Genomic DNA, 139782 nt, shown 5'->3' on the forward strand with positions numbered 1-139782 from the left:
GCTTCTGTTTGCTTTGGTTCAGGGAGGTTTTTCACCACTCTGAATGGACTTGTCATTCTTATTACATTGAAGTTCTTATACAAATATTTTCAAGATGTGAAAAGAGCTTTAGTTGAAAACATAAAAAAGGTGCGACCTCCTTTTATCGAGGGCTTCTGTGAAGTCATGCATTTCACTGGCGTTCTGGAGGCGATGTTCTTGGCGGGAAGGCAGCGATGCCTGGGAACGCTGAAGCCCTCAAGCAGAGCCAGACTGGGGCACATGACAGACTCACCAGTGAATTACACGTCTGGCCGTAAACAACGCCGATGCGTCCGTCCTCATATCTGGATCAGAGGGAAGCAGGTTTCACTGGTGGAGGAAACACACTTTTGCCTGGAGGTTATGTTTTATTACATGTGTCTCCTGCTATAAATCGCCGTCTTGGGAGTAAAACCCACGTCCTTGTGGTTGATGCCGGATAAAAGAAATGTGAGGGACAGAAAAAGGAAGCAAGTAAGATTTAGATGCTGCAGTTGTGGCGCAGATATCTTGTAAGAAGTGGAAGTGCGAGCCTCGTGCACAGGATTTACCGGCCTCCAACCCTTCAGTTGAAATACAACATGACTGCAGGAGCTTTTCGTGACCAGCGGTCACACGTTTGCCCACCGTGGAGGCGGAAACAGGCTCAGGCGTGTTCCCCTTTTCACATCCCAGCACAGAGGATTTTTGGGTTGCAGCCTTCTCATCAAGATAATGATGCCCCGCCCCCACGCCGCTCCGTTCTCAGATCCATCACAGTGAGGCAGAAAAGTCAAGTGGAGACCAGAGCGAAGTCATCTTCAACCTGGAAACTGTCGTTGATCACACCTGACAACAAAGAGAGTCAATGTCATTGTCCTGCCTGGCGACCTGCAGTCAACCGGCCAATCACAGAGCAGGAAACACCAACGCAGCCTTGTTGGCACGCAGCATTAAAACACTGCATAAATGATAGGAACTATAATCCACAACATAAAAATCATTGGGAGTTTGTGATCACATGACTCCCTGGAACTGGACAAGCCAGTCGTAACGAGGGAAGAGGAGCTCAGAATCAAGCAACGAAGGAAGGAATGGCAGATGATAAGATGACGGGAGAGAGGGATGGAGCTATAGAAGAGCAGTGATAGCAGGTGGAAGGATGAACAAAGAAAGGATGCAACGATAGAAAAGAAAGGAAAAATGCAATGAAACGCAGTAAACTATGGTGAAAAATCCAAAAATGAAAGCAGAAAAAGGAAGAAAAGGAGGGGGAACGGACACAAGAATATGAATATGGAGGAATAGAATAATAAAAAAAGAGGAGAATACAGAGAGGCATGAAGGAGAAACTGAACCAAGGTTATAAGAGCCTAAAGATCAAAGGAACGGTGATGAAAGAATGAAATGATAAGTCTGAAAGATGGAATGTTGAAAGACAGACAAATGGAAAACTAGAGAATGAGTGTATGTTAAAGAAGGATGATTGACAGGTGAAAATAATGAAATATGTAAGACAAAAATGACAATTGAAAAATGGCATGAACAGATAAATAGAAGGATAAAAGGACAAGGATGTAAAGAGAGTAGGACGGAATAAAAGATGGACAGATGAGAAGACAAGACTGAGCAACTGAAGGACAGAACGAGGTGGACTTGAGATGAAAGAATGAAAGGATACGAGGAGGACAACAGAATAAAAACGCCCTGAAGACAAAGAAGTCCTCAAAGAGTCAATGATGGAAGGACTGGAGGATGGAAAGACACCAGAACGATGGAAGTATCAGACTCATGAGAGGGTGAACAGCAGAAAGAGCAGATGAAAACACTCAAAGAAAAGTCAGGCGCCAGTGTTCACTGCTCTCTTTAGTAAACGCGGACGGGAGGCGGCTCCACTCGTGCACGGGGTTCACGCCATCGCGTCACCCAGTCGACAGCGGAGCTGCTCATCAGAGTGGAGTTGCTCTCCTCGCGGTGTCCTCCGGGGGGCGCCCTCGCCGCCGCAGGGAAAACAACGTCTCTTCTCCAGGACTGGTTTGTGTCCGTGGGGTGAGAGGTCGGTCCTGGTCCTGGTCCTGGTGGGTCGGACCTCGCACCAGCCCCTCAAATCCCAGAGATGAACCAAAGAGGCGCAGGCTGACACGTCCGAGTTCAACCACAGTTCACGGGGGTCGAGTTGCGGCCCTTACGAGCTCTCGGCTCTCACACAGATCAGAGAAGGTTGGCCATGGATTCTGGCTGGAAGGCCGCCACTCAGTCCGGTTACACCTCCGCTCATTTCAGCGAACACTCATCCCAAACGCTACGCACGAAGCGGAACGGATCACGTGACCAGGGCTTCAGGACCCGCTTCACTTGTTGACCACACAGTTTCAACAGATCCGGGTCTCAGGAAGGAATCTTCTTCAGTAGTGGACATGGATGTGACACACACCTCTCCTGAACCACGTGACAGACAGACAGACAGACAGAATGAGTCACATAAAAAAACACACACTTTCACTGAAACTCGCAGCTTGATTTGAACCCCCGCCTTCTTCCTCGTATAAGAGGAGTACATGAAAGCAGCATCCAAACCGACAAGGCAACTTTAACACTGGAAACCAAGCCAGCGATACAGAATCATAACATTCATATTTTCTTCATGCCGTTGCACACACAGCAAGCGAACAGTGGTGCCGCCCTCTAGTGGCGAAATGAGGCACTGACCCAAGATTGGCGCACTGGACAGAATTCAAGCATAAGAACAATGTCAAAACATTCACATGACCGAATGATTCGATCGCAATCAAAGGCAGTGAAATGAGGCACAGCTGAGGAGTACTGAGGTCTAGGTGTGAGACAGTCCAAGTCGACCGTCGAACTTGTCTTTGTCGATGCCCTTGTGTTCCGGGACGTGCCTGAAGGTGCAGCCCACGCGGGTGCAGCCCGTTGTCCTCCAGAAGAAGCACTCTCTCTTGTACCTGTCGGGGAGTTAAACCATCATCAAGACGCCCGTGGGAGCGCATCTGACCTCAGACACAACATCATGTATGACAAATATCATATGGTCACAACTTAAACACCGAAAAATCCCATTACTTATGCAGTCATTTGACCAGTGTCAGGAGAGTGTCCTCACCCAGGAGTGGAGGAGTTGAAGTCGGCGTTGATCCTGCTTCTTTTGTCGCAGTGCTGGACAGACAGAGGGGATCCTTCCAGAACAGTCCCCTGCAGGCAGCACAGCACATCCAGTCACGGAGTGAAGAAGACAACCTCAACAACAGCTCACTTCAGCGGCAGAGTGAGGGCCAGGGGCCGGACCTTCACCTGCATGTGTCCGGCCCTCAAGACGTCCCGGCAGAACTGGTGTCCTGACAGGCTCCACTTTTTCTCTCATTATTCTCCTCACCTTTTTTTAAAACTAATTTTTGGCTTATTAATCAAATATTGAAAAACACAAAAAAATGTACTACAAAATAAATCTAAAAAAATCTAAAAATCTAAAACAATTTACTAATTTGAAATAAATACGTATGAATACAAAATATATAAATGTAATTTATAATTATACACTGCTCAGCAGTGTTTGTCAAGAAGATTCGTTTCCCACATCTTGATTTATATTTGAGATTTAATAGCTGCCTGCTATTAAATCAGATGAAACAGTAAACAAACTAATTTTGGCCGTCTGTGCAACAGTAAAATCTTTTTATTTTCAGTTGATATCACTGAAGCAGGTATCTTTACAGCCTGTTTGCAGGCAAAACGGTCTGAATTTCTTCAATGAAACTGTACCTTAGCATGCAGATCAACAGTCACTGCTGTTTCAGGCTGTAGCCAACAGACACAAAGACGGAAGAAAATACATCTCAAATGAAACTTTTGTTCCTTTAACTTGATAAAACAAGGAAGAAAAGAGGAGAAATGTGAATAATGCCTGACATTATACGATTAAAATAGGTTATTTGATTCTATATTATTACTTTTATTATAAATGATGATCTGATGATAAATGGTCATAACACAGCCATGGAAAAAACCTGTGAATATAAGACGCGAGGGCAGCACTGATACAGGCACAGGCACACGTACATCAAGTTGCAGGGCATTGTCGCACTCCTCCTTCAGTTTGTACATGACAAAAGCAGAGTGACTGTCGAGCAGCATCTTGATGCTGTAGACCGAGCCCACCCTGAAAACCAGCAGAATCCACTTGTCAGTGCAGCTCGTGACTCTTGAGTCAAAGGCGAACAGGAGCAGCACACACCTGCTGAAGAGCTGGAAGAGCGTGGCATAAGTCACTGACGGAGCGATGGATGAAACAAAGACGGAGGGGAGGTCCCTGAGGGACAGGACAGGCTTCAGCAAACGTGACCAAAGAAAGACAGAAGATCGACAGAACTCACAGCTTCACCGTACTCTTGGGCCTGGGGGACACATTTTTCACTTGTTCTACTTTTGCCGGAGTTTCCTTCCGATCCTTTGGCTCATCAGGTTCTGGGAGCTGCCGAGGTTTGGGTCGATGTGGCTGATGGACGATCCAGTCGTCGTCTCCCTCCGCAGACTGGTCTGTGTCGAGGAAAAACAGCTGACGTTTTTAAGGAACCTATCCTGAAGTTGACTGGACCTTGAGCAAACCTTCTGGATGGCTGCTCTCAAACAGAGACTGGACAGCTTCCTCCAGCGTGGGCTGGGACCTCAAGGCCACGGCGCACTGCTCCGGAGTGAAGCCCATCTCCTGCATTAAGATCCAAAAGATCCAGCCTGAGTCGGTGTGAAAGTGCACTCATATTGATATTGATGATGATGATGATGATGATGATGAGTTTCCCACCATGAGATGAAGCGTCTGCGCTCGCTCCAGCTCTTTTCTGGCCTCTGCACTTGAACGGTCCAGATTTAAAACCTCCTGAAAGACCAGCGTAGCATCGTAGTATCTCTGTGAAGGGAAGATGTGAGTCACCCTCAATGAAATCGGCAGCTGGGCTTACGTTATGTTCCGCTGACTTCCTGTTTTACTTTGAAAATTTTGTTCCCGTGGCTTCACATGATGAACAATGTCCTCCTCTCTTCAGGAGCAACTTCCTGATTTTTCTCCTCCTTGTTTAGCGCTTTCATTGTACATCCAAAAAATGTTTTTTTCATCTTGACTCACGTTTGCTGGTTTGAGATTAAACTTTATATGTTTAAAGAAATGACTGAGAGAACAGATATATTGAGATTATTTCCACAGTGTAAAAAAAGTATCATTTTTAAAAAATCTCAAAGTCAAGGGACGTAAACTAAACATGTGTATTTTTAAATTAAAAATAATTAGTCTTTTAAGAAGAGAAAAAAAGACAGGATTAAAAAGACAATATTTCAACAAAAGCTCTGGACTGCAAATGCCAGTCAAACATCAGGACGCTGGGATGACCAGTGGACTGGCGACCAGACGTCATGTGACAGACAGAGAGAGGAAGCAAAAGCACCTTCAGTCCACAGAGAGCTTTCCCTTTCCGGAACAGGCCTTTGATCCACTTGGGCTCCATGGACAGAGCGACGTCGGCGTCAGCCAGCGCCGTCTCATAGCGCTGCAACCTCTCCAGGCAAAGAGAGCGATTTCCAAACAACCTGAAAACAAGTTGACCTTCAGACCAGGCCCTTCACCTTGCCGAACATTTGCCGTCTCCTCCTCACTTGAACTCCAGCGGGTTGAGTTTGATGGCGTCGGTGAAGCACTTGATCGCCATCTCGTACTGTCCAATGGCCGCCAGGTGGTTTCCAGAGGCTGGAGGAGAGTTAAGCTGTTACTCAGCTCACAGACGGCAAAGCAAAGAAGAGAAGAGAAGAGAAGAGAAGAGAAGATTCACCTGCCAGCTGCGTGCTTTGCTTCAAACATAGATCTGCAGGAGCAGTTTTCTGTGTGAGGACCAGGGGAAAAGTGTGTTATCAGGAGCTCAACAGCTCAAAGAGGCCCCACCCGAACACACATCACTCGTCAGCTCAGCGACGGTTCTGAACACGGTGACTTCTGACAGACTTTCTACTTCAAACGCCGCCGTCAACTGACTTTCAAGCCACACGCAGCATAGTGTCCCACCTCTGTCTCAAGCCTTTTCTCCACCTGGAGGAGATCCTGCTTCGCCGTAGCTTTGGTTGATTCACTTGACTTGGCTTCATCTTTGGTTCCTGCAGCCACGGAGGGCGGCGCCTCCGCATGCTGCAATTTTGCCTTTGATTTCTGCCAATCCGTCACACGAACATTATGGACGAGAAACACTGGCGTAATTGGGGAAAAGGACCAAAAAGAAAAGTCACCTCCTGTTGTTTGGCATTCGCCATCATAGAAGCTCCTTTGTTTTCTTTGCTCTCCTCGTCGTCCAAATGAGTCCGACTCAACGTGGATTCAGCAGAGGTGTCGGACCCAACAGAAGCGGTCTCGTCATCCGTTTTCTGCTTGTTCAGAGCCTCGTCTTCTTTAGGCTGTAAACAGCAAGAGTGGGAGGAATGGATGAGATTACACAGTGACAGGTCAGCAAGGAAGCAGGTAGATGTGGCCTCATGAAACAGTGCCCTGATTGTCAGAGCTCAGCAGGCTCAGTTTAAAAGTGACCTGAAGTTTCATTGAGCCGGTGGGTCAAATACAGAGATTTTACAGCAAAGAGTGCCACCTAGTGGCTCTGGAAATGACGGCGCAGTATCAAAAACCCATCACCGGGTGGCAACATCATTGCAAGGTCTTTAACACACAAAGCTAAAAATGACTTGTTCACCTGGAGTCTTGCTGAGGCATTGTCCTTCGCAGCATTTTCCTTCGCCAATCGTTTTTTCTCATTCTTCCGCTGTGAAAGCCACAGAAAACATAATATCAGTCCGCTCCTCATATTTAATCCACGCCGCTGAGCAACTCACCATTTTCTTATTCTTATTCCGAGCAGCTTTCTCCTTCTGGCGTTCTTCCTCTTCTATCAACTCTCGAGCATTTTTGGCAGCTTCCTGAGGTGAGAAATGAAGCAAAGCCTTGATATTATATTTGCTTCTGAATTCTTTGTGGCCACGACTGAGAAAAACAGGAGACCTCAGCCGTGGCTCTTCTTCGATACGGTGCCGCACAATGGTGCCAAAGCTGAGGGTAGTCATTTTGCAGCGTTCTCGGCAGGCCAGTCCTCCAATCTAAAAGACAGAAACACACACTCGTGTCTCGAGTCGCTTCCATCCACTTGTCACCTTCTTTTGTCCAAAATGTCCTCTATTAAAGGATAATCTTGTCAATATATTTCTTCAATATTCCAAGTGCCACAAGCTCAAACGGCACTGAACTTTCATTGGACACATCACAGACTTGTAAAAGAAACCATCGAACTTTCAAAATCTTAGTGAAAAACGTTGAAAATTAAAACGACTGGTGATGTGACGTTACAGAGCGTTCCATTCCATCCAACCATGAAAATTTCATTCAAATACAATGTGTAACTGTTCCGTTTACAAACAAACAAACAAACAAATAGAGCCACTCAGGAGATTGCTGAGGATAATGAAACAGCGAAGCGCAACAGTACTTCAGTTTCACAAATAACTAATATTTAGATTTTAAAAAGTCTCACCAAAGAAGCCGAGAGGATTTTGAGTGAAGTCTGAGAGACGCTCTTCCTGATACAGCTGATGGACATAGTCCTAGAGAGAAACACAAAAGCCCAAGCTCAACACAGTCCAGTCACATTAGCTGCCTGCACAGTGGAGTCAGAATGAGTCGTGTTTCACGTTATCATCATTGCTTATCAATCATTTGATTTCCTTTTTCAACAGTACAGACTAAGGTTCATTCTTGACACAGTTTAGCTTAAAACATTGTCAAGAATATTATATCCAAACAACACTTCACACCAAGTCAAACTCAATTTCATAAGCCTTTATTTTGAAATAGCACCAATCACGGTGAAGTTCTGCACTTCATATGTGCCATTTGTGGTGATTTGTACCTGGCAGCTCCATCTAGCACATTCTTTCTCGCCACCACATGATCTCAAATCAATGGCCTCCTCTCTTTCCGTCAGACTCCCTGCATCTGCACCTCTTCTTCCTGTCTCAATATACACTGGAATGAGGAGCTCAATCTCTTCCCATTCGAACAGCTTTTCTCCACTGATCTAGTCCAGACTATCAGTAGTGGCCTGTCACGTGTCTACCAGCGAGACCAGTGTGTGTGGTCAACTGGCTCTTTCTCGTATTACTACGGCAAAACATTCGGAAACAAACCAGCAAGAGCGTAACGTGTTTGGGCTGGTCACGACAGATGGTGTTTCCAGCACTCACCAGAAAGGACATCCCCGTGGAATGGAAATGATCTGGTGTCCCTTGGAAGGGAAAAAAGCAAGATTAGGAGTCCGACTTTTAAATGCAGAGCAGAAGAGCTCACCTTTGATCTGCTCTCTCTTTGGTGGCATTGTAACCCGACGAGACAGCGTTGCGTTGGTCTGGGCTAAATATGAGCTCGACCTGTCGCTGGTATCGCCTGTTTACACCAACGGCTTCCTGACTCCATGAAGGGCAGGGCTCAAATGTCGCTGACTAACCGAGAAAACACTTCTTCTGGACGATCTCTTCGTTATATATCGAGGTTGTTTCAGAGTAACAACACGAGTCCAACTCGTTCAAAACATGATCCAAAAGTAGCTGACATATCACTCTTCTTTGATGGAATGAAGAACGAGAACGGAGCGCATTACTGCCACCTGTCGTTGTGGAGTACTACTGGGATTGTTTTTTAAAATAATCTCCGTGTCATAATGAAAGCAGAGAGTCATCAATACCGACAACAGCGTGAAACACATGTATACATGTCAGTGAACTATTGCTTCTAAGGAGGTCATAAAAACACATCGGAAACTGACTGAGGCCACACACAACACCTAACGCTCTTCCATTGCGTCTAAAATACACCGCGGTGCCGCTGTTTTTTTGATGGCGCACGTCTACATCTACATGGAAATGAAGTGCTGACTGTATAAGCGGACATTACACAGTAGTTCCTGGAGACTATTTATCATCCCGGTCGACAGGTGGCGGTAAAGAGGACGACTCGGTTTTAAACCACTTCCTAGCAACCGTCCCTGGATACGCGCTGGCGGAAGCGCGCCGCTTAGTGCGGGAAGATAACAACAATATGGAGCGCGAAGAGGTAAAATCCACTCCCTCGTTTACCTGCAACATGCACACGAAAGCGATTTAGCACCAGCTATACACCACCGGCGTAATGTGTCTTTATTTGCAAACAAGTCAGATCTCAAACAGCAGAAGCGAGGGCTAACTGCTAAGCTAACTTTGTTTTGGTGTCAAGGGCTGTCAAAGAGCGGTGTTTTGCGTTATACGAGTTCAGTTTTGTACAGTTGTTATTTCATTTGAATTGAGACTGATGTCACTATTTATTGGCGTTTCATATCTACTACTATAGAATGTATAGTACAATGCATAACCTGTTGATTTAGGGAACAACTTATTAGCCGTGTAATGAACGGTGAAATCACAGTCACATTTTGTTGCTGCACGCTCGCTTCTTTATTCCTGTATATTTTATTGTATTTATTATATATTGTAATTGTTATGGAATAATCTACGTTCAGCCGCAGTTCTGTGTGTATGTAAATGTTGTTATGTTACTCTCGTCAGCCGCTCAAAAGGGGCCTGAAGGGATGTACTGTTCTCTAATGTGATCCACTGTTGCATATAAGTGCACATACTTCTCACACCTTAATATATTGGGATGTATAATCCACAGTCCGAGTCTACACTATCCTACATTGCTATCTGATAACAGAACGATTATTAACCGATTGCTGCCACAGTCATGTTGTGCGTCAGCACTGGATTGTTTCTAATAAAAGTACAAACTGCTGTCATTTACAAGGAAGTTCCCAGCAGGAAAAGTGACTGGAGTGGATGGAATGTGTTCATGTTTTTAACCCCAGGAGGACACTGCGGATGTGGCACTGCCCCAAAGGGAAAAGAGTGTGCACCAAGTAGAAGATCATTCTCTTGGAGCCATGGGTGCCTTGGATCTGGAGGCTTTGCAACTCCGTAAGAAACTTTCTTTTTTTTTAAATCCCACCAGACATTGAGGAAAGTAATTGAATGAAGTCCACTGTTTTTGTTTTTAGAGTTCCAGGACAGCAACCTCTCTCCGGCTCTCCCTCTCCTGCAGTTGCCCACAACAAAACACAACCTGACTGAATTTTCTTTATTTCATCACAGTGCTGTGGAATTTGCTGCTTTAAGGTAAGAAGAAAGTCATCTAAATGATCCGTGAATTCAATGAATGTTCCTCATGATATTGTTTTCTGCTTTTAGGCCGTACCCCGACACTTCTGTGGCATCAACACAGTCTGACCTCCCACCTCATGATCACACAACTCACAGTTCTGTGTCGTTGTCTCAGCATCCCTTGGCCCAGACTTCGGTCTTATCTGAAATATCCGAGAGCAGCTGCTCCCAGTTCAGTTTGCAGGATGACGGGGTAGATGAAACCCTCCACTCGAGCGGTACTAACAAGCTGATGGTGGCGCCCTCTGGTGGCAGGGAGTTGCAATCTCCTGACAGACCCAACCAATCTCCAACAGACGAGCCGTACTTTTTAAGCAAGCCTGTCGCTGCAGACCAACTTCTGGACCTTCTCCAGAAAGACGTTGTCGTGCCCAGCAGCAGCAGCAGTGCAGTCTCCTCTCAGAAGAGCTTGTCTGCTGCTTTTAGAGAAACGGATACCTTCAAGACTACTGTGGACCACAGCACGACAACCAGACAAGGTCCCTCAGGTGAAGCGTGCGCTTCTCAAGGTCAGGCTTCATTCCCTGAAGTCTGCAACGTTTCTATGGGTTCACGCAGCACTCAGCCTGACGACAGCACTGAAACACTGCACAGAGAGCTGATAGCGGAGACAACCAAACATAGTGGACCTGAGCTCCTCTCTCATCTACCACTGCAGAAATCTGGTGACAAGTTCACTCCCAAACCTGCTGCCACGTCGACGGGTCATCCCCGTGGCTTGCCCTGGACCGGCTCAGTTTTGACAGGGGCGCAGAGGTTTCAAAGAGCGCACGACCTCTGGTCTCCAGCCACCCAAACTGGGATCGACGGGTCCTATCTTGGCTTCCTTCCTCAGTCTCAGTCCACACCAGGGGTTTTTAAGCTGCCACTCAGAAGTGCCAAACCTACAGAAGGAAAACTGTCCGACATTGAGTCTCATCAAGAGGGCTCAGTGGAATCCAGCAGCAAGGTCACACCAACCGCTCAGCGGCATGAAGAGGAAGCGCCATCCACCAGAGTCCGATCCCTGCCATCTCTGGATTATAAACAGAAAGTTGACGCATGGAGGGAATATCACACTTCGGCCGAGCCGTCGCTGGTAGATAGCTTGGCTTTGAAAGGCGTCCTCGGGACATCCCCCAAAAGGAGATCCTATGATGCTGTATCTGCCTCTTTAGATGGCATTCTGAGTCAACAACAGCCTCCAGGGATGAGGGAGAGCTCCTCTGCAGGTCACTCTGGAGCTTCTTCTCCAAGAAGGATGGATGCTGCTGATGGCCTTGCAGTGAGGGACAGCACCATATCCTCAGCACAACCATCTGCATCTCCATGTGGACGGTCCCAGTCCCACTCTTCGCTCAACACCGTTGTTATGTCAACCCAGACGGAGCAGCAGCCAGAACTGGAAACCAGGGCGGCGGACGAGGCCCGTCAGCAGACGAGCGGCCCGGTGGAGCCGTCGCCCTCTTTTAACCTTGACCGCTTCAGCGACGTTTCTCTTGACAGGGATCTAATGCTGTCGCCTTCCCAAGACAGCTACATTCACGATGAAGTCAAGCTAGCGACTTCAGTCGGAGCCTCTTCTGTTGTCAGCCTTGAAGTTGATAATTACGCCCCCTACTGGACCTCCAAACCATCAACACCTGCACCGCACCCCAGAGCTCCGGAGCTCAACATTGAAGAACGAATTCCGGTAACTGATCATTATTACTTATAGTGTGTATGTCTATGTAGTTCTACCATAGTAATACCGAGGGATGAGCTTGTGACGCATCATGAAACAGTGCCCTCATTATCATGACCCATTAGATAACACACTCGGTTCTAAAATTGTTAGATTTGAACAACCGTTTCAATGAAACCTCACATCATTTGTAACCAAGAGCGCCACCTATTGAGCTCTGAAAATGAGGACACTGTTCCATGAAGCCTCAATCAGCCCATCACAAGCCTATTTGACTGAATTGTGTTTTGTTTACGCAGCTGTATCTTCACAACCTGGGTATTGACCAGTCGCCGTCAGCGATACTGACACCTTTTGCACCCCGTGGACCAATCAGAGAGCCTGAATTCTCTCCCACTGATCTCAGTACCATCAAAGGATCCATTGGAACCCCAACCAGGAGTGCTCAACCTTCAGAAGGTAAAGAAACTGGAAGAATGGCCTGAAGAAGACGCTCAGAAAGTCCTTTTGATTCCCTGTTTTTAGGTGACAGTCCGTTGAAGGGGGAGTACTCCAGGGCCAGTGTTGTGTCAGCGGACTCCAGCATCTCCGTACCCTTCAGTCTGGACAGCCTGGGTCCAGCTCTGTCTGCCCCGGAACAGCCCAGGGTTTCCTTGTCATCCAGCACAAGCAGAGCTAGCCGCAGACTTGCAGCCTACTTCCATGCAGAATTAGAGCCTCAGCTGTCCATAACTGAAAGCAGCCAGCGACTACCCAAGGACAGTGGTGAAGCCAGTGGCCAAAACAAGCTCGAACCTCCGTTTGCTCAGGACGCTGAAAGCATTAACGGAGATCTGAATGCTACTTTAGTGGGAAGCAGTGGCCTGCAGACGTTGGAGGGACCACTAGCTTCCAGTGTTCCCACTGAAGTCCCCATGCTCAAGATCAGTAAAGAACCTTTGGAATCCACTCGTCCTTCTTCTGCCCACACGTGGAGCAAGTCATCAGAAGTACGGCGGCAGAGCTCGATAGGTCAAGAAAGCCTAAGCTCCTCCATTCAGCGGGGTTATCCGTCCAACCCAGACACCTTTGTCTCTCCCCAGAGAGACACAGTTATCCAAGGTGAGGTGTCCTCTCTAAACATCTCCAAGGCAACCCGGCGGGCGGAGCCAGAGGGCTGCAGCGCCGCTCCCCTGGACGTGCCTCCACCTGTGGCACCATCGTCCCTGAGCGCCGCAAGCTCCACTTCAGAAGTGCTGTCACAGCAAGAGACAGAGGTGACTCAAGATCCACAGGAGGACGGCAGGTCCTCAGCCGTGCAGGTGGGGTCCGACCGCGTAGGCACCAGCGACGCAAGCAGCCAGAGCTCGCTGACGGTCAAAGTGGGGAAGCTGCTTCAGATGGAAACCCCATCCACGCTGACCACCAGCACCCCCAGCACCACCGACTTGGAGGACAGCAGGGTCAGAGGTCAGAGAACGACTTCTCCAACCTGAGTTATCACCAGGAGTGTTCACCAATCTGTCCCATTTCAGACTGGATCAAACTGAAGAAGTCCGGCCAGCTGTCAAAGCTGCCGGAGCTGGACCAGGAGGACCGCGAGCAGATCGAGGAGATCAAGAGAGAGCTGCTGCTGAAGAACCCTGGCATGGTTGGTGCTTCCCTTTTTCTAATGCTGAGCTCATTTGTTTACTTGTATTAGGATCAGGTCAGCATGGGTGAAGCAACTCCGCTTCACTATTGAAGCAGAACACAAGCCCTTTAGAGCAATGAACGTGGCACAACAAGACAACCTCACATTTGTTTCTGTCATTCCCACCTCTAGTCTGGACAGCACAGGTGTCCCCGCAGGTAACTGCTCAGCAGCATGTTGTGGCCATACCAAAAATTCATTTCTGCTCCTGCGTCAGTTTTGCAGTGCCGTGTCATGTTTGCGCTGCGTTTGCATTCACGGTCTTGTTCTGTCTTCAGAATGAGGCCAGCTCAGATTCCGAGAGCCGCTCGACATCCAGTGGAGGAGCCGTGACGGAAGACAGAGGCTCCACCTCTCGGCTTCTGAGTGCACATCAGCCAGCCTCCGTGCCGCGTCCAAATCTGGAGGCTCAGGTGCAGGAGATTGCTGCCAGAGAAGGAGTGGCTCTCCGCAGACGGAGAGCTGAGGCCCACACGTCCATCACGTCCCCGCCTTCATCACCAAGTCCTCCTCAGAGTTGCACTTCGGAGCCGCTTCTGCTGACTGAACTGAGGACTGCAGCCCTCGGCTCAACTGAGGTGGAGAAGAGCAGCGTGCGAGGGGCAGGACGGGGCTCTGTCAGAGGTCAACCCGCTGCTGCCTCTCACGGCTCTGAAGAGCAGCTGGACGCTTCTTTTGCGGCTGGCCACCAGCCTGAGGCGGAACAGACCCAAGCCGTGATCATCCCCTCCACTGTCCCTGCGGCTGCTCATCATGACTTCATCCCACTGAGGCCTGCTACATCTTCTGTCATCAGTCCAGACGAAGGTGTGGGTTTGTCCAGCCCACCCGAGTGGAACCAGGCCAGGCACCCCAGCAGATCAGCGACCGGTGTTCAGGTCAGGGCTGACCTCCTGCAGCAGGTTCCTCACACATCCTTGGAGACACCAGGTAGCATTCCTTCAAGTCTCGCCTCACGAAAACACAAAAACTTACTTGCTTTGGTCGCCCCTCACTCAACAGCGCCACCTGTCCTGCTGCCATATAAACCTCAGGGAAGTGAAGAGCTCTTTTTCATCCCACAAACGGAAGCTGACATCTCGTCCACGTCAATGGAGAGTTCGCACACAGGTGCGTGTTTGTTCAGAGCAGCTCACTCCGACTCCCCATGCAGTAAATAAGCTCCTCATCAAGGTCCCTTCATACGTCGCCACATGAGCTTTATTCTGTCCTAGTCTTTGCTGCTATTAAAACGATGACCCTCTCAGTGTTGCGTACGAGATTAGAGACATGTCTTCAGTCACAGTATTTCGCGCATCTCAGAGTAGGTGGAGCAACCCCTCATGATACTCACATCGTGTCTGTACTGGCGTTTTCTTATGATCAAACAAGCTGTGTTGTTTTGGAGTAGAAAATTGAATTGAATGAAGTGAGGCGGATCTCGGTTCCCATGAGTCTGTGCGGCTGGTTTTCTATTGTAACCCACACCAGGCCTCTCATGCATTATTCATGTTTGGGGGCCGTGTGGGACAAAGAAGAGCGGGGTCTAGTCGCTGCAGGAGAAATGCCAGACTCTTATTTCTGCTCTGTTCACCTGCTGCCATCTGTTCTGTGCCCCGCTCCAGGCTCCAACGATGCCGTCCCGCCCCACTTCAGCAGCGACGTGCTAGGACACCAGGACCCGGGTCTGGACAGAGGAGTGACCATCAGACACGCAGAGGGCATCTACAGCAAGAGGCAGGGCGCCGGGATGATGGCGGCGGCCGCACACGGAGGTGAGGCGCCGCTCTGAGCGGCAGTGGCTGGAAATGGGATTTAACAAGCTCACATTTGGCTTCGCCCCAGAAGCTTATTTTTGTTGTCATGTCTCTTCATTTTCAGGGAGAAGCTCACAAACCACAGCCTTTGCAGCACCTCAGTGGTCCACTGAAAGGTCACAGGTCAAGCTCCAAGAAGCCCCGAGGCCCACTAAGGACCAGGGAACTAGTCCGATCCAGTTCTTCCGCTCTGCGCCTGCGGGGACCAGACCAACTGTTGCAGTGAACCAGCACAGTCATCAGGAGCAGGGCGCTAGTTTGGACCAGCTGTGGTCCAGGTTCTGTGAGCAGTGGAGCGCCCAAGAGTCCCGTCCCATCAGGGACCGAGAGGCCTCGCTGCTGGACAGGATGGAGCGACTGTCCCGTCTGATCCAGGACAACAGGAGCTGGACGGGAGCGCGGCGTCAGCAGAGAGGAGCAGGGCGAGGGCTTCGCAGAGAGGCTCCAGAGGAGGACAGCCGCCTCTCCTCCAGCTTCTCGCAGGGTTCCTCCAACAGTCTCAGCATCTGTCCTGCTGACCGAGACGAGTCCAGCACGACAGTGTCCACCGTGGACACGGCACGTCTGCTCCGAGCCTTCGGGGCCCACAGAGTCCAGCAGATGAGGTCCAGCTCCAGTCTCAATAGGCTCTACACCAGCATCAGTAGGCAGCAGGGGGCGAGAGAGCGGGTGAGGGAACTTGGTAGCATAATGACTGGAACAGATGCTGCTGATGTTAGCTCACGGCTTTAGTGCTTCTCTCTCCAGGTTCTCGATTCATCCTCCAGCAGCAGCATCTTGGATTTGTCCCATCAGAGACCCCCTCGAACCCTCGCAGCTAAGAAGACCGTGAGGATGGTCAGCAGAGGAATCCAGGCAGGTGGGTGAGCAGAAGATCACCTCCTCAAACAATTGTTCTTCGGTCTGTTGTGAACACTCCCTGTTCTTCTCAGGCCACCTGGAGATCGTCAGCAACGCCACACGGCGTCACACACGGGATGTGGGAACCACGTTTCCGTCTCCCCCTGAAAACATAGCGCCCCCACAGGTGGACTCCTCGTTGTGTGCCGAGCCTGACAGACCAGAGCCCATGACGACCGGCATCCTGAAGAGAAGGAGCAGACCTTCTGGACCTCGAGGTGGAGCCGGGCTCAGACACAGATGGAGCTCTCGTACTGACCCTTGTGCTGTGCTTCTTCAGGAGTCACATGGTTCATCTCTGCCGGGGAGCTGAGGAGTGAAGAGCGGAAGGAGAACGAGTCGTCATGGAGACCCGGCCCCTCCTGGTTTGAGCCCGTCAGAGCCGGCAGCTCACGGAGGGAGCCACTCAGACAAGTGCAGCAGAACCTGGAGGCCGAACCCAACCGTCCACCTGGAACTACGACAGGATCTGAGCCAGTCTCTCTTCAGGTGGGTCCTAAGCCGAACTGGCAGTAACTTCTTCAGGCCTAATTGTGGCGTGTCACTCCCGCAGGAGTCTCTGCAGATGCGTCGCCCGGCGTTCATCGTCCAGTCCAGAGAGCGGATGGTGCGACTGGCGATGCAGGCGGAGGAGAGGAAGCTGTTTGACACCATGAGCCGAGAGAGAGACCTGCTGCTGCAACGGACTGGTGAGCGCAAAGGTCCGGAGAGGATTCCCAAACCAGCAGGTACGCAGACCTCTGCAGCAGTTTAAGGAGCTCAAACTGAACTGCTGCCTCTGCTCAGACGTCCCTGCGACCCGGCGGGCTGTTTCCAGGAAGGAGATGATCCAGAGGTCTAAACAGTAGGTCCTCTCATCTCTTTCAACTCTTCCAAAGAGGCTGAATCTAAACACGGTCCTGGCTTCCAGGATCTACGAGAGTCTTCCTGAGGTTCAGCGGAAGAAAGAAGAGGAGCGAAGAAGAGCGGCGTACAGATCGTATCGACTCAACGCCCAGATCTACAACAAGGTAAGTCATCAGAATCACCTGGTTCTCAGTTGAGGAAGGAAGTTCACTCGTCGCAGCTGCACTTCTCCTTCCTAATAAAGAGCGTTTTCCATCACTAACCTGCCCTGACGTGCGAGAGCTTTCTCTGGACTCATGCTGCCTGAGTCGCTGTTCAGTAAAACCAACGGCGTCCTGTCTTGCAGAGAATCACGAGTCGAGTCCTGGAAAGGAGAAGGTCAGCATGGAAGTGAGGATTTTAACGTCAAATAAAGCAGAATCATGTTCAACATTTTTGTTACTTTTCCAGTCATGGCAGTGGCTTTTTTAGATCCAAACCATGTTTGTTTCAATAAACAAACTTAGTGCGCAGTCTTGGTCGGTTTTTATTGATCCGCGCTCACTCACGGACGACACACACACGTTTATACTCTGCAGAGCCACTCGTCTGCTTCATACAAAACACAGCGACAGCAAAGCGGAGACAGATCAACACGGGAAGTCTAAACCAGGACGAACGGACGCAAGGCTTCAGCAGGTTTAAGGCTCAGTAGATCTTTAGTCTGATAAATAAATGTGCAAAATAAAGTCATAAAACAACTTGATCACGCATTTCCCTTAACTGCAACTGTTTCAGTCGCTGGGGCTGTGAGGAAACAAAGATAAATTATTGTGCAAAACTCACTTGAAATAACTTCATTAGTCAAGCATCGCAACACCTGATAATACTGTTTTATACTTCTGTTAACAATGTCCCTAAGGTCACAACAATTCACCAGAGATGTTTCGTCCAATGCACCTGTGCTGCAGTAACAATAGATTTAGCCGCATCATGTTGAGTTTATGAGCTCTAAATATCATGTAAGGAACCACATCACTGTCACACCATCAGCAAAGCAGCAGTCACGGCTAAGAAGACGGATGATGTCGTCATGGAAGGTTCGGCATCTGTCAAATTACGTTTCAGACTGGTGTGTATCCCAGCTATTTAGGATGGGAGGCAGGTCTCCAGGTCATCCAGGACACTCTCACCCACACACACACACACACAAGTTAGAGTCATCAGTGAACCGCAGCATTAATAACGGAAGGATTCAATAAAACAAGTTAGCGACGTGAGTCAGAATAAATAAAGCTCTTTGTCATGTGACGTTAAAAAGGTTCGTATTTGTGCGTCAGACTTCATGCAGGAGGGATTTGAGAACAATGTCGACCCAGTGTCAGTCCAAGTGCAGCTCTGCAGTCATGTGACCTGAGTCATGGCGGCAGGTGGCGCTGACGTCCTCTCAGCTCCTCAGCAAACTGTGGACCCGCTGCAGCTGATGCTGCGACAGGACCAGACGATGGACCTGCTCCTGACCCCGCGGACACGGTACCATCACGCGACCCACCAGGACTGTGTCGGCCTGCTTCTCCTCCGTCGCCTGGAGACCCAGAACACGATACAACATAAAAAACACTCTCCATCAAGGTGAAACCGGAAGAAACAGCGAGGGTGACTCACCTTAACAAAGGCGGTGGAAGGGAAGGTGGCGAAGTCCGACGTCACTCGAGCGCCAGGCTGCTGTTTGACCACATGCTCCGCCACCTCGCCCTGATCAAGACAGAAAGCAACATGAACGTGGTCCTCAGCTCCACTGCAGACGTCCTTCAGCGCACCTTCAGTCTGTCCAGCGTGTCTTGGAGTGACTGTATTCTGGCCGTCTGTTCCAGTAGCTGGGCACTAGGTGTCACTGCAACACAGAAACAATCCCCAAATCTGAACACTACACGCGATTACCGGCTCAGCGTGCGAACGTTTGCCCCTCTGATCGCTCCGTCCTGAGTCATGTGACCTGGTGAAATCGTTGTTCCAGTACCTGGAGATCTGCCGGTGATGTCGACCACTTTGACGTTGGCGCTCATCTGGAGCAGCGTCTCCAGCAGCTGGTCGGTCTTCCTGTAGAGGGCGCTGGACAGAACTTCCCTGTTCTCTCTGGAGGGCAGTTTGGTCACCTGGAGCGGTGGCAGCGACGCCAGCTGGGCGCGCATCTTCTCTGCCTGGACAGACGCGCGTTGTTTGTTGGACTAGCGCCCTCTGCTGGACCTTGAGAGCCTAACTTGTGCTCTGATATTTGATTTACTTTTTAAAAGCAGGATAATTAACTTCTGGAATGTTGTATTTTGGGAGTTGTATTGTTATTAACTATTAATAATAAATACAGAGATAAAATGCATGAGGGAATAACAGCAACGCAAAACTAAGATGTATCTTTGTTTGGTATTTCATTCACATTTAAGGTCGTGGTTTCAAAACACTGCGTCTGATTCGTACCTTCAGCCGGTTGTTTTCATTCTTCAGCTGCTTGATGCAGAGTCTCTGAGCTTCAATCTGTCGAGTCAGCAGAGGCGAGTCGATCACCTGCAGGCCGCAGTCTGCCGTCACACCCGACAGGAGGTTGACTACAGGCGAGCAAAGGAAAACTCACGTCAGCTGAGCAACGTTTTTGAACATCTCTATCACACAGCCCCAAAAAATACATAGAAAAGTAAGTCACAACACTTGATAAAAGTTCACAAATAATAACTCCAAAGGAGGTGTTCATGCTCCCATCAACGTCATGCATGACGAGCTGGTTGTTACCTTTCTGTTCATCTGCCGAGACCAGTGAAAGACAAAGATTACATGTATGAATCAACATTTATATTTATTAAATAAAAAGTAACCTCTGAAAATAAATCAATATTCCGACTACTTTGTCAATGTAAAATGATTTAAAAACATTATTTTATAATTACTGGTTACCTCTTTTTAGTTTAAAAAAAGACGAATAGTTTGTCCAGAAGCGACATTTTCAAACATATTATATCATATTCATATTATTATATTAAATAAACAAACATTGTTTTTCTTATTATTAAATGTACATCGATATATATATTAACATACATGGTTGAAAAGAGCAATAAAAACTGAATGCAAGAAATAAGAAATTGTTTCAAGTAAAATACAAGTTCTGTGGGGAAACTGGTCACTAGGAAGAATATATTTTTTAGATAAGATATTTGATTGGAACCAGGAAGAAAAGTCGTCTCACCTCCAGTCACTCCTGAGACCATGGAGGCGATTCCTGATTGGCCAGTTCTGAGCCCGTCTGCACCCATCTTTGACTGGCTGTTGATCCTCTGCTTTAGCTCCGCCTTCTCGGACTCCAGCTGGTCGATGTCCGCCTGCAGTGCGTCCATCGTCTCCTCGAACTCTCTGCGTGCAAACCAGACCAGTGAGGACGGGTCTCCGCGGCGTGGCCGGGTCATGTGGCGGTTCTGACTTCTCCTTCTTCTTCAGCAGCGCGGTGGTCTCGTCCAGCCGCGTCTGGATCTTCTCCACCCGCTCGTCTGCGTCTCTGGACGAGCTGTCCAGCTTCTTCTCCAGGAGACTGAGCCGGACGTTTGCTTCGCTCAGCTCTTCTCCCTGAAAACATTGGTGACTGTTAATCTGTTGCCAGGCCACGGCTGAAACAACTCCTCACCTTGATCTTCAGCGACTTCTTCAGCTCCTTGATGACTGTCTCGCGGTCCTCCAGCTTCATGCCCAAACCTTCGGCGTCAGTGATTTCGGCTCTCAGCGCCGCCGCCCGCAGGTCCACGGGAGGAAGGTTCTGAGAGTGGGGAGACCATGGAGATGTTCAGGAGTCACGCCTCTTTGACAACAACTCATCTCCTCCAGCCTCCACCGGTCACCTTGTTCTGAGGCTTCTCAGAGTCGTACTCTCCCTCCTGCATGGCAGTCGCCATCTTGTTCATGGTTGCTATGACGATGCTGCAGGACTGACGCAGGCACTCGTTGGGGTTCGTCCCCTGGGACCCATAAATCTGTACATGACAACACAACTCTGATGATAAACCATCTCTGTGATGTCATCATCGCAACACAGCACGGCATCGACAAATGGAAACCACATTTTGTCTTAACCTCCAGGGTGTTGCGTTCAGGTACCTGCTCTCCGGCCTTGAACGCCACGTCCTCCAGCTTGACAGCAGACAGTCCTTCCTGCTCCCCCAGAGGTGCCATCATCTGGGCCCCAGCGGCGGCCACCTCCTGCAGCACCGCCACCACCCAGGTCAGGTGCTTCCTGCAGTCCGACAGCGTGTCCGACACCTGCGCGATCACAGCAGCAAAGACGTGAAGCGACTGTCGACGGATCGAACACTTGTCAACAACAGATCACGCCACCTGCTGGCCGAAGGTGAGCGCCGCCGGGATGCCAGGCGCGTCGGTTCCGGGCATCCTGCGGCGGATCTTCTTACAGAACTGTCTGATGTCACTGCAGGAAGTCTCTAGGTCCTTCAGCAGCACCGCCAAGTCCGACTTCTCCTGACCCGCATGCAGGAACGCACGAAGACGCCCGACCTCCACCGCCATGCAGTCCAGAGCACTCTGAGTGAACTGAGCGGGAACACACATAGTTATCCTCAGTTCATTCAGTCGATCAATGCAGAATCGTTTCTGCTCTGTCGAACAATAAACTCTCTGAAGATGCAGCTGTTCTTCCTGAAATAATGAGCGAGTGGGATTTTGGCTTGGGGATTCGAATATTCATTTTTATCACCAGGACATGAAAATATTGAAGACATGAGATGTAATAAAATGAATCATATAAGTTTTGCACATACAATAATCTAGTCGCCAATTCCATCTGTTGATTTTATCATAAGCTATTAAAAACATTAATGAAATGATTATAAAGACATTACGTTTCATTTCAAAACAATTGATTTACATGATATACAATGGGGTGGGCAACTATATTTCCAATGGGGTCAATTGTAAACCTTGAATAAATAGAAAAAAAGTAATTTATTGTTATTTATTTCTTCAATAGCATAAAATCAATAGCATAAAAATAAAAGGAAGGAAATATTAAGGAAAAAAATGACAACAATTTACAGCATTGTTTCCTTGATACTGTTCAAACAAAGCTAAAATAAATCAACACTTTAAAGGGAAAAAAAACTATTAGAAAAACTTGATAAAATGACATAGCTTAACTGAATTAATATTCTCTTAAGAATACTGAGAATTCTCTGGAGAATGTACTGCACAATGGTGTTTTAAATCAAGGGTGAAAAGTGACGCACTGAGTAAGAATTAGAAGGTTTTGTAGCCAGCGTTCTTCACTGTGTGTGTAATTGCTGGTGAAAACAAGATCGGAATAATACTGAGCAAATGGACGTTAAGACGGACGGCAGACTTGAAACAACAAATGTTGACAGAAGATAGAAGATTACAGTAGCTGGTCCAGTACTCACCCTGATGTGGTCGGCCAGTTGCACGGTGGAGTCCTCACTCTGGTCTGCCAGGTGGATACTGTACAGGTGCTGCAAACACACACGATCATCGACCAATGACCTCAACACGTTAGTCACAGAAGCAGGATTTGTGTGTTCAATCCATTCAGATGCTTTTGATCAACATGTCACTGGTAGTACTGTGTCAGCAGTACCTGATAGTACTTGATGGCTTTCGTCAGAGGCTCAACGTTGACCGTTTCATCCAGCTGGTCTTTGTGCAGCAGGTCAATCAGGAAGTCCAAAGAACGTTCATGGACGCTCATCTCCGGGTAAAGAGCGCCAATCTTCTTGTAGACCTCCACGCTGCACTGGGCGAGGGCTCTGGCACAAACGAAAAACAGATACTGTCTTCATCTGCGGACATGAATCCACCTCAGTGGACTGGTTACAACCCAAGAAAGCATACTGCTCATATTTGTGCAGCGTGGCCTGCAGCAGACTGAGTGAATAGACCAGGCCGCCGGCGAAACTCAGCTGCTCCCCAACGCTTCCTCGCAGTCCAGTTCTCTGAACACAGTTCTCGTTTAGGTCGAACTTCTCTTGGGCCTGTTTGCTGATCAACTCCGCCTTCAAAAACAGTCAGAACATCCTGTGAGTTTCAGACACCAGTCAGACTAAATGCAAGACTGACGACATGCCTGACTATAGAATGTTATTTCGCTGGTGACGAGCCATCCACCTCACCTTGCACACCAGTCTGGGGATGAGCAGGAGCACCAGGATGCAGTCATGATCGCCACCGTGGCGAAGAAACGACTCCGGCATGAACGCGGTCAGAAGAGAAACATGTCTGTTGGCCTGAGCCACCTCCATCTTCCTCAGTTCCATCTCGATGGCCTGCACCAAACACACACACACTTGATAACTCCACTCATGGCAGTCCAACAAGACCAGCTGTGACAAAAACGTCCTGTCAAAAATTATACAAATAAATCAATCATGCGGACGTATAAGAGCAAGAAGCAGATGAAGATGAAGAAGCAGTGAGGGGTCGCTGACCTTTGCGTACGCCTTCGTCTCAGCAAACTTGATCTTAAAGTCGAACATCTCTGCGGGCGGCTGCTGCAGCTGCTCGGCGGAAGCTTCCTGCTGGCTTGTCAAGTCTCGGTTTACTTCCTGTTGTACCAGAAGAAAGTGATGAGAGACATTCTCCCAGCTTTGCGGGGACAGGTTGGGTCAGGACCTGCAGGTGAGCAGTGAGCTCTCGGTACTTCTGGATGGTCTGTTGATAATCAGCAACAGTCTCCTGAGCGGCTTCCACTCTCTTCTCTGCCTCTCGAACCCGGGAAGCACCGAGGTCCAGCATCTCTCTGAGCTCCAGCTCCGTCTCTCTGGCGTTCTCCTGCAGCTCGTCGTTCATCTCGTTGATCGCTTCCTGATGAAGATTCAACCATTGATGGAACAACATCATCAACAAGACTCTTTCATCAAACAAGCAGAAGCAAAAGAGAATCCAAATCCACAGAGTGGTTCTCTGTGCTCACCAGGTCAGAGACCGTCTCTCTCATCTCTCGAACTTTCTCCTCCAGGTCCAAGTTCCTCTCTGTGAGCGTCTCCACCATCTCCTCTGCACCCAACGCTGCATCCACCTGAATCATCATCAGCAGGAGGTATGAAACAGAAGAACATGAATTCTGAAGATCCCTGACGTCCACACCTGCTCTTTCAGCTCATCAATGGTCTTCTCTGACGCCGACATCTCTTCCTGCAGTTTCTCTTTTTGGCCCCTGAAGGCATCCAGCTCCATGTTCTTCTTCTCCATCTGCTTCTGCAGCTTCACATGTTCCTGCTTCTCTGAGGCCGATAGGTCCCGCATCCTGACACATTTAAAAAAAACGAATTAGAAGCGACCCATTCTTCTCTGTCTCCTGCCGACTGGGCTACTCACCTGACCAGAGCTTCTTTCAGCCTGCTGTTCTGCTCCTCCAGCTGTCTGACGTGATAGCTCGACGCAGCTCCGTCTGAACCTGAAAAATCACAAGACCTTTCAGCTTGTGATCACGTTTGGACCGATCAAACTCCTCACACCTTTCTCCTCTATCTCGTGTTTGAGGATCTCCAAGTCCATGGTCAGCTCTTCCACTCTCTCCTTCAGGGAGTCCACCTCCAGCTGCAGCGACTCCGCCCGCTCCTCTGCCATCTCCTTGTCCAGCGTCGCCATCTCGATGGCGTCAGCTGTGTCTGACATTTCCTCCATGTAGCGCTCCTTGGCCTCCTGCGCTTCCTTGGCCTCCTGCGCTCACAGATGAAGACTCTCTCAGATGCTGCTTGTTTGCTGATGTCAGCAAATACTACAGTCATTCATAGTGATTTGCAGCCCTCTCCTCCTTCCTTAAATCAGAGATATTACACGAGAAAATATGTTGTCTGACTCCTTTACCCGCTTGGCCTCCTTCAGCTGCTTCTGCAGCTCGGCCTGCTGCTCCTGCATCTTGCTCTTCCACTCCTGCAGCTGTTCCAGCTGGATCTTGTGCTTCTCCAGCTCCTTCAGCTTGGCTTTGTCTTCCGTTCTCTTCATCTTTAGGGTCTCCAGCTTCTCGTCCAGATCTTTCACCTGAGCCCGCAGAGCTTCCTCTTCCTGAGCAGCAGACAAATCAAAATCAAATCCACGGCAGAGAGACGCCACACAAACGGCAGCGCCGAGGTGTTAGACGAGCTCACACCTCTCATGCAAGTGCGTCACAGCGGACAAGAAACTCTACCGCACACGCCGTTATTGCTGCTAAAGCTGTCATGCGTGTGCTCTCACGCTTCCCTGAGTGATCAGGGACGATAACTCAAGACGAGCAGTCACACCTCTGGGTGTTAAAATGCTTCTCACATCAACACTTCAGCAACGTCACCTGCTCTTCCGTCGTGAGTTTGTCCTGAGAGGAGAGAGGATCCATCAGAGCTGGCAACACCACCGACAAAAATCAACAACATATGGTGACCAAATTGTCTGAGTGACCTTGTGATCTAGAACCGATCACCTCCTGTTTAACAGATTGCACATCACTCAGGGAATCCAAGCAGCTGGTGGGCAGTGGCCACTATTCATTTTCTGGTTGTGTACAGGCAGTGAATGGGTGAGAGAGAGAGAGCAGCAGGAAGGTGAGATGATTGTGTGTGTGTGTGGACTTGTATAGCTATATATATAAACTACTTGTGAGGACATTTTGCTTGTGGTTTGCTGGTCGCCACAAGTCCAAGCCAAGCCTCAGTTGGAGGATGCATGAATGCATGAAAACGTCAAAATAACTGGGTCATTAGAATTAGGCTTGAGTTTGGTTCAGAGTCTTGGTAAAGGTCAGCCATGTGGTTTGGATGGTCGGGTTTAGGGGAGATGCTGGGGAAAGGGTTATGTCAATGAGCCGTGCCCACAAAGACAGAAATACAAGCATGTGTGTGTACCTGGTTTAGTGCTACTTTTTTTCACCAACTCTTTCATTACATACTGAAATTGAACTGACAACTCCTAGTTGAATCACTTGCCACTTGAGCAAGAGGAATCCTGTGACATTCCCAAGCCAGAGTGGGTTTCTACTATATCTGTAAAAGGCATTTTGTGGAGGATCAGCAGCAGTCTTGGTTTAACATATCAAGGGTGGATGCTCCGCACTTCCTCTCCTGCCTCCTGGTTATACAGTCTATTTTTTTAGCGGCTGCCTCGTCGCTGTGTTCTCCCTCTGAGTGTGCTATTTGATAGGAACTGACAGCTCAGTTTGCTCAGAGAAAAAAACGCGGTTGATGCTAATGTGGCACATAGATGTTGGAACACCTGCGTCCTCAGAATTCAGCTCACATCTCATCTTTAATATCGACACACAATTGGGAAGTAATGACCAATACATGGCACTGACCTTGCTGGGAACTGGAACTGGAGGAGTTCCAGGGGAGTGGAGGGTGGGGATGACCGGAGCAGCAAGGGGGGTCTGGGCTGGCGTACTGGCTTCGCTGCTGCTCATCTCCCCTGCTGAGGCTGAGGCGGATCCAGACTGTGGACCCTTCCCGCTGGTGGGTCGACTTGCCTGCTGCAGCGGCACAAATGAAAGGGTACAACCACATGAGTGAGCACTCTGAAATAGCCACACGTCGACCTTCATTAACTTCAAACTTGAAGGTATGTTAATTTTCTTCTTGAATCTAAAGTACCATGACCATAAGTTGTATTAATGTGGAAGAACACTCACAGCGTGTGAAGAAGACAACTTTCAAATATTTGAAAAAAGACAAACATTGGAATTTTGCATTAATATATGATGAAAAACACAAAGAAACATGGAAGAGTGTGACGTAATTCATTCATTACTTTTGTTGTTAGATCTGTTATTTATGCAGGACATAAAAACGTGGAGCCCCAAACAGTTGGAAAGCATGGGCTCACCTTTGGCCTTCTGGCCGTGGTCTTAGAAGGAGAGGAGGAAGAGGAGAGGAGGAGGCAGGCGAGGTCAAGGGGCAGCAGTGGAGGAGGGCAAGAGGGTGGGCGAGGAAACAAACAGCCAGGGTTAGTAGTCAAGAAAATATCAGACGACAGGATCACACGAGGCAGATCACAAAAACATTTTGGTCACATGACCAGAAGCTCAGTAACAACTCGGAGACTGGTGCTGCCAATGAAACAAACCATTGTCTCGTAGTAAACAGGTTGATGGTTCAAACTCTCTTGGTTCAACATGATTCATCATTCAAAATCACAATATTTACACATAAATATAGGCGCAAACTGAGCGTCGCTGATATGTTGTCACTACTATAGTTCCACCTCTGCTTCACTGCAGGTAATAACAAAGCACAATAAAGTGACTACATTGGTACCGTTCACAGTAACTACTAACCCATATGTTCACGTCGCATCTTGGATCAGATATGTTATTACTGCATATTACTTTCGGGGTCTCCAGATTTATTTATAATTTCCTTCAAATATCTTCAAAAATATACAGGATTTTAAAGTGACCAAGTTGAGACCTGAGACACCCAAAATAACCACTTGAGACAAAAAATGATGTAAACTTCCTAACCTTCAAACGTCATCATTACCAGATGATCCAACACACATATGTGAGTACAACCAGTCTTAAACATCTTCAGTGGCTCCAGCTGATAATGATTGTGAGTACTGACCGGCATTTTTCAGAACAATCAGTTCCTGTTTAAACCTGTGCTGTAGACACAACCTCTGGCCCTCATAAGCCACCTGCTTTTCTGTTGACATTATCCTTTAGTGTTTGTTTACATCCTGTAACAAGGCTTCGTTTGCACTAATGAACTCACATGAGACACGCTGAAAACAAACCCACCGTGATTCATAAGAAAACTGAAAATGCACTGCATCTCATACCATTTCAGGCGAGACATTTCAAGGGAGCTCACGGCTCAAATTACAAATGGAAGACGCCTGAAGAGCAGAAGTCAGCTGTAATGTCCTTATCATGCCCTCCATGGGTTTAGAAATGAGGTTATACCATTCTTCAGCGCTGGATTAGTGACAAACACCGCTGAGACAGAGCCACAGTCATAATCCTAAAATGAGTCCATGATATTACGGGTTATGGAAGCTTCACTCTTCATAACAATAAATCGAAACAAGCCTTAAATCCACAGAATGAATCAGCTTTTACAGCCTTCTATTTGTCGAGGTCTTTATTGGATTAACCATTCAGCAGAAATTAGCACGAGCTAACAGCTGTACCAAATCAGACCTGACAGCCTGTTAAGCCGAAATATTTTTAAACTGCAGCCTGTTTCCTACATCTGCAGCTGAGTTGATCTTGGCACTCAGAATGTCATTAGTTGGACTCATAAAAACACCAGCGTGAAGCGTCTGTATAATCTCATCTGAGACTAGAGAACGACACAGATTAGCGACTACAAGGTGGTTTCAATTCAACTTCCTCATGAGACCGGGGAACACCCAACAGTTAAATGAGATGAAGTTCAGTACCTTCCGAGCAGTTGGGGTCTGTCTCATCATATTTGCAAGAGAAGAGGACAGACACACAGAGAACAGTCACCGACACAAGACAGAGTCACGCCGGTCACAGACAGACAACAAAAGCAGTCAGACAGGCAGGTCGGAGGCTGCAGTGGCGCAGATGGCTGCTGTGATTTATTCCCAGGCTGCGACTCGCTCCATGCTTTTCGTCCTTCCCTTGTAATCCACGGGTGCTTCCCCTCTCTGCCTCGTCCTTCTAAAATCCCGAGTTGTCTCGGAGACGCCTCAGCCTTCCTCCTCCTCCTCCTCCTTCTCACATCGCTGACTGTGATTTGCCAGCCCGGCCAGTGTCATGCTCCTGCATTACATCACTGGGCGACCACATCCCTCCTGACACAGACAGGGAGGGGAGGGCGGCGTTTGGTCAGTGAATCGGTAATCAGGGAGTGACAATGTGAGAGAGAGCTTTGGCAGGGAAAGGAGCTACGGAGAGAAATGCAAAACAGGGATGCAAACCTCAGCAGTCTCCTAGCAACAACCAGACGTCCCTCCCTCGGGCTCAGTCAATGAGTCGTTTAACAACAGACTGGGAAATAAAAACCTGTGGAATAACTAGGGAGCCATGACGGACCAAACCAGATGATTCAAAAACTTCATCCCAAGGAGAGTGACTCGCTAATGGTATAAGATCTTTCCCACTTTAAGCACATAAAGAGCCTTCTGAGTGTAGTTTCTGACTTGGCAGTCACTGATGCGTGTAACAGTCGGAAATATTCCCACCAAATTCTATTCAGAGAGTCGAGCAGCAGCTAATTCACTGGTGTGACACCTCGATCCAACGATCCAGCTGAGACACTTTGTCTGATGCAAACAGACTAATCTGCCACTCAGCAGGAGGACAAGCAGATGGAAGAGGATTCATCCACATTAGCTTGTAATTAGCCGCCAGCTCCAAATCAAAGATAGATCAAACGAGTTTGAACGCAGAGATGAGAGCGAGCGAGCGACTGCACTTGATAGCGAATTCAACCGCAACCAAAATCAAGAAGTTGTGTTTCATGACTCAGCTGGAAACGATACGGATCCATTACGCTGATGCTGTGGGGAATATGTTCTGCTGGAATATGGGCTGCCACGGAGGCTAAGTGCTGCTTTTAGTGAGGACATGTGATGGAGGGAGAACAAGGCAAGGCGGTGGTCAGGGATCAATCAGAAAACAAATGTGCAGATCCACAGGAAGAGTCAAAGTTCAGCTCAGTAGTGGCGGGTGCAGATTTTACGGCATATATTCTGAATATATAAAGAGGGTTGACTCTCAGAGGTTCTCATGAAAATGATACGCAGAAGATCTTGGTGGTGATTCAGACTTCTACGAGATCAACCCTCTAGCTTATTAAGAACACTTCTGGTTCAAACTAAGGGCCTTTAAACACAGAGGAGAAAAGATTTGGGCACTTATCGGGCCATGCACAGGAAAATGAATTCAAAATGATGAATCAGTTTTCTTTTAGTTTTCAGTTTTCTTGAAACCCCTCTTTGAAATATTTGTTAAAACCAAAGATTTCAGAGCAGACAGCGCCATCCGGTGGACACTGTTTCATGAAGCCTCAGCAGACCATCACTAACCTTGGGATAACAGTGTTTCTTAGAAACAGAAACACAGTGCAACAAGGAATGGAAAACGACAATCAAAAATTCGGTTTACTTTCACTGGTTGAGGAAATAGATGCATGTTTTTTCTCAGGAGTATGATTTGACATTTGGCCATATTAGCCCACATCTGATAAAGCTGCTGCTCCTACTTATAAATGTGAAAACATACGAGTCATTTTCCTTAAACATATATCCACATTTCCTTGCTTTCGATGGCTGCAAAATGTGGCATTTAAAAACCACTATCCTTGGGACTATCGCCACTTCAGATTTCAGCCTGCAGCATCCACAGACCTCGGCCGCCGCTAACAAAGCACTGATGACAATAAAGCATAGCAGAGCTGACAGGAAATCTATTCCCTGCAGCACAGAGCCAATCCGAGTGGTGGACTTCAGCTGGCTGGCTTTTGGACATTTTCTTCATCTGCATGACTCAGCACAGGCATCTAAGCCAAGCTTCGTGGCTATATATGAACCGTGAGACCGCTCTGCATTATTGTACTGCAAAGATGAATACAGATGTCTAGACATTGCCTTAAATATGAGTCAGACTGTCACTTATATGAAGTGTTTACCCTGTACCATCAGAATATGACCCCACAGGAACAAAACTGCAACAGTATGTTGTCAGCCCACTAAAACAGTGAAGTTGTCCAGGATAAAGTTACATTTTCCTTAACCATAAATCCTAACACAGTAAAAACAGGTGGGACTGAAACACAGACAGCCAAGGAGCAGATGTGTGGTGTCTCCAATCCAAAAGACCATCAGGGCCAGTGACAGATGACAATTCCCTTTTCTTCCCTGGACTAGAGAACTTGGTCCAGTCCAGTTCACCCAGTTACCAGGTCACAGCTTCTCCTTCCTGTCGGGTCATAACAAACCGGCAGACATCTAATTCTCAAATCTGATCTGTCAGCTTGATAAAATGGCTCCGCCCAAGAAAGCTGCGACATGCTTCACAATGCTGCGACACAGAGGCCACAAACCAAACACAGCGAGTGTGACACGAGGACACGACTAACAGAGCAGAGAGCGTAGTCATGTGGCGCTAAGTCAGCGTGGCATGAGTGTAACACAGATGTGGGTTGGTCTTTAACTGTAGAGGAGCAAAGCTGTGGGGACTCATGAGGGATGGAGCCTGGCGGCCATGCAGCAGCGAGGCCATTCAGAGCTGTGGTTACCGCGGTTACCACTTCTAGATAGAGTCAGCTCTGTACCGAGGTTAGGGAAACATGCAGCACCTTTTTGGGTTTCAGTCCTCGCTGCATTAAGGAGGAAATTAAGGAAGGAGGAAGGAATGTCAAAGGTCAGGTTGGTTGGGGAGAAGGGATGTGTAGTTTCTAAGCTCTGATGGTGGACAACACAGATATACAGATCATACACACCACTCTCGGATATTCCCTTAGAATAAAAAAAATCAAAACGAGATACAACCGTTTGTTATAAATTTTGCAAATGAGTGCGTTCATAATACTTTTATAACAAGACGCCAAACACTCAGACAAGCAAGCCTGAAAGTCTTCCAATATCAAACGCTATTGGAATTGAAAGGGTCAATGTCGCCCCCTGCTGGCGAGTATTAGGACTGTTTGTAGATTAATTTGGATAACGCTTGCATTACAAAAACAGCAAAATGAAGACAGCACTAGATTTGACAAGTGACCACTGAAGAATGTATTATGGCACAAGTCATTCTAAATGCCATGTATATAGTTATTTTTTTCCATTGTTTTTGAAAACCCAATAAAAACCCATTTTCTAGCAGACTATTTATTATTGATTTCAGTAAGACGCAAGACATTGTAAAGCAAACCAAGCTGACGTAGATGAGTTCACAATAAGGTGACTTTAAAAGTCTCTGAATTGAACTCACCAATTTTGAAGACTTGGACGTCTCAGTGATCTCTGGAAATACAAAAATAGAAAGGTCATATTTATGTAGTTGTTGCAAGACACTAGAACACTAAAAACAAGGTTGTCTAAATTGCTATTGGCACACTTAATTCAAACGTAAACAATACAATTTTAATGTGAAAATATTTTTTAAAAATACAATAATTACTGTTATAACTGACAATTGATATTATTTTATTTTTTTCATTATAAAGCACCACAGACAGACAGACACGAGTGTCTCTTTTTTTTCACCTCGTTTGGGAACCTTGTTAGCATTGGGCTCTGGAGTCTCTGGTGATGTTGTGTCAGCACCATCGTCCACCAACTGGATCTAAGACGAGAGAGGATTCTCAGTCAGAACATGTTCAGCAGAGTTGTCAGACATAAAAATATGCTTCATATTGAGCCTATTTATAGTCAGTCCAGGTTCAAAATAGCTCAGAAGCCACATCAGCTCAACACCACCAGCAACTAGCATCATCACAAATGCATTTAAACGCTTACAGAAAGAAGAACTGTGTAAATATATGACCCACACGCTGTCGGACAGGTCTGTGATCTGCCTTTGACCTGCAACACTCACAGATGTTTTTGTTTTCAAATAGCTTCTCTGGGCTTGAGGCCAGAATAAATCATATAAAAGATGGCGAAGGAGGAAAGAGAACAGAGCCAGGATGGCCTGAAGCCTCAAAAACAAAGAGAGCAGGGGGGAAAAACACGCCCACAAACAAAAACATTTGAAGTCATCAAAGATTCAAGTGTTACATCTTAACAATTCAAAAACGAACCACAGAGAGAATAGTGTTTAAAAAGCAGTGAACTCTACCGGAATAATACATATTAATAAATATAACAGGAAGACGCTTTGATGCCATTTGAGTCCCTGAGGAGAGAAAATCCTTTCAAGAGTGTCATTACCTGGGACTGTCTTACGAATATCCCATGATTCTCTTCGCAGTTGAAATAGCGTTTCCCCTGCACAGTGCCGTCATTCTTCCCTTTGGGCTCGTCTAGGATGACTCCTACCCACTTCCCAGAGGCGAAGGATGTGGTGCCGATGTAGGCCACCGTGCCGCACTGTCCTTTCCCGATCACCTCTACCAGGGAGCCGACTTTGACGGGTCGTCCACCGCCGTCTGAGCTCATCCTGCTGCTGCTGCTGCTGGTCTGCACACACAACCAAACAGTCAATCATTTGATTTTCAAAATACATTTAAAGATCTAAAAGTATATGAACATAAGAAGGGATAATAAAAAGCCAAATGAGGTTAAATTGTCAGAGTAATAGGGCTGTTTGCGGTGGCAAACATGACACAGGAGCTTCCAGAGGAAGTTCTAAAATAACTCCGTAAGATAAAAGGGCACAGCACAAGTCTGAAACAAACATACACTTCCTTGTGGGTCTGCAATTGTTCATAGATGACAAAGAGGCAACATTCAGCGGACAAGTCAGCCTGCAGACATGTTGACAGACTCCCACACCAAACAGCTTCAAAGGTACTGCAGTATTGTGTCATCAAACCAGCCAAGAAACTGTATTTACAACACCAAGTCCTGTAACTGATGGTGACTCAGCAAATATTAAACACCCGCCAGAGTACGACCTGAGCAGAAAAGGGAACCGGAGAAGTTCGGTTTGAAGGAGACGTTCGATCCGTGGAAATATCAATAGGTCGGAATGTGGGATACAAAGAAGCATTGTGTTTCTAAAACCTCCAAGTTGTAAGAAAAGCTCACTGGGAATTAGTAGTGTAAAAGATGGCTTAGCCTTTACATGAAGTCAGCTCCTACAGCGCCTCTACCATGACTAAATCATCATGCAGCATGAGGCAACATTGGAGGGGAATATGGAATTTAACGTCATTTTTTCCTGTTTTAAATAGATCACTGGAATGTGATGGGAAAATACATTTATTTTGTGAAACGTATATTGTTTGACTACGTTTCTACTTGCTTTACTCTCTTTGTAAACACTCGACCCACCTGTACTCCACATCAAAAATTCTGCAACGATCACCTTCCACTTTTTCATCTCACCTAGACTGCAGACAGCGCCACCAACAGAGTGCCAACAGAGGACGCTGCTTCATGAAGCTCCATCATCCCATCACTACGCAGTGTGATCCTTCACCCCAGAAAAGTCCTTCATCTCTCCGGTGAGAGTTGGAACTTATCGATCTTATAGATAAACTGCAAGCTTTGTCTTTCTGCTTAAATAAATGAAGATGTAAACGATTGACAGCAACACCACAACAGCAATAGATCACATTGACGGTTGAAAGACGGCAGAACTTGTCTGTGTCAGACCAGAGTAGGCGACACTCCTCTGTTAGCTGTGACCTCTCAGGATTTTAAAACGGTGCGTCACAAATCACAACAGTTAACATAAAATTACAGATGAGCATCTTACTGACACCAAAAAACATCTGCGCCTTCATCCAGTTTAAGGTCATAAAAGAATCTAGTGCTTTAATGGGCGCCTGGGTGCTGCTGTCAGCCATGTGGCAGCCACAGAATAGACTTAAGGAGGCCAGGCTGAATTATTTATTTAGTGTCATTCTACTCTCTCAACAAACACAACGATTATAAGCTCACGACCAGAGACTTCAAGCTCACAGTGAGCTGACCTTGCTCCAGCACATCAGAAACCTATTTTGTCTTAATTTGGTCCGTGAAAGCGGGTTGGATGGTGACCAAGGGCGATGTCATCCATCCAGGTGACAGGAAGCTGCATGAATCAGGATGGCAAACAGGAAGTCCCCGTGTGATCTATGCTCTACTCCAGAGAGGACAAACTTCCATCACCTGCCTGTCGTTCTGAGCCAGTCATGACAGAGTCAGAGCCACGACACGGCCACGGCGAGCATAGAGGGGCGCCTGAGCGTAACAAAGGGCTGCTGGGACACATAACTGGATTTCAAATATCTCATGCTTCAATTGAATCAAATTACAGTGGTGTGAAACTAATGGAGCCGGCGTGACGGAGGACAGAAGAGGTTTAACAATACCATCCGTCATTCACACTCACCCGGGTCGTCCGTCTGCTCTGTAGCATCCTGAGCTCCAACTGTTGTATCAGACAGAGATGAGGGGACCAGTGATGCTACACCACTCTTTACTGAGTCACACCATCCCTCTCCTGATCCTCACAGGTCGGTGTCCCTTCCCTGTTCGGCTGACTGCAGGGAGCCAAGCTCAGCCAGGAAGTTTCTAACCCGCTGACGAAGAAAACAGAGCAGCAAAGAAAGGAAACAGCAGGTTGGGCTGCTGAAGGCTTCAGCTGAGCCACAGCACTGCGCTAGAATCTGCATGGCTGTACAGAGGGGAGGAGGGAGACAGCCAGACAGAGGTCCTGGGTCCTAAAGCCTGCGGCTGCAGAGCATAATAACCTGCTTGGAACGCAAGCAACAACATCCATCACTGAATAAAGCGTTTAAAATGACTGACTAACACTGCTGCCCACAGATTTTAATGTATGTTAAGATGCAAAGTCTTGTGAATGGGTGCCATCACTTTCCACATCCCTACCAGCACCAACACGGTCCGTCTGAGTTGTTTTGTCTTTTAAGTAATGAGAATAAATCTGTCGGAGAACATGACTAACTCTTCAGCTGCGTTTAGTTTTACTAAGTTATTAGTTTGTATTACATTGTAATGCCTTTGAAAATGGTTAATGTTTTTAAAGAATGATGAGAAAGAACAGTTTCAGAGTTTGTGGCGTCGAAGGCACATTAAAAGTAGATTTTATAAGGAGCAAGATAAAAGTGAAAAACACCAAGTTATCAGTGTTATCAGGGGGCTGAACAACTTCAGAACTGTAATGTGTGTGCGAATCCGTTCCACTCGCTGTGACACTGTTTCACTGGAGCTAGAAACACAAAGGCAGCAGGTGATGAGAGGTGATGCAGCAGACTGATTTCATTGAAAGAGGATTAAGTCCTTTATCAGCCAGCTGCATGGCAGCAGCTTTTTCACCATCACCTCTTTCATCACATCTTTTTGCAACATTGGCAAATAGTACATGGCATAAGTGGTGCTGTAACATTGTGGTCGTATTTCTAAACCAGGAGTGAAGTGTTCAGGACAGACATTGAACAGCTGTAAATAAAGAGTGAGTATTGGAGAGAACCTCCTGATATGATACAGATACTTGGGTCTCGATACCATAATATATATCACAATTAACCAGTACTGTGTTATTCTACACAGCTAGGTTTTCTATTTACAATGCACTGAAAGCATCCAAACTTGCCGTGCAACTCACACTGGCATTGAGGACACGAGGGAAAGTGTTTTTGATTCCTCACAGTCTAAAAACAATATTGATATTAAACGTTGGTGTTGTATCTCAGTCAAATCAGTCGTTAACCGTTCATTTTTAACACTGAAGAAGCATCTTGCTGACCAGGAAAGATGCATTGACGGTTTGCATTTTGCCAGGAAAAGTAGAAAAAGCGAAGAAATGCTCAGAAATGTGATGAATTCTGAAAGTATTCTTGATTTAACCGAAATGTTTCAATTGTATTGAGTAAAAAGAGAAGCCAAAATTCCCTGAAGGTACATTTCTCTCACCTCTTTTTGAAGCCAGCTTTCTGAAACTTTACCTTGGAACTGGTTTGGATGAGAGATCCTAAAGACATCAAAGGCAATGATGATGTCAAAGACACGTATTAAACAGCAAAGACGTACACAAAGCAATAGTATTGAAGAAACACAAAGCTAGAACATGATTCCTGACTCATTCCTCATTCTACTGAAGCTCAATTGCACTGGACTGTGACCCACAGCTGTGAATTTCGCCTCCATAATAACAGTGTTGAAACCACTGAAAGACATGAAGGTTATCAGGAAGACATTCTGTGTATATTCTATTACAGTATGTATCGATTACGTTACGTTCTCGGCTCTAAAACAGTTTTGACACCTCAAGCATTTTTAAACCAAGAGCGCCACCTACTGAGTTCTGAAGATGAGTGCACGTGTTCACTTTTTTTATGACTCAGTTTTAGGAGATTTATTTACGCTCAGTAGGATGTTAATCTCAAGGGTAAGCTACAATTTACTGACTGACATTATTTATATTGAGAGGTCGTGACTATTCTAACGATGTATAAACAGATTGTGACTCGGTGGGACACACTCGGCTGGAGAAAACAACCTGACCCAAATCGGTTGTTGGCGGGTGACACGCCATGTCTGATGTTTCTCATTCACCCTCGGTAACATACAGCAGAAGAGAGACGGGTCACCCATTTATACAGACAACGTCCTCTCGAGAAGCGACTCGGCTCAAGGATGTCCATGTTGAAACTGCTCGTTCATCATCTTGACACGTTCGGATTGAAATTGAGTCACATTTAAAATGGACAAACAGCAGTAAACAGCCGTCAATTACGGTTAAAATCCTCCGGAAATAAGGGGAAAGGTCGTGTTTAATAAGCGCAGGGCGGTTCAATTAACCGAAACAATCGCATCGATGAAGTCGATCCTCGTTACCACTGAGATGGACAGTGTCCTCGCGCTTCCCCAAGAATACTCCTATGATACCACGGACGCCTGAGGTGGCCCATTGTGTTGAATTATTCCCTCGTTTTTGCTGACGGTTTCATCAAATAACTACGCTGAGAATCTTCATTCGCTTCGGTAGGAACCGAGCGGACACTCCCCTGACCAGCTGCTAGCAGCGTTAGCTCTTAGCACCGGGGCTCCGACATGCGATATAAACACAAATGCGTTACATAACAGTTATTAATGTTGACTGGAAAAATCACCCACCGCTGAGGTTCTGCGATTCTGACCTCGTATTCCTCAAAAATCCCAGCGACACACTTGTTTCACCCCGCGGGGCTACGAGTATCTGTGGAGCTCCAGCAGGGACATGTCCGTCCTCACATGTCCGTGGGTCCGACTGACTTGAGCGGACCGTGCGGTGGAATCATCCCGGGGAGAGAAATAATCCTTTAAAAATAAATGAATTAAAAAAATAATAAAATAAAGTGAATGATAATAATAGCTGCACATGAGTGCAATACAAAAAGTTATAGAAGAATAGTCTATGGTTCTGTGTTTTGATTCTACAGTAACAATAAGCACATTTGTCTATATGAATTTAGTACTACATGATGCAAATTTGTTCATATAAATACTGATATATCAGAGTGACAGAATTCATAATTAAAATGAAATTATAACTTCCCAAATTGTTTCCAAGACTGTTTTGGTCCATCCCAGTCCGCTTTGTCTACAGTCTATAACTCTTTGTTAACTAATGTACAGCAGTTAAAACTGTTATTTAATTTTGTTTTAATGCCCGATACAGAACACATGTTCTGGTTCATTGTTTTCCTTTTTTCTCCACATACATACTTATTCTTATTTATCAATTTAGACTCATATAGTCGGAGATGTACACATTTCCATTTGGTTGTTGTATTAAACTTTTTTCATTCAAAGGCTGTATTTAAACCACAAAAGAAAGAAAAAGAATTTAAAAAACATTTTAAAATCCACTGTAACCATCATAAAAAGACTAGAAGAAACAAGACAGAACAATACACTGAGATCACAACTGCAGAAGAGTCATAAATCAGGCAGTTTATTTTTGATCTCCTATGAAATAAACTGACTATATTTTCCAAAACTAAACGGGACATGTTCAAACTCTTGAACTCTTAAATTACCTCAGATTTCCTACATTCACTGTGTGCATGTGGGCATGTTTCACAGCCTTGTACTACAGCAGGATCACCAAGAAGTTTTGCATTACCCACATATGTGCAGGCTTCCTATCCATTTCACAAGACTAAAGCCTGGATTTTCAGGCTTTTAAACACCGGACCAAAGAAAATAGCAACGTGCAGCGCAGTTGTAAACCTCAAGAATGTCTGCAGTCACATACTCTGCGGACTAATCCGTCAGAATATTGCTGTCGCAGTTAATTCAACAATAATTTGGATGGTGAAACTTTTTCAATGCCTGATCTTCTCCTTGTCGCTGCCTAAAATATAAGCATCTTAGCTTCGTTTTAAATGCAGTTTATACTCTATCAGCGTAAAGTTTGTTATTTTGGCCAAAAACCCAGGAGCAACCGCCTCTTTGATCTTCTCAAAGCCATAATGCTCATAGAGCTTCTGTGCATTAGTTGCCACCATTGACGTGTGCAGATGGACGGCTGCATATCCTCTGTCCTGGGTGAACTCTGCTACTGTCCGGCAAAGAGCTTTGGCGATGCCCATCCCGCGATGACTTGGGTGCACAGACATGCGCTTCAGCTCTAGACATTCTGGCGTGTTCTCGCTCGGGACACACGCCACCGAACCCACCACCCGACCGTCGCTCTCAGCCACCCAGAAGCACGAGTCCTTCTGCGTCAGGTAAGACTCGGTGATGTCGCTGAGGTCGCTCCTCATGGCAGATTCAGTGGCACGGTTGATCACGTAGGTGAGGACTTGGCGAACGCTGGCCAGAAGGAGGGTCAGCGCCAGGATGGGCAGCAGAAAGGACTTGGAGCTGGTGAGGAGGGCGCAGAAGGTGCACATCAGCACCATCTGGGTCAGGGGTTGCTTCAGAATATGAGAGAAGGACGACGGCACCAGCTCGCCCATTCCCAGAGCAAAGATCTCCTTCACCGCCTCCGCATCACCGTCTTGGAACTTCCGGATCTCAAATGTAGCCATTTCTGTGGAAGGACAATGAGGAATTGGGGGTGAGGAGCTGATGTGTTCAATGAAACCAGGACAAAAAAGCGAATCTTTTCAGATGACAAAAGATGGTGAATATGAGAGAAGAGTTTTCTACTCCAACGAGACAAGTTAGGCTAATTAAGAGCCACAAAAACAGGTATTTCCTGCGGACCAACAGGAGAAAAACATTAATCTGATCACAAGGACTGTCGCAGGTCACATGATAATCCGCAGTAGTTCCATTTTCGAGAAACGGTATTGTACGATAAGAAGTTTGTATGTATCCGCGCCCAATATTTTAATACGGAAACACAGGCGAAATACAGGCGAAATGAATGAATTCGAAGTTGACGCGTTTGACTGCATGATGATGAGCTAACTGACCGTTAGCATCACAGCTTCAGCCAAACCATTGACGCGGGGAACCACGACTTTAGAGCTAATGTAAAAGCGTGAACGGAAGAGGTCGCGGGACAAAACTTACCGTCCGCACGGTCGGCTGATGTTAAGTTGTGTGGCGTTTATGAAGTCAGAATCGTTCCATGCCTTTCACAGGAAGCGTCGCGATGAGGCGTTCAAGGTACAATTGGAATTAGCAAACTCAGCGTTACAAAAGCGTCGCACTCAAAAATCAGAATTTTGATTTATCTTACAATAAAACAGTTAAGTATAACGAGTCTGTCTGTAATAAATCTGTTATCACCACGAATCGCATGAATGCGTTGTCACGCATTTTGTAATTACAGTTTGTCCGAAAGTCCTGAACGCAGCCTACCTACAGTGACAGTACAAATCACATTCATCACACAACTCAATTATTTCAACACCAAAAGCGACACAATAACAACAATTGGTGCCGCATCGTGTTACCCTGCACCCAGTCAATTAAACCTCATTAATTTTGCATTATTGGAGCATTTTAAAATGTGTCACAAAATCATTGTTTTAAGATGAAAAAAAAAAAAGAATTCTGTGAGGGTTTATATTGTTTATTAAAAATATACATGATTAGATTCAATTGAGGTATAAATAATTGTATCCCTGAGGATATGAGAACATGTTGCTTAAATCATTCACTGCAATAGCAATCATTTGAAATTGAATTAATGAAACAATCTTAATTTCTTATCGCTGCATGTTGCATCGCCACACTTTCGGGGAAAGACTAGACATATGAAGGGAAACGGTCATTGTACTCAGTGAGCAGGTTATGAACAAACTCCCATCAGTCACTGTTAATACTGAATTACCTGCGGACAATTGAGCAAAGTACGCATGAAAAAGATTTCTCTCCTGTCATCTGTGTTGTCTTTCTATGCAAGAATGGAGCAGAATAAATATGGATTACAGGTTTAAAAAAACTGTAACTGCAACCAAAGCTTTTTGTCTGTTTTACAAGAACATGTAAATGACAGTGCCAAAACAGACAAAGAGAAAAATAGGATGAATTGTTTGGCATCAGGAAATATACAGTGCAACAACAGTAGTCAGTTCATCACATTGGAATCCAAACTAAGGATGTATTTACAGCTTATTTGGGTGACAGCCTGTTAAGACGACAACTATTGTGGAATGTCAGTTCCCCTTCTAGACTTGCTCAGCTCAGCATCGATGCAACTGGAGCTTGTACTCGATCAGAGTGAAGTTCATGATCCTGGCAGCGAGTTCGGGGACACAGAACTCTCTGCACCGCTCATAGCCAGAATGCTCATACAGCTTCTGTGCATCGGTCTGGACCACAGACGTGTACAGGACCACAGCAGCATACCCCCTGTCCCGAGTGAACTCGGCCACTGTCCCACACATGGCCTTGGCAATCCCTCGTCCGCGGTGGCTGCGTCGTACAGACATGCGCTTCAGTTCCAAACACTCAGGCGCGTTCTCGCTCGGAAGACACGCCACGGTGCCGACCACACGACCCTCGCTCTCCGCCACCCAGAAGCACGAGTCCTTCTGCTGCAGGTAGACCTCCGTGATGTTGCTCAGGTCTTTGGCCAGGGAGGTTTCAATGTACCTGTGGAAGGAGTAGACGACAAACTGGCGACAGCCTGCCAGGACCAGGGTCAGCGCCAAGACTGGCAGCAGAAAGGACTTGGAGCTGGTGAGGAGGGCGCAGAAGGTGCACATCAGCACCATCTGGGTCAGCGGTTGCTTCAGCACGTGCATGAACGATGAGGGCACATGCTCGCTCATTCCCAGAGTGAAGATCTCCTTTACAGCTTCTGCATCCTCGTCCTGATACTTCCGGACTGTAAAGCCAGACATCTCTGTCCTAGAGACAGGAAGGACAACGCATGAGAGGGGAACTGCTGCAAACCACGGCATTAGCAGTGACCACCAGCAAACCTGTTGAACCTCACCATTAAAACTAACCGAATGGAATACAAAATAAAAACAAAAACCTTCTCACACACCTTTATTATTACCGAACTGATAGTTCACCTTGTCTGACCCCTGGACACGTGTTTTAATTGTTGATCTTTTTACGGGGGAACAGCGAACAAACTGACTCCCCCTATGTCAACGTTTAGTTCACAAAATAAACGGCTCGCAGACGGCGTCTGATACTACGAAGATACTTACAGGTTACACCTGCACGCTTCAGTTACTTGACTGTGAGTAGCCTTTAGCAACTGCTAGCATAGCTGCTACTTGACAAACACGCCACACATTACTTCCACAGTTCCTGGCGATGTAACGAAAAGAAAACCGACTCATCGCCAGACTGACCTGTGACCACAAACACGACCACAGTCCCGGGACACACCAGACTTCCAAGACGCTGTGATTTGGACGCGTTCAAGGTTCCCCGTAAAGTGGGTGAATTCAATAGCTCTGACGTCACTACCGAGTGGCTTTTTCTAAATAAAAATAAAAAACCAGGAAGCTTTTATGTCAAACAAAATGCTTTTAAACGTTGTAAAAATACGAACCCCATAAAAACATTTGACGTAGGTCGTCACTTGAGTAGAATGGAAATGTACGGATTGAACTACTTCCGGTTTCGCCTTCCTCTCGCCAATGGAAAACAGACGCCGAAGAATTTGAAAGTCGTAATATTTATTTAAAGTGGAAATATCATGTGATTTAAAGTCGTAGTATTATAAAATTCGTAATATTACCACTTAAATCTTGTATCGTTAATTCTTTTTAATTTCATTATATTATTATGATGGTTATTACTATTTTATTGCTATTTATGAGATGCCCTTATACGCCGTCGCACTATGTAGTATATGTATTTACTGTTATTTCGAGTGTTTGACCTGTGGACCAGGAGTGAACATGGGATTTTCAGTCTGGGGAGGATTTCTCAACTTAGTCCTAGTAGTGCTGAAATGCATAGTGGACCAAGTCCAGCAGTTTAAACTAACAAACCATTGGAGAATTGTCATTTGAAATCATGGATAAACAACAACAATTAACAATGTTAAACAAATCCCTGTATAAACACAATCATACAAGAGCAAAAAAGGCTTTTAATTTCAGTTGTGACATGTAATTTATTCCCCGCAGATTTGGATGGTTGAAATCACATTTGGAAGTTGTATCATATTTTGTACACAGATTTGTTGCTGTCGTCCATACAAACACTTGAAAATCAATGGTGTCTCTTTGGCATTTATTTCTTCAACCAAAGCAACTCATACTGACTCGCCATGAAGTGACTTGTGTCGAGCTTTTAATGTTTTTTTCTTTTTAACATCCTCATCTCTTCTGCTTATTTCTGGCTGGAGTCTTTGGTTGCTGGAGCCAATCCCAGCTGCTTGGGACTCTCTGAAGAGGTCAGCGGCCTGTCAGAACACCGTGACAAAACAGTTGCAAACACCTCAAACTCCAGAATAATATTGTATGGAGGGAATGGTGAAACAAATATCACGGATTCATATGGCACGACATCTTCCTTTACACAATGAAAAGGCAGCACATTTTTTATACCAAGAAATATATTTGTCAAGAAAGTCATTTCCTCATTTTCTTCTTTTGTTATTTGGAAACAAAAGAGCCAAAAGCTGAGCCTTCAGCTCCGCATGGCACCGGATGATTTTACATCACATTAGTAAAGTCCACAGTTTAATAATGACGTGAATGTCTTGCCAACAATTCAGCACCGGAAGCAGCAGCGACCGATGACTGGATTTTGGTGCGGGTTCTGTCTCTACTCGAGGCTGATCTGTTCTCCGTACAGCGTGATCATTAGAATGATGACGAATCCCGTCAGCATGCCGGCGTTCTGGATCAGGAAGAGGACGATTTTGCCAGACATCTTCTTTTCTCCTCTGGCTATGTTGTCCAGCTCTGGAAACTGAATCCATCAAGACAATATTAACAGATTTCTGTTTGGTGTCTTAGTTGAGCAGTGAACATGTGCGCTGGACCTCACCATGTCTGCGAGTGAGATGTAAAGGAACATCCCTCCAGCGATGCCGAAGATCGGGTTGGGAGCAAAGTTACTTCCGATCAGGATTCCAAAGACCAGGCCAATGTAGCAGGTGAACCCCGACAACAAGTTGAACATGACGACCTGCGGGATGCTGAGGCCCGAGTTCAACAGGATCATAAAATCCCCTGCAGAGAACAGAGGAAAGACAAATACAATTTCAAGTATAATAACAAATCGCAGGAGAGCATGTGTGGGAATGAGCTCACCTAGTTCATGAGGAAACTCCTCGCAAATAATAGCAGTGGAGGTGCTGAAGCCGGCCAAGACGGACACGGTGAAGGACGTTCCTATGGCCAGTCCGTCGATGAAGTTGTGCACGGCGTCACTGAGGGTTATCATCCAGGCCAGAGTCTTGATGGTGCTGAGGTCAGGCCCCTTGCAGCAGGAGAACCGTCCACCCTGACAAAGAGACCGTAAACAAATAAGGATTTTTGTTTCTTTTAAAGTGCAATTGCTGTTCTCATGTAGACTGGTGGCAGTTTCTGAAGGTCGACTGGAGGCAGTGTAACCTGAGGACAAATGTATTTATGATGTTCAGAAATCTTTATTAAATGTATTTATTTAAGAGAAAAAAAAACTGTTTAATTTGTTTCCATAAAAAATGATACACTGCCCACTGACTTTTAAAAAAAATGTCCGTAAATATCAAACGTAAAGCAGTCAGCGTTTAGCTGTTTGAAACTGTCTCACATATTTCTGTTTCTATTCAATATTCATGGTTGGTTGGAAACTGACTTAACAACTTAAATGATCCGTTTTTGGTGTATTTTTTTCCTCTTGGTTTGCCTGGATTTATGAACGTGCTAAATTTTTCCCCATTGATTTTCATTGGGCAGGCAGAATATAAATGTTTACAATGTTACGGCACACCCCACACAATTGCAGCGCTGCGATCCACTATCTTTATGTGACTATAGTGATAAAATATGAACAAAACAACACAACCTTTTGAAATAATTTTTTTTTGTTTTCCGTTCCCAGATAGTTTCGCGTCTATTATGTATGAACACTGTACGTTACTGCCACAAACTGTCCCTTTGGGTCTATTGCACTCTGAATATTTTTAAAACATTGATAAAGTACATGGAGGACAAACCTCAATTCACTTAAATTCGTGTCAGGATGAAAGACATCCAAATACTCAACACATTTGCAGCCCAAAAAGAAGAACTATTTTCATCTTCTGTTGACTTTATGGTAAAAAAAATGCATTACAAAGGCTTTTTGGCTCTTGTTGTGATATAAACCATTTGTACATTGGCCGTTGCTTATCATTGAGGATATTCAAAACATTATGTAACGCTATACATTGCCTCTATTGCAGTGTTTGAGTCATATATCCATTTAACTATTGCGTAGCCTTGGCACACAGCAAAACTGAGCGCTGGTGACAGACAGCTTGCTGAAGGAGAAACCTGAGAACATGAGCCGCCACAAACCAGCTCTTTATGATCGACGACCAAACAAGGAGTCTTTGTGCTCCCTGTGGACAATCCTGCATTCAGGAGGCCCCCAAGACTCTGCGCTCTGTCCCCTGCAGAACTCTGCGACTTTATTGATCCCAAACAGGGGTGTCACGGCTCATCGACCTGGCAATATCTGCGACGTGCAGATCTGCAGACAAGTTCCTGTTGTTGAGTAACCATGAATGATATAGACGCCTTTATAACAGCCTCCTTAAAGAAAGGATAACACGTGAGACGCCGTGAGGTCCACAGTCTAAAGCGCATCGAGACACATTTTTATCTTCAGGACTTTTGCAGAAAATGGCTTCAGCTGTCTTCAACGGTGAAGGTTTTTATCTGATCAGATGATCACAACAATTCAGTTTCACTGATACAGTTAGATTTCGCATGAGCGTTTTTTCTTTTCAAAACAGGGTGGATGTTTGAAAAGATGTGGCCCTCATCATGGCTGCTGTGTCTGTCTGATAACATTGTGTTTTGTGCGATTCTCTATCAGCTCCAGAGGCTGTTGCCGATAAGTCAGATCAGCAACGGCGCGTGTGAGTGAGGAGCGCACCTGAGGCGGCGGGCTGTTTGGGGGGGCGCTCTCGGGCAGGGGGTTGCTCTTATCCGCACTGATGGCGTTGACGGAGGTGAGAAGGACGGAGTCCTTGATCATGAGCAGATCTCCGTTCTGGTGAGGCGCGTCCTGGACCTCTGGAGGGCTCAAGTGGCAGTGCTGGGAAGCAGAGAAGAAACGGGTCAAAGGTCGTGTTGAAGTGGCATGGAGGGACAGGCTGAGGAAGGTCTTGGTGAGAAGAGACGGAGACAGAGAGGAGAGCGCATGAGGCAGGTGAAGGTGGAGGACATGCAGTCAGGAGTCACATGGTTGGTGGAGGTGGAACGAAACTGAAAAAACTGAAACCAAATGACACATGAGTCAGTTTTGTTGACATCAACAAACAGGTTCCTCTGAAGCGCTGCAGATGCTGTGCTGACTGATGTTTGGGATCAAGCAGAACAGAGTCAGAGGCATGTTTGTTCGTCTTTCTCGTCCTCCTCCATCATTCCATGCAAACAAAGCCTCTTGAGCGAGGCGGCCATTTTGTAAACTTCAACCAGACATTTACAATTGCATTTTGACGCAGAATTTGTTTTGTTTTCAGAGGTGATTTTATTTCATTTATGTCTGTGATTCAATATTATTTTTTCGCCTTAGGAATTTCTAATATTTTATATTGAATGGCTCTTCTTGGGAGGAGTCCATTTTCATTTTATAACCGATTTCTAGAGACGATTGATCAAGTGAAAAGGTCCTTCATATAGTACGTATTGAACATATTTTGCGTACATATGTGTCACTTTCAAAAATACCTTGTAAAATATGCATAGTTTAATCATCATAGCGCTCCCTGTCATCATCGTATTGACGTAACACTTGAATTGAACTGAGTTCCCTTTTGTTACATGTTTTATGATCTTCAACATCTGCCTCTCCATCAAAGATGCCAATGAGATTTCAAATGCCAAAAACCTCATATTCTGACACCACTAGATGGCACTCTCTGATCTAAGCCAATTCAACAGACGCTCAGAGGGCGCCCCCTACTGACGCTGCTTCATGAAGCCTCCCAGCCCAACACTGCATGCTACCATCTCAGTGCGAGTGGAAATGAGCTGCTTGGCAGAGATCTGACTTCATCGTGCTTTCCCAGTTATATATGTAACGCTTCTGTCGCAGTCCTTTTCTCGTCATTTTCGACCTCTTTGGTCATTGAAGTCGACGTTATTGGAAAGAATACTGAATGCAGGACATGCAGAACTGATGAAATAGCAGACCTCTCGGCTCGCAGTCAGTGGTCAGAAGATAGAAAGAGACAGCTTCCTGAGAAGCGTCGCTCACCTCGTCGTCCACCCTCAGCAGCATCTTCAACACCCGCTCCACAAAGAAGAGTATGTAGAATCCTCCAAAGACAGCGGCTGAGTTGCCAGCGTAGTTGTCAGCCTCAGGATGGAGCCCCATAGCCTGCGGAGCAGCAACGTCACACGTGAGTGGCTGGCTGCGAGGCCGCGGCGAGGACTCGGCGGGCCGACCTCCGGGATGAGCTGCAGGACGGCGTTGGAGAAGAGCGAGCCGATGGCCAGGCCGATGAAGAAGGTCAGCACTTTGGGGAAGTAGGACTTCTTGGTCAGGGGGATGACCAGGAGGCCCAGGAAGGCAGCCAGGTTGATCACGGTCACGGCCACAAACCCATAGCCCCACACTGGGAAGACAGGCCCGGTTCAGCACGTCATGAGGGAATCGCAGTGCCGCACTTCATATATATATATATATATATATAGCTACTGACACTTTTAGCCAAAGAACTTCTAGACAAATCTTTGACATCCTTTGCCACAGTTTGCGTCATAATTGCAATTATTCTTTGTTTGTTTGGTTAGCCGAATAAAAAAAATATGCTAACATGCACGATAACAAGGATGAAATATGAATTCCAGAGTGACTATACTATTTTTTCAATCAAAGACAGACAATATTTTGAAAAAACAAATCAAGTTTTTTTTTGTATTATGATAAATATAACTCAATAAAAAGTAGTTATTACTCATGGATTTAAACTACTACTACTGGCTTGTTACTTTTTTTGTGCATAATTCAGAGAGTCTTTCATATTTAAAAATAATAATAATATAATATGTCAGTGATGTGTCATTTAATTTCCTAAAATGAAGTTAAAACATAAAACAGACCTAAAACGTCTGGGGAACATTATAATAAATGATAAACAGCGTGTTATTATTATTAGTAGTATATCAATTTTTACTGCTTTTCTACAAACTAATTTCCATGGCTGTAATAGTTATGGTTATTATTAATAATAATATTATTATATTACTGCAACAAAATTGTCATATTTTTTAAAAAGTACAATGTATATTAATGGAAAAACATATTAATACACCTATTAAATTCTGATTAAAAGTGGGGGAAATTCTAATCAAATATAATCACATTTATGTTTTCTGATCTGTTCAGCTTTCTTGACATGTAAGTGAATGTCCTCTGTTCTTCTAAACAGAGTGAGGAGGCTGCAGAGAGATAAGGAGCTGATAAATTCATCACATCTTCCTGAGTCTGAAACTGAAACTCTGGTCTGCAGCTCTCCTCCTCGAGGACAACGCCACGTGTTTGACTTGCTGGGGGGGCCCTGACAAATAAAGCAGGAGGCGTGATGTGGGAGTGAAGCAACTCACCCATGTAGTCGGCGGGATCGTGGGGGTCGGGGGTGGGGACGTGGGGGCAGGAGGGCAGCAGCACCTGGGTCAACACAGCGGGACAGATCCTCCCCAGATGTTCCACCGTCAGCTGACTCACATTACTGAAGTTAAAGTGGGTCAATATCTCCTCGGCCGAGGGACACTGGGGGGACAGGGAGAGTTCCAGACGTGTGAAGGCTCGGTTAAAGCTGAGACTGTGGTCCAACAACATCGCTGTGAAGTCAGTCAGTTACTTATTCTAGCATAACCCCACGAAATTTCTCATGTGTAAAAATCACTTTTAAAGCATCCTCTGAAGAAGTGTCCCCTCACATGACGTCACTCTTGGGTGAGGCTCCGGCTCCAACGCCTCAGGCGGCGAGGCTCATTGAGTTCGTCCTGCTGCTTTTGCATCTGTCTGTTCTTGGTCCAATATTCCGGTTTTCAACATTTGATATTCTAATTCACAGCCCTGCTATTTGTCATTCATTCAATGAAAATGAATATGAAAGTGTGACAAACGAGTCAGGAGTGGATCTTCTGTTGACTATTGAACCGTCATGATGAGAATCCGCTGCACAACCTGATGTTCCCACGCCTCCCGGACACATGGTCCACGATGGACGTGAGGAGGACGCAGGAGTGGGGTCATCGTGCCTTTGTCCCACACACACAGTAAAGACCATCAGGCAGACACAAGCAACAGGGTCAACTTCACCTCGCTGAGTCTTGCAGCTCAGTGTGGAGAGCCATGTCCCGTCAGACAAGGGTGCAACCCGCTCCCTGGGTAGATGATTCCGGTTGTTACGTCATTTTTGCAAAGTGTTTATCAAAGGCAATCGCAAAAGGAGTTAACTCCCAAGGGTTCAAATCCACCAGTCGTTTCACCAGCAGTGCATCAGCATTGAAACGCTCACGTGGACTGAAGAAAAGGCTCATTCAGGGTACTTTAACAGGAAAAAGCACTAAGTAACATTATTAATTCAGTAGTCATTGGTTTAGTTTTGCATTTTGGGCATTTTGTTTGAAGCAAAAAAGCGAAATAAAATCTAATTTGGCAACATTTTTTGTTGTGTTCAGAGACAAGAAGAGAGAGAACAGAAATCTGAGCACGACTGGGCCGTGAACTAGGAGGAAGCCCCAGTGCAGACCCAGCGCATGCAGGACGAGTAGCAAAAACAGATTTACTCTCAAACTTTACAGCTATAAAAATCTTATGTTAAAATACTATCTGAAAAAGGTTGCTATTGCCAACATTTTTCTTTTTCTTTTTTTTTGCGGGACGTTGTCTCTGTGATGTCTGTAAAGTAAAATTAAGAAATCTGAAATTCTAAATGTAATAATTCATTCCTTAAAAATGTCCCAAACACAAAAAGAAAAACAGATGTTGCACCAAAAAAGTTCGGGGAATATATTTTTTTCAATAATAAACTTTATTATTTACAAGCCTTTACTTCTTCTTCTTCCTGTTATTATTATTATTATAATTATGAGACAAAGAGGAAGAAGTAATTTAGTTCTTTTTGTTATTTATTTGTTTTTAAACACTGACTGAAAACGTATTTTCTAACGGTAAACAAAGACGCGGATGCGGCGAAGTTCCAGGCTGTAGCTGGAATAACACCCATTTAACACCACATTTAAGTACAAAAAGTCGTTTGCCATATTGATTTAAACAAAAAACAAAAAAACCCACTACAACAGAGCGAGAGTAAAAAGGCGCTTCTGCTTTCAAAGGACTCTTCAAACGGGGCTCTCACCTCCTGGCCAGCCAGCGGGTTGTCGTCCGTCACGCGCGGCGACCTGCGCTCTGATATCAGCCACAACAAATCTTTCAAGTGCTCCGTGGAAATGGACTGGTTCTGTCCGTAGAACTGTATAATGTCCTGCAGGAAGCCGTGACCTCGCAGCCCCGCAACGCTCTCAGTGACAAGCAGAGCAAACACACTCAAACTAACAAGGAGACACATTTTCGCCCTTTAAACGCTGCTTAATAAATTAAAACAAAAACGGCCCAGTTGTCTCTACTCCGCTCACACGCGCAACTTCATATCCTGGGCCCAGTTCCGCGGCGGTCCATGCTGCTGCTGCTGCTGCGCTGGTTCGATTCCCGGAGTGCAAGCGTCCCGCCGCTGCCGCCGCTGCTGCTGCTCGATATGAGGCGGACTGGGGTCCAAAGAGCAGACGAACACGCACTCGCACGCTTTTGTACCGACTTTCGCAGCAGGGCTGGAATGCACGTGCACGCGCACCGGGGCAGACACGTGTAGACGCCGATGTAGTACACACAGAGTCTCGCATCTGCGCGCATGCGCGTCCGCTCCTCTGAACCATTACACCTGGAAGAGCAAACGTTCGAGCGTCGTCTCATCGCCTCGAGCGGCACCAAGAGGGCGGTATTGAAAAAAAAAAAAACGACATACAGCATACAGAATTAATTAAAGCGCACATCAAAGGGTCCTGCGTCTCCACGGAGGTTGGCTGAGTCAAGTTTTCCTAGGACACACAAGCCACACCAGAGAAGCGCTCCATCACGTCTGCGTCATGACTCTGACTCATGAGAGGTGGCACCACCAAACCCAGGAAACGGCCCATTGAGCCCTCAGCCCAAATGAGAGAAGCCAATAAATACGCGGGTCATACGACCGGAGCTCATCCTTGAGGGGAGCCACTGAGGGCCCGGGCACAGTCTGCGGTTCCCGTCGCTCCCAAATAAAACCTTGGGACGAGTCTCAGCAAACCCAATTTGCTAATTTTATTTGTCAAAATTAAATAAAAAGGGCACATTTTCAGGCAATGAATAACTTCAGAATGTGTTTGGACTGCGGGAGGAAAACGAAGTGCCAGGAATAACCTTCCTTTCCCACAATTATTGCCCTACATATACTACATCAACCTAGTTCTACACCGTGTTTACAGTGGCAGCTGGTGAAAAACCATGTCAACAGGCAACAGATTGTCGGGTGCTGATTGGATGAATTCCATGTGACCATTTTACATCTGACTGGCCGAGCTGTTGTGCGGAAGGGGAACTTTTCCCAGTGCAGTGTGTTGTAAACAGGCAGCGGTTCCCTCTGGTTTTGCACTTGAAACCTCCCTGATAGCAATGAGCACAATGGGAAAGCAGGGGGCAGCAGTGAGTTGGAACACACTCACCCAACGCACAGAAAGTCCAGGGAGAACAGGAAGCTTCTTCAGCAACACGGAGAGTGGCGCATCTGTAGATGAATCCTGGATCCAGCGTTTTTATTTAGTTATTCATGTCAAGTTCAATTCTTTCTGTAGGGAACAATCTCACATCCTGTTTCAAAAACACAAGTCACAGGAAGTGAAGTCAGCCGTGTGCAAAGTCGCCAGGGCATCTCATGACTCAGTAGACATCCGCTAAAGAAGTGACCATCAAAGCGTTGGAGAGTTCAGCGACGGTGGTCGGACGCCACGGCGTGAAGGTGACCGTCCGGTTTCTGGAGAGCAGCAGAAATCCATTGGCGCTGAAGCGGCCGGGGACGTGGCCCACGTCGAGCCAGACGAAGGGAGCGACGGAGGACGAGTGGAGAACCAGGCTGAATTCCTTCTTCACCTCCAGAACCTTCACCTGCAGAAGAAAAGGTTCAGTTCACGGATTTCACATCAAGTCATAACCAAGAAAGTACCAAGTCATCGTGTCAGGAAAACAACGTGGTCTGAAAATGTGGTCATAACTCAAATAACTGAATATACCACGCGCCATTGTTGGTGAATAAAGAACCACCTAAAGTTCGGCTGGCGTCAACAACTCCTGAGAGAAAGAGAAAGGGACTACGGCCGGCTGATGCCTGCCGCCTGGAGGGGATGGTGTCCCCCATGCAGGGATGCGCACGGCTCAGCAGAAAGTACAAGTGAGCAGACATCATGTCTTGTTTTTTTTCACTGTTAGTAAGTCAAACAGCAAGTTGTTTTCGTTGACAAGCCTAAACAGAGATGACAGCGAGAGGCACACATTTACTTTCCAGTCTGTTTTTTTAAACAAACATGGATGCTTGTACATACGTCTGACAAAATACCCCAGCAAAACACCAAGCAAACACACATAAATAAAAAAGGAAAAAGTCATATTCTATCATCTCTTCCTATCAGGTGCCCGTCTAATGTCCGATCTTATTTCTGGTGACTACTAACAGTTGCTGAACACAAACGTCAGGATCACATACTACATTAGTAGGTACATGTATTTATTAAATAGAACTGGATTACTACAAAAAAACTAGAATCTGGAACTGCCCTCGATGACTGACCAAAATTAATACAGACTTTTAGCCAAAGTGAACTCAAGTGAAAAGACTAAAGCTAATAAAAGGTGAAATGACAGCTTGAGGCAGAGATCAGGCTAAAACTAAATGAAGCAGCCAAAAACAACACCAGGTATGTGTCACACATCATCATATTTGGGGCCGACAGCCATCCAGGAGCGGTGGCGGTGCAGGGAGAACCCCAGCCAAACCATCTTAGTCAGGTGGTCGTAATGCAGCCACACACTCACCGTTATATTAGGTCTTTGAAGCTGCTGAGCGTCTTTCAGCGAGCAGGGGAAGTGGTGGTTGGTGGGTCCCTGCTGCTGCCCCCTGCTGTCCTCCAGGTGGAAGGTGACCAAGCAGGTCAAGCGGTTGCAGTTACCGCATCCCGCCAGCAGGGCGTCGACAGACTGCATGTAGACAGGCACCGCACTTCCTCCAGGAACGAGTAGAGCACCTGAGCTCTGAGTGCACACGGGGTCCTGGCTACTCCAGGAGAACACTGAGATCTGAGAGACATGGAGGAGAAAAGAAAAGCTTTATTCAGTGAGTGACTCATGTGTCACTGAAGGATAGAAGCACATCATCATCCAGTGTTGGCAGCTCACCACGGCTCTGAGCCAGAGGTCGTCGCTGAGGTCGGACACGGCGTAAATGAAGAGCTTCTCTTCATCCTCAAAGGCGACCGGAAGAACAGGGGCAAAGAAGTTTTGGGCAAAATGATGGAGCATTTTCCATTTGCCACCAAATTCTATACAAGGGAGAACAGATGAACCTGGTTTCGATCCTCACTCGTAAAACCAGACATGACCCACCTAGAGACGACCAGGACGGCGCCTGCCAGATGTCGTTGAGTTGCCAGTAGAGAGCGCCCAAGGTGTGACCTTTGCCATCGATGATTTCACTCCGACTACGGCGGTAGAATTCAGTCTGAGCCTTCACACACTGAGCCTGCATCACCTGGGTAAACAAGCAGGGTGGAATCAGACCCCACCTGAGCAAGTCAGCGGAGGACGAGCGACGTTTACCTGAGTTATGTAGAGAGTGTCTCTGAACTGCCGCAGCGGATCAGTGGAATTCGGCAGGTGAAAGTGAAGCGCGGCCTGATGCAACATCTGCTGGTTCCCGTCTAAATGGTGCTGACGGTGGGAGGCGAAGCGAGAGTGGTAGCTCCAGTCCTCTGCCTCAGACACCTGCCACATTGTTGGAGTCGGAAGTCTCATACAAGCACACGACTCAAGAATTATCTCAGTCATTCAAATCTTCATAATTTAACCAGACAACTAAAAGAAGTTAACAATAAATAAAATGAGAGAGAGAGAAAGAGGGAAGCAATAACAGTCCCCAAAATAACTCAAAAATTAACATTAACTACATATATACATATGACCTTTCAAAAGCTGTAGTTAAACATGATTTTATCATAAACCATAATGATATTATTATTATAAAATAATAATCAATAATAAGGATAGTACTACTAATAATATACAAGGATGATGGAGACAACTAATTTCATATTTGGAAAATATGTCTAGAAAATACAAAGAAATCCGTAAAAAGTCATTGGAAAATGTAAATAATTGAGGTTAAAATGATGATAAAGCCACAAGTTTGGGCTCACCGGGTTCAGGGTGGAGAACGAAGGCCAAGACTGAAAGCCGTACTCTGAAGCAAATCGAGTTCTGGGGAAGGTGGTCCAGTCCCAGCAGTCTGCAGTGTAGCTGTAAAAATGTGTGTCACCGTAGAGGGGGTCGTACGGGTTGGAGGCCACCCAGCCCTCCTGCTCGGACTCCAACCCATTGGTCGGACTGGAGACCAGAAACGGTCGACTTGGGTCGTCCTGCGGGACGAGCGAGTCGTCTGTGAGACCGCAGGGCTTGGGTGTCCATGAGGCCGCAACACGCTCACCTGCAGGACGATCTCTCGAACGTGGTGGACGTACAGGGACACGTAGTCTTTGATGTAGACGTCCCGCTCAGACACAGGGATGTCGAACCAGTCCGTGGCGAGGGCGGCTTCGTTTTCATTGTTGCCGCTCCAGACAATGATGGACGGATGAGACTTCAGACGGCGGACCTGAAGACCAGACTCTTACCTACGGTCGTGACTCCAATAGCTCAGCTTACTCACTTTTCAGACACCGCAGACTGGACGGTGAAACACGGCGGGCTCACCTGCTGCAGGACCTCCTCCCTCACTGACTCAACAAAGTCCTTGTCTGTGGGGTACATGGCACACGCGAACATGAAGTCCTGCCACACCTAAAACAAAAGCATTGTGATTCAAACTTGGAACCTGAAGTAGAAGAAGAAGCGGTTTAGAGGAGTTACATTACCATGATTCCCAGCTGATCACAGAGAGTGTAGAACTGGTCTTGTTCATAGACTCCGCCTCCCCAGACCCTGAGTGCGTTCATGTTAGCATCCACCGCGGACAGCAACAGGTTCTCCAGGCTGCACGCAGAAACACAGGCGGTTACGCTCTGAAGCCACGTGGTGACCTCCAGGGCAACTCACACATCCAGGGAGACTCGGTCTTGGAAAGCGTGAGCTGGAATCCAGTTGGAGCCTTTGAGGAAAATGGGTTTTCCGTTGATGCGGAAGTAAAAGCTGAGACCAGGAGATCCCGCGATGGGTTCCTGGACCAGCTCCACGGTACGGAAATATATGTGCTGTGAGGAGAGGTTTGACCGGAAATTTTAATTGTAGTTGAGTGGGTCATTCAGTCATGTACATGCTGCTAAAATAAAAAAAAAAATACATTCTAACACCTGACAGTGACCTCAGACCTTTGGTTCAGTGCTCAGTAATGGTGACCCCTCAAAGAGAACTTGCAGTGTCAGGACGTAGAACGGTTGCTCGCCGAGTCCACTTGGCCACCACAACTTCACCTGGCTGCTCTGAAACATCAGAGAACATCCGTTTACAGAATATTAAAGCCACAGACACCGCACACTGTTGTGAGACAATGTTGACGTCACCATCTCTGCTGATGGGCAATACGGACAAATAAAGTCATCACGATAAATGTGGTAATTTCAGCGATAATTATCAGGATAAATCCATGTTCATTCTATTCCATGTGTTGGAGACTACAGTCTCTCAGCTTTATTTAGGGGTTAAATGGAGCCGTCTGTCTGCTGTATCTCATGTCTCTGAACAGTTGACTTGAACTATGGAGCAGTCTGGACACATGTCCTAGATGCTACTGAAGAAACATTAGCAATCAGGTAGACGAGGACGCCGCCGCCAATACCGGAGCGGAGCTCCGTCCAATATCCAACTACACCACGCTCTGTGTCACACGCCGCGGTGGACTGTCACAGTCTCATCATGTTCATATGTGCAGGTCCAATGCAGCGAGTGAGCCGCGTGTTTATCGAATTTAGTGCAGAATTGTCATTGTGGAGAGTGTGTTTGGCGTGTGTGTTTTGTATCCCTACTCTGCAGTAACTTTTCTGTGTTGCAGGTACCGTGTTTACGTGGAGCGTGAACGTGCTCCTCGTCGTTGCAGGCAGGAAGCGAGTGGCCAGCGTCTCCTGGGAGGACAGCTCTGGGACAGAGATCTTCAGCTGGACTTCTGTGGTCTGGACTGCCTCCACACAGAGCTCCACCTGGACTGTCCACTGAGACAGCTGCACATCTAGGAAACAAGTCTGATGATAAATTAGTCTTCAGTTTAAACATATCACATAAACACATCCTGAAAAATATGAAGTAACAGCTCTGACAGCGTCGAGGCACAAACCGTAGAGAGGAACAGAGGAGATGTGGCGGATCCGCAGCAAATCAAACGCCTCCAGACGAACTCCCTTCCACAACCCCATGGTAGGAAATGACGGACCCCAGTCCCAGCTGAACGAGCTTTGCTCCTGCCGATCACAAGTCGGATTTCAAAGCAGCTTTTGAAACAAATGTAATAAGGATGCAAGTGGCTCCTCAGTATAGCTTTCATGAGTATATAAAGGGGGGCAACTCACTTTCCTGAGGAAATTGACGTGACACTCTCCCTTCTGAACCTCGGGAGGGCACTCAGGAGGGATTCTGTAGGCAGAGCGTGCTCTCTGTCCAGCTGCGTACACAACCGGAGACACGAAACTCACTTCCATCTTGTTTTCCTCCTCCAGCAGGACGTCACTGACAGGGAAGTCCTGCGAGAATCATCCATGTGACATTAAACACAGACGACATGTTCAGGAGGCTCTTCAGCTGGTGGACGTACGTAGCGTCGAAACATGTTGTCTGTGCTTCCCAGATTTTTACCGTTGAGCCACACAGTCGCCACAGTATCAACCCCCTCCAGGACAAGAGTCACCTTCTGTTTCGCCCTGTTTAAATGACCAACCGGGGAAAGGAACGCATCAGAAACACAATCCAAAATCTCTAATGAAGCTGAGCAAGAGGCATGGTGCACCATGGCAACGTTTATATTTGGTATCCAGACAACACCTTCACATAACTACTTATTCTAGTGTAATACCAACCTTATTGTTGGAGGCAGCGTAAACACTTTTGTGTATGTCCAGTTCTCGAGAGAGACCCATCGATAGGACAGATCATTGAACCTGTAGTAAGGATCCTGAAACAAGATGTTATCAACTATTTTTAATACGTATCAGGGTTAAAATACTAAGAAATGAATGAATGTTTACTTCAAAGCGATGACGCAGTGCTACCGTGCTCCAAGACAATTTAAGAGACACTTTTGTAGGCACAACATCGCATGGTTTGCACACTATTCAGTCGACATTTCTTCCTACATGATACAGCGAGTGAAAGGGTGAAGAACAACACACCTGGATCAGGCCCTGCTGCTGCAGAGCAGTGTGGACACATCCCGGAACCTGCGCACTCACACAGACCGTCTTGTTGGAGTTGACCAGGCTCCATTTCCCATCTAAACTGAAAACACGGCGCTCGTCTCGTTTCGACTCTAAAGAAAACACACGCGGAACGGTCAAAAGCAACGCGACAAAAAGGCTACCGGTCGACGCCATAGGACGCTGTGGAGTAAATGCGCAGAGGATTGAGATTCAGCAGATGAGAAAGTTCTGAGTTGAGCGAAGAAGCTTCTGCGCGTGCGCCCACCCGCGAGACTTCCGCTTTGCGCCCGGGGCATGCTGGGCTCATGGCTGGACAGGCACCTGATTGGCTGTTAACTTTGTCAACAATCTCACGTGTCTGCGGTTGTTTGCCGGTCACAGTTGGAGAAGTTCGAGCTGTAGGAGGAACTAATTCTCTAGTCCAGTGCAATATTTGTTATTAATTATTTTTGAAATGATGATCGACAGCACCATTCTTGAACATATTTACACCTTAGCCAGAAGGTTGCCCTGTAGCATTGAATGCCCTCATCTGGACTATTGAGGTTATTCATCGCGCGTCTTCTTGTGTTGCTTGCGCAAAGTCAGACTGAATAGGTGAACCTTTGAAAAGTGAACAGCTTCGTCCACTTTTCTGTTTGCATTCTCTGTCAGGTCCGCTCAGCCTGGCAGTCCATGTTCTTGCGTTGCCATAGTAACAGAACGCCGGGATCATCATGCACCTCTCGGATCGGGTCATAATGATGTCTTAAATATATCCATAACCACAACAAGCCTGCATCTGAGAATAGATCATGGCCTGTAAAAAAAAAAAAAATAATGACGGAACTGCATAAACAGAAACAACCTTCATAAGAGCTTTAGACTACCAAGAATGAAGAAAACGTTTTTGGAGAAAGTCATGTCATCATTAAAGTGTGGATTAAAATTGACTTTGAATGAGCGAAATCCGTTTTAATCCCCTAAATTACGTCTTTGCACTTGAAGATGCGTCACAGTCCGTTTTCAGTTCTTCGTTTTGCAAAGGTTACTCAAGGACAAACAAAACTTGAGTAAGCGCTGACCCCTGCTGGCAGACCTCTGTCATTACAACGCCTGGTTGTTGGTGCCGTTTGACTCGTCATCACGGTTTGGGGTACATCTCAACATTTAAACGTAATCTCGCAATAGTACATTTTAGTATACACAATGGTGTTCGAATATGACAATAAACACAAACATAAAAGAGCTAAAATTAGTGCAAGTATAAATAAATAACGAGATACACAGACGCCAAAACCAGTGTTGCATTATTAATGTTTCTGTTTCTTGAAATGGTCTAAACTGTGGAGTTAAAACAAACACTCCCACTAGGTCATCGGCGTGACTCATTGATGCAGCTTTCATTCAAGTTATTTTTAGCTGTGAAATCTCTGACAGATTCTCTAAAGCACAATAATGGGCAGCGTAACAGCACAGCACTTTGTGCGCCACTCATGACTGCATTTTAAGATGAGAGGTGTCTGTCCTCCTGGATGGATATACATCATTGTGGCTGCAGGTTGAACAAAAGGTCAGGTCTTCTTGGATAACATGGCCTGGCCAGTAGTATTTTTCCCATGCTATTTCATGATGCCGTTCTTTTTTAGAGAAAGTGTGTAAACAATAGCCTTTTTATTGCTTTACCTCCTATTGTGTTTTTGGATCCTGTGGAAGAACAAATGGCGAGTTGCAATCAAAGATCCAGACTGGTGACTGCAGGGAAAAGGCCAGATTGATTTATTGTGTGTTTGTATATCCCAGGTGTATATCTGCTGTGAGAGAATAAAGGAAAGAGGGAACGGGGAGGGAGGAGAAGGCGACAGACGGAGGAGCCATCGATGGTCATTTTAAGGCTCAGCGTCAGAAGCAAAGTCACGTTCATTATCAGCGCAGGCTTTATTGAGCGCCTCGTGGTTTGTCTGTCTCAGGGATGGCTGCAACATCTGGGAGGCTTGAAAACATCTGCACATCTTCAAGCTGTGAAAGTAAGCACATGTCACTGCAAACTGTACAGTGTTGTTCTGGTTCGATAAACAATGAAATATTGTCTGTCCTGATGCACGTTCAAACAAAGAAGATATTCAGAAGCAAAGCAAAAAGTTCAAGAAGTCACTGCAAATTAACACAAGTAAACACATGATTGTTGTTGATAGTTTTGTTGTTTGATTCTTTCTCAGGTATTTTTAAATTAGGAAAAGATCCTAAGTCCTGCTCTTTGAATTGTGTTGTTTTTACTCATTCAAAATGTAAATTAGAGTTATCTGTCATGCAGTTGTTTCCCATGAGCAGTTGCCAGATAAAGTCCATCCCGTATCTTCATCTATCCTCCTCATCCTCTGGTCAGACTTGACCTCTTCATGCCCTCCTCTAACACACCATTGAACCTCACTGGTGGAAGAACCTTAGTGACAAAGTCATTTTGAACATCACTGCAGTCATTCATAAAAACAACTCCTTTCAGCTGCTCTGTTCATGGGTTAGGGTTGTGTTGTGCTGTCCTTTCAGTGCATTGGTTGCTCAATCTGGGGTTCATTTCCTCGGAGTTAAACAGCTGCGGGGAATCAACGTCATTTCTTTTTGTGAAAGACAAAGACTTGACACAAAACAGCATTCTCCCCGTGCAGCCCGGTTTCAACATTGCCATGGTACACATGAGTGGCTGCGATTGGCTCATGGCGGTCATGTGACCGCAGTGCCGAGTCCCCTGTGACAGGCCATGGTAATTGGGGCTTCCATATGGTATAGATCAGATGTAGCCTTCACCGCAGAATTCCTCCTGAGTCTTGGCTTAAGTCATCAAGAAAACCAAGCTCATCAAAGTAGAAGTACATTTTTTATACTTTAAAAACAGGCGTTAATGTTCTATTATATTGTAGTAATCGACTAGAACGGACAAGACAACACATTAGCACACAATCTCTCTCATTGCAGCTATTTCTAACAGGCTGCCTTTAAAAAAAAAAAAATCAGGAATAAGTAAGTTTAATTCTTAAATAAATTAATTGGCCTGGAATTGAACAAGGCACTTCCAAACTGTAATCCCATGAGTGGCTTCCTGTGGCGTCCCGCAGACCTCACTTGACACCACTGTCTAAGGCTTAGGAGGTGGAGCATGGATCCTAAAATTTCCAAAACACTGTGACTGACTGTGCTGTGCGTCCGTGATGCCCTCCTGCACCACCTCACTTTGAGTAGAGTGAACACATTCGCTTCACATTTTCTTTGCTGAAGTTAGTGTTCTAAAAGTCCACTAAGACCAAAACCCATATCAATACACCTCAAAAGAACCTAGACAAAATGTAATATATAAAGCAGTATATGTAGCAGAAAGGTGCTTTATTAAGTGTAATTGAACACATGCTTTTCCCCTCCCATCCTCCAAGCATCTTTTCTTCTTCCTCAGGTTGTTCCTGTGTTCTTCTCTCTCCCGGGTCCTTCACAAAGGTCCATCCGAACTGCATGGTCATCAAATGGATCAAACCAGTGTGGGTCTTAGTTTGATGTTGTCTTCTGCCCACTGACCAAAGCAGAAGAGGCCATGATTTAATGTCATGGATTTTCAGACAGAATGCGGTTATAGAGGTTGAACAACCAGGAGAACATGGCTCCTGGACTTTCCCTCTATGGTTAACTGAATAAGCAGTTTATTTAGACTGGCATAAGTGTTCGGGAGGTGGGGGCAGTCCCCCTTCACCGTCCTCTTGTAGGTCCTACCTCAGAAGGTGGAGTCCTCCTCGACTTATGGTGCTTCTTCACTACATTACACTGCTAAAGTGCCAGGGAAAACCCTGTAAACATCATGAAGTTGCGGTCCACAATTAAAGGTGCACTGGACATATGACATTATAATGCTAGTGTTATAAGACCTTAGGAATTATAGTATTTTGGAATTGCAATTATTGTTATTCAAATGTTCTTTTTAATGTTAGTGATACATTAATATGACAATTTGGCGCCCAAAAACATCACTTGTAATATCACTCTTAAATTCCACACTTCATTAAGTTCCCTCCAGCTTCATCCCAAACTGTACAACTTAAAAAGCCGAGCACACACATGATTTAAAAATGAATGAATTGATGAATCCATTTAGTGGTCTGTCGCATTTAAAGAACAAGTTCGCCAGATCGTCGGTCATTGGGAGCGAAGTTGTTTTAACAAAACGCATTCGTGTACTTTTTACGACACCGTGACGTCACGCAAACGCTGACTTGAGGGTCAAGCGGCGGATTGCCTTTTGGAATCTGTTGCTAACTTTCAATAGCGACTGAAAAATGTCGCGGTTTGATCGGCAATAAAGGGTGAAATAAGTCGAGAACGTCGCCTGCAGCTCGCGCGCAGAGGTGCACTGTCTCTTTAAGGTCTCTAGGGTAGACGGTTTCGTATTGATCAAGCCTCCATTTTCCAACAGAGAGCGGCGGCAGAGCTAACTCAGCTCCGGCACCGAGCACAGCCAGCCCTCTGCCTGGAGAGCAAGCCGGGTTCCGGGGAAGCCATGGCAGCCAACATGTACCGGGTTGGAGGTGAGCGTTTGTGTTCGCAAGCCCCACGATAAGCTCGTCGAGTCCGTGCGCGCGCCATGATTCACAACAACAGCGTGCTCCTTCTACCCTGCTTTTATTTCCCCTGAAGCTGGTGGTGATGATGATGATGATGACGGTGGTGGTGTGAAGAAGAGGATGGTTGGTGAAGAGTAGCGCTGGGCTTGCAGAACAGCGGCTGCTTTCCCTCGTGCCTTTTGTTCCTCAGTGTTGAACTAACGTGCGATGATGCACCTGAAGTCGCGTGCCATTTAGACGCTTAATAACAAACATGGCGAACACGCTGCAAAAGTTTTCTCATTTACGTCGATGCAGGGGTTGACGCGGCTGCACCGCTGGAGAAGTAGCAAAGTGGCCGCTTTGGAGGGGCAGCTGTTGGAAAGCGACTTGGCATGACTCTACCGAGCATGTATTTCTCTGGTCAAACGATTGTGCCTGATGAGTTGAAGACCACTCCCACTGCTCCTCTTTATTCCCTGTAGAAGAGTGAAACAAGCTCGTCTGAAACACCTTTTATACAAAAGAAAAACCCCTGCCAAGTCTCCTTGGCTTTGCATTTCCTTCAGCGTTAACAAGCTGTTCCTTTGTCAGAGTTGAGGTCCGTCTGGTTCTTTGCGTTAAATTCAGAATACCTTCTATAGCAAAATGGCCTAGTGTGTTCTATCAACTTGCATCTCCTTGTCTTCTTCTCTTGATGACTGAGCTGTCCACTCTGTTAATAGAGAAAGTGTATGCTCCTTCTCCTGTCAAGGATGTCATCTGAAGTGTTGGATTGTTGCAGTAACAATACACTCTCTTGACATTTTTTTGAAATCGCAGCTTGTTTTATCGCTGCGTGCTTTGGAGTTGGGGTCACAGCTATGTGAGCACAATGGCGTGATGAACTGGTCTGGCTTACATTACATACTGTTCATCATTACGTGGAGCATCACAACATCAAGAAATGCGTTTAACATTAGTGACATCGCACACAAGGAGAGGTTTGTAATAAAAACGTGTCATCGTTACTAACACACAAGGAGGAGGACCAGTCTTCTGGCCTGGTTTTTCTGTGTGTGTGGGGGGATTTTCTCAAGTTGAGTCCATTGCGATATTGTGTGACCAATATGTCGTCATGTCCAGCTACACATAATGCTTTACATCTACTAAGTCATTTAATAAATAAAAAAATGTGCTTTTCATAGAAATGTTCATGAGTGGGAGCTCAGACGTTACGATACTTGATTCTGTGTCTAGAATATTGATAGGGTCTTATGGGGACGCTTAGTGCAGAGAGTTCGGCTCATCTCAACTCTCTTATTCACTTATTGTATCAATTATATGAATCTATTTTATCCTAACGTGGCTGAAGAACCCAACTCAATCTTGTTATGCAGCCAGACTGCCACTGTGGTTTTGCTCTAATGTATCTGGATCTAACCGTAGCAGTTGCCACCTCGCAAGATAATTGAGTGAAAACATCTATTCACTGTCGCCACTTTTTACTTGCCTGATTCTATATAACCCAGTTTTCCCTATCCCGTTTAATTTGCATGAAATCAGACACGGGATCATCTTGGACCTGCCGTCTCTCTTTGTTTTGGCCGCGCTGCCCCCAATCCTCTCTCCTGATGCTCTTCCCTGTGCTTCCACTTGTACAGGAAGTAGTCTGACCACAGTGCGTGAACAGTGGAAATGGAAAAGTGGTGGCAAAACGTTGGCAACACGGTGTTCACCTGCCTTTCAAACGAGTTCTGAGGTGACTGTTAAGTTCAGATCAGGATTAAAGAGCTTTGCATTCATTACTTCTGCTGATGCTGTCGAACAGATCCTTGAGAGAATGTGCTGGCAAACCTGCCCACAATTCTTTGTTCCTACAGGGGATTTTTCTCCTCTGTTTATGAGTCATACACTACGGTAAGGTGTACTCAACTTCTTCGATTGGTTTTGAGTCTGCCTACACTTTTTTGGCTGGTGGCAGGTGTTAATTTCCCACGCTGCTCGTTGTCTCTTTCTCTGGCTCTGGCGATTGTCCGCTCAGAGGGAGTGACTGAGTCCCGCCTGCTGCCAAGCTCAAGTGTTTTGGGATGAGGCTGTGATTAAACCATTTCAGTGGTCAATAGAAGGAAGCAATGGTTTCTGTTGTCTGTTCACAACTGTTCTCTTGCTTTCTTGTGATGGAAAATGAGCTGAGAGTTCTTTTTTTGCTGTAAGCATGCAGCATACTGAGCTGGTTATAACTTCTGTTTACCTGAGGTACCTGCTTACACTGCTGTCGGTCATCAAGCTCCTTTTTATGATGTTGCAGGTTGCTTCTTTAAGTGACTACTAAATTAGTGTCTTAAAAGGCAGTAAAATGCCTGTGTTAGTGGAATCATTTTCTTGCCATGTTGCTTCAACTTGTGGCCGCCGTTGCTCTCTCTGCTCAAATGCTTTGCAACTAGCATCGTAGCTAGAGCTCTACATCGGTAGGAAAGGGAGGAGGTTTTCAGGAACAAAGTCAAAATGTCTAAAGTACAGTAGTCCTTGCAGTTCTTCACTTGGTTTTTCTTTCTTAGCATTTGACACGTCTTCATCTTGTGTGCGGTCATTCGAGTGGAGGATGACTCGACAGGAGTGGGTGAAGTGTACTTCCTGTGGTAAGCTAGTTAGCGAACCGGCTCTCTGTATTATTTTTACTGTGGCTACTCCAAGTGGTCAACAGTAATCCAGTCAACCAAGAGCTTTTTGATTAGTTTTGCTGATCCGAGAGCGGAGCCCAGCTTCTGTGCTTTGCTGCCCATCTTTATAAGCAACAGAAGCCTGTCACTCTTGTTTACAAACAGGAGATAATGAAACCAACCTCTGTAGTGCCATGGGTGGTGCTGGATCAACTTGGTTAGCTTGTTAGTATGCTGCTTGGGTGTGAACTTTGCTCTTGACTGAATCACGTCTTTCAGAGTTTAGAACTTCAGCTCTCCTACTTTGTTCATGGGGAAGCCCCTCCCTGTTTAATTTTCTGTCTGATGTGAGGTAAATGGTTTTACTGTCTTCGATGAGTGATGGCATGCAAATTCTCCAGTTTTAACTGAACAACAAAACAATAAATAAGATACATTAATGATCATAACAATACATAATCAAATAATGTGGTTTGTTACTTTGCACTCAAGGACAGTATAAAAGTGCATGATAATAAGAGAGGACAATACTGTGGAAAATAACTTTTCCGGTTCATGTGCTGTGCCATTTTCAGGCTAGAGGTCACAAAGTGACAGGAGAGACCCTTTGTTTTTGGTACAAACTGAAAGGTTTTCACTGTCAACCTGCTAGCAGCCCCTGCAAAACTGCATTAATCATAACCAACCACTTATGAAGCCTAAAACAACCTCAGTGTTCTCATCACTGACTCTTCTACTCTCCATGAATCATGGCAGGGGCTGATGCCACCCTGCCTGCACCTGCTTCTTCACTTCCATTGATCTTTCTCTTCAGGAGTAAATCATTCACTTATAAATAAAGATTCTCTCTGATAATGGCTACTGATGTGCTATGCAGAGAGGGTTGTACTACTTAGGTGTCATGTTAACGCTTGGTCTGGCACACAATTTAGGGATTTACTGGACACATTATTAATGTTGTTGTCGCATGGTCTTCACAATATGAAGTTGATGTTTTTCAAAAACCAGCACTTCACAGTTACGACAGCCACCATGTCAGTGTCCCGCTGAATGGAGTGGTTCACACAAAATTGTTGACTCTCCTTTCACTATAATGCGCTGCAAACCATCTTGGAAGTGTCAGCCGTATTTATTCATAGCTTCCCATATTGTCAACTTTTGTGCTTGATGTGCTGATGCTTAAGCTGTCCCCCCGTCTGAGGGTTGTGGTGGGGCGTAGAAGCAGGACGCAGGTTGGTGGTACATGGTACACATTCATGATCACTGCCGTCATTACCAGAACTTGCATTCTGTCTCTCGCCATCTCACACACCCACAACTTAACCCCAAAGTAAAACTGACATGCAAGGCCTGGTATAAATCACGAGCGACTTCTCTCAACTTGTGTCACACAAGTGGTGTTCTTGCAGTTTGTTCTTGCACTTAAACACCCCGATTATCTGCAGGAAACGGTCGTAATTTTAAGGTTTGAAATCCTGCACGTCACGTCTATACTCGGCCTCATTTTGCACCATCACAGTGACTCTCACAGGCCCTGTTGATTGTCTCACGAGCTCCATCATCTCATCTCTGTGGTCTGGTTTGAATCAGTCCTGCAGTCTCCCTCTCAACTCTGTTTTTGGGAGAGGGCTGGGTCTCTTGCATTGACTGGCTGACAAAATATTTGACTGTACGATGACATCACAGTCTCTGGAAAGCCGTCATTGGCTGACTCTGGAAATGGAAAGTGGAGAAGGGGTGGTGGTCCTGGTTCCCATGTTGGGGAAGCAGCAGGGATGTTGGCGAGGCACCCCCTCCTTCTTTTCTGGTTCAGGTTTCTTTCCAACTTGTTCCCACTTTTTTTTTTCCTTTAAGAAAATCCTGTCTATTCACTTTCCCTCTATTCCCCGACCATTTAGCCTCCTAAAGGGGATGCTTGTCTAGCCCAGCTCCTGGTGACATCCGTTCCAGTAGTCCTGCTTTTACACTGACCCTGATGACATCGGATCTGAATCAAAGTCTGACTATGCAATGACGCATTTTGATGGTTAATTGGTCCCGGAGCTGGTGACTGTAGCAGCAGCAAGGAAACCTTTTTTAATGCCGAAAATATTTCATCAGCATCCTCAAAAGTGTATGGTACTCAACACTTAGCTTGTCGCTGAGAATCAGTGAGAGGCTTCATAGAACACTTGTGAAGTCATATTTTTAAAACACGTGCAGAAATGTACCCCCATTTGATGGTGTGAGATAGAGAGCTCTGTTGTGAGCATTGGCCCGGTTTTCCTGACTGTGCGATGGGGAGAACAAATTGGCAACACTGGCCAATTCACAACCGTATCTGGAGTTTTTAAACCTTCTTAATCGTGTCAGTGGTGCGATGTACATCTGCGTCATTAGACCTTGTGTTGACGTTCAGGAAGGCTGATGTACTTTTCATCAATGCTGACAGTTGGTCAGTTGGAGTTTGTCATGCAAAATTGATCAGTAATATTGGTTAAGTTATTTCTGATCAATTATCTATAGCAATGACATCAGGCGCTAGTTTGATGTCATGATTGGATGTTCATTTTTAGATCCTTCACTAACTTGCTTATTTAATGCTTATTGACATTTTTTCAGTAGGTGCTTGCCTGTATACCTGCTGTAGAGCTACGTTATTTTGATTTCACTTGGTGTGAACTACTGTGGTATTGGGACACCGTTGTTCAACAAGTAGCATATTATTTATCCCTATATTCCCATTTGCCAGATTTGTTTTTTTTTATTTGACTGTAAATATGTACCAATCACAGCAGACGGTTAAATCCCGAGGATTGCTAATCCCGTTATCTATATACATCCCAGAAATGAGCCTGGATCCACTCCAAAAGTCTTTCCATAGAATTCAATACATTCACCTTCAATGCATTTTTAAGCTCATGTTTATTTAACTTGGCATGAATGCAAAACCTTAATTGCAAGCAAATCTTAAGTTTAGAAAACACACCCTGTGTAACTGTGTATTAAACATCATTCATTCATTAACAGAATATTTAACATCCATCTCATAATTTTTGTACCGTGGACCTTGTGCTTCTATTTCTAAGGACCAAATCAAACTACAAATACTGTTAATACCACTTTTTTTTTGTTTTCTACCTCAACAAAAACACTAAAGTTTCATTGTGTATGATCTCTATGGTGACCATGTGTTATCAGGTGGAAGCCGTCCAACCTTCAGAGAACTTTGTGTGGCCCTAAATTCCTTCATTTCATTTTGAATAACCATGTGATATTCTTGCATATGTTGCTTGGACTTTTGCTCTTCTTGATCTGCCGTTACTGTCTAGCATGAACCTTCCTGTCCTGGCAATTGGTTCCCTCAAAGATGACTTCGATGGCCCTCCAGGGCATTCCTCATCTCAGGTTTGAAACTGGAAAAATATATTTGTATCTATTTTTCTCTGCTGTTGGTGAGGCAGGCTGTTTCCTTATCGATAAATAGTCATCATTAATTCATCTTATTCTTTATGGTAATTGCTTTATTGGCTTTTGGCTCCGGAGCTACTCTATTTTTCATCCCCTGAGGAGCTGTCACGTTCACGGTCACAGCCACATAGTTTCTCGAACATATGACCCACCGACTGGCGAGTCCCTCTTGTGTGTGACAAAAACAAGCCAGGCTGATATTATGTCTGACCAGAAGAGACTCAAGCCAGCTTGTTATTCAGCGGGATGAAGACGTCACACAAGCAGCGTCGTCTGGTAACTATCTGTTACAGGGTGAAGATTAGACTGGTGAGATGTGACAGTTTCTCTGCTCCTTTGAAAATATGTCGACGTGGAATAAGATGTTGCAGTGAACCAGTTTGCTCAGTAAACTTCCAAAATACAGGACATTTATTTTCTCCTGCACTTCTGCTCCAATTCCTCAAATCATTTTTAGTATTCCAACAACTTTTCTGTGTACATTAAGTCGACATTGCCTTTATGTTTGGACGAATATCTGGTTGTGTAGGTGGTGAGGAATATTAATACTGTTGTTGACCATAAGGTTTTCAAGTGAAGGAGTGAAAGGGGATGCATAATGGAAGTGAACATGCCTGCAATTATGTTAATTCAATTCTAATGAGCATCCATATGTAAGCAATATTACTGAAGTTCTCCTTATCATATAGACACTGTTTTTCACCCGAGTTCCACAGGCATTAGATGAAAAGTGGGTGCACTGGGTCAGGTGGCCTGCTCCGGGACACCACAACAGCAAGGCTGGAGTGGGATTCAGACCGCCGACTCTGCGATGAGTGGATGACCCACTCGACCTCCAGAGCCACTGTCAAATGTGGGAATTGACTTTAATGACAGCAGTGAGTTTTAGTTGTTGCTGTTGCAGTTTACTGAGCCGATGTCTTGTGCTCTATGAAGCATGTGTAAATGTGCTTGTATGTTTGGAAGACACACATCCGATCTCAAACCCCTGATGGACCTTTGGTCACCTGACCCATGAAGGTGCTAATCACGGTGTGTTTTCGTCTCAGAGACTACTGTAACATTGGGTATCAGTGAGAGAGTGACAGGAGGATGCAACATGCTGCTGCTCAGGAAAGATTGTGTTATCAGATATCCATGTGGTCACTCAAGTAGCATGCTGCTGCCATCTGTAGTTACAGTACCTGTTGACACACTGTTCAGATTTCACTTGGATGTTGGGAAAGCGTGTTGATGCCAAATGTGTAGGGGGACTCTTGCGTTACTGAGCATGAAGTCACTCCCATGTTGGTAAACATCAGTGACTTAATTTACCTAAAATAAGAAAAGAATTGTGTGTGTGTGTGATGTACCTTGGCAGCAACTCAATCTACACTTCTGGAAAACTCTGGTACAGTGTGCTTTATTCGCTGAAACAGGATGCTTAACCAGACCAATGAATATCTGGGTCGATCAGGAACGTATAGACCAGTGGAGCAGAAGATAGCAGCCATGTTGGATGCAGGGTGGATGTCAAGGCAGCTGCAGGCTGTCGGCAGGATGGTTTGTCTGAACCAGGGAAATCATCAAGAGTCAATTCTGCGCTCCGATTTTGCTAGTGGGCCATCTCCAGCCTTCTCGGTCAAAAATACAGCAGCCTAAGGGAGGATGGGGGATGGGCCGGTACACGGGAGAGGTTCGGGGTGAAGAGGGGGAAAGATCCAGCTCCAGGCAGCACACCAAGTGTGGACTATAATCTGACAGCATTCAGCCAAGACACATGCAGGGCTAAGACCAGGCACCCTACCAAGGCCGGGGCCTGCAGGGACATCCTTGTGAGAGCTAAGCCCTCAATGAGCCTGGAGCTCTGCCAGGAGCACACACACATTCACGCACTCATGCTGGCAAGCACATGCAACAATAACAACACACATGATTGCCCTAGACAAAGAGAGCACACGGCTGCAGTTAAAATGGCGTGTGGCTCTAATTTGCTGTGCGTTTGTCCCCCCACTCAAGTCTCAATGCTAACTAAATATTTATGCTGTGGATAAATAGTTGATCTCACTATATTGACTGACATATCTTTCCCTCTCCTTCCTCTGTCACAGATTACGTTTATTTTGAGAACTCCTCCAGTAACCCACTGCTCATCAGGAGGATAGAGGAGTTGAACAAGGTGAGTGTCGCCGCCCCCTGATGGAGTTCACGCTCCTCCCTCCGACCCTCCATCACGGATCTTTATGTGACATTAGACAATGAGTAAAGGTGGATATATGCTGGAATAATCCGACTGAATCTTCTCGTCTGACTGTGATAATGAACCACAGCAAAACACAGCTCCATATTCATGTGGGGGCTCTTGCATAAAATTTGAAAATCTTCTCTTCTGGATTCTCTCCTTCCTTTAGTGCTCCACAGGCGACGAGCTCAAATGTTGTCGGCAAACTTGGAACAGAACTGCTGAATAAATGGAGTGTTTAATATTGTTGATGTTTGATGAGAACCGTTTATGTTTAACACGTGATAGTTTAGGCAGCAAAATCAATTTCTCAACATTAGATTAATCAACCTATGCAATCAAAGCAGTACCGCAAACATTTTCAGTTAAACATCTGACAGTGTATATGCCAGCATTTAATCCTGATTTAAAACTGTGTGTTCCACAGTCGACACGAGCCAGACGTCATTGTGGGGCGCGTCCATCAGAGCTGAGGACGCGAACTGGAAATGACTTTTTAATGTAGACCTCTGAGATCGTCCAAAATGAATGAGCGAGGGTAGGACCCAAGAGGTCAATGAGAAATGCTGCTCAAATGCAACCGAAGACATTGAAAGAAACACAATAAGCAGCTCAGTGTGATGCACCCATAACACGTGCTTGCAATTTCATCATGTTTTAGTTCCAGCAAGTCATGTAAACTAGTCTTGTCATTTTGATTTAAAAATAAATGCTTCAGCTCACACAGTAAATGCCTGTTTTCAGAAGGGCATACTATTTTTAGACAAACATGTAGCTAAGGTGCCACTGCTCTGGCTTTGAACCAATCACATGGGAGGGGTTGGGTCAGTTCCACAGTATCTCATGTCACAATGCAGTCCAGGGGAGCTTTTTAAAACTGTCCGTCTGTTAAAGATGAACAGTTCCGGTCAACATGCAACATCACAGGCAGGCCAAAGTCCGTTTTCCTCTGAGAATTGTGAGGTTAATACAGACCTTTCTGTACTCAAAAAAAAACAATTTTCACAACATGTTTCATCCGTCCAAGATAAACCCTCAACACAGTGCAGTTGAAGATGCAGTAGATAATTGTCTCTGTGGACCAGTTAAAAGGTCTCGCTGTCTGTCACTGGTTCCGGTTCTTCTCGGTCTAAGATGGAGGCGGTTTGATTGACACAGAGCTCAGAGGGAGACTTCTGTTTTCTCTGTCACCAGCAGCCTCTGTTCTCCGCGGGGACTTTCAGGTGTCTGATCTCTGGCGTCTCACTCTTCAAAGTTGTTTCGGTCAAAGAAACGGCTCTGATTATCTTCACTGCTTTTTTATGTTTCGATAAAGAAACATCGGTGATAGAACTTGTTAGTTGTACTTCAAACATCGAGCAGTGACTGAGCTGAAGACACGTGATCGTGGTAAATGAAGGAACATTTCTTTGTGGTTGGTAAAACGGCCAAGTGTGTGATGTTCTGAAGGAACGTTCCAGACAGTTGCTGATAATCACATTGCTGAATTAGAAAAAAAGAGGTGTTTTTTTATTATCTTGCCAATGATTGATTGGTTAACTGAAGGACATTTCAGGTCACATGACCTGCCCTGAATTCCTTCATAAAACTCAAAATACAATTGAATCCATGGAATAAATCAACTTTCCCCTTTTCAAAAATCTCAGAGTTCAGGAGGTGACAAGTCAGCATGGTTTAGTGGTTGGAGCGAAGCACCAGGTGGCGATGTAGAGTCCAAGTTCTAGACATGTTGACGTTGCTGTGGTTAAAGCTGCCCCTTGGGTGCTGACTAATGGCAACATTTCAGTTCCCATGACTGGTTTATTCATCATTAATTTCTAATGGATATGTGCATCAATGAATGAGCTTGTCACCCTTATGGAATTTGTCTGTGCTACTTCCTGGTTGGCTGCTCCTGATCCACCTAGTAGGACTGTATCAGCGATCTGACCAAGTGCTAAAGATGTTAAAATATGTCTCAGACTTTCAGCTCTCCGAGAGCTTATTTACTTGGTTATTGTTATTATTTCTGACCTGAGTGGTCATGCGTGTGATTTAGCATTCACACAGTCTTCCATGCCAAATGAATAATGTTGAGTTGAAAGCGTCTTGCTTCTCATTAGCTGTCTGGCCTGAGCGATGATACTATCTTCGCCATCCTCCACATTTGCTAAGAAAACGTCCTCAGACATTTTTGTTGTTTTGGAAAATCACTTTGTTCTCGCTGCATTTGCAGCCAAACTTAAGAATGAGTCTCTTTTATTAGGTTCAGCATGCGTGCGTGTCTATGAATATGTGTGTGTGGGTGCTCAGTGTGCGGCACTACTTGTTGCCATGGTAACGTTGATTGTCTCTGGTTTGCAGACAGCCAATGGGAACGTGGAGGCCAAAGTGGTGTGTTTTTACCGGCGCAGGGACATCTCTAGCACACTCATCGCCCTGGCAGACAAGCACGCAAGTGAGTGTTCAACCGAAACCAGCGAGCAGCAGCCAGTCAAACCTGCCTCCGACCGTTTCTTTCACATCATAGTGGACTTTCGCTGGAAAGTGCTGCGTGATTGACAGCACGTTTCGTTAGCGATGCACCGTTACCTGCAAACACAGCGCCCCCTGCTCACTCACACCCTTGTGTGTCTTCATGCTCGTCTTGGTTTTTATCATTATTAATAATGAGGATCTTTAGACATGCTGCAAGCCGGATGGAGAGATTGAGCCGCTCATCAAGCACAAGCAGAGTCCAATAATAGGAAGTGCTTATTGACACGAATTAAGGCTGTAGTTTCAATGATGATTCTGAAAGAAGTTTGATCGTTGTTGAGGACACGAGGCGCAGTGCTATTCACTGTGTGAGCACTGAGTGATGGTGAAGACGAACTGGTTGTGTTTGGTGGTGTGTTGTCTTTGGGGGTAGATGTGAAGCTCGTCCCTGGTTCAGATGGGGGTACATGTTTACGTTTGAAGTCTGTGTCCATGCAAGCGTATCACATTCTGGCAATTCCCCGAAAGAAGGCTTGAAGTGGTGAACGTGTGGGTAGAGTGGTCATTTCGGACCACCCTGATTTGTGTTTGTGTGCGTGGTCAGTACAGTTGTTTTCTCTGTTTTACACAGTTTCAAAAAGGCAAAGCTAACATTGTTTTCTTTCCTGAGATGCTTTAGAAATCAGTGTTTGTTTTAAATTATGATGATGGGAGAGACAGCTCTGTCTGCGAGCAGAGGCAGACTAGACGTGCTGCAGTTTTGGCTGCTATAACGCGCTCCACTGCTGACATAAAGATAAATGTTCTATACTGATGTTTCCTGCCGAGAAGTAAAGTTTGTCGAGGTTTGCAGCCTTGTGGTTGAAACTGTTTTCCCAGCTGCACTGTGGCACTGGGCTTGCTGACATTTGATTTGTGTTAAGAAGTACAAGCGCTGAACACAGCTTGGGTGTGGACTGTATCCTGTTTCTGTAGCCCATCTGTGTTACCCTGAACATATACTACTATAGATGATTTTTTTTTTTTTGGAAATACACTTGGGTGCAGTCACCAAACCAAAGTGAACTTTATGGCTCACCAGTGAGCACGAGTGTGTGTGTCTTTATGAGTGTGACTCATTGATCAAATATTTTGCTTGCAGAGATTCTAAGTTTCCCTGAAAAGTGGCCTCTAAATGCCTTTAGCCCCTCCCATGTGGCTATGACGAGTCATGTGATAGGTTGCTGTAAGTGGTGGAGTCAGCATTTTTACCTTTGGACTTGGAATGAGTTCAAAGTTTTACAAACCCTGTTGAAATAAAAACTTAAATGGTCCAAAATGCAGCTAGGACATAAGACTAAACTGTGTATCCAAGCGTCTTCCGACAGTTTCCATGTACAACCATACATAACATGGTGATCTGTGTTGTGACTCTCACCTGTGCCTGCAGGTGTGCCACTTGAAGGACCACTTGTGATGATGGGTTAGTGAGCCAAGTCACAATATAACACTATACTTCCGGTCCCCTAGAAGGTCGACAGGTTTCATGATGAGGGCACCTTTACTTGTTGAAAGCAGATAGAATTTTTATGCTCACCCGGTGCAGTGCAAGGAATAAATCCATGTTGCTGGCTTGCATTCTAAATGGCGCTCCATATGTTTGCCTACTTTGAATAAACAAAACTATTTTTCTCTTCCTTCCCTCATATCAAGTATTTGAGACTTGGACTTCTTTTGTTGTCATGGGCCATTTGTCCAACATGTTTGACTCCACTGCATAAACAAGCTCAATCATCAAGCCAGTTTAAGAAAGGAGGCGCTGTGCTGTGCCCCCCTCTCCTCTGCTTCTTGTCCACCAGCCAGCCTTCTCATCTCCTTCTTCCTCCCCTCCCCATTTCAGTCCTGTAAGTCGACCCATTCATCAATAATTGATAATTGGCTGGGACAGGTGAGATGGAGAGGCAATTTGCAGAGAGCATGGGTGCAGTGCCAGGAGATTGGCTCGGAGGAGGAGAGGACGAAGCTGAGGTTGAAGAGTTGAGTTTCAACTGGGATGCAGAGCCACGTACTCGGACGAACATCGTCCACAGTAGTGCTGCAGAGTATCTGTTACTCCATTTATAAAAGACAACAATGCGACAGCCTCAGTTATCGATGAAATGTACTCCTATTTTTTAAAGACGTGGTTGTAATGTTTGTAAGTATGACTGACAGTGTTCTGTCAGTTCTATTTTGGGGTGAAGTTGTGGCTGTGCGAATCGATGAGTGAGAATGAGAGTGCGAGAGAGTCTGTGTGGTAAAACGAAACAGAACACGAGCACCTGCAAAATAGTAAAAAGGGCTTTAATAGTTGCACAGAACATTGAGTGTTATGTTTAATACTTAACCTTTCTGGAAAGTAACAGAGTGGAAGGATTACGTATGTGGATGTTTACAGACATCAGTGTTGATTATAGCAGAGAGCTATAAAGGCACCATCATGAGTTGGAACTGTCCAGCACATGTACAGGAGACATGGTCATCTTGCTGTTTAACTTCATTTCAAATCCAGTCATAAGACGAACGCAGTTCTAGCTGTCTGATAAAATCGTCCCTCCTTCCTTCACATCCGGCTGCGTCGCCACCAGTGAAGCTCACTCGCTGACAATCTCGAGATGATACAAGCTCGCAACATACTTTGACTCTTGACAGTAACATGTGCTCGTTGTCATGTACAACACAGTAACATGTGCTCGTTGTCATGTACAACTCAGTACAGTGACTGGATTTGAGCCTTAGTGCAGCTAACTTTTTAAATGTAAACGGCTCAGTAGAACTCACAAATTCAAATTTTCCAACAATCTAGCAGTAGAATCTTTTCTTTCTTTGAATATTTTACTTTATTGTAAAACTTCAGAGTTTACTTTAATCAAAAAAAATTCTCTGCTGATACATCTGACTCACAACACTTACTCCCTAGCTGTTAGTACAGTGCTTCCACTGAAGGTTGAACTGGAAGGGCAGCGCCACCCCTAGTCTTGGAGGAGACATTTCACCATAACCCAGAATGAGCAAAACCATTAAAAAGTCATTTTTGTAAGACGAAACTTGAGTGGAGAATTATTGCAAATTCCGATGTGCGGTTGTGTGGAGCTTTGAAACACATAATTGAAGTGCAAGTTTACAGAATGTGAATGACTGAATTGCCAGTAATCATTGTGCATTAAGTCCATCAACCTCACGTTCTTGATGTGTTTCATCCTCCATGAACAAACGCCTTATTTACTCAAGCCTCCATTGTTTTGCATTGCCTCGAGTGAAACTTGTCGTTCATCCCTCTTTTGAGTTACTCTCTGTTTTGACCTCAGATTTATTGAAATACCCCTAGTTACCTCCAAGATTGCTTGAACTACAACGCTGCGTCCAACACACTCCTGTTGTCTGCGAGACAGGATGTTTTTTAAATTCAAATTAAGCATGTGATAAATAATACAAGCAGCGAGCGGGAATGGGAGACGCAAACAACCTCATCAGTCACTGTCTGCCGAGATGTGGCCGAGCATCTTTTATTCCCTCAGCTTTGGAGCCTGATGAAGAAAACATTCCATGATTCCTCTCTCTGTTTAAAATGATGACTTCAAATTTCACCTTGCTGGTTTGCTGCCGAGCATTTGCGTGTGTTTTAACTTATCAAAATAGAAAATAACTGAAACAGAATAACTAAATGCTGCTATGAAGTCAGAAAACAATATATTGCTTGTTGTTTTTGCTGGCTTTTACTCAGCTGCATCAGAAGTGTAGTGTACTTACTTGTCCCACATACTTAATATTTAGATTATGCTGATGAAGTTTCCATTATTATTTGAAAAAGACCCAAAAGTGCCGACATCTATTTACATTGTAGGAACTCTCTTGCCTTGTGGAGATGATTCAACACAGGACAACAAAACAAAGCAGATGTGGGATTTTGGCTGCATCTCTGTCTTCAGCACTGAGTTAGTGAGTCTCTCACAATGTTCCGCCTCAAGTCTCTCACTGAGTCCATAACACATTCAACAGTGATATTCAATTTATAAAGTGAGCTATGATAATCTATGTATATTAATTCTCTCTCTAATATTTGGTTACATGCTGTAGTGAGTATTTGAACATGTTAGTCTTCATCTTACGTTTTTTGAAGACCATGGGTAACGTCCTTATATTTAATCAGTAGGTTCACAGTAATCCAGGTTAGATCTGGGTCCTTCTGCCTCAGATGAAATTTGCCACAGTTTCATTTTCTGAAGACCAGAGGTTGAAGGCAGCATCAGGGACAGTGACTTATTTCCTCCCCAGTTGCATACGACATAAAGACTTTGTCATCAGAACCATTGAAGGTGAATGAGTGAATGTTGTGTGCGCCTTGATTTCCTGTTTTATTACGAACTTGCCGTTAAAGTCTGTGGGCTGCTACTTGCCCAGTTCTACTGTGTGAAGTGAGGGCGGCTGTGTCAGCAGATGACTTCCTAGATTGTGTTGAGATAAGATCTGAGGTTGTGACACAAGTTTGCAACCACGAGGACCAGTTACAGCTTCTAAATATATATGAATTCTTGTATACCAGCTATCGGAGGGGCTCCTAAAAATGATATCGTGATGCAGTGAAAATAGTGCTGATCACCCCTCAGCTGAAAGTACTGGCCTTGGAGGGCGTCTCGGCCAATTGCTTGGTCTGTTTACCTGATGTAAGAGCCTAAATACAAGTTAAAACTTGAAAGCAGGGCCTCCCCATGATGTGCTTTCATGTGTATTCCTATCTTGAAAGAATAATATTTGTAGATTTCAGAGGGGCTCCGGTATGGTAAATGAATGTTTTCCTCACTAGTCACAGCTAAGTCATTGTGAATTGGTAGATGCTAACGGCCAGGAGTGGAGGGCTGTTTGTGATGGAAATGCTATTGTGCCTCACGCTGGGCATCACCGGCACACGTGCGTGAAAAAGACCGTAATGATGTTCGACCTGGACAGATAAACCCCTCACCCCGCAGCTCCACCCACTTGTCTAATTTAATACTCGCCGCACAATTTCCCTTTTCATGATTGCAATTGAACTATGGTGATTATGTTATTTTCATGTGGCGCATGATCGGTCCCCGAGTGTGGCGTGTGGCGAGTGCCGAGCTTTTATTGATTTTGGCCACACATCTCTCCTGAAAAATCCCCCTGATTGCTTTTGTTCTGCTGCCCGTCTCCCCCGTTCGCTTCCTCTAATGAAACTCCAAATGAATTGGAGCTCATACCGCTCTCTGGCGCAGGGTCTCGTGTTCTCCATGCTCTCTTTACCAGCCTCTCACTTTCTCTCTCTGGACTGATTTTTCTGTGGCTTATGCCCAGCTTCATATGAAGTCCACAACGCATTACTTTTATCACCATAGTCCATTGCTCCTTCCAACCATCATATCTCAAGGGACAGGTGATGCCAAGACCAGCAGCTACATCAATTCTTCCTCTAGGACTCAGACGCTTGAACTGTTCCCGTTGGCTAATGCCTTTCCATCACTTCACTCATCCATCCATCCATTCACCATTTCATCCTTGCTTCCTTCTTTCCTTCCTTAGAGAACATTTGTCAGTGCACCAGTTGCAGATGCCCCACCTTCTACGATATGGTGTCATCACCAAAACATCCAAGATAGAGGATTGCACTGATGTTGCTCGCTGCTCATTGGCTTGTGCCCCCTCTCTTCTCAGGAGAGCTGGAGGAGGAGATGGAGAACCCAGAGGTTGCCGACCTCCCGGAGAAACAGAAGCACCAGCTGAGACACAGAGAGCTGTTCCTGTCCCGCCAACTGGAGTCTTTACCTGCCACACATATCAGGTACACCTGAAACATTAAATGCCAGCAACCGTCGTGGAAGGTTGTTGCAAATCAGAATGAGATGAGCTGCTAAATAATGATCAGCTGTGAATTATCATTATATAATACAACCGTTAAATTAGCGGTACAGATCACGCTGATGCTCATTGACTCATTGACATTGTCTCCTCCGTCCTGCAGGGGGAAGTGCTGCGTGACGCTACTCAATGAGACAGAGGCACTGACGTCATATTTGGACCGAGAGGTGAGCCGATCAATGTGACCCTTTTCAAGTTCTTACCTCCTTTCTGGGCTCCTTTTCAAGTTCTTACCTCCCTCAGCTCCCCACTTGAATATCATGTAGATTAGGGCTGCTATTTTCAGATGCTTTTAAATGTAGTCATTCATTCACCGACTTTGTTGCAACGTTTTAGCAGTAGCTTCAATTAATCAATGATCTAAAAAGTGGCGATTTACTCCTTGCCGTTGCTGAAACAGCGGTCTATTTACATGTTACGTTGTCATGGCAACCAACCAACCAAACAAACAAAAGTTGTCATTAAATGGTGCAATGATGGAGATAAGATTCAAAAACTTGGTTGAGCATGACGTCCAAACACAACCTGAAACCCGCTTGTTTGTTTTTTTTCCTAAAAAAACGCTCAGCCAGCCATAAACTTGCTCGGTCACTTGACTTTATTGTGTGTATCAGGACGCCTTTTTCTACTCGCTGGTGTACGACCCCCAACAGAAGACTCTGCTGGCGGATAAAGGAGAGATCCGTGTGGGGAACAAGTACCAGGCAGACATCACTGATCTCCTCAAAGAAGGTCAGTTGTGCTCTGCTGCCATGTTTGTGTCGTGCCGTAAGGTGGAAGCAGTGCAGCTGTCTGCGGACCATCACTCCTGTTAGCTCACCACTGTATTGTTTCATTTATGATTAGTGTAAGTTGTCCCATCTGATCTGATAGATTTTCAGCTGCAGCTGAAGCCGTTTGTTGTCACATACTCGGGACTGTTCAGACGCCAGGTTTGAATTCAGTGTTTTGCCAGAACTTAATTCTCAGCAGGTGGTAAAAGCAGCAAAATTGCAATTAGCGCACCGTGGGACTGGAAGCGCTCTAATTAAACGCCTGCTAATGAAATTCTCTTACATGTGTTTAGACGCTGCGGCAGGTTGGCGGCTGGTACACTCAGACAGGCGCTTTGACAAAAGCCCAACTATTCTGCTCTGGGATTCATTAAAGCTTAACATGAGGCCTTCAGGGAGATGCTTGTGATGGTGCGCTCACACAACCTCTTTGACCCCTGAAACTCTGTTCTCCGGAAGGTGAGGAGGATGAGCGGGACCTGGAGAAGCTGGAGGAGAAGATTTGGGATCCCAGTAGCTTGCTGACTGAGAAACAGATTGACCAGTTTTTAGTTGTCGCTCGGTAAGTCCCTCCGAGGTTTTTCCTTTCATTCATGCCTTCTTTGCTGACTTGGAGAAGGAAAGCTACTCTGCTCGCCATTTTCTGTCATTTGTCAAAGAGGCTAACACCATTGCATACCTCAGATGCGGGATTCTCCCTAGTGCTTTAGCAGCGATGGGGCCCCTACACTGGGATTTTGACCCCCCGGTTTTCAGCTGTGTGTGTGAAGCTATTAGTGAAAAAAAGGTTGTATAATTGAAAAACAGTTTCCTACCTTCTGTATGACCCCCCTGGTTAACAAATGTATTTCTTCTACCTTGTCAGTATCAATAACAACTCAGTATCGCTGTCTCTTCTAACTCTGTTTCCTGAGGCTCGAGTGATGGCCTGATGAGGCTTCATGAAACGTGTCTTCATTTTCAGAGCCCACTCTTGTCACTCTGCTCTAAAATCTCAGGATTCGACTGACTATATAATTGAAACCTCACTTTACTTAACTTTAGAGCGCCACCTCCTGAGCTCCTAAGGAGAGGATGCTGTCTCATGAAGCCTCATTGGTCCATCACAAGTGACCACTTCTGTGCGATAAAGCGTCTCTTTAACTCCAGCTGATGATACTGTCACAGTCGTCGCCACTCTGCCTGCACTCTCTTCTTCACCCTTCCACGTCTCTTTCTGTCACTCCAGAAGATCAAGCCTTTTTTACAGCCTCTCCTCCCTCATCTGAACTCTTCCTCTCCCTAATGCAAACACATTCTCTGCCTTGCTTCGAGTAACTGCTGTCGAGCTCATGCCTGCACCTCTCCAGTTTCTCCTCCACCTCCTTCTTACTTTCATGTTTAATCACTTAATCATACTCAAACATCATTGCCCATGGGGTCTCCTGCCTAGATACTCTGTCAAAGAACTTGAATAACTTGTAGACTAAAAAGAGAATATTTTCCTTCAACGCCGTTACAAAGTATGATGTCATTATTATGCTGGTTTTGATGTGAAAGTGACATAAAAGAATGTACATTTTGTGTTTATTTTGTGCTTGTGCCCTGCAGGTCAGTAGGTACGTTTGCGCGAGCGTTAGACTGCAGCAGTTCCGTCCGCCAGCCAAGCCTCCACATGAGCGCAGCAGCAGCCTCCAGAGACATTACCCTGGTGAGTTATCTCACTGTACACACACACACACACACACACACACAAATGTACAGTATGGCCTTCAGATGAAGCCCTCATCAGACCTGAGGTGGAAGAAGGAGTAAAATCAGAATCAAAGAGAAGCATGTGTGCTTGGTTTGCCATAACAGGCTCCAGCATCCTGGAGCGGGTGAATCCTGCCCTAGATCTTCTCCTCGCGTATAAAAAATAGATGAGCGGCCTTCGAGCTGCCCACGCGCTTAAACGCATCCAAATCTGCCACTGACGACGCAACGATTTCCCTTCCTCCGTCTGTAGTTCCACGCCATGGACACGCTCTACGCCATGAGCTACGACATGACCCGAGCCATCGCAGCGCTGGTGCCTCAGGGCGGACCTGTCCTCTGCAGAGACGAGATGGAGGAGTGGAGCGCGTCGGAAGCAAACCTTTTTGAAGAAGCTCTGGAGAAATACGGCAAAGACTTCACTGACATCCAGCAGGATTTCGTGAGTGGAAAACGAATATTTAACAGCTGCTGCAGCCCAAGTGGAGAAGTGGGTCTTATGATAGCCCTTAGCATTAGTGTTGACTTTTTTATGTTTTAACTGTAACAACAGTTTATACAGTCTAGCAGGTTAGATACAATCTAGTTCATACCACGTGTGCAGAGTAATGACTTAATAATTACACTTGAGTTAGTAATATTTAATATTTATTTAAAATGTCCCTTATGAAATGGCATTTTAGTCAAGTGTGATGTTAATCTGAAACAGTAAAAAAAATGCTGTGCTGAATTTTTGTGCGCGGACTCCAGGGTCCACTTTTAAATGCTAGTATTAAATTTGAGACTTGATCCAGGTCGGGGGCACTTGATGACAATAATCCAAGACGACAAAAACAGTTTTGTTAGGCTTTTTTTAAATCCTCCATGACCTTGAAAAGCGCCCCATCAGTTATTAATATTTTTGCCTTATATCCTCATGTATGAGGTCTATTAAATCAAATTTCATTATCGTCTTCACTTTCTAAAATTGTATTCTTAAGACGCTGCATCAATAAATTGTGACCTACCTGGTATTCACCATTAACAATATTGGACCTGAAAAATCTCAAGTTCGGCTCTTAGAACTTGAAGCTGCGAGTCCCGACTCTATTGTCTCTCCGTGTGCGTCACTCCTCCACCTGGTGGCAAGTTATCGTCACTGCGACTCCCTCTTTTTTCCACGAAGGCTCTTTTCTTCCAGCAGCACTGAACCATGTGAAGGGGTGTGGCCTCTACTTGAAACTCATTTTCAGCCAGTCTTCTGAGCACAAGAAACCCAATGTTTGTGCCTTTAAGTAAAAGTGTTTCATCAACTTTTCTCTTCTGTTTCAGTTACCGTGGAAATCTTTGACAAGTATTATTGAGTATTACTACATGTGGAAGACCACAGACAGATATGTTCAGCAGGTGTGCACCACTTCAATCTTGTTTAGTGACTTCTAACAGCTTGAACATCACTTAAGTATGTGTCTGACTCATGGTTTTTTTAAATTGATTCATTGTGTCTTCCCTCCAGAAACGATTAAAAGCAGCTGAGGCAGAGAGCAAGTTGAAGCAGGTCTACATCCCTAACTAGTAAGAATCACGTTTGTTACACACAGTGGAAGTGGAAGTCCCGACTGGCCTGTAGAGCCGCTCATCTTTCTCCTCCTGCAGCAACAAGCCAAACCCCAACCAGCTGTGTAACAATGTTAAGCCGCCTCTGATGAACGGGTCGGCCAGCACGGCCGCGCCAGGTGCCCCAGCTTCAGCGGCAGGTCAAGGCCAGACCCCGAGCCTGGGTCGGGCCTGCGAAAGCTGCTACTGTAAGTCTGAGTGCACCTTGTGCACAACTCTCTACTTAGCGAGACAAAACATTAGAGCAGCTAATGCACCTCATAGGCATCTTAAATCATCTGCCTGTCACGTTCTTGTTCAAAACAACACTTTGAACTGTTGTGTCTCCGCTCCGACATGACTTGAATGAAAGGATCATTGTAGGGTTGTTCTTGGACTGACACTCCTGGTTCTGAGTGTAAATGTGTTCATGTGTGGTGCAGCCAGCAGCTCCTACCAGTGGTACTCCTGGGGTCCCCCAAACATGCAGTGTCGACTGTGCGCCTCCTGCTGGACCTACTGGAAGAAGTATGGCGGCCTGAAGATGCCAACCAGGCTGGAGGGGGAACGACCCGGACCCAACCGCAACTTGGTACTTTGTGTTTTTCCATGAGGTTTTCCATTGGTTTGTGTCGCGACAAGATGGACCGATTGTTGTGTTTTTATTTGCACTGTGAAAAAAAATCCACTTATTAATTCCATTTGTGTGCCTAAGACTGCTAAAGAAAGTAGACTGTGAAAGAATTAAATCCCTGCCTGCATCCAGCCTTGGAAAGTCAAATTTCATTTCTCATTTTTCAGAATTAATTTTCTACTTTTTGCCATTCTCCTGGTTTCTGCAGCCTGGCACATTATTCATATTTCTCTTAAATTTATTCCAGTAATTCTCTAATGTGGCCCACAGCTAAATAAGATCACCCTTGGCTTGAACCATTGTTTTAGAAAAACTTGTTTTTGGACCGTCTTTCCATTCCTCAAGCCGAAGACATGATTCTAGGTTAATGACACAAACTTCCCGAGCTGAATATGTGAGGCTGATGAGAACTTGTCTCCTGTGCTGTGCAGATTCCTCCATTCTGGAGCAGATCTAGGCTCAATAATAATAATAATAATAACACTGTTGGTACATTTGAATGCAGCTTGTGAGCCTCAGAAGGGTTTCTGTATAGTCTTGTTGTCATTATTACAGAAGCGGCTGTGAGGTGATGGTACTCGGTGATGAATCACGTTGCACCGAAAGGCAGATAGATGCTTAATAAATTGTAGTTACTTAGTAATAAACTGTTATGATTAATACTAACTAATGGTAACGTGGCTCCCATGTTTATTGTGATTTGGTTCTGTTCTTGGTGCTTTTTGAAAAGCGCCTCATTGAAGAACTGTTCCCGTTGAGCCTTTTTCATATCCGTGGTAAGCTTCCAAGCATCTCTAAATCAGATACTTCTGTTTCCCTCCAGAGCCCCCATGGCCTCCCTCTGCGTCACAGCGGCAGCCCCAAGTTTGCAGTGAAGACACGTCAGGCTTTCTACCTGCAGACGACGGCGCTGACACGGATGGCGCGGCGGATCTGCCAGGACATCATTAGACCCCGATTCCTGGCCAGACACCCCTACCTCCCCGTTAACACAGCGGCCATCAAGGCAGAATGTGAGTGTATTTCTACATACTTTTATTTGTCACAATAAAAAGTGCTACAAAAGCGTTGGAGAATTGTGTTCCCTTGTCAAGCTTGTTTTGTCTCTGTGGGCCTCTGCAGGCGCCCTGCGGTTACCTGATAAGCCCAGCAAACGCCCCCCGCTGAAGCCTGTTGACCGTAAACCCCTGGAGTCAGTCGTCCGCTATTTAGGTAAGAAACAACGGTCAGGTTCAATGTGTGGCTGCACCCGCTGCTGCTCATGTGTGGATCAGTTTGAGACTCCTCATCTATGCACCGTCTTGGTCTGGTCTGTGTCGCGATGCTCTCCACTCTCCACTGTCACTCTCAACATCTTGGTCGCTGTGGTCTTGACTACAACACCACTTAAACCATCTCAATCAAAGTTGCGATCTTCCTTACGTTTCTTCCTCCTTCCCTCTGTAGAAGCACATCCCCGTCCAGCCAAACCGGACCCACCGTCCCGCGCCGGCTCCATCTCCACGGGCAGCCTCACCCCCATCAAGTCCACTCCCATTCTCAACAACGGCTCCCCGACCATCCTGGGCAAGCGCAGCTACGAGCAGCACAACGGCCTGGATGGTAGCTGAAGGCGTCTTTTTCATTATTGGCGTCCGAGCCTGTCTCCTCACTAGTCTGGTGAACTCGGTGTTGTGTTTCAGTTGGGAATGTTTTGTCCTCCTACGATAGACATGAATTCTTCCTGGTTTGACTTGTAACAACAGCAGCGCGGCCTCCTGTGGCTCATTAGCTGACTCTGACTCACAGTTCAGATGGACTGCTGAAGGGTGAAGAGTTTGGATGGGTCGCTCCTTTTTTGGGTTATGTCCTACTTTCCATGTCCCCCACGCACCAGAAGAGAGGGAGAGTCGGGCAGGGAGAGAGGGAGGGATAGCGAGAGGTTGCGATTGGACGGGCGGCGTTAGCTGGAGGCTACCGTCTATGTTGTCATGGTAACAGTGATGAGCAGAAGGCGGTGAGCGCGTCTTCAGGGAGAGCAGCTTCGCTGATCCTCCTCCGGCCTGGGCTGGGCTGAAGAGCGCCGGGCTGTCCGTGAGCTTTGTTCATGATTTTCAACAAGGCTCAGGTTTCGCTGCTTGGTGTCGACTTGTTTACATCCTCCTTTCCTTCCAACGGAGGAAAAATGATATCAGGATACAAACCATGGAGGGGGGGGGGATCTTTAGAGCAAGATATGGTTTTGCTTGGTCTGAGCCTCTCATGACTTGAAGGGACCAGATCAGATGGGCCTGTGCAGTCGACCAAGTTAGGGAGCTCAGGTGCTCTGGACATGTGGAGAGACGTGCCGAGCCAAGCATGTTGGAGATGCAGGAAGATGGAGACGGTGAGGTCCAGGATGAACGAAGGCTTGAAGCTGTGGATGATGAAAACAGTACATGGAAGGCCTCACTTGTTTAGGTGTATTTGCCGTGTCTTATCTCGTCCAATCCAAGTGCCTGATAAAGTATTTTGAGAGTATAATCGTGTTTTTTTTAATTAAAAGTAAACTAATGAAAAGCTTGTTTATTTATTTAAGAAGAGTGTTTGTCAGTGTACGATGGTTTGATAGAAATAGTGGTATTCGTTTCTCTGTTTACCCACGAAGTAAAATGTTATGAACGTGCATGATGCAGCCGCCAGAGGGCGGTGTGTTTTAGAAAGCTGCCTGTGCTCCAAAGGTCAATTCGTCCTCTTTGTGCTCCTGTGCCTCCAGGCTCTAAATCCAAAGTCTTGGCTCCTCAGTGGGACATCATGGCTAAAAGGATGAGTGACGTGGGCCGGGCGTCTGCTCCCCTGCAGGAGGAGATACACGAAGTGGACTGAAGACCCCGGAATGACCCTTTCCTTCAAAGCTGACTGGAGGTGAGGCTGTGGTTTAGCGCATGTCCTCATGTTGTTCTAGTGAGTTTCTTGTGTTCCAGCAGAGGAGAGCTGAAGTGGTCAGCAGCTGCAGGAGCTCAGCGACGCCCTCGGCCTCCGTGCTCCAGTCCTCTGCTCCTCACTGGGAGGATGGACTTCAGCAAAAATGAGCCTGCGTGTACAGGACTGCGTTTATTACTGCATTTCTTGCTCTTACCGTCGACGTCATAACTGTTTTGTTTTTCGACTACATTTATTTTGTGATCAAACAATGGAACTTGAGAAGTTTCATGAAAAAAAGCCCTGTGGAGAAAAGGGTGAAGGACTGTAACATATGTTCTTTTGTATTCCACAAGGAGGCGCACTTTCATTTCTACGTCATACTCCTTGTTTTTTTTGTTTTTTTTTCTCCTCTGTTTTGACGAGTGCTTCATGGGAATCTTCAGATTTTGTGAGCCGGTCGCTCTCTGGCCAGAAAGGTTTAACTTATTGAGAAAGACTTGCGGCTTTTTCTACCTTTTTCACAAGTAATGCATCTATGCTTCGATATTGTAATTAAAAAAAAGAGCCTTGATTTTCACGATCGCTGTCTTTCTGTCCTGGTTTGTGTGGACGAGGGGGTGTGTTTTCTTGAAGGTTTCCAGACTCCAGTTGAAGGAAAAGCTCTGTGACAATGGTGAAGAAAGCTTCTCTGCTGGTCCCAGTAGTGCGACTCGACCTTCATAACCCGAACGTTTGGGGCCACTTGTGGAGTCGTCCTGGTCCGTAGTCACTGGGAAGTGACGGTCTTATGAAACAGGGGTGGGCAACTGAATCCCCTCTAGGGCCACAGTGTAAACTGGGACTGTTGTGAGGGCCCATCATGCCAGGAGAAAGACGGCGATGACGACAAACCATGATGGGAAAAATTTTAAATCTACGCTGAAGTAACAAGGAAAAAATGGACCTCAGCAGATGCACTGGAAGGAGGATGTTAAGAAGAGCAAATCTGACTTGAAACCTGTAAACATATTTCATTTTAGATGCATTTTATTTCACTATAAATCATCGTAGAACTATGGACCAAACTACAAAAGATTAAAAAAGGAAATTTATTTTGAAAATGTATTTTAAATTTTCATTCAATGTATTTTAAGGAATGAAAAACACTAAAGAAACGAAAGAGATTTTTTTTTGTCTTATAGTCCCTGTTGAACCAGTGAAACAGGACAAAGGAACTATGAGGAAAATCAGTTTTAGTCTGACCTTATGAGGGCCACAGAAATACCAACAAAGGGCTGTACTTTTCCCAGGTCTGCTCTAAAACCATGGGATTTGAACAGCCATTTCAATGAAACCTTACATCATTTTCAAACTGAGAGCGCCACCTACTGAGCTCTGACAATGAGGACACAAAGGTTTCATGAAGCCTCCTGACAAATGCTGAGGGTCGTGGGAGGCTTAACGCGACGTGTGTGCTGCTTCTACCTTGTTTTCTTGCTCTTGACTTCGCCCATCTCCATGGCCCTTGGTATCTGTGGCTTGGAACTGCTCATAATTCATGACCTGCTTGCAAAATAGTTTTTTTTTTGCTTGATAAAAATTCATTCTACAAACAGAAATCAACATATTTTCTTCCTTTGTTCCCTCCTGTTGGGACTGAAAAGACTGTGGAGTCCTTGGTGTCAGCCTTTGTTGGGCTCAGAACTTGGCAAGGTGAGGCTTGAACATGGATGATGGAGGGCGGCGGCCGATCCTCCATCGGCAGATACCATTACACACAGCTGAGACCTCATTGGTTAAACTGTGTGTGCTCGATCTGTTGGAACAAAAACCTGCACCACCATTTTGCCCCAGGGATGGAAGACGAGGTCAGTTGCAGGGGATCAAGGAGGGACAGGAACAGCTTGAAACTGTGAATGAGATACTGAGGGCTGGAAAGACCAGCTGGCCGACCATCGATTCTGAGTGAAGGTCAACATTTTATCAAGAAACAGCAGTTCAGAGTGGATTACTGAAAGGCTTACAGCAGCGGAAAGAATCCTGTGATTTACTATCAGAGCTTCTGATGGTCAGGGTCAGCAGTGGTCAGTACGAATGGACTCTGACTTCACTCTCTCCACCAGGTCCCACATGCATGCTCAGCGATGTCCACGGGTCTCTAAGGGTCACCTGTAGTCGGGTGGCCGCAATGTTTTGGCTGAAGATGCAAACACACGTCGCACAAGCAGAACCTGTTGCACTATTTATTCTTGCTGCTGTGACAACACACGGAGCAGACTCCAGTTTTGCTCAAGGGCCTGAGCATCGCGGCAGACAACACAGAGGCAGCGCTTCTGTTGGTGACCACTGCTGCAGACCGTTGTAATCCGCGCTGGGCTGCAGCATCTGTTGTGATCTGGAGCTGCATTTGTTGGTCACCAGCTGCTGCCACGGCGGGTCAAGGTTGACGTCCCGTCCCAGCCCGACCCAAAGGTGAGCGTGATGTGACAGGCCACAAATAATTCAGGCTGTGCTGACACTCGCCCCGGGGCAGCCGAGGGTCTGGAGCCCATAAATGTTTGATCCTCTTCGCCTCTCTGGTTCCACTCAGCAGAAACCTGCGGAGGAGCACGCTTGAAATATTCATATTTCAGCTATTGTTTGGAACACAAGACCAGGATGGGATGTTGGGTATCAGCGGGTCATTTGAGAACGGTTTGAGGTCGATGAGAAGGCGGTGCTGCGTGTCCAAAAACACGAGATGCCCCAGCGACGCACCATATATGCTGTTTCTGAGTTCAGACAATTCCATAAAAATTAAAAAAATCAAAATATATGCTGAAGTAACATGGAAAAAATAGACCTCAGCAGATGCACTGGAAGGAGGATGTTAAGAAGAGTAAATATGACTTGAAACCTGTGACAATATTTCATTTTAGATGCATTTTATTTCACCATAAATCATCATAGAACTATGGACCAAACTAAGAAAGATTTTAAAAATATATATTTTTAATTTTCTTTCAATGTATTTTGAGGAGTGAAAAACACTGAAGGGACAAAAGAAAGTCTTATATTCCCAGTTGAACCAGGGACGCACCACATGAGCTGTTTCTTGGTTCCATAGTGGCTCGGCTGTCGACTCTTCAAAATGATGAAACTGTGCACTGATTTACCTAAAACATTTCCTGACCATCCACGAACATTTCTTGTGATTTTATTGGTCTAAACCTCAAAACATTTGATGAAAAAAAGACATTTCTACTTTGACAGGTTCACGAGTTTCTTGTTTCTTCTTCTCTGCGGTGACGTCAGATCAGCCACTTCCTGAAAAGCCAAACCAACATTTGCACAAACACATGTGTACTGTGTGTTTATTAAAACGCCGTGACACGACAGGGGTGAAGGGACGTGTGCAGCAACGCGCCTGCAGCGCCCCCTCTTGCCGGGCGGCGATGAAAGGGTTAAGGGAAGATGCCAGCGCTGCGCGAGCGGCTCTGAGCATGTGCCGCCGATGCTGCTGCAGTCGAGTACAATGTGTCAGTTTCCAGCGGCGAGCGGAGACACCGCGGAGCACACACCGCGGAGCAGACGCCGCCGCCGCCGCCACGACGCGCCCTGCTCTCCGGGCGTCGAGTTCCATCCGTCCCTCCGGGGCAGCGGCGCTTGTGTGAAGGTAGGAGCACGTTACACGACACGGACACGACCGGACGAAGTTAGTTCTCATCCTGACACTGTCGCGTCGGTGTCGCCGTGTTTCGTGTACACGACCGGTGTAAACGCGAGTGTTTCTCAACAGTTAGCTGCTTCCACCTGCTCAGATACAGCCTCACTGACGCCTCTGTCAACCGCCGGTTCAGCTCCCCGCTCCCCTCCCGTGTCAGTATGGCACACTCGAGTGTCTTCTGCCTCACATTGATCGGTTTATGGTGCGAATACATTCGATAGTTTAAAGCAAAAATGTTCCGCACTGCACACAGCGATGCTGCATCCGCGCATGCGCACTGGCTCAGCGCTGCCAGGGACCGGATAACATGACTGTGGAAATGATCTGATGTTTACAAACCAAAGTGCTGTGACAGTAGCTTATTAAAGCCTTTAATCCAGATCCAGCTGTTATCTCACTCAATCCACGTTACCCTTCAATTGATGGCCATCGAAGAAACGACCGACCACACGTTTCAGTGGATATATTCTTGGAGAAAAATGTGAAATCTAAATATGTTTTTGATGAATCAGTTCATGATGTTGTTTTCCCCTTGTTGTGACTGTAACTGTATTTACAATCTACCTTGAAATATCCTTTTGAATTAGTTCCTCTACATCTCAATATGTTGCTCTGTACCTCACATGTATTTACGATAATAAACTACAATAGATTTTGGTTAGTGCGAGCTCATCCGCGATTCTCTGGACTCACAACTGCAGCAGCTCTTAAGATGTGCAACCAAAGTCGCCTCGGAAAGTATGTAAGAACCTGGACAGAAAACCTCCAGACTCCCTGCCGCGTTGTCCGTTCATGCCTTCACATATATACTGGTTTTCAAGTAGATTTTAATTGTATTTTCTTTTTATTGATGTATTTAATATAATAAAACGTCTTGTATTTTAGCTTTTTCCCATCCATCCTGTTTTGGATCACCCCTTTGTAATGATTTTTAAATGCCCAAATAAGTGATAGAGCTTCTATAAACAATACTTTGGATTCATCTTTCGTCTTTCCCTTTTCTTTGTCAGTTATTGCTCTCTTTGGCGTCACGATGGCTTGCTAATTCCTTGGCTCCCTCTAAGCACAACACCAACTTCATGTTGGTCCTATTTATATTTCCACCTCCTCCAGTTGAAAGCAACTAATATCCATCCTACATTGAAAGTGTAGGTAGACTTCCTGTCATCATGCACTTACCGGGCCGCTTGTGCTGCTCCAGCATGCGGGATTTATTAATATCGACCGACGTTCTGCCTGATTGATGCTCGTCTGCATCCGCTTCCAGCCAGGTAAACAAAACACGCGGCTTTGCCATCATTTAGTCGATAAGATCTCCGGTACCATGCATCGTCAACATAAAGTTGCTGTACTTCTGGCACATTTGTATTCAAATAAAGTCTTACACAAAGTAGTGCAAACCCTAGCAGTATCCGTCCTCCTCTTCTAATGCCTTTATTCAGCTCCTTTTTCAGTCTCAACAGATATTAAAACCCTAATGTCGCCACGTGCGCATGACGAGTTAATACCAGGAAGTTCTCCACACGCCACATATTTCTCATTGTTCCGAGTCAGGTGATTGTTCCGCTCCAGTTCCTCGACTCTTGTCAGGAATCTTTGGCCTAAAATGATTCATGCAGGAGGAGCATGCATCAATTATTCATGGCCAGTGATTGATTATAAAGCCTCTTTGTCTAATAACAGATGAACCATTAGAGGCTTCCCCCTCCACTGTGCTCACCCAAGTCTGTAGATCTGTGGCTTTCTCTCTTGCTGCTCCAAGATTTCTAATCTACAGGCCGTGACCCAGATGCTATTGAGGACAGAGGGCTTAGCCGCCATGTCGCCGGGTCTTTCATTAAACCCTGAACAGCCTGAGCACTTAATGAGTCGGGGGGGGAGACGAGCTGGACTGTGAAGGAGACTTTGTGGAAACTGGCGGGACGAGGCGACGCATGCGGAAACTTCAGACATGGCTGGAACTTTACTGGATAAATAGGCTTCCGACTACCTCACCACGATCCTCAACACGAGCTGTATACAGTGTGGGACGTTTCGGAATCCTATCGACCATCATTTCTGGACTATAAGACGCTACTTTTTTCTCGCGGTTTGAGCCCTGTGGCTTATGCAACAGCGCGGCTAATGTATGGATTTTTGCAGGCTGAAATCAGAGGCTTTTTATTGACCCTTGAAGCACTCAAAATGTGCCTGCGTGTCCACAGCTCTGTCAACAGAGTGGATCTCTTGGAGGTCTGGAATCCAGAAGCAGCTGCTGAGACCGGCAGTGGTGTCGGAACTTTGGGCACACAGGTGAAAATGGCGCATTTTGAGGGCTTTAGTATGAATAAAAGACGTGAGATGCTGTCTCCAGGCAAAGTGCGTTCGGCTCAAAAGTCCGACGTGAACACAAGCCAGCCGGCTTATGTATGAACAAGATCGATTTTCCTTCTTAAATGTAGTGAGTGCAGCTAATATAATATTCAGGTGCGCTCCATAGTCTGGAAATTACGGTAGTTTTTTGCTAGTGTGTGTCCCGAGTCCAGTGAAGTGAGGCAAAGAAGAGAGTGCAGGCGCGGTGGAACGGCTGGAGGTGACTGAGGGGGTGATTGTTGCTCGCGATGAGCTGGTGAGGCTTCATGAAACGGTGTCCTCATTTTCAGAGCTCAGTAGGGGGCGCACTTGCTTTAAAAATGATGTGAGGTTTAAATGACGCCCTTGTTTTACACTCGGTTCAGTGTTCTACTTTGGCTGTATTTGGGTCAGTTGGTTGACAACACCCTTAACAGCCGGTGATGTAAGGGTTAGGGGATATTTCAACCCTGTCCATATGACATGAAACCCCCTCTCCTCCACTGTCTCAGACTGGCTGTGACCTTGCATGACCTCTGTAAAGCCGTCCGAGCCTGAGCCCCCACAAGGATCCCGTGGATGGATGAAGGAATGAGACCTGTCCTCCTGCATCTTAAAATCAATGAAAATGTAAAGTTGTTTATCATTTCTCTTCACCGTGACTAAAGGATTGGCCCTCACAGCTGGACGACTCTTGAGATATCATCTCCATGAAAACCCATGATGGTATCAGAGCTCCTCTTCCTGCCGGCTGGCTCCCGGGGGAAACAAATCCATGTCATCATGAGGGGTGGGACGCGCCTGCACGCTGGCTGAGGGTAACTCTAGCTGCCCTCCATCAGAGTGGCTGTGTGCGTTTGTGCTGCTCTAGACGGTTTTTCTGCCGCAGCGACCTCCGCTGTCCTTCTGATCACCTTTCCTCTCGCCCTGCCAGTGCTACATTTATTCTCATTTACTGAGATAATCTGATTCGCCGTCTGGCTACCATGTGAACACAGCAATAATCTTTTGAAGAGGCTTTTTAAAACATGATATAATAGTCGCTATTGAAGAGGGCAGATGCAGTTCAGCGCTATAGACTGGTAACATGGACCAGGGCACTTTCTAAAATGGAAGAAAACATCCCACAGAAGCTAAATAAAGTAAATAAATACATGAATAAACAAAACCCTACCTTTATTTTGAAGTGAAAAGAGCTGTGAATATCATTTTTGCTGGAGTTCAAACCCCATGTGCTCACTGTTTATTTTCAGTTTCTGACAGGATTTGAGTCTGACCCATTGAATCCCTCTGTTTCGGCCCCATTCGTCGAAACCTCCAGCCTCAAAGCCGCCACTGTTGCCCTCACGCTCAGTGGAAGTTTACAGCTCTGATGTAACTTAGTGGGGCTCAATAGACTCTGTTGCCAGAGCGAGGGGCCACAGCGGGCGCTCGTAAACGCACGCAACCCTGATCAATATTTTGGTAGATGACAGAGGAGGTTGGGCGGTGGAACCGGCGGTTGCAGTCGCAGCTGCAGAGCCAAACAGCAGCCGGCGGACGGAGCGAGAGTCAATATTAAAGGGGTAAATCGGAGAGCAACCAGCGAGGTGATTTGGATGGACGTCCTTCAGGAATGGGAAGGATGAGTCTGTTTTCCCTCAAAATTCCTGGTGAACCTGCTACTGGGGACGATGAGAGACGTGCAGCTGTAAAGGTGGAATGATGAATGTGCTGTTATTATGCGTGTGACCCCAGCCAGAGACAGGGAGAGTCACAGGGCTGCGAGCCATTAAGGCTTATGGAGCTGAACAAACCAGTCCAACTCAAGGTTGGTAACCAATTCCACCCACGTTCGCCTCATCCTGAGGTGCGACTTGCATATCCTGAAATATGTCATTTCACCCAACTTAATTCTGCGCCACTTTCGATCATGAAGGTCAGAAAGAAAACACAAGGAAACAGGGATGTGGTTGTGGTGAATTTTAGTGTTTTCAAAAAAAGACACGTTTGCGTGTGCCGTGTCCACCAGAAGGGACGGACTGGGCTGCCCATGAGTGATGGTTATCTACTCTCGTGATTAAAAACTAGTCGTTTTGCTGTCATCAGTGATATATAATAAATGTCAAAAATACCCCCTTTTCTTCCTTGTTTCTCAGTTGACTCACATCTGGATTGGTGTTACGATATGTTCCGTTCCTCAGAGCACAGACAGATCCGTCCGTATCCGGAGCCGTACGTAACGTTGAGCATCAGTGGGCCTTAAGGAGGGGCAGGAATGGACTGTTCTGTAAACATTGCTTTAGTTTGGCGGTGATTCGGAAGAGCTCAGGACTTCGTGTGAGTTTCACGCCCCTGTACAGGTTCCTGAGAGTCGGTTAGTCACAGCAGCCACTTCAGATCAGATTTACGACAACTGTGAGATTCTTTTTCTATAGACAAGTTTTATCTTTTATTTAGCTGTTATTTTGACGTGAATGGTGCGTTTGTGAGTGTGAACCAGCCTGAAAAGCTTCGTCATAATCGGCAGAAAGATATGACTGGCAGTGAGTGTTTATTATGACCAAACAGGCGCCAGTGTTCCCAGTAAGGTCAACGCTTGCTGCTGTTTTCTTCCCTGTTGGAAGCCCTGGTTTGTGCTGCTGAAAGGTGTTATCAATGACTATTCAGCAGAGGCAACGTGAGATGGAATAGATAGGAGTCACCAAGGGATTTATAAATAGAAATGATTGTTTTGTGCTTCAGGAATGGTCTTTGACTTCCTGATCGTCCACTCTGTTGTTGGCCAGGTGTTTATCTCTCAGCAGGGTTTTATTGTGTTCACACTTCCGGGTGCAGACGTGGCTGTGAACCGGAGCCAGGTGATGTCTTGAGGTGGATACGGTGGAGGGTTGAAGGTTCCGTCGACTCTGGATGAGCGTCCCAGGGTGTAACCTGTCCCAGATTTAGCCTTGGATAAACACTCCCTGCTGTTGTCGTCGGGTTTTGTTTGTGCGCTTTAATAACGATGATCTGGCTGGAAATTCCATCGTTGTGCGAAAGCAAACATTGTAAGGTGAGAGGGTGTTCTGCTGGAGGTCGCTCGCTGGCCTGGTTCCTGACATGAAACGTTCTTCCTGCCTTGAAAGAAATGTGCTAATCCCTCTTTGCCCCGTCCAGCCAGACTTTGGAGACGAAAACGGCCCCCAAATGCGCTTTTGTTCTTCAAGCAAGCTTTTTGTACTCCTGCCCTTTCTCTGAACCAGCTGTTGTGTAATAGTTGCAGCCATGACACACTTTCCTCCAGAGGCTTTTGTGTAGCAGAGGAAATACTCGCGGATGTGTGCTCTTTGATGCCTTTATTGACCAGAGCCTGTGAGAAACGGAGGAAAGCTGTTGCTTGTGTGGGCCTCCTGACACCCAACACCAAAGACTGTGTGTGTGCTAAGCTGCTGGATTTGGAGGGAGCACATGATGGAGGCAGCTATACCCTCTGTATAGCTATGCCTTACGTAAGACGCCACCTCAGTCCCTCGGTAAATAGCTGCGGCCGTCACGAGCACCGTCTCTTCATGTCGAGGAGGTTTTAGTCACCATGTCCTCAGGTGAACCAAAAAGTGGAGGCATGAAACACACAAGGACTGTGGAAGTTGTCTCGGGCTGAAACAATTCATGGATTAACTGACAGGCTGACGTGATTCCTGCTGCACGCTGCGAGTCAGACAGACAGACGGAGGAAGGCGTGAGGGAAAGGTCGCGGTTCATGAAGCTCCTTCGTGGTGGAGAAACTGACTCGGCTGCTCCTGACTTTCAGTGAACGTTTGACTTTAGGTTCTGGCTCATTATGTCACTAGTATATTAGTATTTATTTATTCATGGAGCTTGTGCATCTAGTTACTCAAGTTACCTGGATGTAACACCGGTTCTAAGAGTGTTTTGCTGGTTTGATCTGCCTCTGGGCCAAGTAAACCAATATAGAAGCCCATTAGGGGGTGGAGCCTGTATGACATGGAAGTGAAACCAGAACATGACCCTCATTGATTCATTATTGGACATTACAGAGGTTTGTTGTTGTTGTTTTGTGAGGTCTGATAGTCACGAATGTTTGGCTTCATATTTTTGTCATTATTATTATATAATAAAACAGTAAAGCACAACAAAAAGACTTCAATGTCTGTGAAGCAGAAGAAGAATTGTGGACTGAATTGAATGCATTGTGTGACAGTAGTGTAGCCATGTTATGTAAAAAAAGACAAATGTCATGTCATTTGTCATGTAAGGTCTTTACAAAGTGCTTGAAGGTGTGTGAATTGCTTTCAATGCAAAACAATGATTTTTAGGATTATCAGGGACTCATGGAATAAATATACTTTTATGGAGCAAAAGCACCAACTACTCAATCAAAACAATAAGAGAATATAGAAAGAGGGAATGCAGGACCTGCACAGCTGCTCCTCCTGCTGGACAGACGGGGAGGGAGCGCCTCCTGGTGACAAACACAGCTGAGAAGGCTGGGGTTTCACCCCTATGAAATGCCAGTGTAGGGTGTCCAGATCCCTGCGTAGGGCCCCCGTGTTGTTGACGGACCGGAGAGACCCCTGCATGAGCATTCAGCCTGTCAGTTGGTGTGAACGTGGCTCATACTGTGTTTTATGAGCTGAGATTGACATGTTCGTCTCAATGTTTCAATGTCTTGGAAATATTTGTGTAAGAATTCCAAGTCCATTCAGAGTCGTTGAAACCCTGGACATTGTGTAGTGAAAAAGCTCCCTGAACCAAAGCAAACAGAAGCTTTAGTTTGCTTTGGTTCAGGGAGGATTCCTCCATGTTTGTTGTTGTTGTTCTCATCCTAGCTGCCACGTGTCTGCTGCATCAGTGGGATCAGTGGAGCAGGACCTCCTGCACTGATAAAATTAAATTGAATTCAATTATTAAATGCTTAAATATTTTAACGTGTTTTAATCGTAATTAACTCGTTCAAGTCCCACCACTAGTTTAATGTGAAACCTCTGCAAACAGTGTGGTCACACAGGCAGGAGTCAAAATCTGGAGCTCAGTTTGTGGTCATGGTTAACGTGCAGTTACGCGAACAATCGAGAAAATACTAGACGAATCAGTCACTTTTACCCAAAACACCTGCCATACTGGAGCCACCTCCTGCTGGTTCTGCAGGGTGGAGGGTCCAGCTGGAGTCAGCAGGACGACTGGGCTCTCAAACCGCACCAGAGCTGATGGCAGTCTTCAGGCGACTGGTTGGAAGGAAAACCTGCTCCCGCTGTGGCCCCTTTAAGGGCCGGTTTGAGACCCATGCTCTGGATCAAAGCTGGTCAGCAACAGCTAGCTGAACACTGAGCTCTCACGCCTCAGGGATCAGACCTACTATGGAAGTCTTGCGCTGCTGAGCCGAGGCCAGTGGGGATCAGAGCTGACTACAGAGACTGGAGGAGACTGTCATGTTGGGAGTGTTTGTGGCTTCCATGAACCTTCTCTGTGTCTTTCAGCTGTAGTCGAGGAGCATCGAGGATGACTCGGGTGACGGCGGAGGCCCCGGTGCCGTTGACCGCGCTGTCCCGTTGGTACCTCTACGCCATCCATGGCTACTTCTGCGAGGTCATGTTCACGGCCGCCTGGGAGTTTGTGGTCAACTGCAACTGGAAGTTTCCCGGGGTGACCAGCGTCTGGGCCCTCTTCATCTACGGCACCTGCATCCTGATCGTGGAGCGCATGTACCTGGCGCTGCGCGGGTGCTGCCCGGCGCTGCTGCGCTGCTGCATCTACACGCTGTGGACCTACCTGTGGGAGTTTGGCACGGGGCTCCTGCTGCGCCAGTTCGACGCCTGCCCCTGGGATTACACCCAGTTTCGCTACAACTTCATGGGGCTGATCACGGCCGAGTACGCCGTGCCCTGGTTCTGCGCCTCCTTCATCGTGGAGCGCTTCGTCATCCGCAGGACTCTGAGGCTTCGCTTCCACGAGGGCCCGGAAGACGGCTGGTCCAAGCGTCCGGCCGAGGGAGGGGCGTCGCCGCCAGCGGGGGGCAGGCGGTCCAGGAACAGTGCCAACGGGTACCTCAAAGTGGACTGATCCCAGGTGACTTCTCCGACGGGGAGTTGCCATCGCCCAGGTGGAGAGGTGTCGATCGACCAGCCGCGAAACTGTAGCGGCTCCCTCTTCCCACGCCCGTCACACAACCACGCACAGCCATGTGGGTGGAGCCTGACAAGCTCCAAGAGTCACCCACCTGGATTAGACTTTCAACCCTCCTCATCTCAGATGAGTCATTTCTGCGGATGCATCGAGGCAGCTCCTGTCTCACCAGTCAGTATTGTAACGTCCGCGGCCCATTTTAAACTGTGCATACGTATTCAGACGCACGAGAACCCGCTGTCCATCCTGAAGCAAAGCACCGTTTGAGCTGATGCTCTGAAGAATGTTCGCCCCAGATGCTTGGATGCATGACCACGTCTTCCGATGCGTGAGGAAAGCTCGGGGAGCAGATGGACCGCAGCCTCGTGACAGTGCCTTTGATGTCCAAACTCAGGACCGTGACTACCTGGGTTTGATGGACAAGGCGCAGCCATGAGGTTCTGGGGTCCAATTTGCTAGTTACTTGCATGCGAACGTTAAGCGGGAGCACCTCGGAGTCATCGGCCGTGGTCTTGGTGTCTGAAGGGACCAGATGCACAGACAAATGTGGAACAAGTCATCCTTTGATCTCACACTGCAGAGTCCTGGTCAGCTGACGCATGTGGTCAGCCAGTCAAGTGGCGCCAGAGGTCCCTGGCATCCAAACCACCTCCAGGTTCCTGTGAACAGCTCGGTGGAAGGTTCCACGTCCGTGTCCGTTTCACTGTCGGACGTCTGCTCAGACCTCCGGCTTGGTGCATCTCGACATGCTTCGGTTGAAACTGTGGTTATGCAGAGAATCTCCTGGGCAGTTGAGGCGACGGCTGCCGTCAGGGAATTGAACCACGTTTTCCTGTGTTCAAGGCTGACCTGTTCACCAGTTGCTTGTCAGCTTTGACCCCAACCACATGAGACGGCCACCTGCCTTCTGAATGACTTTTGTCACTGTGAAGTTTCAAATCTGCTGTTGGATCCACCATGGTTTCAATGAGTCAGTGGTGAGTCATCGAGGCTCAGGAGCAAAAAACATGGGACTGTATTGTGATCGGTTCAGGTCTTCCTGCCCATCCAGCCACATTCCATCAAACATGCTGTGACAAGACTCACCGTGGCTCCTGGAGACGCACTCGAGGCGGCTGTAACGGCTGCAACATGACAGGACAGTTGAGCGGCTGAACCTCGGCAGAAGACGCCGCAGCTCGACAGAAAGAAATCAAGTGCTGCCCTCTTGTGGATCCTTTGATAAATGCAACTACCTTTGAGCTCGAGTAGGAAATACAAATAAAAAAAGACACATGAAACTACGTGTGTTTCAAAACGACTTTATATTAGACAGAAAAATGTCTCCACAGTCACCGAGTTCATAACCCAATATTAGCAAAGGAACCTGGGAGCGACTCCAAACTGCATGTTCAGGAGGCTGAACGGCGCCATGTTCTGTACCTGTGTCTCTTTATGTTTGTTGTGAAAGTCCTGTGCTCTGTGTCACACTCTTTAGTTCCGTGCATGTCTCTAATGTTACTGTGTGTGTGTGTGTGTGTGTATTTATTTGACCTTGTCTGACGTCCAAACACATCCACGTCTGACGTGAAGACTTGTCTTTTCAAAACTGCTAACTCATTCATGTATGAAGTAAAGTAAAAATAGAATTAGTGTGAGTGTTTTATTATTATTGTTTTGCATTTTTTTGACATATTTCTTTATCCCATAATAATCGTCGTCCTCTTCATGGGTTGCCACTGCGGGTCCACATCCTCCATTTTAATCTCAGCTGTTATTCCTCAGGGGCCACATCATTTACTGTGAATAACGTACATTTTATTTCAAGATTGTCAATATAAATTTCACTGTTCATTGTTTTTAGTCTTATCCCAGGCTGTCCTCCGCCCCCCTCTGGTGTCCTCACTAGCAGCCTTGCACTTGTCCCCTGTCTCTCCTCTGATGTGAGTCTGTCCTCCCTGACCTTGTCTCCATACTTTCTTCATTTTACATAAAAACTAAAGATAGTCTTGGCACGTGTTGATTATAGCTGGCAACATTGACAAACACGCCGTCAAAAACATAGCTGCACTTGTTCTTACTTGTAAAATGCCACTTCAGCTGGGCTACTCTCCAAATTCAATACAAAATACTATTGGATTTATATGGGCTTTGAAGTCTTCTGCGACTGTGGGGGAGACACCTCTCTCCGTGTGGGTTCTTCTCGGCACTCTGGTTTCCTCCCAGAGTCCAAAAATACACAGTTCACAGGATGAAAAATTTGTCCTGGGAAGTCGGGGTAGGCTCAGGCTCTCCGCCCAGATGTTAAGGGAACAAGTGCCTCATATAATTATTATTTTTTTCTTTATTAGTGCTGTCAATAGATTAAAATGTTAATCTCAATGAGTCACCCAGAAGCTGAGTGAACTCGCGATTGACAAATACTCAAAAGTCTGACCTTATGAATTGTGACAACAATGCTGAGGACAGTAATACATACAGGTCACGAGGGTGGTCGTAATGTTTAGTGCCGCTACTACTGTGTCAACACAGAGAAAGGACGCAAAATGCAGTTAAATTCGACTGGCGTCCTGCAGTGGAGCAGTCTGGCCGCACGATGGCGTTGTTTCCCAAGAGTCGCACAAGCTTCGGTGTTCAAGCTTTCTGATGTACAGCATGATGCTGACATCGGAAAGTTGTTCAATGTTAGTGACCCAAACTCCGCCAGAGAGGTTTGACGCGACAGGCCTCGACACACCTCACGTCAGCGAGCTGAATGTGGGTCAGGAGCCATAAATCCCTCTTAATCCCTCTCACAAAGGCCGCAGCCACCTGAGCGAGGGCGTGTCCCGCGGCTGTGGCCACGCCCCCTGCTGTCGCTCTGCAGGTCTGCACTGTCACAACCTGTAACCGACTGTGCTTTACAGTCTGTGTGCGTGTCATTGGCGTGTAAAAGGCCCCACGACTTCATCATTGATTTGTCCTCTGAACAAACACACCACCTGATGTTGGTGGCTGTTACTGTCCCAGTGAGCTGGGGTGAGAGGCGAGCGGCGCCCTGCACCGGTCACCTGCTCGGTGGGAGGAAACAGGAGTGCCTGAAGGGGCCGCAGTGAGAAGGCCTTCACTTGCAATGGGACCCGTCATGTTGAAGTGCTCAAACGTGTCGGTCTCCTCGTAAAACCAGCCGGTTCTCGCTCCTGATTGGTGGAGCCCGAACACGAGCCCGTGCAGGTGTGTTCCCCGAGGTCACGCTCAGGATCACTTCCTGTCTCTGGGCGTTTGACACCACAAACCGTGTGGATATTGTTTTCCTCTGCGGGGACGGCTGCTCCAGGTGGGCGGGGCTCGTGTGCAAAACCACAGTTGACAGTTTGAACATGTGGCCAGCTGTGGCGCTCAACGTTTCGCTAACCGTCCGCTGCGCTTTGCATAAATGCTTTCCCAACGCTGCTTTGGACAGTTCAGCAATATTAAAAGCTAGTGTACACTGATTTTGTGTTTTTAAGAAATAAAAATATGTTTGTTTTTAAGTAAAGTTTTTCTCATTATAGTGAACTTTGTAGTAGTATTTTACTTTGTCTTTACTTCATTTAGTCTTTCCAATTCACAGCACTTATCTTTTATGTTTAAACTATTTTTTATGACAAATTCTCTCAATATTTTTGTCATTTTGGTCATTTCCATACATGCATCTCTTTTTAAAATAGTTATTTTTCATGTTATACTCAACGTTACCATTCTATTTTCCGTATTATTACCAGCCGAGTCTCGCCTGTTCTGTGGTTGTTCCATGAGCTTGTGCTTGTCAGGAACTGCTTGGTGGAGGTTTGCACTCGCCTCACAGGGGAGGCACAGAAACGTGTGTCGCCAGAGGGGCCACAACAAGGTGTTCAGCCCTGGAGGTCCTGATGTGAGGGGAGCGGTGGCGGCCGACCCTCGGCCCTCGACACCTTCCGAGGTCCTGACAGGGGCCCAGGTGCCGCTGGAGCTCGGGTCTCCGCAGGATTGTTTGACTTCGTTATTCAAATGTCTGTGAATGCAAACAGCCATTTCCACGGCGTATCAAACGGTAACTGCTCCACTGTCTCACCCTGCTGGCGGCCTGAACGCCAGTCCGGGGCCGGGTCCCGCCGCCGGGCCCTCCGGCTGCTTACCAGAGCATGAACTGTGGAAATAGCTGCTGGCAGGAGGGAGAGCGGGAGCCGTTATTCAAATGAAGGTCTGGAGGTGATCGGCGGCGGCGGCCATCTTTAACGTCAAACGCAGCGTTCCGGGCCTCAGTCAGAGCGTCGGCCTCACTCTGGCTCCGTGTCTTGAGTCTCCAACAAGCCCCTGCTGTGCTGCACAAGGTGTGACACGACGAGTGAAAAGCACCTGTGGATGAGAACTGAGCTCCAGTCCTCCACGACACACTGCTGTCCTGCATCAGGATTCACCTCCCTTTATTTTCAAGCGGTGGCCAACTAGTATTTTTATTTGATCCATCGTCCTGTTTTAACTTTCAATTCACATTTAATAAAAAAAACCCCAGATTATTCAAAAATAATTAATTGCATATTTTTGTAATATTTGGGGATATCATAAGATATAATAATAATAATTGACAATAAACCATGATGCAATATTGCCTTCAATGACGTAGCAGCTATTTTATGCATTTGAAGAGATTTGGTTTACCACTCTGTCCTGCTGCGTTTCACTGCGTCTACACCTTTGAGTGCTAATATTGAGCGTTTGAAACAAATCAAATGCAGTTTGGTTGTATTTTTAATCTGCGGTTATGAATGTGTTTCCAGTGATCTGCTTTTCATCACTAAAACTCAAATGTGAATGGAAGCGTTTCAGATCGACACACGGCTCTTCTGAAACATTTGAACGTTCATTCTTCGTTCAAGACCTGATCATGATCTTGATCTTGATCTTGACTTCACCTGTCCTCAGTGGTTTCCTCCGATGTTGGCGACAGTGACAGTGAAGCACTTCATCCTCCTCTGCTTCTGTTTCCCTGTCTAACTGCTGTAACGGCATTTCCGTTGTGCTCTGTGTGTAAACACACACATGCAGCAGCTGCAGCTCAGCCAATTCCCTGTCCCCACAGATAATATTTAATAATGCAAACGCTCCCTGATAAGGATCTAACAGTAGTGCTGGGCCGCCAGCCATCGCCGAGGGTCCGAGTCTCACGCTCACACACGCTCACACACGCTCACGCAGACCGGCGAGTCCAGGGTGCCACGAGCTTGAGCGACAGCTTGTGGTTTCTGCTGTGGCTGCGTTCCTCTTGGATTCCACACAAACCGCGCTGAGAAATCAGGTGCAGCAGGTTCAGCGCTGCTTTGACTCACTTCAGGTGAGTCACTGCATCTGGCTCCAAAACAACAACGTCATTGTAAACAGGCCATGACCTCCTCGACATGTTCCAAGTGATTCACATGAACTCTTATCAACATGCTGAGCTCGTACTTCCTCACCCCCACACCCTCTTTCTTTAGTTTACCTCCTGTCTCCAGGTTCAGCTGAAGCTGGATGGTTCTCACATGGACACGCGACTCATGACTCACTCATGTGATGAGCGACACTGAGAGAATAAGGCAGGTGCGTTGTACATCGGCTGAATAAGCCGCTGAAATGGAGCCTGAGACCAAGGTCTGTTGTCAACAACGTCAAAGAAGACGTGAGTTCAGACTGGAACTGCTGGTTCAGCTGATTGTTCTGAATGTGAGTGGGGTCTGTTGCCCACATGTTTTCTCTAGTTTCACGTGCAAACTGTGGGCAGAGCAAAGGCGGCGCGGCCGGCAAGCGAGCCGCAGGACGCGGCGGCTGTTTGTGCAGGTGCGGCGCTCACAGCCTCGGCTTTCTCCAGCGCCGGCTTCCTCTCCGAAAAAAGCCCCCGTGTCAGAGTCAAGCAAAACAGCCTTGTTTCCGCCCGCCCTCACACACCTCCGCCGAGCGCTGGTGGAGCCGCGGCACTCGGGTTTATTTATAGAGCGTTTGATGTTTCCAAGGCGCCACATCACACAGCGGTGACCTTCGACCTTTGGGCTCAGCCACCTGTGAGATGTGTTTCTTCTTGCTCAAGTGATGAAGAGCAGGAGGCGGAGCCTGTTCATGAAGTTGTTTTACTTGAAAAAACTTCAGTGAATTCAAAAGTCAATACCTTCATTCGGACCATCACCGTGCTGAGGTCAGGTCAGAGCTCTACAAGGCATTGTTGCGCTCATGGCTACATTTTACTCACTATTTTACCGGCTTTATATTGCTGAGCCTCTTGAGACTTAGTTTCAGAATATTGCAGTGGTAAGTACCTGTCAGAAGCCCCGCCCCCTCGCACTATTGGAGCTGCTACATCACATTGTGTCAGAGTATCTCAGCAGTGCTAAGCTAGCTGTGGACAAATCTCTCAGCGGGTCGTTGAATGGAGGTCGGCTGCAGCCGCTCAGGCCTGTGTGTGTGTGCGTGTGTGTGTGTGTGCGTGAGTGAGTGTGCGTGTGTGTGTGTAACTGGAGACGTGGGCTGAGTGATTGCTCGCAGGTGACTGTGGCCAACGAGGTGTGTGTGTTTGTGAGTGACAAGTTCAGCTTACACAGTCAGGGGGAGACGTGACGGACAGCCAGGGGTCAGAGGTCAAACGATGAAGCAAACCAAACCACAGATTGTTTGCAGAGATTAAACCGTCAATTGGAGCGACACTTTCTGTGTGTAGAGAAAATATACACGTTTTTTTTTTAAAGATGCTGAGCTTTATGATCACCTGCTTTTTAAATGTATTTATTCTCTATCATCCTAAAACCTATTCCTGTAATCAACGGCAAAAATGGTTTTGTTTTTGTTCTTTATTTCCCCCAAAATGTAGGAAAACGTTGACATAATAATAATGATAAAGTGCTACACTGTAGATTGTCACCTCAAGTCATATTCAATAATGTTTTAAAATGTTAGTATTGTTTTCTTATCATGTATCGATCATGTATTTTAAGTACTTCAGATAAATGTTTAATGTTTATCCACCAAGGCATTTTGTTTTCTTCAAAATGGTGTCACAGTTCCTCATGACAGCCACCTGCTGACTCCTCCGTCTCAATGAAATCTGACTGCTATTGATGTTTCACGTGATAAAGAGGATTCATAGCTCAACAGTGGGACATTATTGTGAATTATTAAGTGTGAGCTGCTGGGCAGAGGTCTGCGCTCTGTGAGTGCTCTTGGCGCTGGCCTGGTGATGACTGATCGTGAGGACGAGGTCATCGTTGGCCCGTGTTTGCTGAGGGCTGAACGGAGAAGACAGGAAGACGCTGTTGCTTCCTTTCATCGATCAGGCGGCTCGTCCTCGGTCAGTCAGTAAGCAGCCGTCTGATTGGCTGATAGTGAGTGGCCAGACCAAGCCAAAGTTCACAGCGTTGTGATGTAACCGCCGCTGCTTTTGTCTGCTGCCGTGACCTTTACTAGTTCAGCTGCTGTGATTGATTCGGTCCACACACACACACACACACACACACACACACCCTTCACCCTTTCATCAGCACAACCCTCAGTTCTGTTCACACACACACACACAGACGAGACGCAAACAAAGAGCTGGAAATGGCTTCTGCGAACTGGAACTGCAGGTTTTTGGGTTTCAGCCAGCCAAGTCTGTCACCGACTTGATGACTGAACAGGTCCGATCGGTGACGTCACTCCAGAATTCCCCTCTTCATGGTTAGCGGTCACAGACCAGTCACCGCTCCTGACTGATGGATGGATTCATGAAGGATCATCAAAGAGCGGCGGCGCATGGCCGAGTGTCGCGGGCCGAGGTCGGCTCCGCCTGGAGCAGCAGGTGCCACGACCTGATCCGGAGCTGGAATGTGGAGCGCGGCTCCTCGGGGACGGATCCCTGACCGTCCGGCTGTGATCTCCGTGGCAGCTTGGGTCACGCTCGCGCCCGACGCCCCGCGCCTTTCATGTCCCAGTCGGTCGTGACAGTTGGCCCACGCCTCACTCTCATCAGCACCACTCGCATCCAGACCACCCGCGTCTGCAAATATGTCCCCGCAGGTTTGGAGTTGTCTCAAGAATGCAGCCCATCTGGACCCCTCCGAACCGGGCCATGCTGTGTGGGCCGGTCAGATGGCGCTGCTGTGTTACACCTAATGATATTAGAGTCGGGCCCTTCATCATGAATGTGTTGACTTTATAACGTTACAAAGTCGTCCCCGCATCACTGTCATGATGCTTGCTTGAAATGACTTCATTCATCCAGTGTCCATCTGTGTGTTATTCTTCCGAGCAAATACTAGTATATTGGACTAACATGAAGGGTCCCTTTTATAGGAAAAATATATTTCCTAATGTCCCGACTCATTATTTTTCATATTCTCTAAACAATTATTTTAAGGAGAAAAACAATGCTTAGTCAATATATTTGTTCCTGAACTCATAATAACTCATTTCTATTTCTCTGATGGTGGTGTTTTTTTGTTGACTCGACCATGTGTGTGTCAGGTCAATATAAGCTTCAGCTGAAGCTATTTTTCTTCTAATATACATGAAACATCTTGTGTCTTGCTCTCCACTTCCACACATTGACTTCTACTTTTCTTGAGCTGACTATATATATTTAAATAAATAAATATGTAGATAAATAAAATATCAAACACATGAATGTATCTTATTTTATGATATATTTTGTGACGGTCAAAAAATCTATTTAACACATTATTTTTAACTTTTTTTGGGCTGATTATTTAGCGATAATAAACAAAAGCAATAATAAAACAATATTCATTTCTTCAATATTTTTGTCCTTCAAAGTTCAAGTCTATTCCTATATTAGCATTTTTTAAAAATGTTTCTTGGCTGCAGCGACGGCTGGTCAGGCCACCCACAGCAGACTCACTTTCTCGGGGACCCCCCGCCCCTCGCACCCCCCGCCCCCCCGGGAACATTAAGTGACGTCCCAGAATCTCAGGAATCTTCGCTCGTGTCAGTCGCTCAATAAATTCTTCAGTGGCTTTGTTTCTCAGATGGATAGAATGACAACATGCGACTCCAGATTCCAGTTCTGAGTGTGTACCGGTCGAGTCGGTTTCGGCAGGTGCTGCCTGAGTCAGGGTGGAAACCCGGAGCTCCTCTGGAGCCCTGCTCACCCACCAGCAGCGCTTTGATATCAAAGGTCTCCGTTAGAGTTTACGAGCTTCTGTCTGGGCAGATGTGCGGACGGCAGTTGAAGGAGCTGATAAAAGGTCTGTTTGAGATGATAAGACGAAGCTGGGAGGACGGAGGCGGTTGAGATAGCTCCACGCAGCACCTGTCTGTCCCGCCGCTCCTGAGAACCACTGACTCATAGCTGGGCCCGAGACTTTATTGACTCTTCCTGCTTCCTTCAGACTGAAGGTTAAGAGCGTTCACTGGCAAACATACAGCGACCAGCGGTTTATTGAAGAGCAAAGTGCAGAGTTATGAATCACTGCGCTGGTTTGAACTGTTGTGTTGACCCTGCTCTCGCTTGTTACTTCAGCGCAGTCGGACAAATAAAGGATTGAGATCACATAGAGAAACACCATTTGTTATGACAGAAATATCACCTCTACATCTGTAAAGTCAAACCACATGTTTACGAAGACAATTTTAGTGACTCACTCGTGTGCTTTACTATTAAACATGTTGACACAATATTCACGAGGCCTGTCACAGACGGGTGTCACAAAATAAACCACGATTGTTGTGAAGAAAGGCTGGTGGAATGAAAAACCTCACTCAGACGACCTGCTCCCTCCAAGCAAGTGGCTCATGAGGCTTCATGAAACAGTGTCCTCATGTTCAGGGCTCAGTAGGTGGCGCTCCTGGTTGAAAATGACGTGAGGTTTCGCTGAAATCCTTGTTCAAATGTAGAGATTTTAGAGGGCGACATCTAGTGGGCTCTGAAAATGAGGACGCTGTTTCATGAAGCCTTATAAGCCCATCATTACAAGCAGCTAACTACATGCATGTAGCAAACTAAACCCAGCTAGTGCGGACAGCAGTAGTGCGTTAGCTACAGCTACAAACAGAACAGACAACAAGTTGCATATTTCAATGCGGAGAAGTAGTGATGGGCTTGTGAGACTTCATGAAACAGTGTCTTCATTTTCAGCGCTCAGTAGATGGCGCTGTCTGCTCTAAAACCTCTACATTTGAACCACCATCTCAGCCAACTCTCACATCATTTTTAAACCGATAGCGCCCCCTACTGAGCTCTGAAAATGAAGACCCTGTTCCATGAAGCCTCATCCTCCCACCACTACACCCTAGTATTGATACCATACCAAATTAGCGGTCATATCTGGATGTGCTGCCTGAGTATTGAAATGATGAAGATGGTGGAGGACAAGTATCAAACTATTCACTAAGCAAAGAAATAAGTGACGAATCAGTGGACCAGCTGATGCAAAGGTTGGCACACAGAAGAGCAGGGGAGATGATGGTGGCGTGGGCCACAAAGAGGAGTGCGTTGTTCACACCTGCTCAGGGAGAGAAAGCCAGGCCCTTCCTGGCCACGTCCCAAGCTGCAGACGTCAGGAACGTGCCCCATCACAGTCACCACTAAAAGACTGTCTAGACGGAGGAACAAGTGGCAGTAACACAGAGGCTCCTACAGGCAGCTGAGATGATCATGTGAAGCCGTCAAAACACAGACGCAACTGGAAGTGTCACATCTGCTGTGGCAACACCTAGAAACGTCACCCAACCATTCGCTCACTCACAGCAAGAGCTCGTGCTCTTCCTCACGCTTGACAGAAGTGGGGCAGCTGAAGGTTCTTCTAAGAGAATGACACGACAAGATGTTATCGGCTGGAGGTCGGATGGGTTCAGCTTTGTTGATGTGAGGCTGCGATACGGTCCTCTGGAGATCCCTGCGTCTGAGCTGCGGTCGGCTGGTGGGAAGGTGTACGATCTGAGTGTGAGTCTGAGTCAGTGAGACCTGCTGCTTTGTGTCTGCCCTGGTCTTTTGTTGTGACTGGATGTGAGTCAGAGTGTGTGTGTGTGTGAGAGCTGGTATCTGGGTTTCAGGTTTCTCTCTTCACAGCAGACGCTACAGGCCTAACACTGTATCATGCAAGACTCCTGACCCTCAGGCGAAGAGGCTTGAAATGCAGTTACGAGCATCTGTTCCGACCAAATCGTCCAGTTTAAATGGCTTTTTTTGGGGGGAATACACGACAAGCTATTCCATGAATTACTGTCGTCTGGAAAAGAAGAGAAGCTGGCTGCGAGTGACAGGGAGAGAGAAGACACTTGAAACACTCCTTTCCTCTTCTATCTTCATCTTATGAGGTCCGCTCTTTTACCTGCTTCTCACAAGAAATAGGCAACAGAAGTGGCTCGTCGCCCCGCCAACATAGATGTGTAGATGAACAGGTCTTCATGCGAAAAACAAAAGTCATCACAGCTAAATATGTTGCCACGTCGGAACCAGCTGTGGACTGGAGTTTGGACTGATCATGTGCGAGTCTTTCTTTCATTCCTCCATCGTGATGGGCTGACGAGGCTTCATGAAACAGTGTCCTGATTTCAGAGCTCCGTAGGTGGCGCCCTTGGTTTTAAAATGATCTTAAGATTTTAGAGGGCGCCATCTAGTGGCCACTGAAAATGATGACACTGTTTCATGAAGCCTCATCTTAAGCCGACGTTTGGTTTGTAGCTGTTGCTAACACACGCTTGCTAGCTTGCGCTTCTGCTGTAAACATGCCGATCCACATCATTGTGTGTGTTTCAAATGTGGAAATTCACCAGAAGCATTTTGGCTCAGCTCTTTCTCCACACAAGTCAGAGTGGAATTGGGAAACCATTAAAGGGACATAGAAGAAGGCGGGAAGAGGATGGAGGGGTGGTGAACACATCAGGGCTGCTGTCTCATCCCCACCCGACACAGACTCTTGCCCAGGCGACGTGAACATGAGCGCAGCACCAGCAGCACTGGACGGGCGACGCCGCGGCCTACTGTGGCTTAGCCGCTGTTTTAAAAGCCCTTTTACAATAACGCTCACTCTGCAGCTCGCGCACAAAGCCAGCAGGTCCGAGCCTGTGACGACCATTATGTTCCCCCGACGGCAGCCCGAGCCCATAACCTCCTCCACTGTGTAGAGAGTCGCACACATGAACCGGCTGGTTCTGGCTTGCCAGCGCCGGCACAGGTCCACACAAACACCTCCGCAGCCAGACGTTAGTGGGCCATGAACACAAACCTTGCAAATGAGCAGAGTCGCAGGAACACTCTCTCGCACTCGGGTTTCTGTTGAACGTCAAAGCGAATGCGCTCAAACCAGCGGCCGGAGCTGAGGAAAATGAAGTGTGGATGTAGGTGAAGACTGATCTGGACAACTGTTTGGTGACGGGGCTCATTGTCGAGTCCAAAAGTTTCCTCCATAAAAGTGAGCACCGTGACCTTAAAGAAAGAAAATCACAGAAAACTGCTTCTCCCTTGAGTGTCTCCATCACCATAGAGTCATCATGACCATCTCCATATCTCACTTGTGAACAAGACCCTGAGTCACTTGAACTCCTCCACCTGGACTGGACCTTCTATCACTTTTCGTCCTTGGTCTTAATGGCGATGAACTGGAGAGCAACAACCTTTTTCTTGTAGCAATGAGGCTTCATGAAACAGTGACCTCAGTTACAGGTGCCACTAGAGGGCGCTCTCTGCTGTGGAACAATTTCAGTGAAACCTTAAATCATTGTTGAACTGAAGGCGCCACCTACTGAGCCTGGAAAATGAGGACGGTTTCATGAAGCCCCATCAGCCCATTCTGAAGGAATGGATTCACTTTGCACCGCTCTTTAATCCGACTGGGCGTGTCTCGGCGACAGGGGAGTAAAAACAAGTAGTCATCCAGAAGGTGCTCTACTTTAAAAGCTTCCCAGTTGTGACCCAGAGCTCCAGGGTTGGAAGGTAAATCGGCCAGTAAGCTGAGAGTTTTGCCCTTTAGCAAGACAGAAACCAGGTTATGCATATTTGCATAGTAAAGTTTTGAGTTGGGTATCGCACGGAAGAATATAAAATACTCCGTGTGTGTGACCATAAATATGTCCAAATCAACTGAGGAACGTGTATGAACTTAACAAGAATCTCTAGCTCAAATGTTGTGCGTGTAACCCTTATTTATTCGTGGTATTTTTCAAACAGAAACTGTCATCCACTTGCATCCTAGATGAACGTTGGCGTGACAGAGTTTGAGCCATGGTGCCGATCATCTGTTTGTGATGTTCTTATTAGCATGTTTGACACAAGACCTTTGCTCTGGTCAAACCTATTGGGAACTTGGAGACACCAACAGCAGTCCTCCTCCACCTGGCCTCATCTTGATCATCCAGTCACCACACCTTCATGTCCTCAGTCCTCATGAACCTCTGGCTGTCTTCCTCTGCTCCATCACTGGTCCAACACTGTCTCCTCTCCACGTGTCCGGACTTTTGAAATAGCCATTTATTTCAACAGCCTCAGTTCCTTCCACTCATGACGTTCATCACAAACGTCGTGACCTTCTCACATCTACAACCTTTCTTCTAGCTATTGTTGTCCTGGAAGGCTCATCTTCTTCCAGCGTGTTGTCTTGAAGGTGCTTTGGACCCAACCTCAGGTCAAACATCAGTGGAGCATCTTCACTGACCTCATTTAACTATGAGGCTTGATATCAGCTCATGAAGCAGTGATCCGATATCAGTTTGAGCCCAGAGTCCTGTCTGTGAAGGCTCAGCTCCTGTGGTCACCGGGTGTGAACAGCAACCAGCAGGGGGCAGTAGAAGAGTTCCCAGCGGGATCAGTCTGGGCTTTTTTTTTCCTGTCAGGATGCAGGTCACACTCCAGTTATCTCCCAAGTTTCCTCCCCCTGCTCCCTCCATGTGGATGTTTATTCTTGCTACCACCTGTTTCACTCAGCTTACTCACTCTTTTCTCATCTTCCACCTCAGAACAGCTTGCAAAGACATCTCCACACGAGGAGGATCAATCGACGCGGCAGCACCAGAGATCACGTGCAGCGTTTTGGACTGGCTGCGGGGGTTGAAGGTGACGTGAAGAAGTCCACCTGTGTTGAGAGGGACCTGGAAGGAGAGGCCGGGCGTTGCTGGGGGGTTCGGGATTGGCTGTGGTTCGGCGGGCATGTGCAGGTTAGCGGGGCCCTCTCACGGTTTGTGTTTGAGTGGGTGGGTTGCATCAGGATGGGGAAAAGTGCAACGCAGCAGAAACACAGTCCAAGAGCGGGGGGTGAGCCGCACGGGTTCCACGACTATCAGGTTCTTCGGCTCGGCTGTGGGTTTGGCTCCCTCCGAGCTTAATGGCAGGAAAAGAGAGGAGAGCGTATAGATGAAGAGTGCAGAAGGCGCCAAAGCCAGGAGAAAGATTCAGGCCGCTGTGACTGTTTATAGACGGCCGGCGTGGCTGAAAGAGCGGAGGGAAGAGTGAGCGGAGGAAGAAAAGCGTCCTGTTGGGCGACGGTGGCGGGGCCTGCCTCCGCATGTGTGAGGGCTCGGCAGCATCACCGCGACTGCTAATGAACTTGGATCCACGTCCGGGACTCAGGCCTGTGAAAGGGCTCTTTCTCCGCCTCGGACACAGTCACTCAGCTGTCACTGGCTGATTATGTCACTGTCGCATTCATGCAGCATTAGGCTGCGTGTCTGGACGCCCCAATCAAACGGGCCATTAAAACCTTCCACTGCTGCCTTTTCATTTCGCTGTGTTGACGGAGACGCAGCTGCGGCAGCCGCCGCTTCCATCGGAGCAGCCAAAAATAATTCGCTTTTTTACTCCCACTGTTTACAAGTGGACGCAGTGAATAGGTGATCAATCACTGGGACGGACACGGAGTCACAAACTCAAATAGGACCTGCATCTCAGCCGCCTCGTGGCGCCTTTCACTTCCACCTGATCCCTTCAACTCACCAAACCACTCTCCGTCAGAATTGGTGATGTTGAACTGAGCCAGACGCTAACGTCGCTCCTGGCGTTCAAGGGACTCGACACAACATCTGTAAACACAAGTTGAACACAAATACACAGAAAACAGGACTCAAACAGGAAACAAACGAGGAGAACACACAGGGACAGGAGAAAAACCTGAGCAGAAAATAGGTAAATAAAAGTCAAGCCTAAACAACGGGGACAACAAAAACGCACTCGGATAAACTCACGAGGACCAAATAATGAAAAGCGCTCGGTGGTGGAATAAACACACACACACGAGGAAGAAAGCTAACTAGAGGAAACAAAGGTGAGATGCAGAAACGCTGAAAATATAGTAGAAAGCAGAAAACAAAACAAGGAAGAAACCAAGAAGGCGGCAGATAAGACACGCACGCTGGATCTACAGGTAGCTGCGCTGCTGTGAAGCTGAAGTGAAAACAGGTAACAGAAACAAACACAAAACTTAATGACAAAAATAAAAGCAGGAGGTAACAGGAACATGACATTCTGGTGATATTTATTGGTCATGAAATGTAACCATCAACTTAAGCCGTAAACACGACAAGTGTTTTGATTTTTTTTTGGCTCCAAAACCCTTGCTGAAGGGCCCACAGTCCGATTCCAACCTGCTGCTCCATTGTTGTCGCTGCACTATGAGCGGCCTCCCTCCCCCCGTGACCTGAGGATAGGTGGAACTTTCTACAACACGAAACATGAAGTTTATCGTAAGGTCGTCCTGATAGGATTGGCTGAGGACTGACTCCTCTCATATACGCTACGACCCTTTGAAATGGTGATATGGCAGTGGAATATTGCATTGAAAGGATGGTGTCAGCAGAACCTGATTCTTACAGTGATGAATCCCTTTCACTTTGCATGAAACGAGAACCATCCATCCTCCGACCTCCTGCAGTCTCGAACCCTTTTTGTAAAGTGACATCTTGTATCAATCCAGGAGCAGTTGTCCGGAGCAACAGGCCCCGTGGTGGAGGCGGGGCCCGGAGACACCTCCTTCTCTTTCTCTGGCCCCCCCCTCCCTCACATGGGCTTTGCCTTTGGCTGAACGCTGGGATTCTTTCACAGCGGCTGCTGGTTGCCAAGAGAGAGCGAGCCCCAGAAAAGCTGGGCAAATGTATGTGGGTCACTGTGAGTCAGAAGGGGCTTTTGATTCTCCTCTTTTTTTTTCCTTCTTTGTCCCTTTGTTCCTCGCGGCTCCATCCAAGCCCGTGAAAAGATAAGACTGATTTGTTTACGTCTCTCCGGCTAAGACAAGGCCCAATAAGCCGAGAAGCCGTGTCCTATTGACTTATGAACTTCTCCCAGCGTGTGCACACAGCTCCCCACATCTCTGTGTGTTTGGCGCGTGTTCCTGGTCCACTGACAAACAAAACGCTCTGCGGACGGACTCCACTAAAAAGGATCCGCAGCAGATGTTCCGCTGGCTTCGATCTCACTTCCTTTCACCAGCCCGCCACTTCTTCGTTCCCTTCCTCTTTTTTTTCCCTCCGATTGCTGCTGAGTGGCTGGTGATGTTTTTGTAGAAGCCTGTTGGTCTGGCCGTCGCAGGCGCGGGAAAATTGTCCCAGCTGTTGACTCTGCAGGGGCAGATTGCGCCGCTAGCTCTTTGTCTCTGCCCGCCATATGTGGCTCCTCGCTCCTGCTCATGTACATGCTCATATTTGAGACACCAACCACTCTTTAGGTCTTTTGTATCTGCGCAGCTCAAAGGCATTAGCTTATTTTCAGTAGCACCAGGGGTAACCATTGCATCGGGGCTGTCACCTCAAGCTTGCGATGGTCCATCACAACTAAGAGATGGTATTTTTGTTGAGAAGATGATTCAACTCAGTTGTTGAGACTGACTCATGAAACAGACTGGCCAATGTTCTGAACTGGAATCATCAACTCCTCACATCTTTTATTGACATTAAGGTGCTCAGAATGTGTCCCAAGTTCTGACACCACAGCAGGTCTCAGCTGCTGCTTCTCGTCTCCGCTCCTCCAGGAGATCGACTCTGTGGGCGGAGCTACGGACACGCAGGCGGACACAGCGCATTTGGAGATTGATGGTCAATAAAACGCCTGTGATTTCATCGTTCAGACTGTGAGAAGAAAGTAGCTGCTTATAGTCTGGAATTTACAGTACTATACATTGAAGGAATTGTCCGAGGTAGAACAGCTTTCCTGTAAACAAGCTGTGTGATGTTCCTCACCCACTTCAACCAATGACATGCGAGTCTCACAAGTGTGAGGCGTGAGCTCCATGTAAGTGTGATTACTTTCAATGGGAGCATGACGGAAGCCAAGCGACTGCTTGGACACTTTGCTCCGGCGAATAATGATCACAAAAGACTGTGAAAAACGGCATGAGCAAATAGGGCGAGAAAGAAATGTCATTTTCCGTAGCGAGCGTTTGCTAAAAGCGCGTTTGTTACCTTCACTGTCTTGCTGGATAACAAGCCCTCACAGCTCGAACACTGCTCTCTTTGTGCGTCAGGACACCGACATGAGCTGGTTCTAGTCTTGGGAGCATTTAAAATGAAAATCCCTGTGGGCCACCTGCACTGTGGATGAACCCTGGCAACTATGAAGTGCTGAAAACACTGAAGATAGAGGAGTAAAACCTCTGAGTTTATCGTGTTTTCTCCATTCTATATTGTTCCAAACACCTCCAGAAAGCAGGTTTGCTTAGCTAGCACATAGCTAGTGATGGATTGATGAGGCTTCACGAAACAGTGTCCTCATTTCCAGAGCCCAGTAGGTGGAGCTCTGGGCGTAAAAATGATGTGAGGTTTTAAAGCTTTTAAAGCAGGGTTCCCTGCATCGTTCCGTCGTATTGCAATGTTTCCCAAGGTTAAGCAGTAACTTGACAAGGGGCTAAACGTCTGGATCTGCCGGAGCTCCACATCGGAGCGCTGGCCATTATTCCATCAGATTGATATCAGGTTGTGTGACACCACCCTCGCTCTCCTTCTTTCGCCCTTCTGCGCCGGAGTTTCTCGTTTCAGCCAAGACAATGGCGTGTCTATCCCGTGCTTCTGAGTAAATGTCAGGTACTGTCTCCCCTCCTCCTCATCCATTCACTCCCAAGCTCTCGGGGCTGATATCAATCTATCAGGCTCTGTTTACATGTGTTACAACTTCAGTCAAGAAACTGGATTCTGGGTCCCGACATGTGTCGACATTCTTTACATGACCTTCCAAATACATGAGCAGGATTTGGAAGAAACTACACCAAGATGTCATCACTGTTTAAGTGCTGATCTGTTCGTAACACCCTCCAAACAAGCTTTCATCTAGCTATATGAAGCGCCGAAGACTTGGCTTCGGCTCCACATTTTGGGGTCAGCAGGCTAATTCTGGGAAGGGTTTACCACCCTGAAATGTGTCATGACCGCTGAAAAAGGAAGTAAAATAAAGAAATAAATTATTGTCAAAAGAGTTATACCCTTAAAATAACAAGTTACCGAAAGAAAAGAATGTCGGTTACTGTGTTATAAACAGTGAAGAGTCCTGAAGCAGCGGCAGAAATGTGATTCATCTCCTCGCTCTTTCAGAGCGGTAACTTGAACCCAGTGGCCCGAGAGTCTCCACATTTGTTTCCTGACAAACTGTGAAAGAGCATGTAAACAACCTGACAAGCCAGAAACAGCAGGGAGACAAATACAACAACGAGATGTGACTGAAGCGAAACACAACTCAAATGACCAACAAACATGAGACATATCACACCAGCGCTCGAACCTTAGCACTGTTCACTTGTTGTTTGGATAAAAGAAGACGACCTCAGAAACAAAGAGTATTTCCCAGTCCCCGGTGTGTATACAATATCTGATGGAAGCGTCAAAATTCTCTGCCATATTTTCGGAAACAAAGCGACTAAAAAGTGTGTTCAATACAGTTAAAAGTTCAATAATAATGATTATTTCTGCCGCGTCGTCAACTCTTTTGGTTGCATGCTGACTTACAAAGCTGTGATTTTTGACTGTGATTGGACTGACAGGGCTGTTGAAAGAGTGCGATGAAAGTGTCCCCCTCGGGGCTTGAAAGGGGGTGTGGCTTTTCCCAGGGACTGACGGCATGTGTTATGTTATAGCGCTAGCATAATAATTCCTCCGATATAGGACACCCCTGGCAGTCGCAAGCCCATTCATATCCCCCTCTGAGTCTCAAACATCTGGCAGACATACGCTCCAGGCTTATGGCATGAGGAGGACGTGGGAGGGGGGCAGGGATCCGCTCCACCACTGAGCTGAGAACTTCACCGGGGAGCTGCTTTGGTGGACTGAATCTCAGCTGATGCCTTGTTTGCGCACCAGATTGAAGCGGTTGGCTTTCAGATCTGACGCAAGAGTTGAGAAAGGAACGCAGACGACAGCGGTGAATCATTTGACACCAACTGTAGTGCAGCGCTTCGTGGAAGTTCGAGTGTTGGTCTGGTGATGAGGACGCCAGAGTCTCCTGCTGGAGCGGCGCATTAAACACTTGTTTCCATTGTTATGGATGATCAATGTTGATAAAGGCTTGTGTTACTTCTACAGAAGATAAACGGCCTCACATGAAGGCTTAAAGGCTTTGAATCGAAGTTCTACTTCCCTTATATCCATTCTCAGTCAGTGGCGCAGTAGTGAGGGTCATGAATCCCACCCCATCTTGTGCCTTGTCCAGCCCCGTATTTCTTCAGCTCCGAGCTGCTGCCACCAAAGTAACCCCTCTGTGATGTAGCGGGATCAATGTTGCTTCCTCTTTTGAAGGCTCCTGTGTTCATCCAACCATGAGCTAAAGATTGGTGTTGAGATTCAAGCCAACACAGGTCTTGTTTTGGAATATTGGCAGCAACTGAAAACCAGAACTTGAACTGTCATTCCTGTTGTGCTGAGCCAAAGATCTGACTTCATGGTGGCTCCTGAAGTGACTGGCTCTCCTTTAGAGAGGGTGAGGAGCTCAGCCATCTGGGAGTTACTTGGTGTAGAACTCCTCCACTTGCTCGGGCGTCTTTGTGGGACACTTCCCTAAGTTCTTCTGGGGTCGTGTCCAACTGAGAGACAGTTCTCCGTTGGCATGGAAACTCCTTGCTTCCCGCCCCGAGGAGCTGCAGAAGGTTACTGGGGTGAACCTGGGCGTCCAAGACCTGGCAGCTGCCCGCATGGCCTGACTTCAGTGGCAGAAGATGGAGCTGAAAATCCTCTCTTTTGGCGGACATATATAGGAATTATGAATGTAGTAAGGAGACGCTTGAAACTGAAATCCGCAGTTGAAATTTCAACTGAGTTAGGAGTCTCTGCAGCGCTGTCAGCAGCATGGTGGTCCATGCGAGATTACATCTGCAGTCTGGTTTGGAAACGTCCTGGAAAAAAGACCGGGCTTCCCAGATGAACGTTCCTTCTCGTGCGAGAGATGAGCCATGGAAGCCTGAGGAGTGTTGAAGCTTCTCTTTGCAGGGAATTGACGTGCCGATGGTGAAATTCCTGCAGGAAGCGATGAGACAAGTGCTGGTGAATCCAGCGGGAGGAAAGGTCTGCGCAGTGAAGGAGGCAATCATAAAGCAAACAGGAATGACCATACATTTTCATGACAGTGCAGGATGGGGACATTCCTCCGCGCCTCACGGGAAGCTTCATTCACGCCAGGGTTTATTTTCCTTCCACTGTTCAGCCAGGGAATCTGCCAGTGACCTAGTTTTGGGGAGGACTCAATAGAGCGCAGTCTGCCAAGCGCCGCTGACGCCAAGTGCAGGTCGAGCTAGCGTGAGAGTGGAGGATCTCTGCGCCTGACGGCTTGAGGAGCATCAGGGTCTGGGTCTCTGGGGTCCTCGCTCTGACTGTTGCTGACTCATGTGAGCCGCGGTGTGTGGCTCTTCCTTCTTGTCATGTCACCGACGCTCTCGCTGGTGACATTCTCTGGCTCGCCCGCCCGGGGCTTTAAAGCAGGAGGCTCACAGCATCATGGAAACAGTGGATCACTAGCACACCGCCGTACAACACACACATGTTTGCATCGCTGTCCTTGTGGGGACGTTGTGAGGTTTCTCACGGCCATCGCCCTTTCCCCAGCCTCTCACCCTAAACCTAACCCTCCAAAACACATGGCTCACCTGAACCAGGACTCTGAAGCAGACTGAAACTGAATTATAATGGCCTGATCTTCATCCTCAAATTGAGGTTTGGCCCTGTGGGGACCGGCAAGAGGTCCCCACCAGGCAGTCTAAACAAGGCCCCCCCACACGCACACACACACACACGACAGCAGAGCCAGACAACAGAACACAACTGTGTCCGATGCTGGTGCACAATTTCTCACAGGTCTGATCCATCACTTCCTGTTCCACCGGGGTGGAGGCTCCGGGGGTGGGGTGGGGAGGTGGTGGGGGGGCGGGTCTAATGAGCGGGTCTTTCACTGAAGCAGACAGTTTATGGGGTGACTGCCAGCCTCGTTAGGAGCCCATCTTAATTGCTCTTTTCTAGCCAAAAGCTGAAACATCTGCTGGCCCAGGAAGCCCAGACCCAACCTTCCACCATCGCCGGCTCTGGCACTTGTTAGGCGCAGCGTTCGCCGCCGCCTGGCTTTTATGGAGGTTCAACACACTGCAGGCTGAAGTGGTTGGAGCTCCAGAGATGTTTAACCTCGGTACTGATCAACACATCAGGAACCAGGAGGAGTCTGAGATGCTGAGGTTGACTGGAGAGGACATGCTCAGATGCCTGGCCTGTCATCTCAGGTCCTGATGAGGCTTCATGAAACTGTCTCCTTGTTTTAGATCTCAGTAGGTGGCGCTGTCAGAAATGATGTGAGGTTTCAATGAAAGACTTTACGGCAGAGAGCGCCATCTAGTGGGCTCTGAAATGAGGGCACTGATTCATGAAACCCAGATTATTGAGCGCGCCTGAACATAAGCCACACCCACATCATTTAAGATGCATTCGATTTTCTCTGCGTTGAAGCTGTGACTGGCTGTGGAGGCGGAGCTCCAGGAACAAGCACACAACAGGTGAACACAGCACATTGAGCTCTTTAATATAAAGACACAAAATATTACGGCGGCTTGAAGCTTGTTTGCCCGTAAAAATCCACATATCAGCCACAGCGCTGTGTAAGATCATAGTCCTGAAATATACGGTATATTTGAGGTACATGTGGCGACGAAGGAGGAGCAGTGTTTGAGCAAGATTGTTGGAGGATAAAAGGAAAACACATGACCATGTGACTAAAGGATGTAGGTGGAAGAGCCTGTGTGTTTTTTCTTACTCATATTACAACGTAGAGTCTGTCATTGCTTTTTTGCATCATATAAAGTTCTCCAGAACATGTTCATGCAGCGAAAATGAGTCTCAGTTCTATTGTTTTATCAAAAGGCATAATTGAACACAGTAGTTCCATATTGTCGGGAGTCAGTTGCTGTATATACACTGTAAACAAAGTATTGGTTCGTGGCAAATCATGTTCATTAAAATTCCCGGAAAAATCCTGCCAGGGCCTCAAACACAGAAGAACGTTCATTTTTGATGAGCAAAGTGAGCTCTTTAGCTTCTACGCTAACCCTGCCAGGAAAACCACACGTTTCCATCTGAATCTTCAGAGTTGAGGACCAGCTGAAAATGGGTGTTTTAGACAAGTACACAACTGCCGTCCGTTTACTTGACTGTTGACGTCCGTCGCAGCAGAAGGAACAAACATGACTCGCACGAGACTGTGTAGTGTCATCTGCTGATCACTTATCGTGGACAATCTTGCCAAGTCCCCCACTGAAGGTGACGCCGCTGGCCTCTTGGATAAAGAGCAGCAGACTGATAAGACCGCGGCGCGGATAACTGCTCATTGTCCGGCGACCAAGGCCACTAATTCGCAGCGTGTGACCGAGGCATGGATAATGAGTCACTGTGTGTTCGGCCTTCCTCCCTCCGCAGGAGATATACAGTTCTGTGGCAAACAAGCCGCTTCCCTTCCCTGCTCCTGTGGGGAGCAGATGTGCAGGACCTCGCCTCCTGATCCGACCTGTGACCTGTGTTTGAGTTGCTGAGCATGTTGGCACCAAGTGCTCCTTCCTTCCTGAATCATGAAACTGAGCTGAGTCCGTGGATTTATTTCAAGAAAAAAAACTATGGGTCATAACTTTATTTTTTTTAAATTTCAGGCTTTTCCATTACAGAGAAAAACTATCTTAATAAAGTTTTTCTTCATTGTACTTTGCTCTGCATTACTTCCTTTTTTCTTCTCTTGAATGTTGACCAGGACACAGTGTTATGCAGAGGTGCACTTATAATTGTTTCATCGACAAATGATACTATTTAAGGAGGCGGCAGAGACGCAACTGAAAACAACTGAGAAGCACAGCTTTGTAGCGTTGAAAGCCAAGCAGCAACAGGGTGCCACAGCTGGCTGATTCTCTGATGGTAGCGTGAGGAGGCACCACAGATATCACTGATGTCATCCATGGCCTTGCTGCTCCTCAGCTGAGGAGCTCATCGTTGTCATGAATCAACTGATAGCAGAGGGATTATCGCTCCCTCTGCGAGGAAATCACGTGAAGTCAGGACGGTTCAATGACATGTTGTGCTGACTGCGCTGCGTCTAGATGAGAGAGCCCTATCTTCAGCCCCAGTCCAACCTCCAAGTCTCCATGGAAATAACATGATGACACAAGTCAAGTTCAAAACTCCCTCAGTGTCGAGTGAGCACTTGCTCGTGCCATGACGACTGGCTGAAGAGCCAGTGGCAAAGTAATGTGGTGTTCACAATTCATAAATATTCTACACACAGCCACTCAATAAATCCAAAATATATCTTGATAGTATTGCAATAGCAGTCCCATAATGCACTGCAACAACACAAATAAATGCGTATTTGGAGTTCAACTGTACCAGAGTTGAGATTGGGTAGAAAAAAATGTCACTTTAAAGTCTCTCGATTCTAAAAATGGGTCTGGTTGTTTGCTAGCTTGTAGCCGTTAAAGCTAAGAAAATACTTGAATATAAAACTGTAACAGAAATGAAAAAGTACGTCACATTTTATGACTACTGCGAGCTCATCGTAAAACACTTCCTCTGTTCAGGAATAAGTGTCGAAACACAATGGTGCTGCTGGCGAGGTGAAGCTAGGTTGGCCTTTCGAATGGAAGTCTTATGCTACGCTAAAACCTGAAAAGGTGATTACGTTCTGATCTTTAAAGTCTTAGTGAGAAGTGTTTTGGTGAGTTGCGGAAAGCTCACATTCTGCCCTTCACCTTAGCGTTTGTTGTCGTTCTAAACGCGTGTACCCTGGAGCTGTCGCACCGCGAGCCGCCGTGACGGCAGGTTTTGTCAGAGCACTCGTCACGGTGAGTGAGAACAAGCCTGAGAGCGTTACATGCCTCACTCTCCAGCGCTGAGTCTCAGGGCCGTGTTGTGTTTGGGTGTCTCATCCGTTACCTGGCTGTGGAGCCAGCGCAGGTTTGGGAGGAATGTGTGTGGCGCTGGTTTCTTCGTGGACAGCTGGACCACCGGTTCAGGTTTCTCTTCACAGCGGGGCTGAAATTTTAGCCCTGCGAAATCGAGGGGTAATAAACGATCAGGGCTCTCCAAACAACCTCTCCCTGCGGTTTCCCCGCCTCCCCCCCACCACCACCTTTATCTTGGCTGGGGCTTTGACAGACGGCGGGATGATAGAAAATGTGATTATGTCAAAATATTTCCCTCCGAACATGCATGGAGGGACAGTGTGGACTCAGCAGGCTCGCAGCTGTTCTGGGCAGCGCTTCACGTGGTGGGGATTATTCCTTGACCGCAGCGCTGGTGTGTGTCGCCCGGCCATGTTTTCAGGCTGGTCTGAGGAAGTGAAAAGTGCTGACGGGACGCTCGTACAGTGACTAACAACAGGATGAAGCAAAGTTCCTGCGCGGCCTCGGACGTGACTGAGGAAGTGGAGATGCTGCTCTGGTGGAATCATGGTGACAGCTGAGGTTACACAAGTCGCGGCTGAGATCATGTGTTTCACACTGAAGGAACTGTCTTGCCTCAACTGGGTCAGCTCACACAAGCTTTCACCTCAGTTATGAGCCGCATCATTTCGTCAAAACACATGATTTTCCACCTCTTTTTCCGCGACTTCTTGCAGACTTGGTAGCGGGGTTTGTTACCCAATCTTTGTTGGTGATTTGTTGTTTCATTTCAGCCGTAGTAGACCCTCAGCTGCAGAGGTCATGCCCCACGTCCCTTGGTCTCATGGACGTGACACGCTCACGTCAGCCTTGCAACATGGCAAACAAACAAACCAAGAACATCAATGGAACTCATGCAGCCTTTTAGCAAATCTTTTTGCAACCGCGAGCTCCTCCAAGGACGCTGAGCGGCTGCCGCCAGTTTGGTGAAATAACTCGTGATGTATCATTATGGACGATGGTGCAACATCCTACACAATAGTTTAGCAAGAAAGGAAACACTCAACTAAACATCATGAGATGGCTGTTATATAAGGATAATATTTCTGAACTCCCTTGGTCCCTGCGGGCGATCTGGAGGCCAGATAGACTCACTGGGACTTTCTGTCCCGCTTTTAAAGAGGCCGAGACTCTCTGAAGTGAGACTCCTCCCAGTTGGTCTTAGCCAGAACTCACCACCAGGGGGTCACACACGAGGCCTCATGTGACCCACCTGCGGGCTGTAACTGCTCCAATAAAGCTTCCGGGATGCTGCTGCAGTCCAAATATTGAGTTATTTAAGGCCAAAAGCCTGCAATTCTTCGGAGTTCTGCCTCCATCTCCAACACTCTTGGTCCAACTCTCCTCTCCATGAGGCCAAACTTCTTCCTCCCTCTCTGTCCAAGCTGCTCCCCAGGAGTCCTCGCCTTGTTTTTTCCAGCGACTTTGTCACATCGGAACACTTAATTCAAATCATGATGCTGTTACAACACATGATGACATGCTGGAGCTCACATCTGTTACAGAACGCTCTCACAAGAAAACAATTTGTTTCATCCGATCCTTCCCCTCAAAGCTTGCACAGCTGATTCCGTCGCAGCTCTAAGCTCTGGGTAGAGACGTGTAGCGCTGGAGAGCCAAGCTCATTGGGACCTTGAGCGTCTCTCTCCATGACTTCTTCTGCTCCCCGTGACACGAGCAAGTCCTTCAGACCTTCACCCTAAAGGTGAGGATCTCCTGTGCGATCCACTCCGATCCAGACTACACTCCCACTGGAAGATAAAGATATATTTACAGCCGGTGCCAGGCGTTTCTAATGACAGTTTGAAGTTGACATGTAACTATGTCACATCTTTTAATGTCCTCTCACACCTGCATCAGTGTGTGTGTGAGGATCAGAACAAGAGTGGCACCAACGGGGCCCTTCCTCAGTGGCTCCTGCTCAGTCGTCAGCCACCACACGCTTGTTACACATGAGCAACGACGAGTGGCTACTTGCTTTAACTGTGCTTGAAACAGCAGCGTCGCGTGTTGTGTTTAATCCAGCCGATGCTTACGCTGTCGTCAAGAGAGATGAAAGGGACAATACCAAAAAGCAAATTGGATTTCATTTTTAAATGAAATTAGAGTTTAAAAAACAGCAGAATACAAGCAACACGCTGCTCGTCTCAGCTGGGAATTTGGTTCCAGATCTGTGTCCCACTGAAGGCCTGCACAACCCCAGAGCTTGGCTCTTAGCAACCATGAATCAGCTCGGTGGAGGAGCTCTCCTGCTTATCTGGAAATGCTTTCCTTCAAGTGGATTTGCAGATCACTGTCTTCCTGAATTTGACATGTTCTGACTGGTTTGCAGATGACTGTCTGTGGAAAACAATTTGAGGACAGTGACAGCAGCGGGGTGTTGGAGACTGAAGGTGAAAAGGACGACGAGTCCCTCCGTCGAGCCGAGGTTTCACAGTCCAGCTGCCAGAAAGCTGAGCTCCAGCGCTCTCCTTACTCAGCAGAGCATGGAAAACACAAAGTCTTGTCTCTTCATTTCCTCCTCCTGCTCTGTGTTCCCTCTCCTCTGTGATGAATGGAAGGTATGAATTCTCTGCGGCCTCCCTGGGTTTCTCTCCGAGGCCCGCAGCAGCTGAACAAACATCGCTCTTTCAACTTAAAGGTGCAATCAGGAATTTATTTGAACCATGTACATTCGCGGTGTATTTGTGTATGTTCCTGAAGCTCTGGAGACACAACATGGAAAATGGATTTTTGCAGAGCTGTCAGAGCTCATTCTCTTGGCTTCTCAAACACAACTTGTATGGTGTTCAAACGCTCGGCTGCTGCTTGGCCTTTTCCTCTTGCTGCACAGACGATGTGTCTCAGAGGCACGTTCCAACTGTCTTAGTGGCAAGAAAACAATGTATAGTCTCTGACAAACCTGTGGTCTGGCCCAGTGATGGCGCCAACTAGCCCCCTCGCAGGAAGGAAAACTCCGTTGAAATACAGTGCAGTACTCAAGACTGCCATTGGGGTCAGTATAGGACACTAAAGGCCACTTTCCCAATGTCAATACACTACGCCATGGGAGTGTGGATGGGTTGCAATACTATAAGGCTTCATGAAACAGTATCTCCATGTTTGATGCCCACTAGATGGCACTAAAATCTTCAGCTGTAAACAATCATTTCAATGAAACCTCACATCATTTCTATCCTGAGAGCAACGCTGTTTCATGAAGCCTCATCGACTCAATGCTACAGTGAAGCAAACCAGACCGATACTCACGGATCACTTGTCCTCTAGCACCCTTCCAACCACCGTTCCCAAGAAACATCGCACTGGAGACACAGACTCTCGGTGTCTTCCACTGGGAGACCCACAAAACCAAAGTGTTTGGCCTCCTTTTCCCTCTCGGCCTGCTCCACACAGGTAGCAGATCTCCTAGACCACTGAGTCTGCACCACTGAACTTGCAACCAAACGCTAACCCTACAAGAACAAGGCGGGGTGTGCACTCATATTTGGATTGGATTCTTAAACCTGAATATACTTTGCATAGCACCCTAAAATCCCTCAACTAGTACCTTTGGTTCAAGGTATTTCAAGGTATTACTAGCTATATTTTGGGCTCGCTGTGCCCTCTCTGTCTCACATGTGAGGTCATCGGACATCAGCTCACTGTGAGTTCACTGGTTTGTTTCCATGAGTCTTGTGCTCCGACTGACTCACAAGACCATGAAAGTTTTGATACTTATTCACAGTGTCATATTTGCATCTGCCTTTCACTGGCACTACCACGGTACCTGAGTCCAAATCTTGACTGTGGCTGAGATTTATCACCATACATACCATATCTCCAGGTCATCTGGTGGGCAGCAATACTAGAGATATCTTGACCTGCCAGTACACCTCCATTCCCTTGGCAAACATGCAGAATGTGGATGTCAAGTGCAGATTCTGTTCTAGAATCAAGACGAACTTTGGGGCATGAGGTCTTGGACGGTCATAATCTGGGGTCACAGTCTGCTAGAGAGGCAGGTTATTGTACCAGCGGCCTCTTGGAAGCCGTGGAAAAGGTTTGCTGATGGTCAAGTCTGGAGGGGTGGTCCTGGGCAGCAGGCATCTGTTCTGCCCTATTTATCCGTGCCATCACTCAAGAAGTTGTGGTGGAGGGTTGGATGAGTTACCGAGCTTGAAAGCAGACAGGGAGAGGCAGTCTGTGAAACAGGAGTGGGGGTAGGAAGAGGAGATGGATGAGGATGATGAAAAGCAGATGGTGGGTGTATTTTTCTTCATTAAAAAAAAGGAGAGAGAGAAAAAAAACCTTTTCGCCGGTGACGCAGGTTGAGCTTTCCAGGTGGATTGTGGGAAGACTGTTGCCGTTAATGCTGAGCTTTCTGTGGTTGTGGATGAGGGGCGGTCTGTGGCGATGCCGCTGTCTGCCATGGCACATTGTGGAGAGCACAGGTCACTCGAGTCATCACAGTGAATCACCTGATATCTGACTAGCAAGAGTTCATCTGCTGACACGAATCCAAATGCAGTCCATAGCAGTGTATCTACACCCCCATGTACGGTCCTCATAGACGTTCGCTACTCCTACAAATCTTGATCACCAACGTAAACACAGCAGTGATGCTTTTATATCCTCCTGTAAATTGTCCTGCCATGTCTTCTTTCAATGCCTCACTGAAAGCCAGCCATCTCCACCAGTACCGACTTTGATTTAGGCCAAGTCCCATCTCTCTCCGTAACACTGGGCTCTGCGTGTTCAAGTGTGTAGTGTGGTGTGTCCCAATCCTCCTCACTGGCCGTTCACCACTTGAAATGATGCCTTCAAACCCAGGGAGCTCCGGAGCTGACTTGAAACCAAGTGGGAAGATGAAGTGTGGAGAGATGTCCAGGAGACCAAAGGACTTGATTTCACAACAATGTTGGACAGGACAACAGGGAGATGTTAGTAGCCAGGACCACTCTTCCCTTGGTTGACTTTCTCTGGTGTCACACGTCAGCGAGCCAAATGCTCCACCGTGTCCCACAACATGAACAATACGACATGGATGTTCAGCAGTAGGTTTGGATTTCTTCTGAACAAACAACAGTGGGCTAGCATCCAGGCTAACGTTAGCATCCTCACACCTCTGACACATCTATCACCGCAACATAGGCTCCGCCCATTTCTCCTCCGCTCGTTCACCAAATTCATTTTCGAAACGTTGTCTCCAACACTGGATATGCAGGAAACAAAACACAGCCAATGACACACTGTCTTTACGCGTGACATCATCAAGTGTTGTCCCAGTTCTGAGGGACGTCGGTCACTTCACTTGGTGGTCGGAGGGAGCTTCATAGTGGAGGGAGCTTAGGGGGAGACATGGGACACAGCCTTAGACTTAGACTTCCTATATTGTCATTGTACAAGAGAAAACAGCAGTGAGACCTCGGCAACAAAATGTTATTGCTTGGCTTCTGGTTCCAATAATAATACGTACACAATAATAATAACTAATACAATAAATACAAATGAGTCCAAAACTATTACTACTAAGTGCAACGTAAGCGTGAGTAAGTGAAGTAAAGTGCAAAATAGAATAAGACAATGACCTGTATGTAAACAAAAACAGCAACATTGTAGCAGCTGGGGAGGTAGTTCCATCCATTTTGTACTGTACCTAGATCCCACCCCCTCTACATCCCCTTCATAGAGTCACTCACCACATCCGTTGTCCCCCTTGATCTGGTGTCTCTACCTGCAAATTCCCTATCAAACATTAGCACTGCTCCTCCTCAAAAACACCAGTGTATTGGTGGTCAAGGTTCATCTGGCGTTTTCACCTCACTGACTTGCATCTAACTGAACTTTGTCTCATGTGAACTGAAGGCCACATGTTGAACATATTAGGTGCTGTATTTCCCTCTGACCACTAGTAAAGTGTAAAATAGAAATGCTCGCGCTAAGTACTGCAACCACAAAAATGTACTTAGCTTTTATTGTCTATGAGTAAATGTATGCGAAGGTTTTCCAGCGCTGGCGGGCAGTTGATGATGTGAAATCCACAGCCGAGCTCTGGAGGCCTGACAGCTCTTTAATGATCTGCAGGCTGTGCAGTTCCACTGCTCTCCACCCACCCAGTCACCCACCTCTCGGCACCACGCTGCAGCCAGAACATTCCTCACACATCTGGCCGCTGAGTTTTTCCCAAACGCTCCCTCTCCCACCGCCGTAATTACCCACAAGCCCTCTGTTCTCCTTTTCTCTTTTTACGATCCCGAGCCTCTCTCTTTGGGTTGCAATCATAAAAGCATGGAGCGCGCAGACGTCACTCATGGCCAAGAGTTAGATTGGGATGTTTGGTGTCCGCCATGCAGGAATATGCTTCAGCCTGGGCCCGGCTGCTGCTGCCAGACCTTACAGAGCCAATGGTGAATGGCAGTTTCCACTCCACTCTCTGTACGCTACAGCAGCGCTTTAGGACCAGACGATACAAAGGAACTCACAACTCAGTCCAGATTCTCCATTGGAAACACAAGACTTGGCAAAGGGCAGGGGACACCGCAGGCCGCTCTCTGAACCATCCATCCAACCCCCGTGGCGTGATACACTGGCGTCGGCAAAGAGGACTTCTTGCGTCCTATGGTGACGGCAGCCTTCAGCGTTGCATGTTGATGCGTAGTCGTCCAGGTGGGAGTGCTATCGTGCGCTCGGGGAATGTGCCACCCCATGGCTGACCTATCCGCAACCCCGCTTTCTTTCACAGGAGGCGCTGCCCACGGCGTCGGGATATGGCGCAGAAGGCGGGACGTGCGCCATATCGTGACCTTGAAGTCAGTATAGGACGCAAAACACTTTCTCAACGTCAATACATGAGGCCATGGGAGTGAGGATGGGTTGCAACCATCATAGGGTACATTATAAACCACCAACGCAGACCTGGGCAAAGTGCGGCCCGGGCTTTGTCTGTATTTATGTGGCCCTGCAGGAGTCAGAGTAAAACTACAAAACTGACATTGTCGCTGTTTCTGACATTTTTGTCCTGTGCAGTGTTTTTTGTTCATTCTGATGCAACTGAAACATAACTTTCTCATTTGATTATTTTTCATAATTGTTCGTCTTTTCCGTCGGCTATTTTAGGAGTATTTCTTGTCCCTTAAAATACATCAGAATTGAAAGTAGACTTGGAAATGTATGAGAAACATCCACAGTCTTTGAAAGGTATGTGGCTTAAATTGAATAAAACACAACATTTTCTGGGCATTTTTCAAGTGTAATTTCATAACCACATGACGATGCCATGACTTAATTTTTATTGTCAATTCTCTCTGAGCCTCCTTTCTCTGGGTTTGATGGCCCTGCTCAACGGTCACAATATAGAACCCTTAGGAAGTGTAACTGCCCACCTCTGCACTAACACATGCATGCAAGGCGAGCAAGGGCTACAGAGTGTGGCACTGAAAAGCGGCCAAGAAACTTGGGATTGTGGCATAAAAATATTTGGAGGAGCTGGCAGTCGCGCCCCTCTCCTTTGCAGTGGAACCATTCCTCCCTGCCTAGAAAGGTTTGCTGTCATGGCAGCCCACTGCTTGAACATATGTCCGACGGGTCTTAAAACGGACTTGATGTTCTGGTGGTTCTGGGATAAACTCTTGTGACGGTTTAGTCTCCACATCATCAGTGACGTGAGGTGCACCAGGGAAGCCAAAGTCGATGGTGGGGTGTGTCTGTCGGAGCTTGACAGTCACGTTGCAGCGGGTGCACCACCAAGACAAGGCTCTCCATCTTGACTATGGATCGCTTGGTCAGGAGGGATTCGTCTGTATTTGGCCCACAAAGTCCAAGCGCAGGGCTGATGGAATAATGTGGAGGCAGTCAAGTGGCGGGGCAGCACCCTGAGACGTTCCCTCCAGATGGTGAGTGAGGCAGCCGATGGTAACACCAGGACCTGTCACCTGGTGTAAACCGGAGACTCCGCCTCACCCCAAGGGACCTGTTTGCTGTGTTACGTGGCGAATCAGTGCAGTGGGTCAGAGGTACGTCGGCACATGTCCGACCGCCGAAAGGATGTGAGGGCGCATGCGAGGGGGTGTGCACACAGGAAGCTGCTTTGTTGTCCTTCCCTGCCAGGAAAGAACTATTGTTAAGAGTGTGCTGCCGTGTTTTTATCTCAAGGCGCTGTTTACGCCTGCTTTGTCTGTAATCTCTGGCCCCCAGCTCCCGAACCTCCCACTGTTGGCACCGCGCCACTTGTTTGTCTTGAAGCTCATGTGTTTTTTGGATTGCGGCTGACTTTCACACTGTGGGAACAATCAGTGCCACACTTGAGTGTCTGCTATCTGAACTGCAGCCGGGTAACGCCCCCTGGGAACCAAAATGGTGGAAATGAATCTGCATCAAGGGCTCGATGTGTCATCGCTGTGAAATATAAGGGATCTTAAACTTAAGTTATGGATTATGACCACTTCAGGGTGATAAGTCTCACGAGACAAACAGTTGAACTGAACACATTTGGTGCGCTTTAATGTCAATAAAAGATGTGAGGAGTTGGTGATTCCGCTTCAGAACATTGGCCAGTTTGTTTCATGAGTCAGTCTCCAGGCTGGAGCCCGTTTTCCAAACATGTTTACAAGTGATCCTCGTGCATTTTCGAGCCGCAGGAAGCATCACTGCGGCTTATAGACGAGGGCAGCTTGTGTATGAACTAGATGTGTTTTCCTTTCTGAATTTCGAGGGTGTGGTTAATATTCCCGTGTGCCCTATAGTCTGGAAGTTACAGTCAGCATTTTCAAAAATGACTGAAATATTGGAATTAGATGGGAGGAGTTTGCTGTGAAAGGTCGAGGAATACATGAAAATAATAGAATGTAGGTATAATTCACCAACAGAATCTGCATCAGCACAAGGCCACTTTCATGGTGTGAAGTCATGAGGCCCAGATAAACACATCCATTTCTTATCTGAGGTGACGTTCCTCAGGAACTGCATGGAAATATTCCGACAGTCTGAGGTGGAAACCTTCATATGTGGCGCTTCACCGAGGAGTGTTTTGACCTCGATGTGCTCGACAGGCTCCTCGGCACTGATGTTTTTATGGGTTGTCTTCTCCAGCCCCCATCCTCTCATTGTACCTTGAATAGAAATGGAAATGTGAGGCCTTCCTCTCCCGCAGCTCGCGCTCTCTTGCCTGTCCTCCGCAGAGCGGGCCAGGATGTTTTGAGGAGTGGGATATTGCTCCTAATGGATTCCAAATACCACAAAAGTTTATTAGGAAGCCGGGCATCGTAAAAGGAGGAGGCTGGGGGTGGAGGGCCAAGTGAAAGGAGCGGGGTAAAGTGCCAGTGAGGAGCGTGTCTGTTTGGGTTTGGGTTTACATTGATATATTCTCACTGCTCTGCAGGAAATGAACGCTAACCAGCGCCGCCTCACCCGACCAGGTGTTTCTGATTTGTGAGAACTGTGAACTCAGCCTTTCACTCCTCGCTGCTGTTATTGGCAGGACACTTTTAACGCAAATCAAATGACAACATTTGTCAAGTGATACACGGATGTTGCTGTTGGAGAGTGCGAAAGTGCCGATTGAGAAAAAAACAATCTAATTTTAGCTGCGTCCCGGAGTGAGTTTTGTGTCGTCTTTAAACATCTGACTAACTCGCCCTGCGGAAAGGATGGCGCTCCAACCCACGTTTTTTTTTTTTTTTTAAGTGAAAAGGCTAATACAATTTATTTTCACTGAGTTATACAGTTACAAACACATGCCTGCTGTTTAACCGGAGGACTTCTTCCTGGTACTTACGGTAATGATCGGCCATCTGCCTCCCACTGGAGTCGAGTTCGTGTGAGGAAGATGATGGAAAACCCTCTTAAATGACACAGATATGCATTTCTTCCAGTATCACGTCCCATTTCATCACGTCTGTCCAGCATTAACTGACTGTCCCAATAGTTTAGTGAACTTATTTTGTACTCAAATAAACTTTTTTTGTCTATATTTTTATGAGAGGATATGACATGTTACAATTGTAATTACAATTTCAGACCACAATACAATACAGAAAACAAAACAAAACAATGTTTAACCTAAAATAGAAGACGCAAACAAAATAAATTGTTACTACAATGAAATAAACAATGATACATAAAATTAAGATAAATATAAATATAAAAAATGGAGGCAGAAGTGGAAACTGGAGAAGGTAATCTTGCACGTCAAAAACAGCGAAATAGAAATCTGTGAGGTAAGAAAAGGTTGGCATTTACTGAAAAACTTTCCAGTATCACCCTTACTTGTAAGCTTGATGCCTACTTTTAAAGTCAGAATTCTGAGATTAAAGTCAGAATTCTCACTTTAAAGTCAGAATTCTGAGATTAAAGTCAGAATTCTGAGAAAAAAGTCAGAATTCTCACTTTAAAGTCAGAATTCTGAGAAAAAAAGTCAGAATGATTTTCAAAAATTTTTTTTTACTGTACTGGCCCTAATCCTCTTCCGGATATTTTTCATATTGAAAAAAAAATCATTTTTTTTTTCAATATGATATATCCGTCATGTCGCTGCATTTCATGAATTAATGTGAGATTTTTATGCTCTAATTTATTTCTATAGCGACCTGGAGCGATATTTCAATAAAAAAATAAAGAATTCTTTGAGGCCACTGTTTGTTGTGAGGGCCTGATGGACAGTGTCTGTTGATAATGTTGAATCAGATCTCAGTTTGCTTGAGACTGAAAGTTGTGCCACTAATCGCTGTTCACCTCAGACTCCATGAGTTTTGCCAGTATGGAATGGAATTTTCCTGCAGGCCGCCTACCATTACTTGGCGAGCCAGTCCTGGCCCCGAGGCCTTGAGTTTGACCCACGATTCAGAATGCCATTTGAGCGACGTCGATGACATCATCCGGACCAACACTGTGGTTGTTTTCTTGGATAAGAAAAGTGAAGAATCCAAAATATGCCTTCTAAAAGTCAAGTCTAGCGGGTGAGCAGGTCGACTGAGACTCACCGTGCCTGCCTCCGCGCCGCTGTGCGTGCAGACATCCAATGAATCAGAAAATGTGGAATTAGATTGAATGCCTCTGCAGAGGACCCGCGTGCATGTGTGTGTGTGTGTGTGCGTGTGTGTGTCCATCAGAGTCCTAATCTCGCTCACAAAGGCCGCCTTTGATGTGCGTCTGCTGCTGCTGCTACTTCCTGCCATGTTTAAATAAAGCGCCACAATCAAATGGAGTCTTCCCTCGCTGAATGCATTGGAGTTTAATAGCGTTATTGATCCAGCCAGAATAATTCCACCCGTCCCGTCTGGGATAAATCTCCCCCACCTCCAGGCCGAACCCCCCACGACGGCCTCTGAAGCCGGGCAGTCAGTTGAGGAGACAAACATCCTCAAAGACTCGCCCTCTCAATGGGCAAAACCGCTCTCTCAACAGCAAACGTGGGATTTCGCTTGTGATTTCCTGCTTTTAATCCTCTTCCTAAACAATGAGCTCTGATTTAAGACCCAAAGTCTTATTAGAGCGACTCTTGCTGACGCTGCCCCTCCCTCCCCCCTCAGATCGCAGAGCTCCTGCATGCTAATGTCAGGGAAGACGGTTGAGTTTTTGTTGTCCAACGCCCCTCACTGATTTTTTTTCCATTATTTTATTTCAGTTGATTCTATTTTATTTGAATTTTAATGGCAAATTAAACCTGCTTTCATAATCCACGCAATATGACGATGCTAACTTGAATATATGTAGCGCTCGGCTTGTTAAAACCGAACTGTGTTGCTGGGTCTGTGATGGTATCTGGCTCTCGATCTTTGCCGATGAAAGACGTCAACCCTGGAGATGAGGAAATGACTTGTGTGGAACCAAACTTCATGTTGTCCATCACCAAACGAACAGAAGTGGGGAGGTGAAGTAGGTTAAACAGCTTAAGATTGGAATTCTTATAGACTCCCCCCCCCCAACTCCATAGTTCTTCCTCGGCCCACTTGACCGTTAAATCCGCCGCTTCTCGCCGATGACCCGAGTGGTGGGTGGGGGAGGTGGTGGGCTCAGTTCAGGGAGGACGTGAAGCAGAGCAACGGTGATGAAGGCTGGAAAAGGGGCTTGAAATGATCTGTCCCGTTCATGTAATGTGTCCACAATTTGGATTATTAAATCCAAATCTGTGTTCCGGAATCATTAGAGTCGGCATTAGTCACAAATGGCTCCCAGGTGCGCAGAGGGAAGTGCTTTGCATGGAGTTGAGGAGGCTGCATCCAGGACCAGAAGTTGCTCCGCAAATGTGCCTTTCACTGCCAGATGCTTGGGCGGGTCACGATGGTGATGCCGCTTCTTATTGGACTGTTATGGCTCCTGTCGGATGTCTTCACATGAAGGATCCTTTTTAATCCGACTTCCATCACAAGCTGTACTGTCATGGTGGCTCAGGGGAACAGACCCAAACGCTAACATCGCCGCTGGTGTACAGAGGACTCGATGCAACGAGGATATGGAAACAGAAGGTTTAATACAAATACACAGAAAAAACAGGACACCAACAGGAAACCAAGGACGTCGCCACCAAAACGCGGAGCAAGGGAAACATGCAGGGACAAGGAAAAACCTGGAATAGAAAATAAGCGAATAAAAGTCTAGACGAAATAACAGGGACAACAAAAACACACTCGGATAAACTCACAAGTTATCTGGTCCACAGCTGTTAATCTTCTTGATCATACAGCCAGAAGCTCTGTAATCTTGAGGAGGGTTACTACGTGACTGCTGCGGTTACTATCAACACATTTGGTTCGATGACCTCATGTTGTCCATTAACAGCCACGCTTCATTGGTCATGTGGATCAACGAGGCCAACTGTCCGACACACGTGCTCAGATGGTCGTGTGGTTTAGGTTCTCCATGAGTCTGTGGGTCACTTCAGCTTCTGCTCCATGACAGCGTGGACGGCGTCTGAACCGGGCGACTGTGGAACTCTGAGAGTGTTTAGCTGGATGGAATTCCAACATGACTCTGGAACAACAGCTGCAAGGTGATGCTGCTGGTTCCTTGCCAGCATCCAGGTGAGCAGCATTTTTGCTTCCCGCTCATGAGTCATCACTGGTGGCGGAAACATGAACAAAAACGCAAACATTGACTCACTGTCTTGCGGTTCGGATTGACACTACAGAACTGAACTTTAAGTCTTCATTACCGTCAACTGTGACTTCATGACTCCAGAGGTTCAGTCACTCTAAAGGGTCCTTCTTGGCAATGACCTCACGTTGCCATCCTCCTTCTGACAGCGCCTGGCTTTGAACCGCAGCCCTTTGAAGGAACGTCAATGTACACACTCAACGTGAAGTTGCCCAGTCACATTTCTCCGATGGGAAGTAAACGCTTGTGCGTCATGTGTCAAGCTTTTCTGCAACATTCTTGGCTCCTTCACAGAATGGTTCACTCATTCCCACCTCTGACACCATTTGTGACCACCGGATCAACCCATCCTCACTCCCTTTGATGTTGGGAAAGTGTACTCTAGTGCACCAGACACATTAGGCTTCGACTTGAAGGCCATCTTCTGTCCGGATGCCGCGGGCAGAAGAAAGAGGGAGGTTGGGGTTCGGTCAGCCATGGGATGGCGCTCCTTTGGTTCTATTCAAGTGCTAGTCAAAGCTCCTCAAACGTCGTTTCAGTCTCCTCTTTACTGAAGACATCATCAGTAAGAGCCATTTATGGGGTCCAATGTAGCAATGACACGACCTCACACTCCCGTCGGAAAACAAGATAGTGACATCTAGGAACACGCTTCGCACATTGTTGGGACACAAGCAACGGGACGAGTCTGTGCTCCATTTACAACTAGAAAACCTGCTGCAGAGAGAGGGAGAGCGAACTCTAATTGACATTGTGTTTATTTTGGCGAATTCTGTTGATTGAAATCGTCTACTTGTGTATATTCGGGGGGAGCCATCTTGGATTGTGAACACGAGGTGGTCTCTGACTTTGAAATCCTCCACTGTGTTACGTAAGTGAGGAGCGTAACTGCGGATTTCCGAGCACAATTGGAACGCAGCCTGACTCTATTCACCTAAGAATTTAAGACTGGGGTCCTCAACATAAAGGGCCACTTTCCTCATGCGGGGAAAATGGCTTGGGCTCTGTCCGTGCACGCGCCTGCCGCAGCAGCTTGCTGGACATTATCATCGGCTAAACCCAAGCTCTAATCGCAGACAAGAAGTGAAAGAGGAAGAGAAAGATGAAAACCGCCACTCCTCCGCTGTGAAGTAAAAATACTGTACGGTTCTGTCGCTGCCCTCGACAACTATATTTCACCTAGAGAACATGCAAATGTTGCCACACAAGTTCCTCTTCAACTTTTCACTTCAATTCTTCTCCACTGCAACATTTTCCCCTGCGGAGTGACCACGGCACAGTTCCCCTCGCTGGTGGGTCGGCACGCTCCCGGCCTGAAGAAGCCTTCTCCATTTGTGGTTTGACCTTTTTAAAAACGAGCCGACACATACGCACCCGCAGCGAAAGGACGACCTTGACACTGATGATGAGTGGAAGAGCCACTGCATCAGGTGGACCAGATGTCTGCGTCCGCCCCACGGGGGGTTGTGGTTTCCTGTTATTTGCCTGTGTTGTTTCACCAGTGGGCGCGCTCAGGCTCGCAGAAGCTAACTGAAGTGCTTTGTTCCGAAGACAGTTCTGATGACCCAGAAAGCAGTGGAACCAACTCTGATGGTCTCGGAGCGACAAGTTGTTGAGGAGAATGGTTTCCGATGCAACAGTGGAGCAAAGTGACGTCTTCATTTCACAGCTCCAGATAGATGGCTGTCAGCTGACGCTCACCCTTCACCTCAACCTATCGACCACCTAAAAACCACACTCCTGAGCTTTATTTTTGGGCCGCAGGAAACAAGATGCAGGCAAATTGCACACCACAAATAATATAAATATATATAAAATATTTTTGAAAACGCGTGAAAGGCCAGTCTTATCTTGCAGGTCCTGAGATATGATCTCATTTGTAGATTCCGTTATCGGAGCTGACTGCATGAATGAGCATTACCAAGGTCTCAGCTGGAACTGCGATGGCCTTCTCATGTCTCACCCCGTCACCTGGGACTTCCTGTCAGCCCTGCCAGGATTTATTTTACTGATGGTTGTAGCCAGAAATGCCAGATTATGCAGCTGATTAAACAACAAGGCCAGAAATTTTCCATCACATCTGATCATTTCGACAATATCTGTGGTCACACTTCATCTCAGCCGCGGAGAGGGGGCGGGTCAAAGTTGACTGACGGGAGTGGAAAGTCGCTGTGATTGGACAGAATTGCAGCGCCTCGTAGAACTGGTTGCAACAACTTATTTTACTCTTCGTAATGTTCAAGAGGGGAGGCGATAAATGACCAAAAACTATGAAAGAAATGAAGAAAATGTCTCTCCGTCGCCGCCACTGAAGTGCGTCAAGTGGTCAATAAAGTACGAAGAAGTGTCATGTCTTTCCATATGTAAGGAAACATTTAATTTAAAGTTGGTTAACTGAGTGAGGTGAGGTGGTGCCACAGAAGACTGGCGTCCTCGCATTCACTTTAATGAATGGCACAGAGCCATGAAATGAGTGGCAGTATCTTCCGACTCATGCTAGATGGTCACATCTCTGAGCGTGACCTGCGGGATGACGTCTTCATGGGACGTTTCGGGGCAGGATATGGGCTCTACGTGGAGTAGCAATCATGCCGAGTCAACAGGTGTGTGAGCTTGGATGTGACCACTCTTGAACACACCTGAGCGTTCATGCACGAGCACGTGCACACTGCTGCACCACTTCCAACAGGTTTTCTGTAGCTGGTGGAATTAGCGGCAGCAGCTTCATCGCATGCTAACATTGCTACACCCTGACACACACAGCTGATCGCACCCGCGCTGTACTTTTGTGATACGGAACAAGGAGCTGCATGTGCTGCAGCTCACATGGAGCTGTTCCCTCTTCTGTCAGACCTGCGAGAAGCAAGCGAGAGCTGGAGGAGCTGCAGGGGAGTTTGCTGTTGATGCCAGTGAGGAGAAGGTTGCACTCGTCCAGACAGTATGGAGCATGAATACGTTTCATCTGGCATGTGAGAACATGGGCTTCAGATGTAAATCGGTGCTATCAGGGAAGCTGGGTGAGGGAAAGGAATGTTGTGCCATCGATGGGTGATATCATCAGGACGTGCTAGAACAGCAGCTTATCTGGATATCTGATCTTCATCAAGGTGCTGTTCCCACATGGATTTAAATAGGTTTTGGACATCTGATTCACACGAGCACATACTGTACATTCCTGCAGCTCTGCGATCGTCCACTGTTTCTTGGCATCTGGATACATCTGTCGTGTTTATATGTCATGGTTCCCTGGCGCGAGCGTCCAGACACGTGACTGAGTCATCTGGAACATGCAGCTGAGCAGTTGCTTTCTCTCCCTGACGGCTGAACCTCCTCTCTCCAGAGGCGTAGAAATGGATCCAGACAAGATGAGAGTGGCATCATGACAAGCAGCGACGTGAGAATCTGCGAAGTTTAGTTTGAGATTCAAGGATTTCTCATTTATGATCACTGA

At 46.7% G+C, this 139782-nt stretch overlaps 9 protein-coding genes across 30 annotated transcripts; 3 read left to right on the plus strand and 6 right to left on the minus strand.

Annotated features, from left to right (window-relative positions):
* Positions 1–2497: 2497 nt before the first annotated feature.
* LOC128747876 (tetratricopeptide repeat protein 31-like) lies at positions 2498–18699 on the minus strand. 4 transcript variants are annotated; one of them, XM_053846117.1, is made up of 20 exons: positions 18551–18699; positions 17422–17522; positions 8278–8318; positions 7944–8044; positions 7569–7638; positions 7043–7137; positions 6877–6960; positions 6738–6806; positions 6283–6447; positions 6065–6205; positions 5835–5883; positions 5662–5752; positions 5454–5595; positions 4817–4921; positions 4621–4720; positions 4389–4551; positions 4250–4324; positions 4075–4174; positions 3122–3210; positions 2688–2963 (listed from the first exon to the last, which is right to left on the minus strand). In XM_053846117.1, exons 1-20 carry the CDS (start codon positions 18557–18559, stop codon positions 2831–2833), a joined length of 1923 nt encoding a protein of 640 aa, XP_053702092.1. In that variant the 5' UTR covers positions 18560–18699; the 3' UTR covers positions 2688–2830. The 4 variants fall into 4 exon arrangements, with proteins under 4 accessions (XP_053702093.1, XP_053702092.1, XP_053702094.1 ...); XM_053846118.1 differs by lacking the exons at positions 4075–4174; positions 4250–4324 and having other exon boundaries at positions 2498–2963; XM_053846119.1 differs by lacking the exons at positions 7944–8044; positions 18551–18699 and having other exon boundaries at positions 8381–17519.
* Positions 8910–17670, plus strand: alms1 (ALMS1 centrosome and basal body associated protein). Of its 2 annotated transcripts, XM_053846101.1 has the most exons (18): positions 8911–9142; positions 9930–10038; positions 10119–10236; positions 10309–11953; positions 12244–12403; positions 12470–13393; positions 13459–13574; positions 13895–14546; positions 14619–14726; positions 15221–15370; positions 15477–16081; positions 16160–16271; positions 16345–16530; positions 16593–16801; positions 16866–17040; positions 17099–17156; positions 17223–17322; positions 17505–17670. In XM_053846101.1, the coding sequence occupies exons 1-18, from the start codon at positions 9128–9130 to the stop codon at positions 17550–17552; spliced, it is 5490 nt and encodes a 1829-aa protein (XP_053702076.1). In that variant the 5' UTR covers positions 8911–9127; the 3' UTR covers positions 17553–17670. The 2 variants fall into 2 exon arrangements, with proteins under 2 accessions (XP_053702075.1, XP_053702076.1); XM_053846100.1 differs by having other exon boundaries at positions 8910–9142; positions 13895–14726.
* Positions 17667–38016, minus strand: dctn1b (dynactin 1b). 14 transcript variants are annotated; one of them, XM_053846116.1, is made up of 31 exons: positions 37897–38011; positions 36671–36728; positions 33017–33265; positions 32351–32429; positions 32076–32107; positions 31420–31464; positions 28556–28573; positions 26996–27016; positions 26472–26642; positions 25010–25207; positions 24658–24862; positions 24518–24596; positions 24287–24446; positions 24114–24218; positions 23813–24004; positions 23629–23745; positions 23314–23466; positions 23036–23196; positions 22782–22950; positions 22588–22656; positions 21512–21724; positions 21275–21436; positions 21019–21150; positions 20808–20936; positions 20607–20749; positions 20376–20539; positions 19613–19740; positions 19158–19338; positions 18958–19031; positions 18803–18892; positions 17667–18722 (listed from the first exon to the last, which is right to left on the minus strand). In XM_053846116.1, the coding sequence occupies exons 3-31, from the start codon at positions 33242–33244 to the stop codon at positions 18585–18587; spliced, it is 3756 nt and encodes a 1251-aa protein (XP_053702091.1). In that variant the 5' UTR covers positions 33245–33265; positions 36671–36728; positions 37897–38011; the 3' UTR covers positions 17667–18584. The 14 variants fall into 14 exon arrangements, with proteins under 14 accessions (XP_053702091.1, XP_053702084.1, XP_053702085.1 ...); XM_053846109.1 differs by having other exon boundaries at positions 37874–38001; XM_053846110.1 differs by lacking the exon at positions 36671–36728 and having other exon boundaries at positions 37897–38016.
* A 597-nt stretch (positions 38017–38613) lies between these two features.
* Positions 38614–40377, minus strand: LOC128747877 (N-acetyltransferase 8-like). The gene is made up of 2 exons (XM_053846121.1): positions 40265–40377; positions 38614–39776 (listed from the first exon to the last, which is right to left on the minus strand). The coding sequence occupies exon 2, from the start codon at positions 39772–39774 to the stop codon at positions 39112–39114; it is 663 nt and encodes a 220-aa protein (XP_053702096.1). The 5' UTR covers positions 39775–39776; positions 40265–40377; the 3' UTR covers positions 38614–39111.
* Positions 40378–40764: 387 nt separating this feature from the next.
* nat8 (N-acetyltransferase 8) lies at positions 40765–42619 on the minus strand. Its single transcript, XM_053845553.1, has 2 exons — positions 42511–42619; positions 40765–42052 (listed from the first exon to the last, which is right to left on the minus strand). Exon 2 carries the CDS (start codon positions 42043–42045, stop codon positions 41383–41385), a length of 663 nt encoding a protein of 220 aa, XP_053701528.1. The 5' UTR covers positions 42046–42052; positions 42511–42619; the 3' UTR covers positions 40765–41382.
* A 644-nt stretch (positions 42620–43263) lies between these two features.
* slc39a8 (solute carrier family 39 member 8) lies at positions 43264–51110 on the minus strand. The gene is made up of 8 exons (XM_053844852.1): positions 50688–51110; positions 48925–49090; positions 47764–47933; positions 47573–47695; positions 46247–46408; positions 44431–44623; positions 44165–44349; positions 43264–44086 (listed from the first exon to the last, which is right to left on the minus strand). Exons 1-8 carry the CDS (start codon positions 50895–50897, stop codon positions 43940–43942), a joined length of 1356 nt encoding a protein of 451 aa, XP_053700827.1. The 5' UTR covers positions 50898–51110; the 3' UTR covers positions 43264–43939.
* Positions 51111–51694: 584 nt separating this feature from the next.
* On the minus strand, positions 51695–58285 carry manba (mannosidase, beta A, lysosomal). Its single transcript, XM_053844846.1, has 17 exons — positions 57997–58285; positions 57685–57779; positions 57423–57528; positions 57181–57351; positions 56949–57072; positions 56674–56843; positions 55990–56100; positions 55718–55872; positions 55537–55654; positions 55376–55462; positions 55110–55277; positions 54823–55041; positions 54227–54391; positions 54014–54158; positions 53807–53949; positions 53447–53707; positions 51695–52522 (listed from the first exon to the last, which is right to left on the minus strand). Exons 1-17 carry the CDS (start codon positions 58195–58197, stop codon positions 52298–52300), a joined length of 2664 nt encoding a protein of 887 aa, XP_053700821.1. The 5' UTR covers positions 58198–58285; the 3' UTR covers positions 51695–52297.
* Positions 58286–62254: 3969 nt separating this feature from the next.
* Positions 62255–87420, plus strand: mta1 (metastasis associated 1). 4 transcript variants are annotated; one of them, XM_053844847.1, is made up of 19 exons: positions 62255–62387; positions 62456–62567; positions 70765–70832; positions 73239–73332; positions 79041–79167; positions 79348–79411; positions 79859–79976; positions 80477–80579; positions 81608–81707; positions 82005–82193; positions 83063–83137; positions 83247–83305; positions 83387–83535; positions 83770–83918; positions 84784–84973; positions 85083–85172; positions 85407–85562; positions 86695–86843; positions 86884–87420. In XM_053844847.1, the coding sequence occupies exons 2-18, from the start codon at positions 62540–62542 to the stop codon at positions 86802–86804; spliced, it is 1869 nt and encodes a 622-aa protein (XP_053700822.1). In that variant the 5' UTR covers positions 62255–62387; positions 62456–62539; the 3' UTR covers positions 86805–86843; positions 86884–87420. The 4 variants fall into 4 exon arrangements, with proteins under 4 accessions (XP_053700822.1, XP_053700824.1, XP_053700823.1 ...); XM_053844849.1 differs by lacking the exon at positions 62255–62387 and having other exon boundaries at positions 62425–62567; positions 86903–87420; XM_053844848.1 differs by lacking the exon at positions 62255–62387 and having other exon boundaries at positions 62425–62567; positions 86906–87420.
* A 2810-nt stretch (positions 87421–90230) lies between these two features.
* On the plus strand, positions 90231–100596 carry tmem229b (transmembrane protein 229B). Of its 2 annotated transcripts, none has more exons than XM_053845312.1 (2): positions 90231–90477; positions 98319–100596. In XM_053845312.1, exon 2 carries the CDS (start codon positions 98341–98343, stop codon positions 98899–98901), a length of 561 nt encoding a protein of 186 aa, XP_053701287.1. In that variant the 5' UTR covers positions 90231–90477; positions 98319–98340; the 3' UTR covers positions 98902–100596. The 2 variants fall into 2 exon arrangements, with proteins under 2 accessions (XP_053701287.1, XP_053701288.1); XM_053845313.1 differs by lacking the exon at positions 90231–90477 and adding an exon at positions 90490–95893.
* The last annotated feature ends 39186 nt before the right edge of the window (positions 100597–139782 follow it).

Source organism: Synchiropus splendidus, chromosome 16, assembly GCF_027744825.2.
Source record: "Synchiropus splendidus isolate RoL2022-P1 chromosome 16, RoL_Sspl_1.0, whole genome shotgun sequence".
NCBI classification, from domain to species: domain Eukaryota; kingdom Metazoa; phylum Chordata; class Actinopteri; order Syngnathiformes; family Callionymidae; genus Synchiropus; species Synchiropus splendidus.

What these genes read in the sequence shown, in the direction of transcription:
- alms1 (XM_053846100.1), top strand. An exon ending in CAGCAGAGGAATCCAGGCAG is followed by an intron (nt 16,272 to 16,344) that starts GTGGGTGAGCAG and finishes TGTTCTTCTCAG; the next exon opens with GCCACCTGGAGATCGTCAGC. An exon ending in CTGAGCCAGTCTCTCTTCAG is followed by an intron (nt 16,802 to 16,865) that starts GTGGGTCCTAAG and finishes TCACTCCCGCAG; the next exon opens with GAGTCTCTGCAGATGCGTCG.
- LOC128747876 (XM_053846117.1), bottom strand. An exon ending in GAAGAAGAGCCACGGCTGAG is followed by an intron (nt 6,961 to 7,042) that starts GTCTCCTGTTTT and finishes TTCTCACCTCAG; the next exon opens with GAAGCTGCCAAAAATGCTCG. An exon ending in CTCAACCCGCTGGAGTTCAA is followed by an intron (nt 5,596 to 5,661) that starts GTGAGGAGGAGA and finishes ACTTGTTTTCAG; the next exon opens with GTTGTTTGGAAATCGCTCTC.
- dctn1b (XM_053846102.1), bottom strand. Translation starts at nt 35,153, where the DNA reads ATGCTACAGAGCAGACGGACGACCCGG. An exon ending in ACACGAGATAGAGGAGAAAG is followed by an intron (nt 24,597 to 24,657) that starts GTGTGAGGAGTT and finishes GTGATTTTTCAG; the next exon opens with GTTCAGACGGAGCTGCGTCG. An exon ending in ACACGCTGGACAGACTGAAG is followed by an intron (nt 18,893 to 18,957) that starts GTGCGCTGAAGG and finishes TGTCTTGATCAG; the next exon opens with GGCGAGGTGGCGGAGCATGT.
- LOC128747877 (XM_053846121.1), bottom strand. Translation starts at nt 39,774, where the DNA reads ATGGCTACATTTGAGATCCGGAAGTTCCAAGACGGTGATGCGGAGGCG.
- nat8 (XM_053845553.1), bottom strand. Translation starts at nt 42,045, where the DNA reads ATGTCTGGCTTTACAGTCCGGAAGTATCAGGACGAGGATGCAGAAGCT.
- slc39a8 (XM_053844852.1), bottom strand. Translation starts at nt 50,897, where the DNA reads ATGTGTCTCCTTGTTAGTTTGAGTGTGTTTGCTCTGCTTGTCACTGAG. An exon ending in CGATCCCGCCGACTACATGG is followed by an intron (nt 47,934 to 48,924) that starts GTGAGTTGCTTC and finishes CTGTCTTCCCAG; the next exon opens with TGTGGGGCTATGGGTTTGTG. An exon ending in TGCTGAGGGTGGACGACGAG is followed by an intron (nt 46,409 to 47,572) that starts GTGAGCGACGCT and finishes TCTGCTTCCCAG; the next exon opens with CACTGCCACTTGAGCCCTCC.
- manba (XM_053844846.1), bottom strand. Translation starts at nt 58,197, where the DNA reads ATGGCGTCGACCGGTAGCCTTTTTGTCGCGTTGCTTTTGACCGTTCCG. An exon ending in CTCCTCTGTTCCTCTCTACG is followed by an intron (nt 56,844 to 56,948) that starts GTTTGTGCCTCG and finishes CTTGTTTCCTAG; the next exon opens with ATGTGCAGCTGTCTCAGTGG. An exon ending in ACACTCTCTACATAACTCAG is followed by an intron (nt 54,159 to 54,226) that starts GTAAACGTCGCT and finishes TTGTTTACCCAG; the next exon opens with GTGATGCAGGCTCAGTGTGT.
- mta1 (XM_053844847.1), top strand. Translation starts at nt 62,540, where the DNA reads ATGGCAGCCAACATGTACCGGGTTGGAG. An exon ending in GGATAGAGGAGTTGAACAAG is followed by an intron (nt 70,833 to 73,238) that starts GTGAGTGTCGCC and finishes TCTGGTTTGCAG; the next exon opens with ACAGCCAATGGGAACGTGGA. An exon ending in CCTGGCAGACAAGCACGCAA is followed by an intron (nt 73,333 to 79,040) that starts GTGAGTGTTCAA and finishes CTCTCTTCTCAG; the next exon opens with GAGAGCTGGAGGAGGAGATG.
- tmem229b (XM_053845312.1), top strand. Translation starts at nt 98,341, where the DNA reads ATGACTCGGGTGACGGCGGAGGCCCCGGTGCCGTTGACCGCGCTGTCC.